This window comes from Notothenia rossii, assembly GCF_949606895.1.
Source record: "Notothenia rossii genome assembly, chromosome: 6".
Classification (NCBI taxonomy): domain Eukaryota; kingdom Metazoa; phylum Chordata; class Actinopteri; order Perciformes; family Nototheniidae; genus Notothenia; species Notothenia rossii.
In genome coordinates this window covers 29456814-29600992 of record NC_136909.1, presented here as the reverse complement: position 1 = coordinate 29600992, position 144179 = coordinate 29456814, and the positions used below count along the sequence as shown (strand labels likewise).

The 144179-nt window shown below is 43.7% G+C and overlaps 1 long non-coding RNA gene across 1 annotated transcript; it reads left to right on the top strand.

Annotated features, from left to right (window-relative positions):
* Positions 1-46279: 46279 nt before the first annotated feature.
* Positions 46280-84784, top strand: LOC307043948. The gene is made up of 3 exons (XR_013809471.1): positions 46280-46369; positions 83678-84047; positions 84582-84784. It is a non-coding gene; the product is annotated as an uncharacterized lncRNA (long non-coding RNA).
* Positions 84785-144179: the final 59395 nt, after the last annotated feature.

Sequence of the window (144179 nt, the reverse complement as noted above, 5' to 3'; positions counted from 1 at the left end):
TTATACCATTCTATTTCAATGTAAATATGTAAATACTGCTTTATTTAATTTGAAATTTTTACTATATATATATATATATATATATATATATATATATATATTTATGTTATTACAGTGTTCTTAAAATAGTTCTCTATCTGTAGTAGCCCCGCTACGAGGCTCCGGCGAGTACACCAGGGGCGCCAGAAGCAGGGGGGCCAAGGGGCCATTGGCCCCCCCACTTTACAGCCCTGCACCACATTTTCGCAGCGGCGGATGCCGCGGACCACTGTACATCGCGTTTCAAGAATTCCCCTCTACTCTAAAGTTACATCTAAAAAGAACGTGATCTGATCTAGCTGTGTATATTTTGTTATTTTTGCCAATTGAGGAGATGATAAGATCTCATTAGGCAGCGACAGAGGCTCATATATTGCATTAGGTAAAATAAAGCAGGCACACAACAGGAATAATTATATTTTAATCCAATCAAAGAGGACATTGTCACACCATTCAAATGTATCCATGTAGCCTACATTACAACCAATAAAAAAAGCTTAGATTTGTTTCTTTGTTACGTTGTTCTGTGTCAGCCTTGATATCGCAAACATGTCAGAGGAACCAGTGCATAATTAAATAAAATACAGTCAAACAAAACGCAACCTCAACAACTTCAATGTCATTAAATTGTGTGTGTGTTGCAACTTGCATATATATGTATTTATTGCACTTGATGCACACATACACATGGCGTAATTTCCACTGGGGACAGGGGGGACATGTCCCCCCTACTTTTCGAAATCCTGTTTCCCCCACTTTACAAAAATGTTTATTTTTATTTTTTAACGCAAGCCATCATCGCCACGGAGGAGCACACAGCCTCTGTGAGCGAGCGAGACAGACAGAGAGAGAGAGAGCTAGAGAGAGCACACCTTTATCTATTTAATATAGTTGTAAAAAAAAAAACTATAAAAAAATGTCATCCTGCATTTATTGTGCCCCCCTCAGAAAATAACTGGCCCCAGCCTGGCCCCCCGAGTCAAATTGGACGGCCACTGCCTGGTTGGTGGATGGCCTGTGACGTAGTTGTTACAGCTCCCAAACTTTATCCACAACAGAGCCTCTAATGCCCTGATCATGTGCAGACACACCTACTTTTGCTCTGACTTATACAAAATGCAACTGTTTGAGGTGGTTAATAGTGTTATTCGTCCTTTTAGACAACAGAATGTTTGTTAATGTAGTTTAATTTTTGCTTTACCACACTTTAAAAACGCCTCTACACCCTCAGGTACAGCGTATAGAGGCTAAAGGTAGGCTTTTTGGCCTCATGAAAAATATTAATCCCATTCAAAGCTTTAATTTATGGAAGCCTGTTTGCGCCACAGGAAAAAAGAAAAACAAATCCTGTAAGTCAATAAATTGACTTAGCTATCTCAATAGGACTTAGTAAGTCAATATATTGAGATAGTAAGTCAATATATTGAGATAGTATCTTAATATATTTACTTAGCTATCTCAATATATATTGAGTTATATATTTGTTTTTTTGAAACAATTATGTCAAATACAGAATAAGGTACATAGACATCAATGTTCACCATATAAGCGGTACAACTTCATATTAAAAGGTACACATATTCACCATCAACTATTTGTTAATTAATATGCATAATTTAGCAGTATATTGGCTCTTTATTAGCCATTATAAAACCCTTATTAAAGCCTTATTCTACATGACCATATTCTACAAGTAATCTGTGTATGTTACACTTGCATGTATGAGATCATTAAGTGCCTTGTAACTTATTTTTTTATAGTTTCACTCCGTTTGAAAGTCAGTGGACTGTAAATAAGTCAATAAAGGAGCATGGCTGCTCATTCCCTGGCCCTCAAAATAGTTTGGCTGGCTGTTTAATCTATGTTCACACTGAGTCAGTACAACAAATAGAGAGAACAGTACACCTATTGTGTAAGTACATACAAGCAGGTCGCACAGTATGATCACAAATATATAAACTCTGTTAAAAATCTGTTTTATTAAAAAGTCCAGCAGCATATGTGTTCTCAGCCTTGGAGAAACTAGACATGTTTTGGTACATGTGTCTGAACCTCTCTTTAGTGGTTCATTAATAAAACTAATATTTCCACTTGAGCCTACTTTGTTCATGTACTGTTGAGGTTAATTTCAGTAGTTGTGTGCTATAATGTATTTACAAAGTGTGGAGAGGAGGCAACTTTAGAACAGGGAACCTGTTCAGGTCAATTAGAGTGAAATTACTAGCTTATTGGTTATGAACAAGACTTTACTTTAAAATAGGCAACATGTTCTTAGATATAAATACCTAATTTTGAGTTATTTAGACATATTGAGGAGAGCATAAGACCAAAGCTCATGTACAACAACTTCCTTACTTGCAATAAATAAGCACTAATTAGAGGGTTATTGAAGAAAAACTCTCAACTAATGGCCTATTACTTGTAGAATATGGTCATGTAGAATAAGGCATTAATAAGTGTTTTATAATTACTAATAAAGAGCCAATATACTGATAATATGCATGTTAATTAACAACTAGTTGATGGTTAATTTGTGTACCTTAATATAAAGTTGTACCGCTTATATGATGAACATTGATGTCTATGTGCCTTACTCTGGATTTGACATAATTGTGTCAATAAAAAAATAATATTGAGATAGTAAGTCAATATATTGAGATAGCAAGTCAATATATTAAGATAGTAAGTCAATATATTGACTTACAGGATTTATTCTTTCCTGTGGCGCAAACAGGCTTCCATATTAACTAACTGCATGTGCAGGCGTACAACTCTCTTTTAGTCACATAACTGTGCAACATTATATGACATTATTATGCAGCTTCCAAACCACACAGTGATGCAGCTGCTGAGGATGATCTGGATGGCGCCTTGTTAGAGGGTGTACATCAGCGGCGCCGGATTCATTTCAGAAGTGGGGGGCCAAAAAGTCTGTGCGTATGTGATGGTTAAATAAATGCTAAATCTACAGGCACTAGCGGAGTGGTAACTCCTTCTCTGGCTACAGGCATGGCCGTATCCACCATTGACGTCACCGAGGTCCGGACCTCGATAATTTGTTCAAGGTGTATATAATAAAAGTCTGCAAATAACTGCACATAATTAACATGGTTCCTTGTAGTAGTTCCGTTTACTGGCAGTGGGGGCGCTGCATAACTACGTAGCCTGTATTAAAGCAAACAGAAGAAGACAACATTAATTTATGCACTTACGCACTTTTTTTTAACACACTTTAAAAATTTGACTTTTTGTGGCTGTCCAGGAGGCTTGGGCACTTTTTCCAGTTATTAACTCGGTATTTACAAAGCTGTCATCTCCACATTTGGAGAAATGTACAAGCCGTTTGACAGCAGGAAATCTGCATATTTCACCAGAAGGCTTGTTTAGTGGTTTTGCAAAGAATTAACCACTCTCTTTCTGTACGATTCTGCATTGAATAGACCCTTCAGAAAAACGCGATTCTGCGATCGCAGAATTTACCGCATAATCAGCAAAATGGCGCAGATTTTTAAAAGGCCGCATATTTATCAAAAGGCTGCATAATCCCCGCATTTTTCCACACAAAATTGAGAAAAAAAAAGTTAACTCGTCTTGACGTGACGTCATCAGCTCGCGCATCACAGAATGTAAACAACACTGTATAGAGTGAACCTGTGGAGCTCACACGATAGAGAAAACACCAAGATGAAAAAATCTAATCCATCTCATTTACCGACGAACATTTCTACTAAAGACCGTGCAAAAAGTGGGGGAAACTATTCTGCACCCCGTGCAACTGTGTGTTGGAGCATAAGAGAAAATCGACGGTGACGACCCACTTTGATTCATTCAAACATTCGAAAATGCTTTCTGCTGCTGCGGACAAGAAAGCCAAACAACTCAGGTTCACCGAGGCATCAACCTCCAAAACCCTTTCGAGGGCTACAAGAAACGAAGTGAGTAGCCTACAAGATCGAAGCTGGTCAGATAACGAACGAGTAAATGAAAACAGAATGAGGCGGAGAAGTGTGTGTGTGTGTGTATGTGTGTGTGTGTGTGTGTGTGTGTGGGTGTGTGTGTGTGTGTGTGTGTGTGTTTGTGTGTGTGAGATTAAAATAGCCCAATTGCTTTTACAATAAATAAACATTGAATGTGTTCAATTGAATTGTAAAGGGGTTTAACGTTAGTGGCAGGTTGTGTGTGAGAGAGAATAAATAAGACAGCCCAATATTTAAAAAAATTGTTATTCTTTTTTCCTGCATATTTAGCATATTTCGCAACTTTCCGCATATTTCGCAACTTACCGCAATTTCACCGCAATTTCACCGCAATTTCACCGCAATTTCACCGCATAAAATCACATAAAAACCCCGCATGTTTAATCGCATAATCAAGGATTTTAGCCCGCATAATCAAGGAATTTAGCCCGCATAATCAAGGATATTTGCCTGCGTTTTTCTGGAGGGTCTAATCGAAGTACCTTTCTCTTTGCCCAGAAGATCTAGCGGTCTCCTTTTTATCTACAATTAGCTGCGCAGCTTTAACCGTCTCAATGTCCCGACAACAAACCTCCACGCAGTCGGAACCAGCCTGTTTCGGTTCAACGATGCCGGCGGTTTTGACAGTCTCAGCGGTCGCAGAGCTGCTGCTTTGGGGTTCATCTGGCTGCGCTGGTTCTGTGGTTGAAGGGCCAGGCTCCGGAGTTATGGATGTCAGGGATGTGCCATCTGGTTGGATACAAAAGCTGATTCTACAGGTGCTTCTCAAAAAATTACTATATCATATAACTATATTTCTGTAATTTATTTCAAAAAATGAAACAGCCTATATATATATATATATATATATATATATATATATATATACATTCTAGATCAGGGGTGGGCAATTATTTTTTCCATGGGGCCACATGAGAAACAAAAAATATTGTGGAGGGCCGGGCCAAAAGGCTGAACTCAATTCTGCATAATATTAATTGTATTTCTTTATAAAAAGCAGTAAATAGCATTGTTTTGACAAGCTGGTAAGAGTATATGTTATAGTTGAGCAATGAAAAAGTGAGGTTGCCTTACAAAAAATGTAATTTATTCAATCAAATTTCCCAAAACAATGGTAAACAAAATGTGAACGTTTTTCACCATTTCTGACTCATATTAGTGAACATTTTCAGTCGCATTCACTACAAAACACATTTTGAGTTTCATATACTGTTGGAAAGTTGTGTAAAGGTTCTTAGCATTCTTAAGACATCACAACATTGTCTTTGTGCTCCAAACATTCAGCAAGATACATCATATTGAACTGTCACTGAACATCACTGAACTGTGATTTTGAGAAAAGGCTTCCAAAGAAAGTGTCCCAGTTCACTGCTAGTTGGTTCCTTTACATGCCTACATTTGTAGTCTAACCACCTCATTTGGTGTTTTTAAGTTCTTTTTTCTTGTTCAGTGAGAGAAATCTAGTCTCTGCTGGGCTTTAACGAGTGCATCAAAGTCAGGTTGAATGTCTGAGGTGGAGATGCGAAGCACAGCTGACAGATGATCATCAGTGAGAGAGGATCTATACCTGGATTTCATAAACTTCATCTTTGAAAATGTTTGTTCACATATGTAGGTAGAGCCAAAGAGAACCAACATCTTCTGAGCATGTCTCCTCATGTTTGGAAAGTTCTCCTCCTCGAGAGAAGAGTAGAAATCCAGCAGAGATCCTGACTTAAAGCGCTCTGCCAGTACTGCATCAGACTGCAGGTCAATGAGTTCCAGCTGAACATCACTGGGTGCATTATCCATACTGCAGGTAAAGGGAGAGGAAATCATGAGCATTTCATCCTCGATTGTTCGGAGATCTTCAAATCGCCTTGAAAACTCACCATGCAATGCTCCTAACATGGATGAGTACCTGCGGAGGTGATCAGCTGATGGTGTGACTTCTTTCAGGGTTTGCATGTGAGTGAGAGTGTTGCTCTCCAGTTGGCTTGAAAGAAACTGCATCTTTCTCATGAAAGCCTTCACCAGGCTGTGCATTTCATGAACAAAAAGGCCCTTGCCTTGCAGTTTGGTGTTCAGTTCATTCATCAGTGCAGTCACATCAACAGCAAATGCAAAATCTGCCATCCAGTCCTCGTCTGAGAGCTCTGGGATGTCTTTGCCTTTCTTCTCACAAAACTCTTGAATCTCTGCTTTCAGGTCCCAAACTCTTTTTAGCACTTTGCCCAGGCTGAGCCATCTGACAGCTGTGTGGTAGCCGATGTCACTATGCTCAGTCTCATGCTCCTCCAAAAGTGCAACAAACTGTCTGTGATTCAATGCCCGTGCCCTGATGAAGTTTACTATTTTAGTAACAACATCAATAACATGGTGAATTTTTAGCACTGACTTGCACAACACATGTTGGTGTATAATACAATGCAAAAATACCAATTTCTGATCTGCGTCGATTTCAGTCACTTTATCTTGAATACGTTTCAAAAGTCCAACATTTTTACCTGTAAGATTTGGACAACCGTCTGTTGTGACACCTGCCAGTCTGTCCCATTTCAGTCCCAGCGTGTCCATGCACGCATTTACCTCCGTGAACAGATCGCTCCCTGTCGTCGTCCCTTTCATCGGCCGCATTGCTGCCAGCTCCTCCGTAATCTTGAAGTCCGGCGTTATCCCACGGACAAATACGAGTAACTGCGCTGTGTCGCGGACATCACAGCTCTCGTCCAAAGCCAAGGAGATAAAGTCAAAACTTGCCACTTCATGTTGCAGCTGAAGCTCCAGATTCCCCGCAATGTCCTCGATCCTTCTCGTCACGGTTCGCCTGGACAGCGGGACTTGCTCAAAGGCTTCTTTTTTTTCAGGGCATATTAGTGCTGCAGAGTCCACTAAGCACTCTTTGACAAACTCCCCCTCTGAGAATGGCTTACTGTGTTTAGCTATTTTGTGGGATATCACGAAGCTGGTCTTGGTTGCTGCATCCTTGGATGTGTGAAGCTTGGTAAAAAAGCCTTGCTGCTTTTGCAGCTTAGCTAGCAAAGCGTTCGATGTGCGCGTCCTTTCAGCATCAGTCAAGTTTTTGTATTTCTCCGCGTGTTTCGTCTCGTAATGCCGACTCAAATTGTAGTCCTTGAACACGGCGATCTGCTCCCCGCAAACTAAACACACGGCTTTACCTCCGACTTCAGTAAATAAATACTTAGCAGTCCAATTTTTGTTGAAAACCCTACATTCGGCATCTACCTTTCTTTTTTTAGCATCAGCTGACATTTTTGAGCGCTAAAGTCGTCTTGTGACAATTATCCAATAACGCGCACGTCTTGATTTGACGTATTGCGTCATTATGTACGTGAATAAAAAACAACTTCAAAATAAAAGCATTGCAGCTTTAGTCCATGCATGAGGTACAATTAGAAAATATGTTTATTTTGTAATTTCCAATTAACCTTACACGGGCCGGTCAGAGTCAACCAAAGGGCCGTATGTGGCCCGGGGGCCGTACAGTGCCCAGGTCTGTTCTAGATTCATTATAAAGTGAAATATGTCAAGCCTTTTTTGTTTGAATTGTGATGATTACAGCTTACAGAACATGAACATCACCAATCCTGTATCTCAAAATAGTATAACATTAGATAAGTCAAAAACTATAGGTTACTTACGTAACCCCAGTTCTCAGAGTAACATGAAGTGAGATGTCTCACTATGGGATGCGCCTCAACGCGTATGCAAACAGAAGCATCAATCTCATTACGCCAATCCTGATTGGCAGGTGATCTTGACGTCAGCGTCAGGGAATCCAACCCCTATAAGTAGCTTGCGCTACGTCGCATGCGTCATTCAAAATAAGCACCTCTTCTCGCTTCACCATAGCAAGGAGGGCCGTCTGGTGAGACATCTCACTTCATGTTACTCTGAGAACTGGGGTTACGTAAGTAACCTATAGTTCTCATTCATAACACTCCGTTGGATGTCTCACTATGGGATATTGTAGCTCCCGTATTGCCAGACGAGCTTATCTAGAAAATCACCAAACCAACCAGAACTTAACAGGTAGAGCTCTGACTCAACACGGGGCCCAGCACTGCGCGGGCAACACTTGGAGCAGAGACGTCTAGCCTGTAAAAGCGGACAAAAGTGAGCGGCGAGGACCAGCTCGCTGCTGCACAAATGTCTTGGATGGAGACACCCTTGAACAAAGCCCAGGATGTAGCCAGACCACGAGTCGAATGAGCACGCAAACCCGAAGGTGCCTGCAGACCCTGACTCGTTTAAGCCAAAGCAATTGCCTCCACAATCCAGTGAGAGAGTGAGAGAGTGAGAGAGCCGTTGCTTCATAACAAGAGGGTTAGCCCAGGACACAAAGAGTTGGTCATTATGACGAAACTCTTTTGATCCGTCCATATAAGTGCGTAAAGCACGGACTGGACACAGCAAATTCGGCTGCTGTTCCCCGGAGGAACACAGCGGTGGAAGAAATGCCTCAATGTCAATTGGGGTACATGAACCAACCACCCTAGGTATAAAGGCAGGGTTGGGCTTCAGCAACACTCTCGTTTGCCCTGGGGCAAACTGAGTGCATGAAGGATGTACAGAGAGCGCATGAATGTCACTGACTCGCTTGGCGGATGCCAGGGCCAGTAACAGCACTGTCTTGAGTGACAGGTGCTTCATGTCAGCTTCTTCTAGGGGTTCAAATGGGGTTTGAGTGAGCCCATCTAAAACCACTCTCAAGTCCCATAAGGGCACCAGTGACCTGGAAACAGGAAGGAGCCTGCGAGCTCCCTTCATAAAACGGCAGACCAAAGGATGTTGGCTGGCCGTCTTACCCTCAAAGGCCACATGGCATGCAGCAATAGCAGCCAGGTAGACTTTGATCGTGGAGAAAGCTCTGTGTTTATCAATTAGGTCCTGTAGAAATGATAAAATCACTCCCACAGGGCATTGAAAAGAGGTGTGCCCTTTTTGAAGGCACCATTCGTCAAACACCCTCCACTTACAGTCATAAAGAGACCTGGTGGAGGAAGCTCTCCCACTCTGAATAGTGTTAATCACCTTCTGCGGGAGACCCACTGTATTCAGATTGTACCACTCACGGGCCAGGCCCATAGGGCCATGCGCTCCGGGTGTGGGTGAAAGATCGTCCCCCCCGCCTGAGACAGTATGTCTCTGCGTAGGGGGAGCTGCCACGGCTGCCCGCACAGCAGCTGATATATCTCCGCCAGCCAGTACATTGCAGGCTAGTGCGGAGCTATCAGGATTATTGTGTGGCGCTGTTCCCTCACTCTGGCCAGAGTTGGGGGTATCAGCGCCAGGGGTGAAAACGCGTACAGAAGGACCGGAGGCCAAATGTGCGCGAGCGCGTCCACGCCTAATGGTGCGTTTTGATCGCGCATTGAAAAGAAAAGCTGACAGTGAGCATTTTCTTTTGATGCGAACAGATCTACCACGGCTCGGCTGTAACGCACCCACAGCTGACTCACAACCATTGGATGTAGAGTCCAGTCTGCATATAGTGGTACACCTCTGAACAGCAGGTCTGCCCCGAGGTTCATTACACCCGGTACGTTCGTCGCTCTCAGAGAGAGGAGACGGCCGCAGCTCCACATGATCAGTTTGCGTGCCAACATGTGTAACTGGAGAGAACGCAAAGCCCCTTGTCGGTTTATATACGATATTGTGGTCGTATTGTCCGTCCTCACGAGGACATGATGTCCTCTGAGAAAAGGCAGACAGCGCTTTAGGGTGAGGAACACCGCTAAAAGCTCCAGGTAATTTATGTGCGCCCGCTGGAGGTCTCTGCTCCAGAGACCCCTCACCGGACGACCTTCGTAAATACCTCCCCAGCCTGTCAGACATGCGTCCGTGGTGACCACCTTCCGTGAAAGGACAGCACCCATAGGCACGCCCCGTACTAGAAAAGTCGGGTGCAGCCAGTGGCGCAGTGCCATTACGCATTTCACAGTAACCATCACTCTCCGCGCGCCATGACGCGCGGGGTTTAGTTTTAGAGCGGCTACCCAGCGCTGAAATTCCCTCATGTGTAAGCGTCCCAGTCGTACGACCAGGATGGCTGACGCCATGAGCCCCAGTAACTGCAGACATAATCTGAAAATAACATGTTTGCGCAGCTGGAAATGAGGGAGGCAAGCTCTGAAAGCTTTCACTCTTTCCACTGACAGGCGGGCTGTAAAGGGCACCGAGTTCAGGTGTAAACCCAGGAAGAGTACAGTCTGTGCCGGGCACAACATGCTCTTCTCTGTGTTTATTATGAAACCCAGGTCGAGCAGATGTTTTACGAGGACATTCGTCTGCGTAATAGCCTCCTGTTCCGACTGTGCGAGAAGCAGCCAGTCGTCTAGGTAGGTTGCCAGGCGAATACCCTGTTGTCTTAACGGGGCTATCGCGGCTTCCGTACATCGTACAAACACTCTTGGACCTAGAGACAGACCGAAGGGAAGTACTCTGTATTCGTAACAGATCCCCTGAAATGCGAACCTCAGATATTTCCTGTGTGGGTAATATACTGGGATGTGGAAATACGCATCTTTCAGGTCGACTGATGTAAACCAGTCGTTTTGTCGCACGAGACGCATCAGAGATGTGTGAGTGAGCATTCTGAATTTGTATCTTCTTAGATATTTATTCAGAGCCCTCAAATCTAGTATTGGCCGAATTCCGTTCTCCCCCCGTTTGGGAACGAGGAAATACTTGGAATAAAAGCCGCTCTGACTCTGTTCGGTGGGTGTTATAGATATAGTCTTCTTTTCTAGAAGTGAGAAAATCTCTCTCTCTAGAATATGGGCTGATTCTCCTTGGTCTTGTGAATACAGAATGCCCGAGAAGCGAGGGGGGGGACAGCGAATTGGAGTCTGTAGCCCCGTGTTACTGTCTTGAAAACCCAAGCAGACATTGTGAGCATCTCCCACTGTTTGCTCCTTAGAGCCAGCAGAGATGTCACGTCTCTTACCCTCTGAGTCTCTATTTGTTGTGTTATGGGGCCCTCTAGTGTCTGAACACGGTGGTACTCCATTTTGACAATCCCCACCAACACTGTGCATGCGCGTGACGGTGGTGCCTTCACAACCCCAGCCGGCACTGCGCATGACGGTGGTGGCTTTATAACCCCAGTCGTCACTGCGCATGCGCGTGGCGGTGGTGCCTTCACAGAGCCGTCTATTATCCACCTTTTGAGAGAGGCCGTAGCTGCTCTCAAAAGGGGAACAATTGGCGGACTATTTATTGGTTTTATTGTTTTTATTGTTTTTCTTTTCATTTTTTGGAGCTGCGCCCCCGGCCTGAAGCCTGGATGCGTCAGCGGAAAATGGTTTATACGAGAAAACAGAACAATATCGTGAAATGTGTTTTTGCAAACTTGAGGATGGTGTTGAGGCATCTCTCGAGGCAGCGGGAACACATCTGGAGCTGGGGAACCGTGGACTTCCAGCTCTGTCATGGAGGGGAGAAGAGGAGGCTGTCAGGCCGCCCGCTTCTTCTTCCTCGACTGCTGGCCGAAATTCTGGGTTGGCTGCGCCTGGGCTGCAGCCGGAACCGGAGATTTTCTGGGCCAACTTGCCCTCGTCTCCTGCCTGGGCTGGGGAATCGGGACGGGCTGTGACCTCTGCTGCTTCGGTACTTTGAACCGAGCAGTTGAGGTAGCTTGGGCGAAGGACTGCCGCTGCAGAGGCAGTGGCTTGACCCTTCGAGGGAGACAGAGGTGGAGGGCCTTGACCTCCTTCTTCTTGGACTCGCATCTCTTTTGCATGGAAACGAGAGCAGAGCCAAAAATCCCCTCGAGAACGATGGGCATGTCCAGCACATCCTCCTTTTCCCGGTCTGGGAGGTTGGTGAGGTTGAGCCATCTACAGATGTAGCACTCCAGATAGGACTCACATGGGTGGGTCCCAGTCAAAAGCCCAGCGGATCCCAGTGGCTGGGGGTGTTGCCAAATTGCTAGAGGGCGTTGCCAAATTTCCCCATTTGTTCAATTACAGGATTTAACCATGAGATGGCGCTTCATTCACAAATACACAAAGACAACTGGGTGTCTAGAACTTAGTCTGTTTGCAATGTTCGCAGCTCTGCAGTTGTGTTTGTTGAATACTGTAGTATTTAATCACTTATTTGTTATGGTTTTCACAGGCTACTAAGAAAAAACATCAATATTTTAGATCAAATAAAGTATATAGTTTGCTTTATGCAGTATATTTTTTGTAATATTGTTGGGGTGTTTTTACACAGTACAGTAGATTGAAGTAAATCAATGTATACATTAAGATAAGATAAGATGGACCTTTATTAATCCCCGCGGGGAAATTCAGTAGTTCAAACAGCAACAGGGTAAGAGTGAAAAACAGGATAGCACAGATTCACACAGATTAATAAAATCAAAAATAAGATGAGCGATAAAAATAATAATAATGAGAAACTATGAAATAAGAAATTAATAAAACTAAAATATAATTATCATATCATATATTATAATGTAGCCTATTGTATTATTATGTAATATAATACATTAACCCCATTATATAGAAATTGAATGGATCAACACATTTATGCATCAATAATTACAACAGAGTATTTCTAAATACAAGTTGTACAAATACTTATATGTATTTAATATGAATAACATAATGATTAATTTCAGATGATAATACTTTTCAGGGTTAGGTCTGACAGCGCTTAGCTCTCTGCTGCAGAGAAGATCACTGCTCTAAACAAAGACAAAAATCCAAAACGGAATAAATATAATTAATTATTATTAATAAGTTAAGTCTTGTTCATTGTTTTTCACTTATTAAATGTTTGGTATTTCCGCACAGACCCGGGACTAAGGTGTTAATGGTGGACTATCGGACATTCAAAATGCAGCATATTTTCCCCCAAGTGTCCATCTTGTCTGTCAAAATGCATCTTACTTTTCTAACTTGCAATATCATTATTTCCGCTCTCTTCACTCCAGAAGAGCGGTCTCTCTGTGTGCGGGGGATCACAGGAGGTGGGGGGGAGAGCTGTGGAATGTGACCAATCCCCCCTGGGAGACTTTCTCCACACGTTCCGATGACCAATTCGTTTTAAACAAAGAGTTTAACGAGTTGGCGCCACCTGCACTAGCGAACCTGACGATGCCCATGAGCTGCCTTTTAACTGGACACAGAAAAGATGGAGTGAGTGGAATGAAAGGTATCCATGGCTTTTCATAAGTAAATACAAAAATAGCAGTGTTTTTATAGCAATTGATCGCATCCGCCCTGCTGCGCCAATCAACAGAGCGTGCGTGTGACATATTTAGTAGCAGGATATGCACTGAAAAATAGGGCTCCCCCGAAAGTTCAAGTTCAGTTTTCACTGAAAAGTCTATATTAAAAAGCCTCAGTCACCTCAATTCATGTAATAAAAACAAAAGCATGTTGGCTTATTTTGGACCCTCTCACTAGCCCACTTTAATTAAATTTTTGATAAGTGCATGCAGATCACAGTATGCGTCAAGAATATGAATAGAACTCAGTTAGATCACTTTTCATTTCTGCGAATGAACTTTTAATCACACATGTCTCCCCACCATATTCAGGTACTGAGACAACGAAATGCAGTTTAGCTTCCAACCAGGAGTGCAACAAGCAGTAAAGTGAAAAGTAATGTACACAATTTACAGAATAAAATATAGAATGAATTCAATGATGAATAAACAGTGAGGAGGGGTACATTATGAATACACTAGATATACACAGCAGCCGAGGCTGTGAGCAGTATGAACAGTGGGTATGAATATGCTAAGATATATAAAGTATGAAAACGGTAAGCAGTGCAAGTATAGTATAAAATATATAGATATTAATTTCATGATAAACATTGTGGAACAATGATGAAAATGTGAATGGAAGTGGCGAGGTAAAACTGACACAAAACAACAACAAACTTTTGCCGAGCTAATGGAGAGTTTCATCAGCAGCACGGGATACAAACCACCAATGAGCGCTCAGCTCGAGATACCAGCGAGTCGAGAGAGAGAATGATATCTGCATTTTCTCTTTTGGTTTGATTAGAACACATCCTTAGGACCATACCATTTACAAGCCCCCACCCCCCATGTTGCCTATGCTGTTGGGAACTCTTTGTTTAAAACAAATTGCCCATCGGAACGTGTGGAGGAAGTCTCCCAGGGGGGATTGGTCACATTCCACAGCTCTCTCCCCTCCCCCCCTCCTGTGATCCCCCGCACACAGAGAGACCGCTCTTCTGGAGTGAAGATAGGGGAAATAATGATATTGCAAGTTAGAAACGTAATATGCATTTTGACAGACAAGATGGACACTTGGGGGAAAATATGCTGCATTTTGAATGTCCGATAGTCCACCATTAACACCTTAGTCCCGGGTCTGTGCCGGAAATATCAAACATTTAATAAAAGTGAAAAACAATGAACAAGACAACGTATTAATAATAATTAATTAAATGTATTCCGTTTGGATGTAAGATTTTTTACTTTGTTTAGAGCAGCAAATATGATTTTGTTTGAATGATTAAATGGGTGAATTGCCCTAATGTGGGACATTTTTGCATTCCAGACTTTGCGATATGAAGCCGATACAATACATCAAAATCCAGTACCATTGTAAATGTATTAACTTTATATCATCGTATCTCCGTGTTTACTGGGTCTTTTTGCATGAAACAAAGACTGGGATATAGTTTCAAGCCATTACTTCCGACAGAAACACACGGCAATGTTGTCCGGACTGTTGTTTTTATGCGGCACCGGCTTGAACAGGTCATGTGATCTGATCACGCCGGCGTGACGGTCGGTAGACTCCAAATGGTTAAATGCATCAATCTGGTGCACTTTTGAGGGCAAAATTAAGAGATTTGTGGATACAGCTCTCAACACTCATATGAAACAGAACTTTTCTTACAATGTGTGTTGGAAGGATTTATTAAATTACTATGCATATTTTATTGCGTAAACACACAGCTGATCACCTGAGAGCTGCCATTTTATTCAGACTGTTTAAAAAATAAAACAACGGTCTGATTTTAACAACTCAATGTGTTATTGTTATAGCAGTAATATTAGACACTAATAATACAGTAAACTATTAACACTGTACATAGTATTGTTTGTTTGCCCGTGGGTTTAGGATTATCGGTAGTGAGACCCGTGCTGCATTTTCCTCCGGTCAGATGTGATATAAAAACAAAGCGATTATTTTTGTTGTTGTAAACTCACGTGGATTAAACTACATATATTAGTGTATTCACTTCAATTCGCGAACGTTATGATACATTAAATGATCGTGAGGATGATGATTGAAAATCGTTTGTTTGAGCCGGGCTGCATTTCCTGATCTAAAAACATAGCGATGGTTTTGTACTTACGCCAACGTGAATTAAACAACATTATTTTGTTAAATAAAAACATGGTGATGTTTTGTAAATGATTACATGTCTCTTATTTAGCACAGAATATGATCCTATCCGTGACATATGGATTTTAACAAATATCCGCTATATCAGATACCTGTAGATCTATCAGCTGTTTATTTCACATGAGTTCCAGTGTGGCAGCTTTTCACGGCTCCCCCTGGTGGATCCATGATCCATTGCAGCTGGTTTCATTATAATTACATTTATTTATCAAGGGGGCGTATCAAGTCCTGCGGGGGGGTTTTCCTTTTCAGCAGGGGCCCATCCCGTGCAGATCACGGACTTGCACGGGTAGGCATCTGAAATGAAGCGCTACATCTGTAGCTCTTTCCTGCACCACCATGATTCCCATTGCCTTGCCCGTGGCCTGGACGGCGTAGCGTTGAACGCGGAGACAGGTGTCCGTGATCGCAGCTATCTCGTCCAGTACTGCCGGTCCAGGATTGCTTGACAGATCCTCGTAGAGCTCCGCTTGGTATGCGGTTAGCAGCGAGGAAACGTTCAAACGCTGCCGCTCTGTAGGACCGTTCAGTCATGGTCGACTGGAATCGGTCCGCCTTCGCCGGCAGCGTGGGGTTCCTGCTTGGTGTAGTAGCCATCCTCGGTAGGAGGTGGGCTGCCACCAGCGGTTCCATAGGCGGTATGCGGAGCAGGCCGAGCCTCTCCATACCGTCACAGTCTAGGGAGGAGGCACCCTGGATTGGGGGCTTGTTGCTGAAGGGCCGGTCTCTCCACGAGACCGACACCTCATCCAACATCTCCGGGAAGACCGGAAGGAGTTGCCTCTTTTAGGCCTGTCACGATAATTAATTTTGTTGGACGATAAATTTTTCTGGAAATTATTGCGATAAACGATAATATTGTCGGCACCGTTTTAAGACATAATGATAATATATAATAATAATTCAAGTACATCCTTTCAAACATAACTTTTTATTGAATATTCAACATTGCAAATGAAATGTGAAATAATATTAAAATATATAAATTATATATAATAAATAAGACAAATTAATTAAATTATAATAAATTAATTAAATCACACAACCAAAACAATAAATTAAATAGTCAGGCTGGAAAACAGAGCTCTCTCTCTCATATATATATATATATATATATATATATAAATAAATAAATAAATATGAGCACACATTATCTCACAAGCCAAAAAACCCTCCTTAAAACAACAGTCAAGTGTACAGTCCACTGTCAAAGACCCAGATGCCTCAACAGGCCATATCCAAATCTGTTTTTCTAAGTTTTCGAGCAAGGAACACCAAAATGTTTGCATTGTCGGGCGGGGGCTCTCCATCTCCAGATGCCGTGTTTGCTCCCAGCTGGAAAAACGGAATGGGGTGGTTGTGTTTTAGGTGGTTTAAAATGCGTGGTATTGCCTGCTTTTGTCGCTACCTTTTTTAACCAATGCGACACACCGCCCGGCTCATTCAAGTCCGTAGCTTCGCCTCGTTGATTTGGTTTGAATCCAAAATACTGCCACACCGGAGAATCGAGATGTGTAGTTAGGTTTTGTAACCAATTCCATTTCACTTTAAATTCCCCGCGAGTAAGTCACACGTTGTCTCCCGCTTGTCGCTATATTATTAATTTGGCTGCTACGCTGCTGCACGTGCACGCGGAGTGTCCTGACCTGGCTGTGTCAAATGCTGGTCACATCTTTATGTAAACGGCAATTTATCGAGCTCAGAAAAGTTATCGAGTCCATTTTTATTTATCGTACGATAAGTCAATTTATCGATTATCGCGACAGGCCTAGCCTCTTTGTCCTCATTGCTTGGGGCAAATATTTCCCCTCGTAACGGGACCTGGAGGTTTCCTTGGCCATTTCGGGCCATGGGATGTCTAGTCTGTAAGCGGCACGCTGACACACGGCCTGCAGGTCCAAACTTAGACAGGGCGAAGCTGGTGTGCTATCGCCCGGGAGAGCAGCCATCGCTCCCGGCTTTGCAGCCTGAGCCGATGACATAAAGACGTTGTCTTCCTGCTCATCCGAGTCGGACAGGAGGAATCCAGAGGCATCCTCTTCGTCCTCCATGTAGTCCAACTCCAGGACATCTTCCGCGGGCGAGACCATGGTGAGGTCCAGCCGGGAGCCCCAGCTTGGTGTAGCGTGGGGCTCCGCTCTCGCGTCTCTCGCTGCCACCGAGTCCCAGCCTGACACGGCGCGGGACTCCGGTTCTGCAGCTGCCACTGCTGATGAGCTCCAGACCAACACAGTGCGGGGCTCCATCTCTGTGGTGGACGCCCCCGTGTCTTGATTTCCGTCCGGCAAATCAGGGGACATGAGGGGGTCCTGACCCGACAAGTTAGCTTGGCGAGCTAGCCGTCGGCGGAGGCTCTTTATGGTGAAACGGGCACAATGCCCCCATGAGCCGGGGTTGTCAATAGCCTCCTGGGCATGTTGCAGCCCGAGGCCGGACGAGCAGACCTGGTGTGAGTCTGCGTCCGAAATCTTCAACCCGCAGCCGCAGAGCCGAGCCTCCGATTCCCTGACTCCTCTGGTGTGAGGAGAGACGTGTCCATCTTGTTCGCCATTATGGCGACGTGGGAAGGACGCGCTCGTAGCAGGTACTTCACCAAGAAAAAAAATCTTCTCCAACCTGTCGTTAGTCCGAAGAAAAGACGATGGCGTAGGAATTTTTCGCGAAAAATATTACCTTGTGTGGTAATATTCTTTTAGTCCTATTTTTCTTTGGTGTGAGAAGAAAATAAAAAACATCCTCGCTATCGTGGTGTCGGTAGCGAGGGAGGCAAGCTAGCAAAAGGTGTGCTGCTAGCTTGAAAGTCAAAACCTTACCTTTTTAATTTCCGGACAAAAGAAAAACAGCGAGGTCGATTGTAGTATTAATTGGAATGTTAATACTAACAGTCTTCTTGCAGAAGCATAAAAGTAGCCGGCGAGCACCCGTCGACCGAAGTTAGCTTGGGTTCAGTCTGTGGACTGTTAAGCTAGCCCGGCTACCGATATAGAGATGTGCTCTGAAGCGAGAAGAGGTGTTTGAATGACGAATGCGACGTAGCGCAAGCTACTTATAGGGGGTGGATTCCCTGACGCTGACGTCAAGATCACCTGCCAATCAGGATTGGCGTAATGAGATTGATGCTTCTGTTTGCTCCGCGGATGAGGCGCATCCCATAGTGAGACATCGAACAGAGTGTTATGAATGAGAACAGGATTTATAATACAGATATTTCGACCATCTGAAAAGTTTGTTCATTTATTTACTCAATACCTGGTCTGGGCTCCTTTTGCATAAATTATACATGGAATGGAGGCAATATATTCAACACGTTCTCACTCCCAACCCGTCCCAACCCCTTGGAAGTCAGTTTTCAACGGGCAGGGCGTCCCATTGACTTGCATAGAGCTCCCTGAACGTTGGTAATAGAGGAGTTGGGATCGCGGCGAAATGCTCTCCGCAGATCCATTCTCACAGCGTTTATCAACCTTTTTCTTACTCAATATCAAGCCACACTTATTGTTTTTACTTCTTTATTTTAATTGAATAATGTAGGACTTTTGTTGCCGTCAGTTATGGGGAGAGTAGGGGCTCAGAATACTGAAATCTGTATGTTTCATCGTTTTTTCCTTCTAATTTTGTATTCTTTTCTAAAGCACACACTGTTATTTACTCAACAATAACACAATTATCGTTGTGTTTATTTATTTGTTTGATTAATAAACACAAGTTGGAGTCCGTCAGGACCGAGGGTCAGAGCAGCTCATAGTTGCTTCTTAGATAATGTTTCACCCGGAAGTAAGTATTCTCTCCGCTTCGCTTGACAAACCCGGACAAACCCCCTGATAGTCCTCAAGCTCTGTGATTTGGATGTTTGAGTGTGCGCCGAGGGTTACGCCAAGCATCGAACAACACTTTGAAATGGGATGGAACCACGGCAGACCGTCCAAAACTGGATTTGAACGGGTCCCCCCCCGTCCCGCCCCCAGAACTACACACGCGGGCTATTGTGTGTTTTGCAACATGCTCTATGGCACATCTTTACTGGGAATTGAAGTTTTAAAAAGACGTTTTCGTATTTCCAGTAAGAAGTTGCCAGTATTAAACTGTGCACATCCCTGGAGGTTTAGGGTATAGGAAACACTCAAATGTAAAACATATAATTAATCAATAGGTGAAAATTGCTTGTGCCCATAATGGGCAGCATTAATATATACCCACATGACCGACAGTCCGCAGGGACCAGCGGTCGAGGCTGGCCCGTGGAGACGTCACACCACAGCTTTGCGCCAGAGTCACCGACCGTGACCTCCTCCAGGCGTAATTCCGTGACCGAGGCGTTGAGGGTCTGGACCCCGTGGTCAGAGGCCTGGTCAGCGCCCATGCGGAGGTAATCAAGGCCCAGCTGCACAGCTCCGATGACCGCTCTGGAGAGGCAGTCCGCGACCACGTTAGCCTTGCCAGCGAAGAAGGTGAGCGATTGCCAAGCGCCGTCGACCCATTGTTCAATCACCGCGCCCACTGCGTAGTCAGACGCGTCGGTGGTGATAGCGATGGGGGCCCTGTGTGACGGGTGAGCCAACATGGCGGCTTCGCTCAGAGCGGCTTTGGTGGCGTTGAAAGCGACCTCCCTTTCAGCCGTCCAGCCTGGCCAGGGGACTTGTCATTGAGGGCCTCGTACAGCGGGAGCAAGGTGTGGGCTGCCCGTCGGATGAACCGGTGATAAAACGGTGATAAAACGGTGATAAAACGTCACCATCCCGAGGAACTCTCGGAGCGCCCAAGCTGTAGGCGGTCGTGGAAAGGCAGACACTGCCTCCACTTTCGACAGGAGCGGCCCCATCCTTGCTGGTGAGGTGCCCGAAGAAATGGATGGAGGACAACCCGAACTTCGCCGGGTTGATAATCAGGCCGTGTTGGTTGAGCCTCGCGAAGATGTGGTGCTCTTCGGAGGAGGAGCTGGCCACCAGGATGTTGTCTAAATAGACGAAGATGAATGGCATGTCTCTGAGCGCTGAATCCATCAGCTGCTGAAAGGACTGAGCTGCGTTCTTAAGTCCAAACGGCATACACAGGAACTCGAAAAGCCCAAACGGCGTAATTATCGCAGTTTTGGGGACGTCCGAGGGGTGCACCGGAACCTAGTGGTAGCCCCGCACCAGATCCACCTTGGAGAAAACCAAATTGCCCGCCAGGTGTGCAGAGAAGTCCTGGATGTGAGGGACCGGGTAGCGGTCTGGCGTAGTGGCGTCGTTAAGGCGGCGGTAGTCACCACACGGTCACCAGCCACCGGCTGATTTAGGGACCAAGTGAAGCGGCGAAGCCCAAGGGCTGTCTGAGTGGCGGATGATGCCCAGACGCTCCATGTTGACAAACTCCGACTTGGCGACTGCCAGCATGTCAGGGTTGAGCCGCCGGGCCCTAGCGTAGAGAAGGGGGCCTTCAGTGTCAATGTGGTGCTCTACCCCGTGTTTGGTAGTGGCAGCGGAAAAGGTGGGCTGCGTCAAGTCGGGAAACTCACTGAGAAGGGGCTGGAAGAGCGCAGGCCTTGGTGTTTCCCGTTATCTTGTAGGTGCAGGGGGGATGGCACATCTTCGCTTTCGCCCCGTAGCGTGCATGGTAATAACACAGGCCAGGGCTGGAGTTGCTGACGTTGGCCCCGGAGCTTCTGCTAGGTGGCATGCCTGTACCAGGGAAGGTGCCGCTGCGTGTCGGGGCCAGCACCTCCGGGGGAAAACGCTGGGTTGCCAGGAAGAACCGGTCAGCTTCTTCGGCCAAAGCGTGGGGCTCAGTAATAGCCATGTTAGCGGGCGCTGTCTGTACATGCGGCGCCATGTGCAGAAGAAATAGTTCTATGAACAAAAAATTAGGTTCTTCTGTACCCAGCGGGCTGAGCATCATCTCCATGTGGTCAGAAGGCTTGTTGTCCCCCAGGCTATGAATAGCGAGTAGGCGTCGGAACCGTTCCGACCGTGACAGCTCGAAAGTCTTTAGCAGGAAAGCCTTGAACGCTGCATATTTATCCTGGGCAGGAGGAGATGTAATAAAACCCACCGTCCGGGTCGCAGTGGAGCTCCCCAGCGCTGAAACGACGTGAAAATAGCGTGCCGAGTCGTCAGTCACTTCGCTGAGGGCGAATTGAGCCTCCGCCTGAACGAACCATGCAGCCGCCGATGTCTCCCAAAACTCCGGCAGTTTGAAAAAAAACGGCGTTACTTGCCCTGCTCGGTTCAGTCTCGGATCCTTCAACAAGACTTGTGTCGGGGTCACCAATGTAGTGCAGATAGACGGGAGTCGGAGGCGGGGAATCGAAGGTACAAGCTAGACTTTTATTTAGCATCTGCAAAACACATGTACTCACAAGTCCCCGGTTGGGTGCTTCGTGGTTGAAGTTTACCCCAGTGGACGAGAGGGTCCCCTCCCTACGCCTGCGGGTTATGGGGGGGAAAACTCTGACTGTTGTGTGTGCTTATGCACCCAACAGCAGTTCAGAGTATATGGCCTTCTTGGAGACCCTGGAAAGAGTCCTGTATGGGGCTCCTGAAGGGGACTCTTTAATCTTGAAGGGAGACTTCAACGCACATGTGGGCAATGATGGAGACACTTGGAGGGGCATGATTGGGAGGAACGGCCCCCCTTATCTGAACCGGAGTGGTGGTTTGTTACTGGACTTCTGTGCTAGTCATGGATTGACCATAAAAAACACCATGTTCGAACATAAGGATGCTCATAAGTGTACGTGGTACCAGAGCACCCTAGGCAGAAGGTCCATGATCGATTTCGTTATCGTATCATCGGACCTGAGGCCATATGTTTTGGACACTCGGGCAAAGAGAGGGGCGGAGTTGTCAACTGATCACCATCTTGTGGTGAGTTGGGTCGAGTGGCGGGGGAAGCCTCTGGATAGACCTGGTAAGCCCAAACGTGTAGTTTGGGTGAACTGGGAACGTCTGGAGGAGGCCCAAGTTCAGGGAGCCTTCAACTCACACCTCCGGCGGAGCTTTTCGGGCACTCCTGTGGAGGTTGGGGACATTGAACCAGAGTGGTCGGTGTTCAAAGCCTCTCGACTGAAGAAGGAGGCCTTCAGGGATTTGTTATCCCGGGGGATTCCCGAGGTAGTTGCAAGGTACCGACAGGCCCGAGGGGCAGCAGCCTAAGCCGTGGCCGAGGCAAAGCAGCAGGTGTAGGAGAAGTTCGGAGAAGACATGGAAAAGGACTTTCGGGGGGCACCAAAGTTGTTCTGGAAAACTGTCCGACACCTCAGGAGGGGGAAGCAGGGAACCATCCAAGCTGTGTACAGTAAGGATGGGACGTTGTTGACCTCAACTGATGGCGTTGGAAGGAACACTTTGAGGAACTCCTGAACCCGACAAATCCGCCCTCTATGTTAGAGGCAGAGCTGGAGTATGCCGGGGGATCAACACCAATCTCCCGGGGGGAGGTCACTGAGGTCGTCAAACAACTCCGCAGTGGCAAAGCCCCGGGGGTGGATGAGATCCGCCCAGAAATGCTGAAGGCTCTGGGTGTTGAGGGACTGTCATGGTTGACACGTCTCATCAACATTGCGTGGAAGTCGGAAACGGTACCGAAGGAGTGGCAGACCGGGGTGGTGGTTCCCCTTTTTAAAAAGGGGGATCAGAGGGTGTGTGCCAATTACAGAGGCATCACACTACTCAGCCTCCCGGGAAAGTTTACTCTAAGGTACTCAAAACGAGGGTCAGGCCGATTGTCGAACCTCAGATTGAGGAGGAACAATGCGGATTCCGTCCTGGTCGTGGAACGACGGATCAGCTTTTTACTCTCGCAAGGATCTTGGAGCGGACCTGGGAGAACGCTGGGAGTCTACATGTGTTTTGTAGACTTGGAGAAGTCGTATGACCGGGTTCCCAGGGAGTTAGTGTGGGAGGTGCTGTGGGAGTATGGGGTGAGGGGGTCTCTACTCAGGGCCATCCAATCTCTGTGCTCCCAAAGCGAGAGCTGTGTCCGGGTCCTCGGCAGTATGTCGGACCCATTTCCGGTGAGGGTTGGCCTCCGCCAGGGCTGCGCTTTGTCACCGATCCTGTTTGTAATATACATGGACCGGATTGTGATCCCCCAGTCAGAGCTGGTTGATGTGGCCAGGGAAAGGAAAAGTTTGGGGCTCTCTGCTGGAACTGCTACCCCCGCGACCCGACCACGGATAAGCGGGAGAAGATGGATGGATGGACCCTGTATGTAACAGAGTGACGGGGAGGGGCCCTGACCGTCCGTCAATATGTGACGGGTTGGGAGTGAGAACGTGTTAATATGTTCCATGAGAGGTAATGTAATCTGATTTCTATAATATGTCTTAGGTCTAGCAAATATAATGCATCTCTTGATGGTCACATATACACTTCTCTTCTCTCTTCAGATGCACTTTTGAAATATTTTGGGTCACCTGCAGACACCTTCTCCACCTCAGCCCAGCACTGCAGCAGCATCAATTATACTGTATATTAGGTTATTGATACTATAGTTTACTATATTTAGAATATATAATAATATGTTGTGTCTGCTCTAATTTGTCACCTTATTTGTATTGTATTTATAATTTATTTTATGTTACTTGGTTTTTTATTTAGGTTTTCATTTTGTATTTTTGTTGATTCAAAGGGTACAATGGTTTGCAGCAATTTCGACTTTTTGGCATAGCACAGGTGGGAAAATTAGTCCCCCTTAAACAAAAACAGGTATGAGTAGAAAAGGTACGTAACGTTAAGCCAGACTGTACCTAAAAGAATGGTCAGTATAATTATTTTGTCAAAACTACACATACTTACAGTATTTGTTTTTATTTGAAGTTGTGTTCAATATGCTGAAAACATCAGTGACCAATAGATGATAACCTTGAACCCATACAACTGTCTGTCTGTCAGGCTTGCACACTCCCTTCTCAAACTACAACCTGTTTTTTTTTCCAAACATGCATCCTCTCTTCAGTCCATGTTACCCAACAGGCTTGATCTCTGATACTTGCATTGCTGAAATGTCCATCTGGTAATGTTAATACCAATTGTATTTATATGTATTTATCACAGGATACACTTTCCCTTACAAAAGTTTTCTGTAGCCTGTGAGCACCTGTAGCTTTTTTTTTAAACAGCCTTTCTTTTCTGTGAAAATATTATTCTCATGAACTACTTTGTCACATCGAGAATATATTGGGACTAGTAATCCTACATTTATCACTCACTGGTTATAATTTCCTCTCCTTTTGTGCTCAGATAATGGATGATGATGAAAGATGATCCTGGGCCAGAGAGCCTTTGACCAGTTCATGAAGATGACATTTTGGACAGTTTGTCGCCGGTGAGGACCACGTCAGGCCGCTCCTCCAGAATAATTTGTTTCCCCTATTGTCGCCAACGGAGCCCCGTGCCCCCCCTGAAATTCAAGGTGTTTTACTTTTTTTTGAATATATATACAGTGGGGCAAAAAACTATTTAGTCAGCCACCAATTGTGCAAGTTCTTCCACTTAAAAAGATGAGAGGCCTGTAATTTTCATCCTAGGTACACCTCAACTATGAGAGACAAAATGAGAAAATTTTTCCAGAGAATCACATTGATTTTTAATGAATTAATTGGTAAATTCATCGGTAAAATAAGTATTTGGTCACCTACAAACAAACAAGATTTCTGGCTCCCACAGACCTGTAACTTCTTCTTTAAGAGCCTCCGCTGTCCTCCACTTGTTAACTGTATTAATGGCAACTGTTTGAACTCGTTATCAGTATAAAAGACACCTGTCCACAACCTCAAACAGTCACACTCCAAACTCCACTATGGCCAAGACCAAAGAGCTGTCCAAGGACACCAGAAACAAAATTGTAGAGCTGCACCAGGCTGGGAAGACTGAATCTGCAATAGGTAAGCAGCTTGGTGTGAAGAAATCAACTGTGGGAGCAATTATTAGAAAATGGAAGACATACAAGACCACTGATAATCTCCCTTGATCTGGGGCTCCACGCAAGATCTCACCCCGTGGGGTCAAAATGATCACAAGAACGGTGAGTAAAAATGCCAGAACCACACGGTGGGGACCTAGTCAATGACCTGCAGAGAGCTGGGACCAAAGTAACAAAGGCTACCATCAGTAACACACTACGCCGCCAGGGACTCAAATCCTGCAGTGCCAGACGTGTCCCCCTGCTTAAGCCAGTACATGTCCAGGCCCGTCTGAAGTTTGCTAGAGGGCATTTAGATGATCCAGAAGAGGATTGGGAGAATGTCATATGGTCAGATTAAACCAAAATATAACTTTTTGGTAAAAACTCAACTAGACGTGTTTGGAGGAGAAAGAACACCATACTTTGAAACATGGGGGTGGAGGCATCATGCTTTGGGGCTGTTTTTCTGCAAAGGGACCAGGACGACTGATCCGTGTAAAGGAAAGAATGAATGGGGCCATGTATCGTGAGATTTTGAGTGACAACCTCCTACCATCAGCAAGGGCATTGAAGATGAAACGTGGCTGGGTCTTTCAGCATGACAATGATCCCAAACACACCGCCCGGGCAACGAAGGAGTGGCTTCGTAAGAAGCATTTCAAGGTCCTGGAGTTGCCTAGCCAGTCTCCAGATCTCAACCCCATAGAAAATCTTTGGAGGGAGTTGAAAGTCTGTGTTGCCCAGCGACAGCGTCAAAACATCACCGCTCTAGAGGAGATCTGCATGGAGGAATGGGCCAAAAATACCAGCAACAGTGTGTGAAAACCTTGTGAAGACTTAGAGAAAACATTTGACCTCTGTCATTGTCAACAAAGGGTATATAACAAAGTATTGAGATGAACTTTTGTTATTTACCAAATACTTATTTTACACAATAATTTGCAAATAAATTATTTAAAAACCAGACAGTGATTGTCTGGATTTTTTTTTCTCATTTTGTCCCTCATAGTTGAGATATACCTAGGATGAAAATGACAGGCCTCTCATCTTTTTAAGTGGGAGAACTTGCACAATTGGTGGCTGACTAAATACTTTTTTGCCCCACTGTATGTATGTATATATATATATATATATACATACATACATACATATATATATATATATATATATATATATATATATATATATACACATACATATATATATATATATATATATATATATAGCACCAAATTGCAACTGAAGTAATCTATCTACGGTCACTTTTCACATTGAACATGTGCTCTTTTATTAAATAAACTAAACACTTTTATTTTCAGTTGTGAGTTTAATATTTTTGGCCCTAAGAAACACTGATAGATTAATCCATAACAATAATCCACAGCTCCTCTCTCGGCTCCAGAGGATTTAAAAATATATGGTCAATATATTACTTCAACGTCAAAATCAGTGAATAACACAAGTGAAGTGAGTATCATTTTAAGCCTGTTTCATTGAAGTGTAAAAGACAAATGCACTTGACACATTTACTTAGCCTGAGAATGATACTCAGCCCAAAAGGACAGGCCTTTTTAAGGACTGACCTTTTTTATCTCACACAACAATTGTTGGTTCATAAAAGGTCAAACGTGTCAGGGTCGGGAAAATAGGACCCAAGTGCAGTTAAAAAAATACAAAAAGCGAGCTTTGTTATAAAAAAGCCGAAGACATGAAAAACAAGAAACTAATTAACAAAACCAAAACCGGGGACCACGACAGACAGGAACATACTTACAGACGGGAACAGGCAGGAGACATGGACAAGCATAGACGAGCATAGGAGAGGCAGGGAACATGGACACAAAGAGATGATAGGTAGCAGGGACATGAAACGACGACGAACAGACATGGAGCACAGGGGAAGACAAGACTAAATACAGAGAAGGGTAATCCAAGGACAAGACACAGCTGGGCAGGGGAGGCAGAAACAAAAGGGCAACAGGTGAACACAATCAGACAATCAGACACACCAGGGAAACTAACGACAGGAAGGCAAACACAGGAAGTAGGATCAGACAAGACACAAGGAGGAAAACATTTCAAAATAAAAGGTGGAAAATGAAAACATAAACCCAAAACCATGACAAAAAGTGGCGAATAAACAACTGCTGTTAGCCTGTATGTTTAAGCACTGTATGTCTAAATCCGAAAGTCGACTGCAATGTTATCGTGTGCCAGAAAGATTCTCCTCTATTTTTGTTTTACTCTGCTATCATATTCAGTATAGTGATAAAGCTCTCAGACAACGGCTTTGATATTACTTTTTTCACCCTCCCTGTATCTCGACTCAGTGTTTGTTTGTGTTTTAGCAACAAGATATGACTGTACAGCTTTGATATACTCTGTCTTGGGGATGTCTGCTTGGAAACATCAAAAGAAGTTTCAAACCTCAGTCTATAAAGCTTTTGTTTGGTGAACATACACCTTCAAACCATAAAGTAGGAGGACAAGATACTTTAAGCTGGCTTGATCTCAGACAGCAGAGTTTGACAGGCATTCCAACAATCCGATAAGATAGCAAAAAAAACATTAGCTCCTGGAAACAGAAAGAAGATATAAAGAACAGAGGCCTGGGTTGATGTTGAAGGCATTATATGTATTATGAAAAGGCCATTTAAGTTCAAATACACACCTGTACCTTTAATCTTACAGCTAGGATGTCATTAGTGCATGCAGGCCAGTACTGTACTTGTAATGTAGCTGCCAAAAGTAAATTGTGCCATTTCTTACATTATGTTGAAAGCACCCTTTTTACGCCATTACATTACCAACAAATAATTAAATCAATGACGCTGTAACACGGAAATCAAATTTAACAGAATGTAGATCTCAGTGACATTCACCACCTATTTAACACTACATACAATTCTGGAAATTATCTTAATCTGTTAAATCTGCATTGAATGATTGTTTTCATTATAGATTTAATTCATCTATTATATTTACAATCTATTGATCCATTGTTTAAAACCTATACTGTATATACCATTGGCAAAGGGCAATCACAAGATCCCATAGCCCAAGTTTACATTTTATAGTTTGATGTATCTGACTAACGGTCCAAACACTACTCATATTACATTTTACAATAATGCATAACGGAGGAAAAAACATTTTGATAGCAATTTGTCCTTTGATTAAAATGATCATTCAATTATCCAAATCACTGATGGTACATTTACTTTCTAGAAGTAACTTTCCAGCAGTGGCTCAGTCAGTAGGGGCTTGGACTGGGAGCTGTAGGGTCGCTGGTTCAAGTCCCTGACCAGACCTAAAATACCCCATTTCAGCGACCGGGGGGGGGGGGGATATATCCAGCCACTGATTGTCTTACGTTATTATGAGAGTGCTCTCATACTTTTTTGATTCTGAAGTCCTATATATTTATATAAATATATGTGTGTGTATATGTCCGCATCTGTAGCCTGGTATTGTCTCATTATACCACACTGTCAATGAATTAGAAGTAAATATAAGTCGTCATGAACACATCTGTCCATCACACAGAGGGCTGCTGTGCCTCCTGTCATCATTAATAGACGTCTCTTTAAAATGACTGCTCAGAGGAGAGGAGTTCTCATTTCTCTAACCGCCTGCTGCTTCCCATCCTCTCTCCTCGGTTCCCCTCCTCAGTACTCCGCTTGCATCTCCTGTGGGCGGCACCAAGTCTCGAGGATAGGAGTCGAGGATAGGAGTTGAGGAGGGGAAATTAGAGTATTGAGAAACCTCTTTGGAGAGGTCCCAGTTCCCTGCCGTGGTGCCCTTGAGCAAGGCACCGGACAACCCTCTTCCCCCCTCACTCCCATTGCTCCCCGGGCGCTGTACAATAGCTGCCCACTGCTCCTAGTACTAGACTCCTGGTACTAGGATGGGTTGAATGCGAGAACACATTTCACTCTTTGCTGTGTGCTCTGCATGTGTGACCATTAAAGAGGGTTTCATCCCTCCCAATTCTATTCTTCTAAAGAAAACAGGACCGAACAAAACAACAATGCAAAGTCAAAGTGAAAGTCGAATAGTTTCCATTGCAGTCAAAACTAGATTTGTGCCTGCCAAACGCGTGTCATGTTAAAAAAATATAACTCCCTTCTGTTTCGTGGCTTTGAGTCCTGTTGACGTCCCTGATGTTGAGCTTGCTTAGTGTTTAGTCATCCATTTCGTTACATGAGCTCCCAACTTCCCCTGTGATGAGGGGGGAATAGGTCAAGTGTGGCGTGATGCTACAACTGCCATCTCTGGAGAGTGTGAAGGCTGACAGCAGGACATTGTAGCATATACATGGTCACACTATGTCTGTCTGTGACAAGCTGCAAAGCCAAATTGTTCAAATAAGGGGTGTGAGGCTCCAAGCTTAAAACATATCAGATATTTTGCTGAAATTCTGATGAAACCTCCATAACTCATGTTGCCCAAATACTGCGCAGATTAACTAATTTTAACCTTTTGTATATCTTCTGATTTAGTTCACATGTGTCTGCTGCAGAGAAAGAGATAGGAAGATGCTTTGTTTTGTTCTCATGTGTAGACTTAATTTATGATTACATTTGACGTAATGGGCATATATGCTTGTTTTCCCCCCAGGTGAGGACCATAGAGAGAAAACACTGTTCGAGGACCGGCACGGGGCGTGACTGGGCCCACACGGATTTCTATGCAGATAAGGCCAAATGTGGAGACGTTCATCAAATGTATCAAAGTGGTTAGTCATTGAAAATTAGGCTATATCAGTAATACAACTCTAGCTAATATGCTTTGACAATTCTTACCAAAAAAAAGTCCTCCTTAAACCAATATACATGTGGTCCAAGTCTATAACTAACTCCATGTATTACACTTAGTGCAGTCTTTTAGCATGCATTTGCCATCAGGTTCATATTTTGCTCTTTACTTCATTTGATTTATGTTACAGCGAAGTGTATTTGACCTCCAGGTGGGAGTTCAATGGACGGTTTTACTGCTATTAAAATGACTGCTCTAGGACGACCTTAGTTTCTGGTAGTGAGGGGACATTAAAAAGCCAATGCACTCGTTTAGCTGATACGCTTGTGGTATTGGACTGACATCACGCTTTTTTTAAAGCTCCAGTTCTCAGAATTCCTGGCAAAATGACGACAATTCTTCGCCTTCTTGCCATCACAGCAGGGGGGCGAAGGCATCCCAGCTAGCGGGGAACGTTCTCACAACTTTAGCTAACGTTACCTATTGGTTCTAACAAGGTTTTAAAGAAACGTTTTAATCTGATGTTCAAAGAACCTTTTTAGGATGTTTATTTGTTCAAATAATGTTCCTATAAGGTTTAAGGTTAACTAAGACATAACGTTTTAACTGCAACATTCAGAGGATGTTTTGAGGATGTTATTGAGGCCTGAGATGACAGAAAGTTTTTTTATAAAACGTTCCTTTAATGTGATATGTTAACAAAGGTGGAACGTTTTGCCTGCAACATTCTAAGGATGTGTTTTGGACATTGTTGGGTAACACATTAAAGATGTTCTTTATAAAACGTTCCCTCAATGTTACATGATAACAAATGAAGAACATTTTCAAAGCAACATTCTGAAAATGTTTTCAGGATGTTATTGAGGCCTGAGATGAGAGAAAGGGTTGTATAAAATGTTCCCTCAATGTTACATGATAACAAATGAAGAACATTCTCCAAGAAACATTCTGAAAATGTTTTCAGGATGTTATTGAGGACTGAGGTGACAGAAAGTGTTTTATAAAATGTTCCTTTAATGTGATACGTTAACAAAGGTGGAACGTTTTGCCTGCAACATTCTAAGGATGTGTTTTGGGCGTTGTTGTGTAACACATTAAAGATGTTCTTTATAAAACGTTCCCTCAATGTTACATGATAACAATTGAAGAACATTCTCCAAGAAACATTCTGAAAATGTTTTCAGGATGTTATTCTTTTTTTATAAAACGTTGCTGTTATGGCAAATATTAACACGGTCATGGTCAACGTCAGATTTATTTATTTTAAGTTGTTGCATTTGTTTGAAAAGGATGTTTAAAAGAAATCTGATGTCACCACATTTTCCTTTTTAGAAAAGAACAACCACGTTATTCATGATATTGCATGTTTGAGTAGGCATGTCTGAGTTCCCAGCTAGACATTGTTGGTTCTAAAAACATTTTGAGAATGTTACCATTCATTGTTCTAGGAATGGTTTCAAGAAGTTCGAGAAGTTTTATTTTGGTTCCTCGAATGTACTTCTGAAAGGTAGGATAACGTTCTCTAAAAACATTCTTAAAATGTTTGGTGATAACATTGTTCGAACATTATACCCCAAGTGTTTTTGTTGTTTATGCACATAGTCTAGGGATGTCCCGATCACCTTTTTTTGTTCCCGATCCGATTCCGATCATTTGATTTTGACAATTTGCCGATACCGATTTTTCCCGATCCGATCTTTATGCAATGCATTAAGAGAAAAAAAAGAAAAAAAGCGTTCAAGTTGTCCCTTAAGGTTATTTTTTTATTTAAATTGGATATTCTATCCAACATGGATATAGCTTCTTTCTTTCACAGCAGCATTGGATCAGTTCAGTTGTGCAGCATTGGATCAAAACAAAATAAAGCTTTCAGTACTCGTTAGCTTACTGCTACAATTAGACACTGCGCCCTGCCCACTCTGTTGCCAGATTTGAAAGAAATAAGCAACCAGGTCTATGAAAACAAGCCCCAAAGAAGCAGTACATACAGGATGTTCTGTAATTTGAATCCAAAACTAAGGCATCAGGATGACTTTAAGACTTGAACATGGTCATTTTTGTTTTGTAACATTGAATACAAAATTTAAAAAAATTTAAAAATCCCGATCCCCGATTTTTTTTCCTCCCGATTCCGATCTTTTGAAAATCACGTTATCGGCTCCGATCCCCGATCACGTGATCGGATCGGGACATCTCTAGCACATACGTATCTCTATTGTCATATGGATCGAATAACACTTAGAAAACCAAAGATAGACATATAGAAGAACGGACCGACTATCACTGCCCGTCCCTGAAACCCCTGTTAGTGTTTGTATGTGTTTCTTTCTACTGTGTGTCTCTCTCTCTGCCTGCTGGTCTGCTCTTCACGGCTGGGAGCAATCTCCAATCAACCACACCTGCAACCTGCTCGTCAGCCACACTATGAAAGCCTGCACTCATTCCCTGCCGGATTGTTGCCGTGAACGGTTTGTTGCGTGCCGCTCTCGCTTTTTACCAGCATATTCTTTGACAACTTTGCCTGCTTTTGCCTCACACTGATTTTTGTGTCTCTCCCAGGAGGAATCCAAGGCCTTCCACACTCCCAAGACCAGCCAGGCCTCTCTACCCACCCTGGAACAACTGTTTCCCACTGCCGCCATAACCAACCTCCACTCCCAGCTTCCCTTTTCTAATAAACAAATGTTACTTTCACCAGCTGATTCCGTGTCATCCTTTTACATGTGTTAATAGTCAAATTCCAAGAGTTAAGTAAACTATCATTATCATAATCATCCTAATGACCACAGTGGTCAGTCCACTTACCCAGGAATTTTGAGTTGAACAATTACAGGAATATTATGTCTTTATGTTCAAATAATGTAAACATATTTTAGTAAATTGTTACCATAGAACATTTGCATAAGTTATTTAACATAAACCATGTTATCCTTCTCTAAAATAATAACATTCTGGCAACATAAAAAATCTAACTTGCAGCTGAAAATGTTTTAAGAACAGTAGGGCATAATGTTCTAACAATGTTATCAAAAACATTTTAAGAATGTTTTTAGAGAACGTTATCCTACCTTTCAGAAGAACATTCTGGGAACCAAAATAAAAGCTTCTGGCGAAAACGTTTTAAGAACAGTAGGGCATAATGTTCTAACAATGTTATCAAAAACATTTTAAGAATGTTTTTAGAGAACGTTATCCTACCTTTCAGAAGAACATTCTGGGAACCAAAATAAAAGCTTCTGCTGAAAACGTTTTAAGAATAGTAGGGCATAATGTTCTAACAATGTTTTCAAAAACATTTTAAGAAGGTTATCACCAAACATTTTAAGAATGTTTTTAGAGAGCGTTATCCTACCTTTCAGAAGAACATTCTGGGAACCAAACAAAAACTTCCCGCTGAAAACGCTTTAAGAATAGGAGGGCAAATGTTCTAACAATGTTATCACCAAACATTTTAAGAATGTTTTTAGAGAACGTTATCCTACCTTTCAGAAGACATTTCTGGGAACCAAACAAAAACTTCCTGCTGAAAACCTTCCTAGAACAATGACTGACATTCTCCGAATGTCTTTAGGACCAAACATTTCTAGCTGGGATGCAGGCTTTAGAGCAGAGGCTGGAGCTGAAATAACTGCAGGTGCCGTTTAATCTCCAGAGACCCACCCATTCATTTTTGTCCTCTGTGGTGCACATTGGTTTTTGGTCCATTACTTTGAGGTTATACATGCCACAGCATTAAATCCAATTGTCAAAACACCCTTTTATTCCTGGATAAAGTTTCATTTAATTCACAACATCATATTAGATATATTTCAGTGGTGTAGTGGGCGTTGGACGCGGGGGTACGCCGTACCCCCACTTATTTGGAGCATGATCCTTTTTTTTTTCAATAGTCTAATAAATATAAAATCATTGCCAGTATCAGTTGCAAGTGTGCATTTGTTGTAATAATGAGAAAAACATAATACATTTCACAGTAAGTAATTATAATAAAAAATAAAAAAGATTTCCTTAAAAAATGATGCTTCGTCATCACGCTCGTGACCCCCGCGGCGAGCCAATTTTGCAGCAGCTCTTTCCCTCAAGAATGCTAACGAAAAAGCTCTATAATGGCAGGCAAACATTTTTACTTGACTTCTTTTCTAAAAAGAATATAATTCACAAGAAGAAAGAGGCTAGCAGCACCGAAGCTAGAAGTGAAGCTGCTACTAGTACTACATCATCAGAAGAGCCGCCTAAAGACGTGGATAATGCTAGCACTAACGTTAACGCTAACGTTAACATTAGCTGCGTTAGCAACGTTCCCCTGGCTTGCTCAAGCTCACCTTTCCCAGAGGTATGGACGGAGGAGATGTGGCGGAGGAAACAAGAGGTGTGTGTGTGTGCGTTTGCGTGTGCGTGCGTGTGTGTAGCACTGTCTGCTTATTTGCAATGTAGGCTTTATCAGAATAATTTAAAGTCCAGATTCAATGTTGTTTGCATAAGTAGGCTATATTTTTTGTTTTGTTTATTTAATAAGTAATTTCAGGACAACTTTGGGAATTGTTTTATTTTTTTTTATGAGTTTTAAATAGATTTTGAAAGTGGAGACAGAGAGAGAGAAGCAGCGCTGTCTGCTTAGTTGCAATACTGTAGCTTATGCAACTTATGCCTATAAATTGTTTATGTAATTTATGTGCCAGTGTGTCCATGGTTCTGAGTCTGTGTGTGTTGAGCACAGCGCCGTCTGCTTTTTGCAGTACATTAACTAAAGTAGGATTAAGCATACATACCGGTAGTTTCAGTGGACCTGTGTTCCCGTTTTGTGAGTGCACTGCGCGCGTGCGCACTTGTGGCATTGTTTGGACCTTGTTAAGCTTGGGTGCACATGAATCGCGTATGAACAATAAGTAAATCAGACTCAGTATTCTCTTCAGCATGTCTCCGGTAAGTTTATTCACAGACTGACAACAGTCAACGTAGTGACGTCACATTAGGACGTACCTTCATACAAGAACAGAATAACAGTGCGACTGCTACCGTAGTACACAGACTAAGGGCGTCATCAAATAATAATACTTAACACCCCCACTCGCTCTTAGCTTACTGGGTTACCTGAGAACAAAACAAAATAAGGCTTCTTTTTCTTTTACCTTAACTATGTTAACTCTTTGCCCTTCTAGGTGCCAAACATATCCTGAGCAAACCTCTTTAGCTTTATTTTGGTGGCTGGTTTTGTCATCACATCAGCGATCATTTGCTCAGTAGGACAGTATTCCAAAATTACCTTTCCACTATTTACAGTCTCCCTTATGAAATGGTACTTAATATCAATGTGCTTGCACCTTTGCCTGTTTACTGGGTTTCTGGCTAGTGCTATAGTACCTTGGTTGTCTTCGTACACCTTTGTTTGTGCATATTTGTATTTGTCTATACCTCTGAGTAATTGTTCTAAGTAGATGTATTCCTGTATGGCTGATGCTAAGGCCATGTACTCTGCCTCGCAGGTAGATAGTGCAACCGTAGGTTGTTTCCTTGCCTTCCATGAGATCAAGAAGCTTCCTTCACTGAGACTGGCACAATATCCTGATGTACTACGTCTGTCTGTTACGTCTGATGCCCAGTCAGCATCACTGTACACTCTCAGACCTAGTCTATCTGTGTAATTTCTCTTAAAGCATAACCCCTGTTCTGCTGTACCTTTAAGGTATCTGAACACATGTTTTACTGTGTTCCAGTGCTCTTCAGTTGGTTCAGCAAAGTGCTGAGATAGTTTACTGACCACAAAACATATATCTGGTCGAGTGCATGTGGACAAGTAGATTAAACTTCCTACTGCCTCCCTGTACTTTCTTGGCTCTTTAATGTTTTCAGCGTCTGCTGTGTATTCTAGTTTTGGCTCACATGGTGTGTCTCTGGACTTGCAATCCTGCATTTCAAATCTCTCCAGTATTTTGCTCACATATCTCTTTTGAGACATTTTGACTTGACCTTCTGTTTGCTCAAAATCTATACCTAAGAAATATTTCAACTTTCCCAGGTTTTTCATTTTGAACCTTTCAGTGAGCATCCCCTTTACACTTTCCAATACACCCTCGTTGCTGGCTGATATAATGAGATCGTCAACCCATATTATTAGGATTACCTTTTCGCTGTGCTTTTCTCTTGTATACACACAGTGATCAGCGGGGTTTTGTACAAAACCATTTTCAGTCAAACATGTATGTAACATAGCATTCCAGTTTCTGCCTGACTGCTTTAAACCATAGAGAGATTTGTGCAACTTGCATACTAACTCTTCACCTGTTTTTGACTGTTTCTCATAACCTTCTGGTTGTGTCATATATATTTCACAATCAATGGGTGCATGTAAATAGGCTGTTTTAACATCCATTTGGTGTAAGATTAAGTTCTCCTGTGCTGCCTTTTGCATGAGTACTCTTACACTTGTCATATCAGCTGTGGGTGAGAATGTCTCATCATAGTCGATTCCTGGTTTCTGACTGTAGCCTTTAGCTACAAATCGCGCCTTGTACTTGTCTGACCCATCAATGTCACTCTTGAGTGCGTAGACCCATCTACCCCCCACTGCCCGTTTGCCTGGTGGCAATTGGGTGAGGTTGAAGGTCTCGTTCTCCTCCAGTGATCTCATCTCCTCGTTCATGGCATTTTTCCACTGCCTTGATTTGGGTGACGCTATGGCGTCCTGGAAGGTTTGAGGAATGTCGCATACTGCTCTGTAACAAAAATCCATGCATGTTTGCAGTTTGTCCTCCGTATCGTCAGTCTCAAACTCCTGTAGGTGAGCTGGTCTCCTCCTGGTTCTGGGTGGGTTTTTTCTGTTTGGAGTCTCGGTGACTTTACCCGGCTGTGTACGTTCAGTCTGTTCAGGTAAAGTCCCAGAAGCACCACTTTGAGTATCTTGACCTGGCACATTTCCCACATCACATTCATCAACAACATTTTCATCGCTGTCCTTGACCCTGGGATGTACATCACTATCACCATATTCATTGTATGACTCTGGTGTTTGTGTTTCCTTTTCTTTATCCCCCTTTGTTGTGAATTTTACCAATCTGTGCTTTTGGACCCTCTCTGTGTCTGGATAATACACCAGGTAAGCTGGGCTATTTTTATCATAGCCTATGAAAACACCTTGCTCACACCTAGGGTCGAGCTTTCCCTTCTCTTGTTTGTAAGCAAAACACACTGACCCAAATTTCTGAAGTTTGGATATATTTGGTTCTTTGCCTGTGAACAGCTCGTATGGCGTTTTCTTTGTGCGCCTACTGTAACACCTGTTCCTTACATAAGCTGCTGTCTGTATGGCGTAGTTCCATAGTTTATTTGGTAACTTGCTTTCTATCAGTAAGCAGCTGCCCATATCATAGAGAGTTCGCCAACCTCTCTCTGCTGTACCATTTTGGTGGGGTGAATAGGGTGCAGACGTCTCGTGTCTAATCCTATTTTTGGTTAACAGTGCCTGGAAGTCTCGGCTTGTAAACTCAGTGCCGTTATCTGAACGGATACACTTAACTTCTCCGTAAGGTGCTATGTCTGCTAAGAACCTTTCTGTGGCCTGCACTGTATCACTCTTGGACCTTAGAAAATACACAAAAATAGTACCAGAGTAGTCGTCTGTAAAAGACTGTGTATATCTGTGCCCTTCTATGCTTGGTGTTGACATGGGACCGGCTAAGTCTGTGTGGACTAGTTCTAAGGGCATCTTAGCCTTTTTGTCTGGCTCCCTATTTCTCGTTTGGGTGAACTTGCCCTGTGTACACACTTCACACAACTGAGCTGGTTTGACTGCACTTCCTCTTATCTCCATGCCTTTCACTACACCTTGTAAATTTTGTACATCTTCGTAATTGCAATGACCCAAAATTTCATGCCAAGTTTGCATGTCGTGACACCCTTTACATTGGTCAACATTCCCCTCAACAGTTGGTAAGTAATACAAATTTACACTTTCATGGATGTCAAACCTGCTGCCGTCTTTGGTAACCATGTGACTGTCCCCTTTCTTGAAGGTGATTGTCGCCCCTCCGTTGGTTGCTCTTGCCACCGAAAAGATGTCATGTGGGTATGAGGGCATGTACAGTGCATCCCGTAGCTGTGCTCTGTGTTGTCGTCCGGCGTCGTCTAATAGACATATCACCGCCGTTCCTCTTCTCTGTGCTGTTCCATTGCACTTGGTCCCGTCAGCTAACTCCACTGAATGAGACTCGGGCTGGAATGAATCGTCGAAGCTTTTAAACTTTCCGATGTCGTTCACGATGTGGGATGTCGCTCCTGCGTCCACCATGATGCCTTTCATCTTCACGTTGTCTGGTGGTTTCCCGCTCTTTGTGTGCTTGGCCTTGAAGAGATGGTCTTGGTCGCCATTCTGTTCCTCTGCGACTTTTCTGGCACCATCTTCTCCCCCCTTTTTCTTACAGAGTGATTCATCGTGTGTATTCCTTTTGCAGTAACCGCACCACACTTTTCGAAAACATTTTCTTGATATGTGTCCTTTTATTCCACACTTGTAGCACGTCACATTGGCATCTTCATCTCTTCTGTTGCTAGCGTGCGTCTTGGTGCCTCGGCCTTGCCTTGCACATGTTTTCATCACATTATCTGTGGATTCTGCTGTGTTCATTTTCTCCGACTCTTCATAGACCCTTAATCTTCTTCTAAAGTCTGTGAACGTAACGTTATCTTCGTTCTGTGTTACATGGACGGCGAATGGCTTGAAGGAGTCTGGTAACCCATTTAGTATCATGGCTATGGTCAGTCCATCACTCATGGTCTCGCCTGCATCTCTCAGGGCTGTAATCACGTTCTCTGCCCATATCATGTAGTCGGTAACACTCTCGTTGTCTGCCATGTGCAGCCTCGTTAACGACGTGTATAAGTTTATTATCCTCGGCTTGCTTTTCCCTGAATAATGTTCTTTCAGTATTTTCAGAGCCTTCCTGCCGTCATCTGCGGCCTCATGTCTTATTAGCGACAGGCTCTTATCATCTATCAGCCTTATTAGCTCAGCATAGCAATCAGCATTCTTCCTTCTATCTGCATCTAGCTGTTCTTGATCAGCACCGGTGGGCTCATGTAAGATAGTCTCTTTTAGCCTCAGAGTATGTAAGCAGCCTAGGAATCTTGTTTCCCAAAGGTCATACTTATCTTCACATCCTTTGAATAAGAGCTGCGGTGCCAGGAGACCTGTTGCTCTGCTTGCCATTTTTGCGCGCCAACTTTACCGCGAGGGCTACTAGCTTGCTAATATACTTCACTTGCTAAGCTAGCTTGTTAGCTTAATTGGCTAACGCGTAATACGTCGCGTAACACTTCTTCCGATAATCTAACTCACTTATCTCCAAGTCGGTTTGTGTCCAACTCTGCCTGGGCCCATAACCTGTTAAGCTTGGGTGCACATGAATCGCGTATGAACAATAAGTAAATCAGACTCGGTATTCTCTTCAGCATGTCTCCGGTAAGTTTATTCACAGACTGACAACAGTCAACGTAGTGACGTCACATTAGGACGTACCTTCATACAAGAACAGAATAACAGTGCGACTGCTACCGTAGTACACAGACTAAGGGCGTCATCAAATAATAATACTTAACAGACCTAATTAAAAAAGCGTCCCCCCAGTAAAAAAATCCCCACTACACCACTGGATATATTGGTATTGCACTGCTTTAGATATTTGTGTCAAACTAGGAATTCCTGACCAAAACTGGGAGCAAAAGGTGACATGTATGGCTGGTTTGCTGGAAATAATGAGGAAGCTTCAGGGTAAGCATGAACACAGATCACTCAACATATCTGCAAAATAAATTCAGTGGTGCACACAGGGGTTATATCGTTAGCCTAATAGCATAATTGCCCATGTCATATTTGAATGTTGTTGGAAAACAAGAAAAAACTAAATTTTTAGCAAGAACATTGGTATTTTTTATTGATTTTGTAACAGTAAGTTCAACCAGATGTGTGAACTAATTTGCACCAAAAAAAAAGACACAACATCAATTGCATAACAAATAAAAATGACTTAGGCAGAATGTGCCATGACTTAGGCCATTTTTCTTACACAACTTTTTGTACACGTTTATACAAACATAACATAGAAAAGTAGTTTTACTTTCCTAAATATAACCAAGTTGTGTTACCTGTCTAACCTTAACCAAGTTGTTCTTAATGTCTGACCTTAACCAAGTTGTTTTACTTGTTTAACCTTAACCAAATCCTACTCAGGTGCTGTGTGAACTCGTTTTCTATTGATGAGGGAGGTTGTCGTAGTACTGGTGGGCCACTCTTGGTAGTACTGGTTTCATTGCTTGCAAGTCATTGTATTTCCTGAGAGTAATTGGCAATTGGGCAGGAAAGAGTGGGACCCAGTGGACCGGTTCTTCGGGGATGCTGAGTCGCTGAGGTAGGTCCTCCCAGTCAGACTCAAAATCCAACTTGTGCCGGATTCGCCCATCTGGCAAGTACTGGAGAGCTGGGGTCGCCAACTTTTCTGCCTGGTCGAATTTTGGTGAAATAGGCCCCAGATAACTTCATGAAGTCACTGTGGTATAGCTGGGTCACCTTGTATGGGAATGGGTGCAAACGTGCAGTCTCAAAGATGACAATGTAATCACGTGGAGTGTGAATATCTTTGATGGTACGCCGTTCAATGAGGCTATGCATGGAGTCACACTCCATTTGTGTGTGCCCTGCAACCAGAAACTTTTGTTTTATGGTGACACCATGCTTCATGGCCAGATCTAGGTACGCATTTGTGATGGTACAACATCGATTTTGATAACCACAGCCATCACTCCAGATTATGACCTTTTCGATGTTTCGGTTGGCATCAAGGACACTGACTCAAAGTGCTTGTACTGCAGATGGGCAAAAACCTTGCTGCTGAGGGAGCCCTCATGCTCCTCCCAGGCGTAACAATATCCATCTTTGTTACCCAGGTTGAAGCAAGTAAAGTTGTGCATCTGTAATTTAGTTTTGTAATACATCTTGCTAGCTTTTGTCTTGGGACACAGAAGAACGCTCTGAAGGTCCATTGTCCACACTGAGACCTTGTCACTGGATTCCTGTTTATCCTTAGCTTTTTCAGCTTGAGCCTTTAATTTCATGTGAGTAGTAAGGGTATCCTGATCTATATTTTCCACCTTGGCGCCGATACATACATCACACTGGTCTTTTTTTGGTACGAACACAGAGTATTTCTGCTCACTGAACACTTTTCGGAAATATGTCTCACTCACAACACGTGCTCCACTTTTACCAGCAGCTTTCTGGTATTCCTTGTGAAGGTCACTTAGAACTGTTCCCGGCTCCACAAACTTCTTATCCTGATAAGAGGGAACCTGACGGCAGTAATGGGATGGAACAGTAGGCAGCCCAGAGAGCCATTCTTTCAGGAAGGTCTGGTCAGCATCTTATATGGGCATATGTGGACCAGTCTTATTGATCTTGGGTTTGGGCGGATCAGTTTTGGTTTTCATGTCCACAGTTAACCATGATCCGATGGTTCTGGGGGCAATGCCAAGGGTTGAACAGAAAATAATCTTACACACAGGTAGTTTACATCTATCTGCCAGTTGCAGGTGGTATGATAGGGACGTTTTTCTCCTTGATGCAACACCACCTTTCTTCTGCTTTATAGGCACATTTTCCACTAAAGTCTGCATATACAGCTTGCGTGTCTCCCAGGAGGGCATGGACCAGAAATTGTTGAAGATATCCGTTCTCTCTTCTTCACTCAGCAGTTCACAACTTCGTTTCTCCGACCTTAAGCAGTGCTGTGATGTGCAGGGTGGGCCCATGGTCTTTGGCGGCCTCTCCTGTCCCGTTGCGTTCTTGTAATTCTCCCCCTTAAGGCGCTTCTCTTTTATCACCTGTTGCTTCCACATATGTGACCTTGGACGCTTATGACGTTTAACAGCGGGAGCTTCAAGTGCAGCCTCTTCTTCACTCTGTTGAGCCGTGTCTGCATCACTATCATCATCTGGGCGGTCATCTTTCTTAGGTCTATAGTCCTCATCCAAGACAGAGTCATCGTGTTCACTTTCTGACCATGAATCAGGATCAGAATCAGCTCTGGAGGCTTCATCGGCTGTTTCTTCTTCAATCCGTTGCCCGATGTCTATGTAATTTCCTTCTTTCTCACATCTACTGTCATCTAAATCCTTCTCTGAGTCCTTCTCTAAATTCTTATCAAGTTCATTTCCTGACCCTGAAGCAGAAGAAAATAAAGTTGCTGAGTGTTGCTACTTCATCATACCTTGTCGCAGAAATGTGATTAAAAGTTTAAACACACAGTTCCTAATCCCTTTGATTGACTGAAAGTACAATTAGTGTCTAGAAAGTTGAAGAAATATGAACTAGCTCACCAGATAAATCAAAAAGAAGAGCTAATGCTTCACTTGTGGTCAGCAGAACCCTCTGTCTCATGCGTTCCGCCATTTTTGTATGTAGCGTCAAAAATGCCTAAGTCAAAGAGATGACTTAGGCAGATAGTGATTTTGTACCCTAAAATGCGTTCTGATAGGCTGAGGACATAGGCAATAAGGCAGGGTGATGCAGCAGTGGTAGGAGAGTAAAGTTAGGCAGATATCACAATTTGGCCAAAAAATGACTTGGGCAATTATGCTATTAGGCTAACGATATATTTGATTATATTAAAACGGCAATTTAGAGTAAAAGTAATGTTATGCTAAACAAGTGGAAAGATCAAAGTGCACCCAAATAGATTTTTACAGTGGCAATATGTTGTAATAGTATTGATTTGTGATTTAATGTTTGTGGTAAATCGTAATAATGTGTCTTAATGTATGCATGGTATTGTATTAACAGTGTTTTTTGTTTTTTTTACAAATTTTACTTTTTAACCTGTCCGATACCGGGGGGAAAAACGCGTCATCTGCAGGAAACAGCGTCTGAGGGCATCTTAATATTCAATAAGCTATGAATGTGTCAACAAAGCCAATGTGTCTGTGTCCCTTTTAAATTATTTCTGATAATCCATAAGCAATAAACCTGCTTTTCCGTTTCCAGATGACAGAGTGAGAGATAGGTTCGCTCTCATGCAAAACTACTTGCGCATAGCTCTCATTTCTCAATGGTAAGGCGTTTGTGTGTATGTGGAAATTCCCCTTCGATTCTATTGGCTCTAATGGTCAAAAAGAGATGTCAATCACCAAAATCGAAAAATGGGTTCCAGAGAAACGGTAAAAACGGCCATTTCCACCCAAATCACCACAGTGGTGAAGTTTCTTTTGCTAAACCTCTCTAAAAAGGTCAAATGTCACTTGTTTTGCATAAATCGTGATACAGGGTACTTATATGTTTTACTTTGGTTTCCTAAAGCTTTTAGTCTACCATACCACCATCCAAGGGTAGCTTTCACTATAAGTAAAAAATAATGTTTGGACGGACACTATCATTTACAGTTTTTTAACGTTCAATCTGAATTTTCTTTAAAATAAAAAACATCTATATTGATTTTGACTTTTCTACATCCAACTCACAGGTTTATCATTATTTTGAGAAAAAAGATTATGAATTTTCCCCTTTTAGAAGTGTAGTTATGGTCATTTGTTCTGGAAATGTCATTTTTGAGCCTGAGACTTGAAAAGAAGGCTCAGTACTTAAGGGTTAAAGAACTGAGCCAATATACAATGACAAGATGGATTAAATTCTCTTATCAAGTCACCAACTTAAAAAAAAAGAAGGAGAATGTTGTTTTATAGCTATTAAAATAAAACAATATACATATAGCCTAAGTGACATATCAATTAGCTCTATGCACATTCATTATCATTTTACATTATTACTGTTTTTGTTCTGTAATTCTGTATTAAATGTGTTAGTCCCCAGATTGGCTTTAAAGTGCTTTACTGGTGTCAGGGTTGAGCAGAGCTGGTACGAACCTGTTTGCTGGTTTAAACTGGTTACATTGCACCAGTACTTACAGGGACAAAAACAACAGCCAGCGCTATCTCCTTTGTGAAAGACTCAAGAATCCCACAACCACCAAGAGAAAACCAGAACTTAAAGAGCAACTTCCAGGTTAAAGACACCTGTGAATTAATGTGTAGGAAAATGATGAATAGGCCTACACTAGATTTTCAAAAGAATATACAGAAATATACACTACAGTGACATCTGGCGTCGTTTTTGTAAGAAATGTTCACTTCCGCATAAAAAAGCCTCGGCGCGTGAACTCCCGCGTGTGACGTAACACGGGGGACACAAGGGGGAGAGCGGCCGGTGTAACGTATTAATAAACATGGATCCCAATGCTAGTTTCGACACAGAAGAAGTTGAACATGAATATTCGAATGCATATGACGGACCAAAACCTTATAATTATGAGCCTGCTAGGCGTCCAAGAGACCATGAGCAGCCAAGGAGTAGAAGAAATAACGGCCATCGGAGAGAAATTGAGCTGTGGTGTGAGGAGAACCAGTGGAGAACTGGGCAGCTGTCTTGGTGAGTGACCGGCGTTAGCTACAGAATGTTAGCTAACGTCCCATCACATCATTGTAAAGTTAGCTATCATATATCAGGCTATAACAAAAGTACAGGGCTCTCAAGTTTTGAACAGAGGTCAGAGTGAGATTTTGGCAGCAGTGTTTGGTACTCCAACTTCTGGCTCCCCTCAAAGCCCTCTGTAACTTGGTGGGCGGTACCCTGGAAAGAAATCTCTGCGTGAGAAATACAAGGTGTGGCGTGTGAGCGTGTGAATGGAGTGAAATGCGTGTGTCTCACGCTAAATGCGTGAGACTTGAAGGCTCTGTAAGTAGCATTGATAATATAGTAACGTTACTGGCAGGACTGTTGATACTGATCCATAACAGAAACTAATGCGCAAGTATCAGCCGTATCTCGCGTTACCTAATGCAACTCCACACTACGGTGCTGTGTACCGGAGGAGAGACGCGAGATACGGCTGATACTTGACGATCTGGCGGAGAAAGGTTGTGGAGCCTCCGTTGATATGCCGTTGTAAATTGCTTGATGGAAAGCAGGTGTGTAGTCGGGGAGGATGCACAGCTGATTGCAGCAGGTGACTGGAGGTTGAGCCGGGAGCCAGGAGTGACAGCCACCACGCACACACAAACAACACAGACAGGGGGAAACAAACACAAAGGAGACGGCTGGAGCAGTACAGCCACCACAGCGTTACCTGATGCAACTCCACACTATGTCTTAGGTGCCGTGTACCGGAGGGGAGAGAGAGAGAGCAGCGAAGGGGTGGGGGGAGAGAGAAGTAATACGGTTTCCTGATAAAGCTGTGGAGAGTATGTGCTGCAGGGAGGTGGATGCACAACGCACCACGAACAAACGCTAGCTCCGGTCCTTTTTCCTGTGGACTCGATGTCCTGACAGGCTGGTATTTGTGCAACCTGCACAAACACAATACTGCACCATGATTACAAATGGTGAAATACAATGTAAAACTACCGAAAAATACCAGCTCCTTAAAACACAACCGCTCTACTCAACGCAACTCTACTATACCCGCGTCAGAGAGCGGAGATGTGTCCCCTGCGTGATGTAATATGACGCGTTTGACGTATGACCTTAAAAAAAGCCGTTTTTAAGAGCAGAGCTCAAATTGCTCCTTTCCCTCTAAATTCCTGCCCTTATGTCTCGTAAAACATATCACATCCTGCATTCACTTTTTTTTTAATTGTAATTTTTCAAGCTAGTTTAAGCATAAATGTAGAAAAAATAAAAACTGCAAGATGCTCTTTAAATGCATGCAGAACTAATCAGAGGAGGAGATACAGCTGGGAAGGGCAGGAAAAACACAAGGGCACCTGGTTGAAGAGAATCAGTAATCAGACAAGAGGGAAAACACAGAGAGACAGGAAGCAACACAGACAAAAGACAGACTTCACAATAAAACAGGAAAACAGACAGATCGAGACTCTCCAAAATAAAACACAGAAAAACACTGACAGATCGTGACAACAGGGGCATATAAATACACTAAGCATAAGCCTTTTTAAAGCATCAAAATGGCATTTAAAATATAATAAAAACACAAAACCTGTGAACACAACTTCCACGCAGTAAGCATATTAACGGCTTGGTTTTATAGCATCTTTATAAAATGTGTGCAAGTTTCCCTCAACATATCTTCTGACCCCGGACATAAGACAGCTGAAGGGTAATCAGTGTTATGCTGTGTGATATTTGACTCACAGTGCACACACACTCCTGTCTGTGCAGATAGGTGAGCTGGAGCCTCTGCTACAGAAGTTCAATACAGAGGAGGAGAAACAAATGGAGAGTTGCAGAACATGGACACCTTAGTCAAGGTAAACTCACACAAACTACAAAGAACAAGCAATAATCAAAAATACATCAACTGAGTAATAGCATTTTACCTAAATGCTGCGTGTTTATGCCAGGCCCGGTTCTACGGGGGTGCATAAGGGTGCGTTGTGTTAAGAACTCAGACACTTAGGAGGTAGGACCTAATTGCACGACCCGGGAGACAGAGGTAAAGTATTTGTAAGATACTTTATTTTTTCATGAACAGCAAAAATTAACAACAAAAAATGGTCTATCAATCTCTAGCTGAGATGACAAAAAATGGAGAACAAAATGAAAACGCTCACGTAGTGAGGATCAAACTTATCAAGAACTCAAAAGAGCATAGACCTGACTGTGGCAAGAGACAAGAGCAAAGCACTGACCATGGCAATAGACAAAAAGCATAGACCTGACTGTTCGGTTTTACTCCCACCAAAAGGGTTGGACAACACGGGGCGTGACCACTCAGCTTTAGTTTAGGATTTTATTCTTTAAGTTAGTTTCAAAGTTAACTTCCTCCATACAAAGTTAGCTTTTTCTTCTTACAAATCCATTTGAAGTTAGGTTATCAACCTAAGAGAAAACACATTATCAACAAATTACATAAAGCATACACAACAAAAGTCTATCACCATAAACACATATTTAAACCAAACACTCACCGGCTGCCCGTGTGCCCTGTGGCTGATCAAAACATGACTGACGAACATTTCAGTGGCCCTTTTTAAGATGGCTGACGGTCCCTCATCAAAAGAGTCCCAAGGGAAACAAAATATTGTAACCAAGGTTCCCTCCCAACTGAGACCTATTTTGCATGACAATCTGCACAACTAAACCAGTATATTAATGTTTCCTGATTGAAATAAATAGATAGAAAATAAATGAATAAACAACCAAAATTAACTCCACATGACCATCACCATAGACAAAAACGAACTGACACTGAACACTGGGAGACAGGGGAATTTAAACACATGACTATAAGACACAGGTGGGAACAATCAGGGGTGGGACTGACGCTGATGAACACAGGAGACACAGAAGGGATGACAGGTGAAAACAATCAGGAAATTAGACACACCAGGGAACGACAGACAGGAAAACACAGGGAGAAAAACATGACAAGGAGAACAGAAAAACACCCACTTCCAGACACAAAAACTTAAAACGTGACACAACACAAGAATCATGACAGAACCCTCCCCCTATTTAGGCGCAATGGATGTCCACTTGCGGGAGACGACAGACAGTGGTGCGGTTAGCCAAAGTGACAATGGATGTCCACTTGCGGGAGACGACAGACAGTGGTGCGGTTAGCCAAAGTGACAGACCTAATGTTAGACCAATTTACAGGCAATGGACGTCCACTCTCGGGAGAGAGACCTCCAGCATGTGTCCCTGACATGGAGACTCTGTTTATTTCACTCATCCAGGACAGAGACCGGGGAAATCTCCTCTCTGTGGCCCCTCCAAGACCCCCAAAGGACGGACCACAGACCTCCAGCATGTGTCCCTGACATGGGCACCTCCATAACCTTGCACACCGTGAGTCCCCGGACTCCCGGACTTAAGCACTCCCCCACGGACTAAACCCAGATGTTCACACCCTACAGAACTCCATGCCCCTGGTTAACCTAAAGGGGGTGGATTTTGCGGTGCTTTACCGTCGGCACATCGGTATCCATATTCGGCCTTATTCACGGCACCACCACCCCTTCTGTGGAGGATATTCTCATGCTCCTGGTAACCCTTTAAATAGTCTGATACTGTCAGGGCTCATCACCGCACTTTACAAGCCATAAATAATGTTTAAATGGTCGGGGAAAGTGTTTTTAAACGTCTGGAAGAGAGTTGTAGCCTGTCATTTTGCAGGATATCATTTAACATGTAACCTCTCCTGGAAATGCACAGAATATGTCCATTTCCAGGAGAGGTTCCATGTTAAATTATATCCTGCAAAATGACAGGCTATAAGCCAGGAAAAAGTGTTTGAAAGGCGGGGAAAAGTTGTTTAAAATAGTCGGAAAAGTGTTTTTAAACGTCTGGAAGAGAGTTGTTGCCTGTCATTTTGCAGGATATAATTTAACATGGAACCTCTCCTGGAAATGCGCAGAGTATGTCCATTTCCAGGAGAGGTTCCATGTTAAATTATATCCTGCAAAATGACAGGCTATAAGCCAGGAAAAAGTGTTTGAAAGGCGGGGAAAAGTTGTTTAAAATAGTCGGAAAAGTGTTTTTAAACGTCTGGAAGAGAGTTGTTGCCTGTCATTTTGCAGGATATCATTTAACATGGAACCTCTCCTGGAAATGCGCAGAGTATGTCCATTTCCAGGAGAGGTTCCATGTTAAATTATATCCTGCAAAATGACAGGCTATAAGCCAGGAAAAAGTGTTTGAAAGGCGGGGAAAAGTTGTTTAAAATAGTCGGAAAAGTGTTTTTAAACGTCTGGAAGAGAGTTGTTGCCTGTCATTTTGCAGGATATCATTTAACATGGAACCTCTCCTGGAAATGCGCAGAGTATGTCCATTTCCAGGAGAGGTTCCATGTTAAATTATATCCTGCAAAATGACAGGCTATAAGCCAGGAAAAAGTGTTTGAAAGGCGGGGAAAAGTTGTTTAAAATACTCTGATACCTCCAGGGCGCATCACCGCATTTTACAAGCCAGGGAAGGTGTCGGAATCCTGGGTAAACATTGTTTAAATAGTCTGACACCTGGCACTGTATTTGCCCCTGGGAGAGGTTCCATGTTAAATTATATCCTGCAAAATGACAGGCTATAAGCCAGGAAAAAGTGTTTGAAAGGCGGGGAAAAGTTGTTTAAAATACTCTGATACCTCCAGGGCGCATCACCGCATTTTACAAGCCAGGGAAGGTGTCGGAATCCTGGGTAAACATTGTTTAAATAGTCTGACACCTGGCACTGTATTTGCCCCTGGGAGAGGTTCCATGTTAAATTATATCCTGCAAAATGACAGGCTATAAGCCAGGAAAAAGTGTTTGAAAGGCGGGGAAAAGTTGTTTAAAATACTCTGATACCTCCAGGGCGCATCACCGCATTTTACAAGCCAGGGAAGGTGTCGGAATCCTGGGTAAACATTGTTTAAATAGTCTGACACCTGGCACTGTATTTGCCCCTGGGAGAGGTTCCATGTTAAATTATATCCTGCAAAATGACAGGCTATAAGCCAGGAAAAAGTGTTTGAAAGGCGGGGAAAAGTTGTTTAAAATACTCTGATACCTCCAGGGCGCATCACCGCATTTTACAAGCCAGGGAAGGTGTCGGAATCCTGGGTAAACATTGTTTAAATAGTCTGACACCTGGCACTGTATTTGCCCCTGGGAGAGGTTCCATGTTAAATTATATCCTGCAAAATGACAGGCTATAAGCCAGGAAAAAGTGTTTGAAAGGCGGGGAAAAGTTGTTTAAAATACTCTGATACCTCCAGGGCGCATCACCGCATTTTACAAGCCAGGGAAGGTGTCGGAATCCTGGGTAAACATTGTTTAAATAGTCTGACACCTGGCACTGTATTTGCCCCTGGGAGAGGTTCCATGTTAAATTATATCCTGCAAAATGACAGGCTATAAGCCAGGAAAAAGTGTTTGAAAGGCGGGGAAAAGTTGTTTAAAATACTCTGATACCTCCAGGGCGCATCACCGCATTTTACAAGCCAGGGAAGGTGTCGGAATCCTGGGTAAACATTGTTTAAATAGTCTGACACCTGGCACTGTATTTGCCCCTGGGAGAGGTTCCATGTTAAATTATATCCTGCAAAATGACAGGCTATAAGCCAGGAAAAAGTGTTTGAAAGGCGGGGAAAAGTTGTTTAAAATACTCTGATACCTCCAGGGCGCATCACCGCATTTTACAAGCCAGGGAAGGTGTCGGAATCCTGGGTAAACATTGTTTAAATAGTCTGACACCTGGCACTGTATTTGCCCCTGGGAAACTTCAAGGTTATATTCATGTTTTATTATTTATTTAATAATCACATGATTTTTACAAAAACAGTATACACAGTATACATATATACAATAATAATAATAATAATAATATAACAATATACATAATAAAAACATGAAAAGTGGTGAAAATGAGAAAATGTATCCGAAAATAGTGCCTCCTAATGCGGGCATGTGGACAGTAGCCACAGACTCACAGGCACACACACACATGCAGAGATCCAGGGGGCGGAGCACATGGCTTTTTTTACCCAGAAATAAGTCTATGAGAGGCGGGGAGACTCAGAGGACAGGCTGCGTCACCTCACTTTGTAACCCAGGAAAAGAGCAGGAATTCTGGCTGCGTGAGTGTTAAAAGTGCATTCATCTGTGTTAATCCGACAGCCGCAGAGGTGCTGACGCAAAGCAGGCGGAACAAATTGATTATTTGAACCAGGAATAAATGTTTGCAAGGCGGGGAAAGTGTTCCTGCAGCCCCTCCATAACGGTAATAATGATTAGAAATGATTTCCAGGGCAGAAAGCGTTTTTTAAATGTGGAAAAAAATATGTTAAACTGTTTAAAAAGCACAAAGTGATTTGAGTGCAGTTCTCATGTGTCCCCACAGGAGGGCGCGTCGTCCCAGGGAGCAAAGTGCATGGTGACAAGGTACGATTTATACCCTAAAATAGCATGCTAAGTGTGGGTGGATTAGTTTCAAAGCATGCACACTCTGCTCGTGTCAGACTTCCATCAAATAGACCGGGGAAAACACCTCTCATTAGCCCCTCAAAGACCACCAAAGGACGGACTAAGCAGCTCCAGCACGGCTCCCTCACATGGAGCTCAGGTTATTTCATACCTCCAGGAGAGGGACCGGGAAAACCACCTCTCTGTAGCCCCTGACAGAGCCCCAAAGGACGGACTAAGGACCTCCGGCAACAGTGGCACTTCCATAACCTCGTGCACCGTGAGACCCCGGGCCCCCGGACTTAAGCACTCCCCCACGGACTAAACCCAGATGTTCACACCCTGCAGAATCTCATGCCCCTGGTCACCTTTAAGGGGGGGTGGATTTTGCGGTGCTTTACCGTCCGAACACAAGCATCAATATTCGTCCTCCTTCACAGCAGCAGCAGCAGCAGCAGCAGCAGCAGCAGCAGCAGCAGCAGCAGCAGCAGCAGCAGCAGCAGCACCTGCCCTGCTGCACTTCCATAACCTCGTGCACCGTGAGACCCCGGGCCCCCGGACTTAAGCACTCCCCCACGGACTAAACCCAGATGTTCACACCCTGCAGAATCTCATGCCCCTGGTCACCTTTAAGGGGGGGTGGATTTTGCGGTGCTTTACCGTCCGAACACAAGCATCAATATTCGTCCTCCTTCACAGCAGCAGCAGCAGCAGCAGCAGCAGCAGCAGCAGCAGCAGCAGCAGCAGCAGCAGCAGCAGCACCTGCCCTGCTGGAGGTTCACACTTTAACTTATTTGTATTCGTTTTTTTTTGTTCCCCTCCTCTGCCTTACACATCCTCCCACGCTCGAGCACTCCTCACTCGGACTAAACCCCTCCATGCACACCGCCAGAACCAGAACCTCACGCCCCTGGTGACCTTAAAGGTGTTTGTCTTTGTTTGTTTTTGTACTCCACATAGACAGGCAGGTGTTCAGCACCACGGACAGAGCGGGCCCGCTGCTGCTGCTGCTGGAAGGTGGAACACTTTGAGTCTTTTTATTTTCTCTTTTCTCCCTGCTCCTGCACACACCTTTTGTTACCCTCCTCTGCCTTACACATCCTCCCACGCTCGAGCACTCCTCACTCGGACTAAACCCAGATGTTCACACCCTACAGAACTTCATGCCCCTGGTTACCCTAAAGGGGTGGATTTTGCGGTGCTTTACCGTCCGCACATCGGCATACATATTCGGCCTTATTCATGACACTACCACCCCTTCTTTGGAGGATATTGCAGGATATAATTTAACATGGAACCTCTCCTGGAAATGCACAGAGTATGTCCATTTCCAGGAGAGGTTACATGTTAAATTATATCCTGCAAAATGACAGGCACTGTATTTGCCCCTGGGAACCTTCAAGGTTATACTAATGTTTTTTTTTTATTTTTTATTTAATTATCACACCAATTTTACAAAAACAGTATACAAAATAAACATAATAACAACATGATTAACAGGGGCCTTGGGGCCATATTAGCCGTCTAACTTGTACAGTGCACCGGGGAAAAAAGGTTGAGTCCACGGCCCCTTTCCCCTCATCAGGAGTACCAATCGGTCCTGAAGAAGAGGTATCGCTGCTCTCCGCCCCTGAATCCTCTTCGGAGGTAGCTGACGGTGGTAGACCTCCTTCTGATGATGATGCTGCTGCAGCTGCTGCCGCCGCCCTGAACATGGAGCGGATCTTCAATGCCTCCTTTATTCCAGGCGTATTCGCGTAGAACCGGTCTGCAGTGCTTACGTCGTGGCACATAAACCTAGCCAGAATCGACCTGCTTTCTGGATCTTGGTGATGCTTGATATTGTCAGCCAGGGCAGTGCGCAAGATGGTGAAGGTGACGGCTGTTTCTAGCCCAGCATCAGCCCAAGCCCTCTTCAAGTGAGCGTTCAGGTTCTTGGAAGCCTGCTTCCCCGATGTGAAAAGGAAGAATTCATTCTGAGGACCCGACAAGCCCTCTTTTATCCCCATCCACCGCATGACCCAGCTAAACTCCTTTATTGTAAGCACCAGCTGTGCTTCACCAAATGTCTTGGCAGTCTTGTGATCCTGCACGTGGATGATGTAGCCCTCAGCAGTGCCCCTTCTGTCCGCCTCAAAGACCTCCGTGTTGGTCATGTTTGCATACACACCCGGACGGTGGCCATACAGGAGGCTCCAATGGAGGGTTAGATAGCCATATAGCAGGTACTGGGTGATTGTGGTCGGATTGCTAGCCATCAGGTCAAGGAGATCAGGGATGCGCTTCTCAGCGGCCGCCATGGCGGCGAGAAGCTCCGCCTGGCTCGGCAGACGATCCAGCTTGTCCCTCTTCACCTTAAACTGGTGGAGAGTGACAGACTTTTTCAAATCGTTAATGTTGGCTTTCACCTCTCTGATGATGTGGGTCATATCAGACTGGGTGAGCCTGCACCCCCGGAGCTTTGATGCAGACAAGTACCTCAGGAAATGGTTCACAGTCTTCAGGAACAACAGCGATGTTGTGACTGTCCGGCCCGACTCTGAAATATACTTGCTCCAGCCACGGACCCTCTTTGTGTCTTTTAGAAACAGCCAGTCTGACAGCCGGTCAAAACCATGGGCCATGAATACTATGAAGTTCTTTATCCGGCTGACATTGGACATACAATTCTCTTTCCGTTTTACTGTCGGTGCAAGACCCTCACAATGACCTCTGTATGTCTGAATGTACGTCTCCATGCTTTTAGGCAACGTGATTTCACGCATGGTATTCCGCAGTCCCTTCCCAGTGCACCATTGATTTTGGGAAGAGGGCCAGTCCTTAGCCAGATTAGCTTTCAGCTTATTGGAGACAGACGCACGGGTCTTCTGGCATACAGGGGTCTCACTACAGGAGGCTTCTACGGACCGCATGACAGTCTGCATCGGGGTCTTGCTTCCGGAGGCTTCTGGGGACCGCATCACAGACTTGAGAGGGATCTCACTCGCAGAGGCTTCTATGGACCGCATGACAGTCTTCACTGGGGTCTCACTACCGGAGGCTTCTGGGGACCACATGACAGTCTTCACTGGGGTCTTGCTTCCGGAGGCTTCTGGGGACCGCATCACAGACTTGAGAGGGGTCTCTCTACCGGAGGCTTTGTTGGACCGCATGACAGTCTTCACCGGGGTCTTGCTTCCGGAGGCTTCTGGGGACCGCATGACAGTGTTCACCGGGGTCTCACTACCGGAGGCTTTGTCGGACCGCATGACAGTCTTCACCGGGGTCTTGCTTCCGGAGGCTTCTGGGGACCGCATCACAGACTTGAGGGGGGTCTCACTCGCAGAGGCTTCTATGGACCGCATGACAGTCTTCACCGGGGTCTTGAGAGGGGTATTGCTGCCGGAGGCTACTGAGTTCATGTCGGGGGTACTTGGGATTGCTACGCCCTTAAATCGTATACATTCTTCGTCTTCCTCAAGCAGAGCAGCAGTGGCATTCTGCTTCCTGGGTTTTAGACCCTGTTTTAGCCTGGAGCGCAGGGTCTTCACCTCATCAATGAGGGCATCCTTCTGAGCCCTCAATGCCACATTGTCCAGCCTCACCTGCATGCAGTCCTCTTCGTCACACTCGGTATGTGGGGAGAAGGGTGGAGGGTGCACCGGGTATTCCTCCTCATTGTCTATATCCAATGATGTAGCCATTCCAATGATGGGATTAGTCTCTCGGAGGTCATGGAGCAACTGCAGGGCCACACTATGCTTCAGCCTTGCCATGACCTGATGTGCCTCATCTCGGGAGAACTCAGGGTGGTCACGAGTTACATGACGGTGTAGTTTCCTCCCAGCATACGAACACCCTGTGATGGGACAGGGTTTGGTCCGAACATTTATTCTACCACTGGCCATTTTAAGAATGATGCCTCTTTCATCCAGGTTCCGCACTGCATGTTTGTGCTTAAGGTGCTTATTCAAAGCCAGATAGCGGAGGCTGCACACCGGGCATTCGGTCAACATCCTTCCAAAAACACACACAATGAATTATATTTAAATGGTTTTCTGTTTCTCCGTTTATATGCGTTAGCCAACTGCTGATTGCAACCATGGGTCCGATGCTTCAATGCAGGGAACACGGACCAAGGGGAGGACTTGGGCTACCACCTGGTTAAAATGGTCCCACCTCCGCACCAACGCGACTGGCGATGGGTCCGATACATTGATTGTTTTTTGTTTCATGGTTCTGCCACGAACTCACAAGACAGTTTTGGGTACAAAACGTGGGGGTAACAGTACCTCCGGGCGCTCCGTCCCGCTCCGGCTTTCGCCGCAGCGGGGGGAGGAGGCATTGAACCCCTCGCACCTGCCCCCGGAGGAGGCAGGGGAGTCAGGTACCCGGAGGCGCACGGTGGACGGCCAGGGCGAGACCGCCACACCGCACTGGAGTCAGAGTTCCGAGTTTTTCGAGCCAGGTCCCGGTGAAACGCAGTACGGAGCACCCGGCAGGAACCTCCAGCAGACCCCCCCGCGCGGTTCCCTCGTCCCTCGGAAGAGGCGGAGAGGTGGGTGTTTTTCATCTGCTGGCGGACTGCCGGGGAGAACGTGCTGCTCGGGAGCCAGGCTCAGAGTTAGTGGAAGTGAGAGCCCGTGCACCTGCCTTTTACAGCAGGCACGCGCTGGTATCGGGGTGGGGAGAGAAGGTAGATGCAGAGGCTGCAGAAACAGCCAGAGCCTTTCCCCTCTAACACACCCCTCATTTGGTTCATGAGCACTGGGCAGAGTCCCCTGTCAACTCTCCTTATATTCCTCCGGAGACCAGTTGGGAAATGGCAGCATCCCACTTCACCTGGTAGACCAATATCGTTAAATGAGCTCAGTAATGTACTGTACAACATCACATGGGTAAAATGAGCTATATCATGCACTGCAAAATCACATTTGGTTTATTTCCAAAAAGCCTGGAAAAAACACATATCCATCATGTCCTGTAAAATATCATTCTTTGTTTATGTCCGCTCCAGGATTACCCGTAGTTTGGATGAACCGACCGCCAAGCACCGGAAGCTGGACCCGGGGAGGAGGCCCTCCGATGGCGGGTCAAAGTTGATGATACCGCAGCTGGCTGGACACTAGCCGTAGAAGAACACCTGGGCGGGACCAGGCATGTCCCTCTTTGCAGACAAGCATATGTGCTCCCAGGAGCAGAGTCAATCACACAGTTTGGAGGAACCGACCGCCTAGCACCGGAAGCTGGACCCGGGGAGGAGGCCCTCCGATGGCGGGTCAAAGTTGATGATACCGCAGCTGGCTGGACACTAGCCGTAGAAGAACACCTGGGCGGGACCAGGCATGTCCCTCTTTGCAGACAAGCATATGTGCTCCCAGGAGCAGAGTCAATCACACAGTTTGGAGGAACCGACCGCCTAGCACCGGAAGCTGGACCCGGGGAGGAGGCCCTCCGATGGCGGGTCAAAGTTGATGATACCGCAGCTGGCTGGACACTAGCCGTAGAAGAACACCTGGGCGGGACCAGGCATGTCCCTCTTTGCAGACAAGCATATGTGCTCCCAGGAGCAGAGTCAATCACACAGTTTGGAGGAACCGACCGCCTAGCACCGGAAGCTGGACCCGGGGAGGAGGCCCTCCGATGGCGGGTCAAAGTTGATGATACCGCAGCTGGCTGGACACTAGCCGTAGAAGAACACCTGGGCGGGACCAGGCATGTCCCTCTTTGCAGACAAGCATATGTGCTCCCAGGAGCAGAGTCAATCACACAGTTTGGAGGAACCGACCGCCTAGCACCGGAAGCTGGACCCGGGGAGGAGGCCCTCCGATGGCGGGTCAAAGTTGATGATACCGCAGCTGGCTGGACACTAGCCGTAGAAGAACACCTGGGCGGGACCAGGCATGTCCCTCTTTGCAGACAAGCATATGTGCTCCCAGGAGCAGAGTCAAACCCGCAGTTTGGAAGAACCGACCGCCAGAGCACCGGCACGAAGCCGGGCCGGCGGAGGCCTTCCGATGGCGGGTCACGTTTGCCATTCGATCAATGTCTTTGCAGACAAGCATATATGTGGTTGTTACGCAGGATCAAATAGGTAGTTTGATGAAGTAGGGTCCTGTGCCCGGAGCAAGGCCAATTGCTGAATGCCGCAGCCGACTAAGGCCGCTATGCCACAGTGGAGGATGAGAGAAACAGGTGTTTGTTTTGCATTCCGCGGCAAAGAGGGGAGGTGGAACTTCCACCCCGCTACGGAACCTGTGGTGGGACCCCTGAGTCAGACGGTTCGTCTTGGAAACGCTTCATATCGGTCGGCCTGGGAGGTAAGAGACACGCAGGGTAACGGACACGCAGGGTTACCCCCACGCAGCCCACGCAACACGGAGGAGGCAGGGGAGTCTGGTACCCGGAGGCGCATGGCCGCAACACCGCACTGGAGTCAGGGTTTCGAGTTTTTCGAGCCAGGTCCCAGTGAACGCAAGACTCCAGCAGGAGCCTCCAGCAGACCCCCCCGACGTTTCCCCCGTCCCTCCCGGCCATCAGAGTCGAACCCGCAGTTCGGAGGAACCGACCGCCAGAGCACCGGCACGAGGCCGGGCCGGCGGAGGCCCTCCGATGGCGGGTCACGTTTGCCATTCGATCAATGTCTTTGCAGACAAGCATATATGTGGTTGTTACGCAGGATCAAATAGGTAGTTTGATGAAGTAGGGTCCTGTGCCCGGAGCCTCCAGCAGACCCCCCCGACGTTTCCCTCGTCCCTCCCGGCCATCAGAGTCGAACCCGCAGTTCGGAGGAACCGACCGCCAGAGCACCGGCACGAGGCCGGGCCGGCGGAGGCCCTCCGATGGCGGGTCACGTTTGCCATTCGATCAATGTCTTTGCAGACAAGCATATATGTGGTTGTTACGCAGGATCAAATAGGTAGTTTGATGAAGTAGGGTCCTGTGCCCGGAGCAAGGCCAATTGCTGAATGCCGCAGCCGACTAAGGCCGCTATGCCACAGTGGAGGATGAGAGAAACAGGTGTTTGTTTTGCATTCCGCGGCAAAGAGGGGAGGTGGAACTTCCACCCCGCTACGGAACCTGTGGTGGGACCCCTGAGTCAGACGGTTCGTCTTGGAAACGCTTCATATCGGTCGGCCTGGGAGGTAAGAGACACGCAGGGTAACGGACACGCAGGGTTACCCCCACGCAGCCCACGCAACACGGAGGAGGCAGGGGAGTCTGGTACCCGGAGGCGCATGGCCGCAACACCGCACTGGAGTCAGGGTTTCGAGTTTTTCGAGCCAGGTCCCAGTGAACGCAAGACTCCAGCAGGAGCCTCCAGCAGACCCCCCCCGACGTTTCCCCCGTCCCTCCCGGCCATCAGAGTCGAACCCGCAGTTCGGAGGAACCGACCGCCAGAGCACCGGCACGAGGCCGGGCCGGCAGAGGCCCTCCGATGGCGGGTCACGTTTGCCATTCGATCAATGTCTTTGCAGACAAGCATATATGTGGTTGTTACGCAGGATCAAATAGGTAGTTTGATGAAGTAGGGTCCTGTGCCCGGAGCCTCCAGCAGACCCCCCCGACGTTTCCCTCGTCCCTCCCGGCCATCAGAGTCGAACCCGCAGTTCGGAGGAACCGACCGCCAGAGCACCGGCACGAGGCCGGGCCGGCGGAGGCCCTCCGATGGCGGGTCGCGTTTGCCATTCGATCAGTGAGAAATCAGAAGAGGAAGGGGGAAGAAAAAAGACTAACTTGTCTTTTTGGAGAACCATCAAAAATGGGTGAAAATGAAAAAATGTATCCGAGAATAGTGCCCCATAAGGCGGGTAAAGTCCCCTGTCAACTCCCCTCACCTTCCTCCACACTCTGAAAAAGTCAGAGTTATTTTTTGGAGAACCATCAAAAAGGGCTAAAAGTGTTGAAATGTATCCGGGAATAGTGCCCCATAAGGCGGGTAAAGTCCCCTGTCAACTCCCCTCACCTTCCTCCACACTCTGAAAAAGTCAGAGTTATTTTTTGGAGAACCATCAAAAAGGGCTAAAAGTGTTGAAATGTATCCGGGAATAGTGCCCCATAAGGCGGGTAAAGTCCCCTGTCAACTCCCCTCACCTTCCTCCACACTCTGAAAAAGTCAGAGTTATTTTTTGGAGAACCATCAAAAAGGGCTAAAAGTGTTGAAATGTATCCGGGAATAGTGCCCCATAAGGCGGATAAAGTCCCCTGTCAACTCCCCTCACCTTCCTCCACACTCTGAAAAAGTCAGAGTTATTTTTTGGAGAACCATCAAAAAGGGCTAAAAGTGTTGAAATGTATCCGGGAATAGTGCCCCATAAGGCGGGTAAAGTCCCCTGTCAACTCCCCTCACCTTCCTCCACACTCTGAAAAAGTCAGAGTTATTTTTTGGAGAACCATCAAAAAGGGCTAAAAGTGTTGAAATGTATCCGGGAATAGTGCCCCATAAGGCGGATAAAGTCCCCTGTCAACTCCCCTCACCTTCCTCCACACTCTGAAAAAGTCAGAGTTATTTTTTGGAGAACCATCAAAAAGGGCTAAAAGTGTTGAAATGTATCCGGGAATAGTGCCCCATAAGGCGGATAAAGTCCCCTGTCAACTCCCCTCACCTTCCTCCACACTCTGAAAAAGTCAGAGTTATTTTTTGGAGAACCATCAAAAAGGGCTAAAAGTGTTGAAATGTATCCGAAAATAGTGCCTCATGAGGCGGATTGAGTCCCCTGTCAACTCCCCTTACCTTCCTCCAGAGCCCAGTTCAAAAACTTTAAGTTTGGTAAGAACCATGCTGGGGGGTCTCCAGGCAACAAAATGTATCCGAGCCAAAGTGCACATACAGCGGATGAATTCCTCCATGAAGTTACACAGCCGTTTTTTTTCTGAGTCCTCTCAAAAACCGGGTTTCCGATTTCGTGCAGAAGGTAGCTTGTAAAACATGAACGGTTTTTTACAACGGAGGAGGGGAAGTCTGGATTCCCCTCTCCGTTGTACCTTGCAACGGGGTAGGGGAAAAGTGTTCGGCGCTTCGTCCCGAAGCGCCGAACACTTTTCCCCTTCTCCAATTTTTCAGATCCCCTCTCCCATGTAATTTTAAAAGTTCATTTTTTGATTATTTTAACATATAATTGACCGTTTTCTTTCATTTTTTTTTCATTCCACGGGTGGGGGCCTATGGCAGGCTGCCTATGAGCTCCCAAATTTGGCCCGGATCATCCGGGATTTGTGGGATAAGCTCCATAAACTGACAAAGTCATCCAAATATGTCGCTTTTATCGCCCAAAGATATATCATGCAAATACATTAAAATAGTAAAAGGTACAATTGTGCTCGGCATTAACCGGAATTTGATTTATATAGCCCCCAAAAAATAATTAAAAATCATTTTCGTGGGGAAAAGTGTTAAAACGCCTGATTAAAGCATTTGCGGGACCCCAGCGAGCTCCAGACTATGTGCATTGTGTCGGGGACCCTGGAGAATGATAAAACACATCATTTAAATACAAAAAACACCATTAAAAGTCACTTTTAGGGGCAAAAAACAGCCTCTGTCCACTTCGTTAACAAAGTGATGGGGAAAAGGACAAAATCGTGATTAAAGCATTTTGCGGGACCCCAGCGAGCTCCAGACTATGTGCATTGCGTCGGGGACCCTGGAGAAAGATAAAACACATCATTTAAATACAAAAAACACCATTAAAAGTCACTTTTAGGGGCAAAAAACAGCCTCTGTCCACTTCGTTAACAAAGTGATGGGGAAAAGGACAAAATCGTGATTAAAGCATTTTGCGGGACCCCAGCGAGCTCCAGACTATGTGCATTGCGTCGGGGACCCTGGAGAAAGATAAAACACATCATTTAAATACAAAAAACACCATTAAAAGTCACTTTTAGGGGCAAAAAACAGCCTCTGTCCACTTCGTTAACAAACTGATGGGGAAATGGACCAAATCGTGATTAAAGCATTTTGCGGGACCCCAGCGAGCTCCAGACTAGTTTCATTGTGTCGGGGACCCTGGAGAATGATAAAACCCATCATTTAAATGCCAAAAACACCATTAAAAGTCACTTTTAGGGCAAAAAACAGCCTCTGTCCACTTCGTTAACAAAGTGATGGGGAAAAGGACAAAATCGTGATTAAAGCATTTTGCGGGACCCCAGCGAGCTCCAGACTAGTTTCATTGTGTCGGGGACCCTGGATAATGATAAAACACATCATTTAAATACAAAAAACACCATTAAAAGTCACTTTTAGGGGCAAAAAACAGCCTCTGTCCACTTCGTTAACAAAGTGATGGGGAAAAGGACAAAATCGTGATTAAAGCATTTTGCGGGACCCCAGCGAGCTCCAGACTAGTTTCATTGTGTCGGGGACCCTGGATAATGATAAGACCCATCATTCAAATGACAAAAACACCATTAAAAGTCACTTTTAGGGGCAAAAAACAGCCTCTGTCCACTTCGTTAACAAAGTGATGGGGAAAAGGACCAAATCGTGATTAAAGCATTTTGCGGGACCCCAGCGAGCTCCAGACTATGTGCATTGCGTCGGGGACCCTGGAGAAATATAAAACCCATCATTTAAATGCCAAAAACACCATTAAAAGTCACTTTTAGGGGCAAAAAACAGCCTCTGTCCACTTCGTTAACAAAGTGATGGGGAAAAGGACAAAATCGTGATTAAAGCATTTTGCGGGACCCCAGCGAGCTCCAGACTATGTGCATTGCGTCGGGGACCCTGGAGAAAGATAAAACACATCATTTAAATACAAAAAACACCATTAAAAGTCACTTTTAGGGGCAAAAAACAGCCTCTGTCCACTTCGTTAACAAAGTGATGGGGAAAAGGACAAAATCGTGATTAAAGCATTTTGCGGGACCCCAGCGAGCTCCAGACTAGTTTCATTGTGTCGGGGACCCTGGATAATGATAAGACCCATCATTTAAATGCCAAAAACACCATTAAAAGTCACTTTTAGGGGCAAAAAACAGCCTCTGTCCACTTCGTTAACAAAGTGATGGGGAAAAGGACCAAATCGTGATTAAAGCATTTTGCGGGACCCCAGCGAGCTCCAGACTATGTGCATTGCGTCGGGGACCCTGGAGAAATATAAAACCCATCATTTAAATGCCAAAAACACCATTAAAAGTCACTTTTAGGGGCAAAAAACAGCCTCTGTCCACTTCGTTAACAAAGTGATGGGGAAAAGGACCAAATCGTGATTAAAGCATTTTGCGGGACCCCAGCGAGCTCCAGACTAGTTTCATTGTGTCGGGGACCCTGGATAATGATAAGACCCATCATTTAAATGCCAAAAACACCATTAAAAGTCACTTTTAGGGGCAAAAAACAGCCTCTGTCCACTTCGTTAACAAACTGATGGGGAAATGGACCAAATCGTGATTAAAGCATTTTGCGGGACCCCAGCGAGCTCCAGACTAGTTTCATTGTGTCGGGGACCCTGGAGAATGATAAAACCCATCATTTAAATGCCAAAAACACCATTAAAAGTCACTTTTAGGGCAAAAAACAGCCTCTGTCCACTTCGTTAACAAAGTGATGGGGAAAAGGACAAAATCGTGATTAAAGCATTTTGCGGGACCCCAGCGAGCTCCAGACTAGTTTCATTGTGTCGGGGACCCTGGATAATGATAAAACACATCATTTAAATACAAAAAACACCATTAAAAGTCACTTTTAGGGGCAAAAAACAGCCTCTGTCCACTTCGTTAACAAAGTGATGGGGAAAAGGACAAAATCGTGATTAAAGCATTTTGCGGGACCCCAGCGAGCTCCAGACTAGTTTCATTGTGTCGGGGACCCTGGATAATGATAAGACCCATCATTCAAATGACAAAAACACCATTAAAAGTCACTTTTAGGGGCAAAAAACAGCCTCTGTCCACTTCGTTAACAAAGTGATGGGGAAAAGGACCAAATCGTGATTAAAGCATTTTGCGGGACCCCAGCGAGCTCCAGACTATGTGCATTGCGTCGGGGACCCTGGAGAAATATAAAACCCATCATTTAAATGCCAAAAACACCATTAAAAGTCACTTTTAGGGGCAAAAAACAGCCTCTGTCCACTTCGTTAACAAAGTGATGGGGAAAAGGACAAAATCGTGATTAAAGCATTTTGCGGGACCCCAGCGAGCTCCAGACTATGTGCATTGCGTCGGGGACCCTGGAGAAAGATAAAACACATCATTTAAATACAAAAAACACCATTAAAAGTCACTTTTAGGGGCAAAAAACAGCCTCTGTCCACTTCGTTAACAAAGTGATGGGGAAAAGGACAAAATCGTGATTAAAGCATTTTGCGGGACCCCAGCGAGCTCCAGACTAGTTTCATTGTGTCGGGGACCCTGGATAATGATAAGACCCATCATTTAAATGCCAAAAACACCATTAAAAGTCACTTTTAGGGGCAAAAAACAGCCTCTGTCCACTTCGTTAACAAAGTGATGGGGAAAAGGACCAAATCGTGATTAAAGCATTTTGCGGGACCCCAGCGAGCTCCAGACTATGTGCATTGCGTCGGGGACCCTGGAGAAATATAAAACCCATCATTTAAATGCCAAAAACACCATTAAAAGTCACTTTTAGGGGCAAAAAACAGCCTCTGTCCACTTCGTTAACAAAGTGATGGGGAAAAGGACCAAATCGTGATTAAAGCATTTTGCGGGACCCCAGCGAGCTCCAGACTAGTTTCATTGTGTCGGGGACCCTGGATAATGATAAGACCCATCATTTAAATGCCAAAAACACCATTAAAAGTCACTTTTAGGGGCAAAAAACAGCCTCTGTCCACTTCGTTAACAAACTGATGGGGAAAAGTACAAAATCGTGATTAAAGCATTTTGCGGGACCCCAGCGAGCTCCAGACTAGTTTCATTGTGTCGGGGACCCTGGATAATGATAAGACCCATCATTCAAATGACAAAAACACCATTAAAAGTCACTTTTAGGGGCAAAAAACAGCCTCTGTCCACTTCGTTAACAAAGTGATGGGGAAATGGACCAAATCGTGATTAAAGCATTTTGCGGGACCCCAGCGAGCTCCAGACTAGTTTCATTGTGTCGGGGACCCTGGATAATGATAAAACACATCATTTAAATGCCAAAAACACCATTAAAAGTCACTTTTAGGGGCAAAAAACAGCCTCTGTCCACTTCGTTAACAAAGTGATGGGGAAAAGGACAAAATCGTGATTAAAGCATTTTGCGGGACCCCAGCGAGCTCCAGACTATGTGCATTGCGTCGGGGACCCTGGAGAAAGATAAAACACATCATTTAAATACAAAAAACACCATTAAAAGTCACTTTTAGGGGCAAAAAACAGCCTCTGTCCACTTCGTTAACAAAGTGATGGGGAAAAGGACCAAATCGTGATTAAAGCATTTTGCGGGACCCCAGCGAGCTCCAGACTAGTTTCATTGTGTCGGGGACCCTGGAGAAATATAAAACACATCATTTAAATGCCAAAAACACCATTAAAAGTCACTTTTAGGGGCAAAAAACAGCCTCTGTCCACTTCGTTAACAAAGTGATGGGGAAAAGGACCAAATCGTGATTAAAGCATTTTGCGGGACCCCAGCGAGCTCCAGACTATGTGCATTGCGTCGGGGACCCTGGAGAAAGATAAAACACATCATTTAAATACAAAAAACACCATTAAAAGTCACTTTTAGGGGCAAAAAACAGCCTCTGTCCACTTCGTTAACAAAGTGATGGGGAAAAGGACAAAATCGTGATTAAAGCATTTTGCGGGACCCCAGCGAGCTCCAGACTATGTGCATTGCGTCGGGGACCCTGGAGAAAGATAAAACACATCATTTAAATACAAAAAACACCATTAAAAGTCACTTTTAGGGGCAAAAAACAGCCTCTGTCCACTTCGTTAACAAACTGATAGGCAAATGGACAGAAGGGGGAACACGGCCCAGCCGCTGCTCCGCTGCTCCAGACTATGTGCATTGTGTCGGGGAGCCAGGTCAAACCCCTCCATGCACACCGCCAGAACCAGAACCTCACGACCCTGGTGACCTTAAAGGTGTTTGTCTTTGTTTGTTTTTGTACTCCACATAGACAGGCAGGTGTTCAGCACCGCGGGCCCGCTGCTGCTGCTGCTGCTGCTGGAAGGTGGAACACTTTGAGTCTTTTTATTTTCTCTTTTCTCCCTGCTCCTGCACACACCTTTTGTTCCCCTCCTCTGCCTTACACATCCTCCCACGCTCGAGCACTCCTCACTCGGACTAAACCCCTCCATGCACACCGCCAGAACCAGAACCTCACGACCCTGGTGACCTTAAAGGTGTTTGTCTTTGTTTGTTTTTGTACTCCACATAGACAGGCAGGTGTTCAGCACCACGGACAGAGCGGGCCCGCTGCTGCTGCTGCTGGAAGGTGGAACACTTTGAGTCTTTTTATTTTCTCTTTTCTCCCTGCTCCTGCACACACCTTTTGTTACCCTCCTCTGCCTTACACATCCTCCCACGCTCGAGCACTCCTCACTCGGACTAAACCCAGATGTTCACACCCTACAGAACTTCATGCCCCTGGTTACCCTAAAGGGGTGGATTTTGCGGTGCTTTACCGTCCGCACATCGGCATACATATTCGGCCTTATTCATGACACTACCACCCCTTCTTTGGAGGATATTGCAGGATATAATTTAACATGGAACCTCTCCTGGAAATGCACAGAGTATGTCCATTTCCAGGAGAGGTTACATGTTAAATTATATCCTGCAAAATGACAGGCACTGTATTTGCCCCTGGGAACCTTCAAGGTTATACTAATGTTTTTTTTTTATTTTTTATTTAATTATCACACCAATTTTACAAAAACAGTATACAAAATAAACATAATAACAACATGATTAACAGGGGCCTTGGGGCCATATTAGCCGTCTAACTTGTACAGTGCACCGGGGAAAAAAGGTTGAGTCCACGGCCCCTTTCCCCTCATCAGGAGTACCAATCGGTCCTGAAGAAGAGGTATCGCTGCTCTCCGCCCCTGAATCCTCTTCGGAGGTAGCTGACGGTGGTAGACCTCCTTCTGATGATGATGCTGCTGCAGCTGCTGCCGCCGCCCTGAACATGGAGCGGATCTTCAATGCCTCCTTTATTCCAGGCGTATTCGCGTAGAACCGGTCTGCAGTGCTTACGTCGTGGCACATAAACCTAGCCAGAATCGACCTGCTTTCTGGATCTTGGTGATGCTTGATATTGTCAGCCAGGGCAGTGCGCAAGATGGTGAAGGTGACGGCTGTTTCTAGCCCAGCATCAGCCCAAGCCCTCTTCAAGTGAGCGTTCAGGTTCTTGGAAGCCTGCTTCCCCGATGTGAAAAGGAAGAATTCATTCTGAGGACCCGACAAGCCCTCTTTTATCCCCATCCACCGCATGACCCAGCTAAACTCCTTTATTGTAAGCACCAGCTGTGCTTCACCAAATGTCTTGGCAGTCTTGTGATCCTGCACGTGGATGATGTAGCCCTCAGCAGTGCCCCTTCTGTCCGCCTCAAAGACCTCCGTGTTGGTCATGTTTGCATACACACCCGGACGGTGGCCATACAGGAGGCTCCAATGGAGGGTTAGATAGCCATATAGCAGGTACTGGGTGATTGTGGTCGGATTGCTAGCCATCAGGTCAAGGAGATCAGGGATGCGCTTCTCAGCGGCCGCCATGGCGGCGAGAAGCTCCGCCTGGCTCGGCAGACGATCCAGCTTGTCCCTCTTCACCTTAAACTGGTGGAGAGTGACAGACTTTTTCAAATCGTTAATGTTGGCTTTCACCTCTCTGATGATGTGGGTCATATCAGACTGGGTGAGCCTGCACCCCCGGAGCTTTGATGCAGACAAGTACCTCAGGAAATGGTTCACAGTCTTCAGGAACAACAGCGATGTTGTGACTGTCCGGCCCGACTCTGAAATATACTTGCTCCAGCCACGGACCCTCTTTGTGTCTTTTAGAAACAGCCAGTCTGACAGCCGGTCAAAACCATGGGCCATGAATACTATGAAGTTCTTTATCCGGCTGACATTGGACATACAATTCTCTTTCCGTTTTACTGTCGGTGCAAGACCCTCACAATGACCTCTGTATGTCTGAATGTACGTCTCCATGCTTTTAGGCAACGTGATTTCACGCATGGTATTCCGCAGTCCCTTCCCAGTGCACCATTGATTTTGGGAAGAGGGCCAGTCCTTAGCCAGATTAGCTTTCAGCTTATTGGAGACAGACGCACGGGTCTTCTGGCATACAGGGGTCTCACTACAGGAGGCTTCTACGGACCGCATGACAGTCTGCATCGGGGTCTTGCTTCCGGAGGCTTCTGGGGACCGCATCACAGACTTGAGAGGGATCTCACTCGCAGAGGCTTCTATGGACCGCATGACAGTCTTCACTGGGGTCTCACTACCGGAGGCTTCTGGGGACCACATGACAGTCTTCACTGGGGTCTTGCTTCCGGAGGCTTCTGGGGACCGCATCACAGACTTGAGAGGGGTCTCTCTACCGGAGGCTTTGTTGGACCGCATGACAGTCTTCACCGGGGTCTTGCTTCCGGAGGCTTCTGGGGACCGCATGACAGTGTTCACCGGGGTCTCACTACCGGAGGCTTTGTCGGACCGCATGACAGTCTTCACCGGGGTCTTGCTTCCGGAGGCTTCTGGGGACCGCATCACAGACTTGAGGGGGGTCTCACTCGCAGAGGCTTCTATGGACCGCATGACAGTCTTCACCGGGGTCTTGAGAGGGGTATTGCTGCCGGAGGCTACTGAGTTCATGTCGGGGGTACTTGGGATTGCTACGCCCTTAAATCGTATACATTCTTCGTCTTCCTCAAGCAGAGCAGCAGTGGCATTCTGCTTCCTGGGTTTTAGACCCTGTTTTAGCCTGGAGCGCAGGGTCTTCACCTCATCAATGAGGGCATCCTTCTGAGCCCTCAATGCCACATTGTCCAGCCTCACCTGCATGCAGTCCTCTTCGTCACACTCGGTATGTGGGGAGAAGGGTGGAGGGTGCACCGGGTATTCCTCCTCATTGTCTATATCCAATGATGTAGCCATTCCAATGATGGGATTAGTCTCTCGGAGGTCATGGAGCAACTGCAGGGCCACACTATGCTTCAGCCTTGCCATGACCTGATGTGCCTCATCTCGGGAGAACTCAGGGTGGTCACGAGTTACATGACGGTGTAGTTTCCTCCCAGCATACGAACACCCTGTGATGGGACAGGGTTTGGTCCGAACATTTATTCTACCACTGGCCATTTTAAGAATGATGCCTCTTTCATCCAGGTTCCGCACTGCATGTTTGTGCTTAAGGTGCTTATTCAAAGCCAGATAGCGGAGGCTGCACACCGGGCATTCGGTCAACATCCTTCCAAAAACACACACAATGAATTATATTTAAATGGTTTTCTGTTTCTCCGTTTATATGCGTTAGCCAACTGCTGATTGCAACCATGGGTCCGATGCTTCAATGCAGGGAACACGGACCAAGGGGAGGACTTGGGCTACCACCTGGTTAAAATGGTCCCACCTCCGCACCAACGCGACTGGCGATGGGTCCGATACATTGATTGTTTTTTGTTTCATGGTTCTGCCACGAACTCACAAGACAGTTTTGGGTACAAAACGTGGGGGTAACAGTACCTCCGGGCGCTCCGTCCCGCTCCGGCTTTCGCCGCAGCGGGGGGAGGAGGCATTGAACCCCTCGCACCTGCCCCCGGAGGAGGCAGGGGAGTCAGGTACCCGGAGGCGCACGGTGGACGGCCAGGGCGAGACCGCCACACCGCACTGGAGTCAGAGTTCCGAGTTTTTCGAGCCAGGTCCCGGTGAAACGCAGTACGGAGCACCCGGCAGGAACCTCCAGCAGACCCCCCCGCGCGGTTCCCTCGTCCCTCGGAAGAGGCGGAGAGGTGGGTGTTTTTCATCTGCTGGCGGACTGCCGGGGAGAACGTGCTGCTCGGGAGCCAGGCTCAGAGTTAGTGGAAGTGAGAGCCCGTGCACCTGCCTTTTACAGCAGGCACGCGCTGGTATCGGGGTGGGGAGAGAAGGTAGATGCAGAGGCTGCAGAAACAGCCAGAGCCTTTCCCCTCTAACACACCCCTCATTTGGTTCATGAGCACTGGGCAGAGTCCCCTGTCAACTCTCCTTATATTCCTCCGGAGACCAGTTGGGAAATGGCAGCATCCCACTTCACCTGGTAGACCAATATCGTTAAATGAGCTCAGTAATGTACTGCACAACATCACATGGGTAAAATGAGCTATATCATGCACTGCAAAATCACATTTGGTTTATTTCCAAAAAGCCTGGAAAAAACACATATCCATCATGTCCTGTAAAATATCATTCTTTGTTTATGTCCGCTCCAGGATTACCCGTAGTTTGGATGAACCGACCGCCAAGCACCGGAAGCTGGACCCGGGGAGGAGGCCCTCCGATGGCGGGTCAAAGTTGATGATACCGCAGCTGGCTGGACACTAGCCGTAGAAGAACACCTGGGCGGGACCAGGCATGTCCCTCTTTGCAGACAAGCATATGTGCTCCCAGGAGCAGAGTCAATCACACAGTTTGGAGGAACCGACCGCCTAGCACCGGAAGCTGGACCCGGGGAGGAGGCCCTCCGATGGCGGGTCAAAGTTGATGATACCGCAGCTGGCTGGACACTAGCCGTAGAAGAACACCTGGGCGGGACCAGGCATGTCCCTCTTTGCAGACAAGCATATGTGCTCCCAGGAGCAGAGTCAATCACACAGTTTGGAGGAACCGACCGCCTAGCACCGGAAGCTGGACCCGGGGAGGAGGCCCTCCGATGGCGGGTCAAAGTTGATGATACCGCAGCTGGCTGGACACTAGCCGTAGAAGAACACCTGGGCGGGACCAGGCATGTCCCTCTTTGCAGACAAGCATATGTGCTCCCAGGAGCAGAGTCAATCACACAGTTTGGAGGAACCGACCGCCTAGCACCGGAAGCTGGACCCGGGGAGGAGGCCCTCCGATGGCGGGTCAAAGTTGATGATACCGCAGCTGGCTGGACACTAGCCGTAGAAGAACACCTGGGCGGGACCAGGCATGTCCCTCTTTGCAGACAAGCATATGTGCTCCCAGGAGCAGAGTCAATCACACAGTTTGGAGGAACCGACCGCCTAGCACCGGAAGCTGGACCCGGGGAGGAGGCCCTCCGATGGCGGGTCAAAGTTGATGATACCGCAGCTGGCTGGACACTAGCCGTAGAAGAACACCTGGGCGGGACCAGGCATGTCCCTCTTTGCAGACAAGCATATGTGCTCCCAGGAGCAGAGTCAAACCCGCAGTTTGGAAGAACCGACCGCCAGAGCACCGGCACGAAGCCGGGCCGGCGGAGGCCTTCCGATGGCGGGTCACGTTTGCCATTCGATCAATGTCTTTGCAGACAAGCATATATGTGGTTGTTACGCAGGATCAAATAGGTAGTTTGATGAAGTAGGGTCCTGTGCCCGGAGCAAGGCCAATTGCTGAATGCCGCAGCCGACTAAGGCCGCTATGCCACAGTGGAGGATGAGAGAAACAGGTGTTTGTTTTGCATTCCGCGGCAAAGAGGGGAGGTGGAACTTCCACCCCGCTACGGAACCTGTGGTGGGACCCCTGAGTCAGACGGTTCGTCTTGGAAACGCTTCATATCGGTCGGCCTGGGAGGTAAGAGACACGCAGGGTAACGGACACGCAGGGTTACCCCCACGCAGCCCACGCAACACGGAGGAGGCAGGGGAGTCTGGTACCCGGAGGCGCATGGCCGCAACACCGCACTGGAGTCAGGGTTTCGAGTTTTTCGAGCCAGGTCCCAGTGAACGCAAGACTCCAGCAGGAGCCTCCAGCAGACCCCCCCGACGTTTCCCCCGTCCCTCCCGGCCATCAGAGTCGAACCCGCAGTTCGGAGGAACCGACCGCCAGAGCACCGGCACGAGGCCGGGCCGGCGGAGGCCCTCCGATGGCGGGTCACGTTTGCCATTCGATCAATGTCTTTGCAGACAAGCATATATGTGGTTGTTACGCAGGATCAAATAGGTAGTTTGATGAAGTAGGGTCCTGTGCCCGGAGCCTCCAGCAGACCCCCCCGACGTTTCCCTCGTCCCTCCCGGCCATCAGAGTCGAACCCGCAGTTCGGAGGAACCGACCGCCAGAGCACCGGCACGAGGCCGGGCCGGCGGAGGCCCTCCGATGGCGGGTCACGTTTGCCATTCGATCAATGTCTTTGCAGACAAGCATATATGTGGTTGTTACGCAGGATCAAATAGGTAGTTTGATGAAGTAGGGTCCTGTGCCCGGAGCAAGGCCAATTGCTGAATGCCGCAGCCGACTAAGGCCGCTATGCCACAGTGGAGGATGAGAGAAACAGGTGTTTGTTTTGCATTCCGCGGCAAAGAGGGGAGGTGGAACTTCCACCCCGCTACGGAACCTGTGGTGGGACCCCTGAGTCAGACGGTTCGTCTTGGAAACGCTTCATATCGGTCGGCCTGGGAGGTAAGAGACACGCAGGGTAACGGACACGCAGGGTTACCCCCACGCAGCCCACGCAACACGGAGGAGGCAGGGGAGTCTGGTACCCGGAGGCGCATGGCCGCAACACCGCACTGGAGTCAGGGTTTCGAGTTTTTCGAGCCAGGTCCCAGTGAACGCAAGACTCCAGCAGGAGCCTCCAGCAGACCCCCCCCGACGTTTCCCCCGTCCCTCCCGGCCATCAGAGTCGAACCCGCAGTTCGGAGGAACCGACCGCCAGAGCACCGGCACGAGGCCGGGCCGGCAGAGGCCCTCCGATGGCGGGTCACGTTTGCCATTCGATCAATGTCTTTGCAGACAAGCATATATGTGGTTGTTACGCAGGATCAAATAGGTAGTTTGATGAAGTAGGGTCCTGTGCCCGGAGCCTCCAGCAGACCCCCCCGACGTTTCCCTCGTCCCTCCCGGCCATCAGAGTCGAACCCGCAGTTCGGAGGAACCGACCGCCAGAGCACCGGCACGAGGCCGGGCCGGCGGAGGCCCTCCGATGGCGGGTCGCGTTTGCCATTCGATCAGTGAGAAATCAGAAGAGGAAGGGGGAAGAAAAAAGACTAACTTGTCTTTTTGGAGAACCATCAAAAATGGGTGAAAATGAAAAAATGTATCCGAGAATAGTGCCCCATAAGGCGGGTAAAGTCCCCTGTCAACTCCCCTCACCTTCTCCACACTCTGAAAAAGTCAGAGTTATTTTTTGGAGAACCATCAAAAAGGGCTAAAAAAGTGTTGAAATGTATCCGGGAATAGTGCCCCATAAGGCGGGTAAAGTCCCCTGTCAACTCCCCTCACCTTCCTCCACACTCTGAAAAAGTCAGAGTTATTTTTTGGAGAACCATCAAAAAGGGCTAAAAGTGTTGAAATGTATCCGGGAATAGTGCCCCATAAGGCGGTAAAGTCCCCTGTCAACTCCCCTCACCTTCCTCCACACTCTGAAAAAGTCAGAGTTATTTTTTGGAGAACCATCAAAAAGGGCTAAAAGTGTTGAAATGTATCCGGGGAATAGTGCCCCATAAGGCGGGATAAAGTCCCCTGTCAACTCCCCTCACCTTCCTCCACACTCTGAAAAAGTCAGAGTTATTTTTTGGAGAACCATCAAAAAGGGCTAAAAGTGTTGAAATGTATCCGGGAATAGTGCCCCATAAGGCGGGTAAAGTCCCCTGTCAACTCCCCTCACCTTCCTCCACACTCTGAAAAAGTCAGAGTTATTTTTTGGAGAACCATCAAAAAGGGCTAAAAGTGTTGAAATGTATCCGGGAATAGTGCCCCATAAGGCGGGTAAAGTCCCCTGTCAACTCCCCTCACCTTCCTCCACACTCTGAAAAAGTCAGAGTTATTTTTTGGAGAACCATCAAAAAGGGCTAAAAGTGTTGAAATGTATCCGGGAATAGTGCCCCATAAGGCGGATAAAGTCCCCTGTCAACTCCCCTCACCTTCCTCCACACTCTGAAAAAGTCAGAGTTATTTTTTGGAGAACCATCAAAAAGGGCTAAAAGTGTTGAAATGTATCCGGGAATAGTGCCCCATAAGGCGGGTAAAGTCCCCTGTCAACTCCCCTCACCTTCCTCCACACTCTGAAAAAGTCAGAGTTATTTTTTGGAGAACCATCAAAAAGGGCTAAAAGTGTTGAAATGTATCCGGGAATAGTGCCCCATAAGGCGGTAAAGTCCCCTGTCAACTCCCCTCACCTTCCTCCACACTCTGAAAAAGTCAGAGTTATTTTTTGGAGAACCATCAAAAAGGGCTAAAAGTGTTGAAATGTATCCGGGAATAGTGCCCCATAAGGCGGGTAAAGTCCCCTGTCAACTCCCCTCACCTTCCTCCACACTCTGAAAAAGTCAGAGTTATTTTTTGGAGAACCATCAAAAAGGGCTAAAAGTGTTGAAATGTATCCGGGAATAGTGCCCCATAAGGCGGATAAAGTCCCCTGTCAACTCCCCTCACCTTCCTCCACACTCTGAAAAAGTCAGAGTTATTTTTGGAGAACCATCAAAAAGGGCTAAAAGTGTTGAAATGTATCCGGGAATAGTGCCCCATAAGGCGGATAAAGTCCCCTGTCAACTCCCCTCACCTTCCTCCACACTCTGAAAAAGTCAGAGTTATTTTTTGGAGAACCATCAAAAAGGGCTAAAAGTGTTGAAATGTATCCGGGAATAGTGCCCCATAAGGCGGATAAAGTCCCCTGTCAACTCCCCTCACCTTCCTCCACACTCTGAAAAAGTCAGAGTTATTTTTTGGAGAACCATCAAAAAGGGCTAAAAGTGTTGAAATGTATCCGGGAATAGTGCCCCATAAGGCGGATAAAGTCCCCTGTCAACTCCCCTCACCTTCCTCCACACTCTGAAAAAGTCAGAGTTATTTTTTGGAGAACCAATCAAAAAGGGCTAAAAGTGTTGAAATGTATCCGAAAATAGTGCCTCATGAGGCGGATTGAGTCCCCTGTCAACTCCCCTTACCTTCCTCCAGAGCCCAGTTCAAAAACTTTAAGTTTGGTAAGAACCATGCTGGGGGGTCTCCAGGCAACAAAATGTATCCGAGCCAAAGTGCACATACAGCGGATGAATTCCTCCATGAAGTTACACAGCCGTTTTTTTTCTGAGTCCTCTCAAAAACCGGGTTTCCGATTTCGTGCAGAAGGTAGCTTGTAAAACATGAACGGTTTTTTACAACGGAGGAGGGGAAGTCTGGATTCCCCTCTCCGTTGTACCTTGCAACGGGGTAGGGGAAAAGTGTTCGGCGCTTCGTCCCGAAGCGCCGAACACTTTTCCCCTTCTCCAATTTTTCAGATCCCCTCTCCCATGTAATTTTAAAAGTTCATTTTTTGATTATTTTAACATATAATTGACCGTTTTCTTTCATTTTTTTTTCATTCCACGGGTGGGGGCCTATGGCAGGCTGCCTATGAGCTCCCAAATTTGGCCCGGATCATCCGGGATTTGTGGGATAAGCTCCATAAACTGACAAAGTCATCCAAATATGTCGCTTTTATCGCCCAAAGATATATCATGCAAATACATTAAAATAGTAAAAGGTACAATTGTGCTCGGCATTAACCGGAATTTGATTTATATAGCCCCCAAAAAATAATTAAAAATCATTTTCGTGGGGAAAAGTGTTAAAACGCCTGATTAAAGCATTTGCGGGACCCCAGCGAGCTCCAGACTATGTGCATTGTGTCGGGGACCCTGGAGAATGATAAAACACATCATTTAAATACAAAAAACACCATTAAAAGTCACTTTTAGGGGCAAAAAACAGCCTCTGTCCACTTCGTTAACAAAGTGATGGGGAAAAGGACAAAATCGTGATTAAAGCATTTTGCGGGACCCCAGCGAGCTCCAGACTATGTGCATTGCGTCGGGGACCCTGGAGAAAGATAAAACACATCATTTAAATACAAAAAACACCATTAAAAGTCACTTTTAGGGGCAAAAAACAGCCTCTGTCCACTTCGTTAACAAAGTGATGGGAAAAGGACAAAATCGTGATTAAAGCATTTTGCGGGACCCCAGCGAGCTCCAGACTATGTGCATTGCGTCGGGGACCCTGGAGAAAGATAAAACACATCATTTAAATACAAAAAACACCATTAAAAGTCACTTTTAGGGGCAAAAAACAGCCTCTGTCCACTTCGTTAACAAACTGATGGGGAAATGGACCAAATCGTGATTAAAGCATTTTGCGGGACCCCAGCGAGCTCCAGACTAGTTTCATTGTGTCGGGGACCCTGGAGAATGATAAAACCCATCATTTAAATGCCAAAAACACCATTAAAAGTCACTTTTAGGGCAAAAAACAGCCTCTGTCCACTTCGTTAACAAAGTGATGGGGAAAAGGACAAAATCGTGATTAAAGCATTTTGCGGGACCCCAGCGAGCTCCAGACTAGTTTCATTGTGTCGGGGACCCTGGATAATGATAAAACACATCATTTAAATACAAAAAACACCATTAAAAGTCACTTTTAGGGGCAAAAAACAGCCTCTGTCCACTTCGTTAACAAAGTGATGGGGAAAAGGACAAAATCGTGATTAAAGCATTTTGCGGGACCCCAGCGAGCTCCAGACTAGTTTCATTGTGTCGGGGACCCTGGATAATGATAAGACCCATCATTCAAATGACAAAAACACCATTAAAAGTCACTTTTAGGGGCAAAAAACAGCCTCTGTCCACTTCGTTAACAAAGTGATGGGGAAAAGGACCAAATCATGATTAAAGCATTTTGCGGGACCCCAGCGAGCTCCAGACTATGTGCATTGCGTCGGGGACCCTGGAGAAATATAAAACCCATCATTTAAATGCCAAAAACACCATTAAAAGTCACTTTTAGGGGCAAAAAACAGCCTCTGTCCACTTCGTTAACAAAGTGATGGGGAAAAGGACAAAATCGTGATTAAAGCATTTTGCGGGACCCCAGCGAGCTCCAGACTATGTGCATTGCGTCGGGGACCCTGGAGAAATATAAAACACATCATTTAAATGCCAAAAACACCATTAAAAGTCACTTTTAGGGGCAAAAAACAGCCTCTGTCCACTTCGTTAACAAAGTGATGGGGAAAAGGACCAAATCGTGATTAAAGCATTTTGCGGGACCCCAGCGAGCTCCAGACTAGTTTCATTGTGTCGGGGACCCTGGATAATGATAAGACCCATCATTTAAATGCCAAAAACACCATTAAAAGTCACTTTTAGGGGCAAAAAACAGCCTCTGTCCACTTCGTTAACAAACTGATGGGGAAATGGACCAAATCGTGATTAAAGCATTTTGCGGGACCCCAGCGAGCTCCAGACTAGTTTCATTGTGTCGGGGACCCTGGAGAATGATAAAACCCATCATTTAAATGCCAAAAACACCATTAAAAGTCACTTTTAGGGCAAAAAACAGCCTCTGTCCACTTCGTTAACAAAGTGATGGGGAAAAGGACAAAATCGTGATTAAAGCATTTTGCGGGACCCCAGCGAGCTCCAGACTAGTTTCATTGTGTCGGGGACCCTGGATAATGATAAAACACATCATTTAAATACAAAAAACACCATTAAAAGTCACTTTTAGGGGCAAAAAACAGCCTCTGTCCACTTCGTTAACAAAGTGATGGGGAAAAGGACAAAATCGTGATTAAAGCATTTTGCGGGACCCCAGCGAGCTCCAGACTAGTTTCATTGTGTCGGGGACCCTGGATAATGATAAGACCCATCATTCAAATGACAAAAACACCATTAAAAGTCACTTTTAGGGGCAAAAAACAGCCTCTGTCCACTTCGTTAACAAAGTGATGGGGAAAAGGACCAAATCGTGATTAAAGCATTTTGCGGGACCCCAGCGAGCTCCAGACTATGTGCATTGCGTCGGGGACCCTGGAGAAATATAAAACCCATCATTTAAATGCCAAAAACACCATTAAAAGTCACTTTTAGGGGCAAAAAACAGCCTCTGTCCACTTCGTTAACAAAGTGATGGGGAAAAGGACAAAATCGTGATTAAAGCATTTTGCGGGACCCCAGCGAGCTCCAGACTATGTGCATTGCGTCGGGGACCCTGGAGAAAGATAAAACACATCATTTAAATACAAAAAACACCATTAAAAGTCACTTTTAGGGGCAAAAAACAGCCTCTGTCCACTTCGTTAACAAAGTGATGGGGAAAAGGACAAAATCGTGATTAAAGCATTTTGCGGGACCCCAGCGAGCTCCAGACTAGTTTCATTGTGTCGGGGACCCTGGATAATGATAAGACCCATCATTTAAATGCCAAAAACACCATTAAAAGTCACTTTTAGGGGCAAAAAACAGCCTCTGTCCACTTCGTTAACAAAGTGATGGGGAAAAGGACAAAATCGTGATTAAAGCATTTTGCGGGACCCCAGCGAGCTCCAGACTAGTTTCATTGTGTCGGGGACCCTGGATAATGATAAGACCCATCATTCAAATGACAAAAACACCATTAAAAGTCACTTTTAGGGGCAAAAAACAGCCTCTGTCCACTTCGTTAACAAAGTGATGGGGAAAAGGACCAAATCGTGATTAAAGCATTTTGCGGGACCCCAGCGAGCTCCAGACTATGTGCATTGCGTCGGGGACCCTGGAGAAATATAAAACCCATCATTTAAATGCCAAAAACACCATTAAAAGTCACTTTTAGGGGCAAAAAACAGCCTCTGTCCACTTCGTTAACAAAGTGATGGGGAAAAGGACAAAATCGTGATTAAAGCATTTTGCGGGACCCCAGCGAGCTCCAGACTATGTGCATTGCGTCGGGGACCCTGGAGAAAGATAAAACACATCATTTAAATACAAAAAACACCATTAAAAGTCACTTTTAGGGGCAAAAAACAGCCTCTGTCCACTTCGTTAACAAAGTGATGGGGAAAAGGACAAAATCGTGATTAAAGCATTTTGCGGGACCCCAGCGAGCTCCAGACTAGTTTCATTGTGTCGGGGACCCTGGATAATGATAAGACCCATCATTTAAATGCCAAAAACACCATTAAAAGTCACTTTTAGGGGCAAAAAACAGCCTCTGTCCACTTCGTTAACAAAGTGATGGGGAAAAGGACCAAATCGTGATTAAAGCATTTTGCGGGACCCCAGCGAGCTCCAGACTATGTGCATTGCGTCGGGGACCCTGGAGAAATATAAAACCCATCATTTAAATGCCAAAAACACCATTAAAAGTCACTTTTAGGGGCAAAAAACAGCCTCTGTCCACTTCGTTAACAAAGTGATGGGGAAAAGGACCAAATCGTGATTAAAGCATTTTGCGGGACCCCAGCGAGCTCCAGACTAGTTTCATTGTGTCGGGGACCCTGGATAATGATAAGACCCATCATTTAAATGCCAAAAACACCATTAAAAGTCACTTTTAGGGGCAAAAAACAGCCTCTGTCCACTTCGTTAACAAACTGATGGGGAAAAGTACAAAATCGTGATTAAAGCATTTTGCGGGACCCCAGCGAGCTCCAGACTAGTTTCATTGTGTCGGGGACCCTGGATAATGATAAGACCCATCATTCAAATGACAAAAACACCATTAAAAGTCACTTTTAGGGGCAAAAAACAGCCTCTGTCCACTTCGTTAACAAAGTGATGGGGAAATGGACCAAATCGTGATTAAAGCATTTTGCGGGACCCCAGCGAGCTCCAGACTAGTTTCATTGTGTCGGGGACCCTGGATAATGATAAAACACATCATTTAAATGCCAAAAACACCATTAAAAGTCACTTTTAGGGGCAAAAAACAGCCTCTGTCCACTTCGTTAACAAAGTGATGGGGAAAAGGACAAAATCGTGATTAAAGCATTTTGCGGGACCCCAGCGAGCTCCAGACTATGTGCATTGCGTCGGGGACCCTGGAGAAAGATAAAACACATCATTTAAATACAAAAAACACCATTAAAAGTCACTTTTAGGGGCAAAAAACAGCCTCTGTCCACTTCGTTAACAAAGTGATGGGGAAAAGGACCAAATCGTGATTAAAGCATTTTGCGGGACCCCAGCGAGCTCCAGACTAGTTTCATTGTGTCGGGGACCCTGGAGAAATATAAAACACATCATTTAAATGCCAAAAACACCATTAAAAGTCACTTTTAGGGGCAAAAAACAGCCTCTGTCCACTTCGTTAACAAAGTGATGGGGAAAAGGACCAAATCGTGATTAAAGCATTTTGCGGGACCCCAGCGAGCTCCAGACTATGTGCATTGCGTCGGGGACCCTGGAGAAAGATAAAACACATCATTTAAATACAAAAAACACCATTAAAAGTCACTTTTAGGGGCAAAAAACAGCCTCTGTCCACTTCGTTAACAAAGTGATGGGGAAAAGGACAAAATCGTGATTAAAGCATTTTGCGGGACCCCAGCGAGCTCCAGACTATGTGCATTGCGTCGGGGACCCTGGAGAAAGATAAAACACATCATTTAAATACAAAAAACACCATTAAAAGTCACTTTTAGGGGCAAAAAACAGCCTCTGTCCACTTCGTTAACAAACTGATAGGCAAATGGACAGAAGGGGGAACACGGCCCAGCCGCTGCTCCGCTGCTCCAGACTATGTGCATTGTGTCGGGGAGCCAGGTCAAACCCCTCCATGCACACCGCCAGAACCAGAACCTCACGACCCTGGTGACCTTAAAGGTGTTTGTCTTTGTTTGTTTTTGTACTCCACATAGACAGGCAGGTGTTCAGCACCGCGGGCCCGCTGCTGCTGCTGCTGCTGCTGGAAGGTGGAACACTTTGAGTCTTTTTATTTTCTCTTTTCTCCCTGCTCCTGCACACACCTTTTGTTCCCCTCCTCTGCCTTACACATCCTCCCACGCTCGAGCACTCCTCACTCGGACTAAACCCCTCCATGCACACCGCCAGAACCAGAACCTCACGACCCTGGTGACCTTAAAGGTGTTTGTCTTTGTTTGTTTTTGTATTCCACATAGACAGGCTGGGGTTCAGCACCACGCACAGAGCCTACCCGCTACCTCCAGGGCGCATCACCACATTTTACAAGCCAGGAAAGGTGCATGGATCCTGGGTAAACATTGATTAAGTGTTTTTAAATGTGTGGAACAGTGTTTTGTCACTTTCAAAACTCTCCTGTCATTGACCGGAGAATTTGGGTCGATTTTGTATTCAATCTGGCCATTAATATTCCAGTGAGACGAAGTACGTACATTGACCGGAGTGATCCCATGTTAATGTTGTCCAAATACCGGAACATTCCCTAACCTCAAGGGACGGATTCTAGAAGTCCAAAAAAATCCAAAATCCAAAAGCGTGGGTGGAGGGGGTCCGGAGGACGGGTCCGGAACGACAACCCAGAAGCAAAGCACAGTCCATGATGGGTGTCTCGGGCGGACGACCCAGGGGCAAGGCAGAGTCCATGATGGAGTTTTCGGGCGGCCGGTCCAGGGGCAAGGCAGAGTTCATGTTGGAGCCCTCGGGCGGACGGCCCGGGGGCAAGGCAGAGTTCATGGTGGAACCCTCGGGCGGGCGGCCCGGGGGCAAGGCAGAGTCCATGATGGAGTCCTCGGGCGGACGGCCCGGGGGCAAGGCAGAGTCCATGATGGAGTCCTCGGGCGGACGGCCCGGGGGCAAGGCAGAGTTCATGGCGGAGTCCTCGGTTGGGGAACTCAGGAGACCGGGCTCTAGAGCAAAATCCGCTGGGAACTCAGGAGGCCTGGCACAACGACGGGCAGGAGCCGGCGGAACCCCCGGCGGGCCAGGCGCAGACGAGACCCTGGACGGAACAGGACATAGGGTTGGCAGGACCCCCGGCAGAAGAGCAGTCGGCGGGATCCCCAACGGGACAGGACATGGAGTTGGCAGAACCCCCGACAAAACAGGTGTCGGCTGGACCTCCAACGGCACAGGACGTAGGGCTGGCAGGAACCCCGGCAGAAGAACGGTCGGTGGGATCTCCAATGGCACAGAACATAGGATTGGCAGGACCCCCGGCAGAAGAGTAGTCGAAGGGGCCTCCAACGGCACAGGGCATAGGGTTGGCAGGACCTCCGGCAAAACAGTAGTCGTCGGGGCCTCCAACGACACAGGACATAGGGTTGGCAGGACCCCCGGCAGAAGAGTAGTCGGCGGGGCCTCCAATGGCACAGGGCATAGGGTTGGCAGGACCCCCGGCAGAAGAGTAGTCGGCGGGGCCTCCAACGGCACAGGACATAGGGTTGGCAGGACCCCCAGCAGAACAGTAGTCGTCGGGGCCTCCAACGGCAAAGAAACATAGGGTTTGCAGGACCCCCAGCGGAACCTCCAACGGACCAGGACATTGGGTAGGGACTTGAGAGGGAACTCAAGAGGAGCCTCGAGAGGGGACCTGAGAGGGAACTTGAGTGGTGACTTGAGAGGAGACTTGAGAGGTGACTTGAGAGGGGACTTGAGAGGGGACTTGAGAGGTGACTTGAGAGGAGACTCGAGAGGTGACTTGAGAGGGCTCTCGAGAGGTGACTTGAGAGGGCTCTTGAGAGGTGACTTGAGAGGGAACTCGAGAGGAGACTTGAGAGGTGACTTGAGAGGTGACTTGAGAGGGGACTTGAGAGGGAACTTGAGAGGTGACTTGAGAGGGCTCTCGAGAGGTGACTTGAGAGGGAACTCGAGAGGAGACTTGAGAGGTGACTCGAGAGGTGACTTGAGAGGAAACTCGAGAGGAGACTTGAGAGATGATTTGAGAGGGGACTTGAGAGGGAACTCGAGAGGTGACTTGAGAGGGAACTCGAGAGGGAACTCGAGAGGGAACTCGAGAGGTGACTTGAAAGGAACTCGAGAGGGGACTTTAGAAGTGTCTTGAAAGGGGACTCGAGAGGGGACTTGAGAGGAGACTTGAGAGGGAACTGGAGAGGTGACTTGAGACGGTCGGTACGCCGACAGGACACGGGGAGCTGGCGTCGGCCGGTACGCCGACAGGACTCGGGGGGCTGGCGTCGGCTGGAGAGCCAACAGGAGACAGGGAGCTGGGCGTTGGCCGAAGAGTCAACAGGTGACGAGGAGCTGGAGTCGGGACCATGGCTGCTGGGCCCAGTACTTGAGCCGTAACCATGGCTGGAACTGGGGCCGGAACCATGGCTGTATGGGCCGGTTCTGGAGCAGGGACCAAGACTGTGCGAACTGGAACTGAAGCCTGGATCATGGCTGTGTGGGCCGGTTCTTGAGCCGGAAACATGGCTGTGTGGGCCTGTTCTGGAGCAGGGACCATGGCTGCTGGGGCCGGAAATGGAGCCGGAACCATGGCTGCTGGGCAAGGAACCGGAACACGGAACCATGGCTGTGTGGGATGGTACTGGAGCACGATACCATGGCTGTGTGGGCCGGCACTGGAGCACGGAACCGGATTACGAGCTGGCTTCCTGACCTTGTGTTTCTTTGAGGTCTTTCGGAGGCTCCGGATTATCCCGGATAAATAGATGCAGTGCTTCCCTGAGCGTCAAATACCGCCGCGGATGGGAATACATTGCAATCAGTTGAAGTTCTTTGCGTCCGTTTATGAAGCTGAAGGAGCCTCGGCGCGTCCCAACTGCACGACCACAGGACTCTGACCAAGCGTCGCTCCTGGGCGTTTAGGGAGTGAGAGTGTGTTGGTTTTGAAGCATCTAGCCTTTCTTCACATAAAGTAAATAAGAGAACTGTTAGCGCTGGTGTCATGCCGTGTTATGCATGCCCACCGAGAGATGCGTGCACCTCGCGGGAGCGCGTTAAAACTCCCAGACATTTCAATGATTTGTATGGCAAAGTAAGGTTTGGAAACTATATAATTTCCTTTTTGACGGGCATGCATAACACGGCACAACACCGGAGCCTCGCTACGGGGAAACTTTGGCACTGTTCCGAGTTTGTTCTAATCTGTCAAAATGACGGGCTGCTTTCAGATTTGTCTTTCGTTGTTAAACAAAATCCGTCATAGACGGAAAACATTCAGTTAACGCGACCTCTGATAGACACACCAGCAAGTTCACCTGACAGTTCAAATTGTCTTAAACAGCTGCCCAGGATCGCATACATAAAACAAATTGTATAAGTGTATACATACATGTTGGATAGATCCATAATCATAACACATTGACACATTATTGCACACAGTGTAATTCCTGTCCAAGCATCCTGAATGAATGTTGTAACTGTGTCACAGCGTATATTAACATGTAATGCATGGTAAAAATGCACCAGATACAAAAAAAGATATATGCAAAGCTCCACGGGGCACTTCAAAGACATACACGTGTCTCTCAAGTCAAAAGACCTTGAAGTGCCTAGAGCTTAATAAAAACATCTTGAATTTGACATAACTAGAGCATCAGGCATCTCCAACAACACAAAAAGGGATATAAGGGATGAATAAAAACATATAAATATTATATTAAATAAGTGAAGACAATGTAATGATGGTATATCCAGCAGATTAGTAAGAAAGGAAGATACATGTTACCCAGTGGTGCATAAATGTGTTAATGGGAGCCTTTTTTAGACTATATTATTTCCTATTTTACATAATTCTCATCTCCTAGTATTCATCATCTGGATGTGCATGCATTTGTAAACCTCTTTCTTGAAAGGAACAGTGATCACCTTGATTTGATAAAGGGATGTTTTGTATTTCAATATTTTAACTATGTTATAGAATAAATAGGTGAAATTATTCAAAATGAATTATATCCTTTTTTATCCCAGCATGCTGTATAGAGAATGGGGTTCACTTGATGATGGATGCAGAGCAGACGTACCTGCAGCCGGCTATCAGCAGACTGACATTAGAGATGCAGAGGATCTACAACAAAGAGAAGCCTGTCATCTTCAACACCTACCAATGTTAATGATGTCGCTGCACACACAAAAGGCTGACTCAACAGTTATAATTATTGTAGAAGGAGAGCACGCTGTGACAAATCGTGTTACTCCTGATGTCAACATGTAAAGAGATTAGGATGAGTCAGCTGAGGATAGAACAGAGACATTGCCAAGAAGGGGATAATGTTGAAGGGAAATGTGGTGATTCATTTTTTATTTCTTGAATACACCATTTCAAATGAAAAAAAAATGCGTAAGTAATAGTTTACATTCATATGATTATCATCCTTTTTTTACGTGATTATTATAAGCTTACCACATCATCACATACGACTTTAAAATAAATATAACACATTTTGCCTGTTGGATAAAATAAAGACCATAGATTATTGAGGGTCCCATTTTGTCACAATGGGTTGCTGTGCGTATACTACACCACTGCTTTGTTGCTGAACTTGCTAAAACTAGGATAAGGCATTCTGGTTCTCACAATTAGTTGGTTCATTTTACGAGTTATTGACATGGAGCCATACAAATAAGTGAGTATAACCCTGTTTGAGTAGCAGTCGTGTTGTGTGATTGGTAATGCTATGGGGGCCTGGGCTAGGTCAGGTAGAACAGGTAGACCCATAAATCATGTATTTGGCTGCAAAACATCATAAAGCTCTGTAAAAGTTACATTGACAGCAACGATTGCACTGCTTTCACAATTTTGTATCTAAACTTGGAACTTGATTTATATCCGTCATTGCTATGAAGTGAATCATTGTCCTCTTTTGCTCTGCAGGAGGCCTATGACAACATAACCATGGACGTAGAATAGTCTCGATGTGAGGGCTGGCATTTTGCAGCCAAGCTGGTGCGCGGGGCTTATATGTATCAGGAACGAGAGCGGGCTAGAGACCACGATTATGAAGACCCCATTAACCCTGATTATGAGTCTACCAAATAATGTACCACAGGCAAAAATTCAGTTTCTTTGTTTTTGAATTGTTGGTAGCTGCCCACATCTGCATCCGCAAAGTATGATTGTTTTTTGTCTAACTACAGCAGGCACATCAGAATTTAGATGTTTTGTATAATGAAGAATTATTTTTGATATCTTGTAATTCTACAATTTCTAGTTGTTTGCTTTTTTGTTATTGTGCTGCTGCTGTCTGTGCCAGCACATAGTAAAACATTTGATTTTGAATCCCCAAATGTTTTTGAATCTTTGTTAATTAAATGTTAAATAACATAAGTACATGATCTGCTTTAGCCAGGCTAATCTCTAATTCCTGAATTTTAAAGCCGCTGCCTGCTGCTACATCCCTTACCATTGGAAAGCACACAGTTCCTAGGTGAGGTGTCCTAGAAAAACTTTTTTATTTTATTTTGCCAAACCAATTTTCCCATGTGGTTCACAGATTTAAGCCGTCCACTTTCTAGGCACAAATCCATTTCCATGGACAGCTCAGGGAAGTGGTCCTTTACTTTAAATTCAAGGGGAGTTTCTGAGTTGAACATCTTGTGTCAGCACGCATCCACCCTGTTGAGTTGTCCAAGTACAAGTTACTGAATATCACCCAGCTCCAGGGTGCAGGGTTGTAACCATTTTCTGACAGTCCTAAATGAGAGCAAGTTCAAAGAAATCGTCTTGTGCAGATCAATATGTTTTTCACAAAAGCAGCAAAGGCCACCCTCAAGCATTCAATTTAATGTGGAGGTAAACATCAACATGTGAGAGGTACACGTTTAGATGATTTGCTACAGCACAGTATGAGGTGGGATTACAATTATGCAGATGATGGTAAAGCACATGCATATTCAAACAGCTACACACTTAGTAAAGCACAAGTGCTCTCTGAACGGATTGGTTCAGATTTTTGGTAATTATATTCAGATATAAGAGGTGAGTTATGAAACAATGTCAGCCACAGAATGCAAACAATATTCAAAATATAATAAAAATTGAATAATAGTTTGTAGTTCTTTCAATTGTTTACACAAGCAGGGAATCTTTTGAGTTTCAGTAGTAATCTTGAAATTGTAACTATCATTCTTGTTTTATTCATGCATTTTTTGTTCAGTTCAATTTGTTCACAAAACAAATCATTATTATTATTTTTTTATTCAACTCGCAATTTGTTTCATTGTAGCACTCTAACAAAAGCAGCAGAAGGGCAACCATAAGAACACTAATAACTGTTTATTTATCGCATTTTTATTATTATTATTGTTGTGTGTGAAGCTGACCGTTGAGCTGCCCGACCAAGCAAAGAGGCAGAGGCAGAACGTCCAAATACAACCCGGTGTGGGCATTTATTATTTATGGAAACATGATTTACAGCCTCAATATTGCTGTCCACATGAACACAGTCAGCAGCCACAAGGATCTCACACACACTACCTGTCCACTGACAGGGAAAACAGAGCCTAAATACACACACACTAATCAGGCCAACAAGACACAGGTGGGGCGGGGGGGAGGAGACAACACAGGGCACCAGGTGAACACAATCACCATGCCACAGACAAAACGGGAAGGGGAACACTTTCAAACTAAACCACATGTGCAATATTACAAGGCCCGAAGCCGTCAGTCCACAGTGACAAAGTTACCTTCGTCACATTGTGATATTCAAAAAAGCAATTGCATATCATTAACTTTTCTCATATTGTGCAGCATTTTAGTTTTTGTAGAAAACATGTTCTTACAAACAAAAGTAGTAATATAAATATAAATATATAAAGAAGATAAATGATCTTTCATGTGTTCATTTTTATTTGTCCAGGTGCCTGGACTACGTGCTGGTGGTAGATTGCACTCAACAAAAAATCCAACGTTATGGTGGCTTCCCATAATGAGGACACGGTAAAACACACCTTGAGGAGGTACGGCTGAACAATCCACTTCAAAATATTTTTTTATACACAGCGTTGCATGTGAACGAAGAAGTTATTTTTAAGTCTCTGTGTCTCTGCCTCATTCAGAATGAATGAGCTGGGTCTCACACCGACAGAGAACAAGGTGTACTTCGGTCAACTCCTGGGCATGCGATCAGATCAGAGAAATACATGCACGAATACTCTCTCTCACAAAGCCAACAGGCCCTGTATTCCCTGCTCTACTTAAATTTCTTTCACACCTAGGGTTGCAAAGGGGCGGAAAGTTTCCGGTAAATTTCCGGAAAGATTCCATGGTAAGTTAAGCTGTGGAATTTTGGAAATATTCAGTGCAAAATTAAACAAAAAACATGACATTTCAACAGATTTCTTTTTATTTTAATAGAACAGAAAAAGTTTTAATTATTTTATTGAACAATTATTTGTTTAATTGAAGAACGAAAACAAGGAATGTTGAGTTAAACATTACTCATCTGTGCATGTGATGGAGGAATGCACAGTGCCTGTAGGGGGTGTGGTCTCAATAGCCATGCAGTAAGCAGTGTGCTATGGCATGGATATTGAAGTGTACTTGAATGGCATCTGTTTGTTTTAGTCAAGATTATGCTAAAATATACTTTGCCCAACTATATTTAAGTTCCCTATGAAGAGCCAACCTTCAATTTAGAAAATTCCCAGTTTATTCCCATAAATTCCCGTTTACTCCCGTTAATTCCCGTTAATTAAAGTTTCCATCTTTGAAAATTCCCGGAATTTTGCAACCCTGTTCACACCAAACATTCATCAAAGAACTAGTTGCGATTGAGCCGACTGTTGTGCCACCTCACGTTACATCCATCTTGGCCAAAAAGTCACATTTGAACCAAATTTGAACACAACAAAAACCACAGTAAACAGCCAACCTCATTCTGCCACTGCATGAGAGAAATTAACTCTCCATGACAACAGGGGGCTGTAGTCTATATTTGTCATTCGAAAATAGAATCCGAAGAAACTGAGACAGTTGAATTGCCCCTTAAGCCCCGCCCCCAAGCTCCCACTCTCAGATGCGCATTCATAATGCAGAGGAAAATAACTCTCAGAATAACGTTATTAGCACATTTTACAGCTTGAGGACCGAATGTTTTTAATAAGGGCTATACAAATGTTCATACTGGGTAGTTTAAAAAAAATTATCCAACGATTTACAGACGTTTCTTTCCCAATGTACGTCAATGGGAAAAAGTGTTTCTGGGCCCAGCAACCTAACGGAAGTGTAGTACCGCCATTTGGCCACAACGAATATTTTCCTCAGAGTCCGGCGCACTTCCTGGGGGCTTGGTGTCAAGGCCTTTTAGGATGATGTTAGTGTTTTAAATTCAGCCTCTGCAGGATGTGTCTCCACTGCCCTCCTCTGTAACTCTGTGTCTTTACGAGAGCTCGGACTGCATGCAGTGCATGGAGTCAGTCTCCAGCCCATAGCGTGACATATTAACTGAGACACCTCGGTATTGACAAGCTGTCCTAATGAAACGCTGCTGCGGGCTCTCTCCACTTTGTTTGTCTGTCAAAGACAGACTCGGCGGCGGCAGGCTGCTGTCTGTCAACGTGAGGCTCAAGTTGAAACAGCCCTGACCGGTATTGATGTAAACAGACACCATGTGTTTCTTTGCTGTTTTCTCCAGGGATAGAGCAGCCAGCGCCTTTGAATTTCGAAACAGTGAAGACCTTTCTAAATTGAATAAAACATAGTGGAGTTGAGATCTTTTGCTTTTCAAAAAAAGGTGCCAATTGTGAGTTTTCAAAACATTGTTTTCAGATATTCTGTTGCGCAAAAAGACTTTGTACTATTTTATCCTGTTTTGATGTTATGCAAGTAATTGTGGATTTGTTTTAAGGACATTTAAGCCCTTGCAAAAAGTCACAGTATATGTGAGCCTGACAGCAGCGCTTTTAATTCAAAAGCAAACTGAGGTTGCCTGTTCAAAAGCTGCAAACCTGCCTTATTATAAACACTGTCGCGAGTATTCTGTGAGGGAAGCCAATTGAGATGACGTCCAACCCTCCCTACAGGCTGATCACTCAGACTACGTGGGGCCTCACCCATGGATGTATAATAAGACCTGGGTTGTTTCTCAATCTTGAGTATGCTTGCTTGGTACATTTTCCGCCACAGATTTGGGGAAATTGGTCCGTGCACAAAGCATTGTGGGGATTTTAAGACCGCAGAGTCTACACATGTGCAGCCTCTAAATTTCACCAAACGAAGTACTCCGGGCTCGGTAAAAATTCCAAGTATGCTGGACATTGGAACAGTACTTCGGCGGCACTCGATGACGTAGTATGCTTGAAATAGTGGCTCTGGAGCAGCTTTACTCGAGATTGAGAAACACCCATGGACACAGCGTGGGAGGCGGGGCCTCATTCATTCCTATGAGAGCTGCTCATTGGCGCATGAAGACAAAATGGCCAAACTTTTGAGAGAGTGAAACGTCACAGATTACCCGTCATGCCTGAGAAGTACCCGTATGTGCGCTCATAGAGCATGCGCAACTTTAACCACGCCCCCCAAAAGGCTTGTTCACATCAAGCACGTCACTTTGCGTACACGTAACAGCACCGCGCGTCCATGACAGCATGGTACTTGATTGTTATGATGGAATTGATATTAACGAGGCGGCAGTTAGCAGCTAGCGGCTAGCTAGTAGTTATGCTAAGTTATCGTTATGTACTTTTATATTATGCTGATGTAACAGGATCTAGTGATATCCAAGCAACAGAGCTTAATTTAGAATTATACTTTTTTGGGTTGTATATTTTGAAGCCTGTTATGATAAATTGTGAGTTAAATCTTTATCTAAAAAGTAAACCTGATGATGGATTACTGTGGTGGAGTTAACATAACAATAGCCTATTTCTCTTTGACATGTGATGGAGTAAAAGAATAGTAACTGTGATTATTCATGTTAAGTACCCCACAAGTATCTAAAACGTATAATACTTGAAGGAAAAGTGTAAAATGTTTTCATAACTACCAATATCACACACTACAACACAGACTATAACACCCCTTGTTGTTAAATTGTTAAATACCAACCATGTGTATATATATATATATATATATATATATATATATATATATATATATATATATATATATATATTAGGGCTGGGACTCGATTAAAAAAATTAATCAAATTAATTAGAGGCTTTGTAATTAATTAATCGAAATTAATCGCATTTTTAATCACATATAAATATTTGGCCTGAGAACAGTGAGAAGCAATTTTTTTCACATGGATTTTAGTATACCATTGAATAATGACTGAATACATAAGCTTAAGCAACAAAACATTGTTTATTTTTTTCAAGGTGGTACTTAACCAAGACCAACAGAAAAGTGCCATTTTTGCCATAAAGTGTAGCAATAGCATATTTAGGTATATATTACATTTCAGAGATTCAGGTAGCCTATAGGTAGGTAGACCTTCTGTAAACTATAACACTTTGTTTTTTAAGTAAAACACAATACTTTCAAGTACATTCAGAACATTGGAAACCCTGACTATTAGAAAACATCTCTCTGTTGCTTCAGAGGCCATAACAGACTTTGTTGATTTACCAACAGTTGATTTAAAAAATCTAATCAATTTCAGTCCAACTCTCTCAATAACCTTGGCCAAAACAATAAACAGTTCAACATAAAGTGCCAGTTGCACCAACAACGTAATAAATAGTTCAACATAAAGTGTACCATTTAAAATAAAATAAAAAAGTGCCAGTGATTGACCTCAATCCCTCCTATTCTTCCAATATCCTGATGAAATAAAATCTCTCTGTTGCATAGGCCACTGTTTGATCAACGCGAATTGGATGTGGGTCCTTGTACTCCGAGTCGGGCTAACGTCCACGCTAGCTTCCACGCTAGCTGCTATATGTTTTGCATTGAGGTGATACTTGAGGCTTGATGTGCTGCGGTGATATGCGAATTCCTTTTTGCATAATTTGCAAACAACCCTCCCCTTATCGATGCTTCCATCCTTCCGTTTTTTAAAACAAAATATCCCATCCACGGGGCCAACCAAAGCGGTCTCATCAGCTTCTTCGTTCATGTTTGACTATTGTTCACTGTGGTTTGTTGTTGTCTGAAGTCATGAACCTTAGTTGGTGCTCCAGTATAATCGGTACCCCTGAAACTCATCCAGTGAGAAACGTTCCGCGGTGCAAAAATAAGTGCGATTAAAATGCGTTAATTTTTTTAACGCGTTAATTTTTGTGTAATTAATTAATTTTAATTAACGCGTTAAAGTCCCGGCCCTAATATATATATATATATATATATATATATATATATATATATATATATATATATATATATATATACTGTATATATGCCGCTAAAACTGTGTAATATATACCTGGCTGCTAAATCCTCCAAACTGTTACAGGATGTGTATTTTGTAAAATGTGTAACTTTTTTTTACAATAATTTCTTTTTTTAAATCTTTTATACCTTTTGCATACTTTAAAGGTGGGGTAGGTAAGTTTGAGAAACCGGCTCGAGATAAACTTTTTGTTATATTCCATGGAATGCTCTTAACATCCCGATAGCAATGAATATCTTAAGTGCTTTGACAAAAAATCCATAAAGAAATGTCATCTGTGGAAGCCGTAGTACTGTAAAAAGCACGACCAATCATTTTAGCCGGCCCGGCAAAAATAACTGGAAGGCCTACCTGCCTGTCAGCCTTCCATCTGTGCGCAAACTTATCTCGTGCCCTCATTGGTCATGTGCGCGTTCATGTGTATTGGAGGAGGGGGCTCTGTGAGGAAGTGGCAGATTTTCTCCGCAAGTATATTTTCAAATTCTAGCGATCTCGAGCCGTTTCTCAAACTTACATACCCTACCTTTAAGTAACATTAGGCTGTCTTTGGCTCTTTTCTGCTCTAACAATATACATTTATTCAGATTCTGATCTAATTGATTTTTTTTTTGTCAGAGTTTGTTTCCCTATATTGCGACACTTGTTTTGAGTTGTTTTAGGTTAGGATTCTCTCTATGGTGCACCTGTAGAAGGTCAGGATCCTCTCTATGGTGCACCTGTAGAAGGTCAGGATCCTCTCTATGGTGCACCTGTAGAAGGTCAGGATCCTCTCTATGGTGCACCTGTAGAAGGTCAGGATCCTCTCCATGGGGCACCTGTAGAAGGTCAGGATCCTCTCCATGGTGCACCTGTAGAAGGTCAGGATCCTCTCTATGGTGCACCTGTAGAAGGTCAGGATGCTCTCTATGGTGCACCTGTAGAAGGTCAGGATCCTCTCTATGGTGCACCTGTAGAAGGTCAGGGTCCTCTCTATGGAGCATCTGTAGAAGGTCAGGATCCTCTCTATGGTGCACCTGTAGAAGGTCAGGATCCTCTCTATGGGGCACCTGTAGAAGGTCAGGATCCTCTCTATGGTGCACCTGTAGAAGGTCAGGATGCTCTATATGGTGCACCTGAAGAAGGTCAAGATGGTCTCTATGGGGCACCTGTAGAAGGTTAGGATGCTCTCTATGGTGCACCTGTAGAAGGTCAGGATGCTCTCTATGGGGCACCTGTAGAAGGTCAGGATACTCTCTATGGTGCACCTGTAGAAGGTCAGGATGCTCTCTATGGGGCACCTGTAGAAGGTCAGGATACTCTCTGTGGTGCACCTGTAGAAGGTCAGGATGCTCTCTATGGGCACCTGTAGAAGGTCAGAATGCTCTCTATGGTGCACCTGTAGAAGTTGCAGTGTATCCTGGAGTCCATGTTGAACCTCCTCAGCCTGCGGAGGAAGAAGAGCCGCTGTCGAGCTTTTTTGGTGATGGTGTTAGTGTGATGAGTCCATGTCAGGTCCTCAGTGATGTGGACATGTGGCTGCATTTCCCCCTTTAGATATACGATTTCAGGATCGGGGTCTAATTGCCAAAGACTTAACATAGATCATATGACATGTGTCAATGAATGTTCTTTAAACAAAATGAAGTCTCTCCTGATTGAACTGTCTGGAACCCATCCTCAACTTTTTTTCAAACCATAACATGCCTTCATAGGGCTTTCCTGTTGATCATGTTTGGAGGATTTTTTAATAGAATAATTTTAATCAATTTTACATTACCTTTTAATCTATATAAGCATAAAACAACACTAAAATATACACTACAATACAACTTGTTATTTATTTTTTGAAAAAACAAGGTTGTTCTTTTGTGTGTATCAATATACAACACAGGCTATATAAATATATATATATATATATATATATATATATATATATATATATATATATATATATATATATATACATATACAATTATAATTATTACAACTGTTAATTTGATTAGAGCTTTGACACATATATCTTTATTTATATATGTATAAGCATGTGACAAAACGTGTTGTGCCCACATGCAAAGGTTGTATGCTCTGGCTTATCCCTGCGTATAATAGCAAACAGCTACGTTCAACTCCTTTAATGCTATATTGCAGCTGCAATAAGAAGCTACAGGGACGTTAATCTATGTCGGTAATATTAACTTTATTTAATACAAGATTTACATCATACAGCCCATGTAGTATAATATTTTACAAACGATGAATTACAGCAAACATGTGCAATATATCCATTATTACAGCTCCGTGGGCTGGCAGTAAGGCGATATGGGTCCGTTCTTATTGTGCAACCAATGTGTAAAGGTCACACTCATGTAGTACTGAAAACGTCACATGAACGTACCTGGCGGCGCGGTCCCGTGGGTTGGATCCGCCTTCATAATGCCGAGGAAAATAACTCTCAGAATAACGTTATTAGCACATTTTACAACTTGAGGACCTAATGTTTTTAATAAGGGCTATACAAAGTTCATACTGGGTAGTTTATTTAGTTTAAAAAAAATTATCCAACGATTTACAGACGTCTCGTTCCCAATGTTAGTCAATGGGAAAAAGTGTTTCCGGGCCCAGCAACCTATACGGAAGTGTAGTACCGCCGTTTGGCCACAACGAATATTTTCCTAAGAGTCCGGCGCACTTCATGGGGGCTTGGCCTCACCTCGCCGAGGGGGCCTCATCTTGCGGATGGGGCTTCATTTTGCGGAGGGAGCCTCATCTGAAGCGCAAATGCGGCGCACCTACAGTGTAAGCGCGCCACAGTTTCGCCATTGCGAGGCTCCACTAGCACCCCCCCGACCCCAGTTGACGCTCGCGACACAGAGGGCCTCATCATATAACTTTGCGTGGGGCAACAAGTTGGCCAGGGGCAGCCCTGAGTACAGTCATGATGTGTTCTCTGGAGCCTGTCAAAAAGAACCTGTGAAAACGGTGTTACCAAATACTCACTTGTCAATCACATTCTAACAATCTCTCTGAAAATATATTTACTTTACCTTTGCCATCTTTATACATATGTCACAAAGCCTATTTGTGTCTTCTGTTTCCCTCCCATCACATCCACTTTGATCCCAGGCCAGGCAGGCTTCCCCGTCTTTAAGCAGTGTTGGGCAAGTTACTTCCAAAATGTAATATATTACATATTACTTATTACTCTCTTTTGAAAGTAATAAGTTACATTACAATATTACTGTCTCTGAAATGTAATGAGTTACACTACTTTAGTTACTTTTTAGTTACTTTCACCAAAATAACCGCAAAAGAATAGCTAGGTATTTTAAATGCTAAAATGTAGTTTAGTGCAGCTCATTATACATCCAGTGAATGGCAATGTGGTATAGCATAACAACTGTGTAGGCCCTTAAGGCTACTAACAACTTGTATTACAGGGCTTAGGTGAATACTCAATTCTGATTGTAAATTCTTAACATGTGACACGTTGTTAATACAGCAGTACAGACCGCTGTCAAGGACTATAATGAAGGTTAACATATTGTAAATCAAGGCAAATATGATTTAAACCATGCTCATGGTTTGAAATGGCAAACATTGAAAGGCAAAAGTATTATTAAAACCATGTAGCCTACTACATCATCACCTTGGTCCCATCATATACGCTGGGAAGAGAATATTTACTGTGCTTGAAAACTGGTATCACATCATCATGTGAGGTTGACTTTGTGACCTGGATAACATTTCAGCTGCAACATCAGCTCGTTGATAATAAGCTTGGGATATGAGATATCTTTGTAGCCATTCGTGGTGAAGGCATCTGTGCTATTGTATGCATTATTTTTGACCCAACATTTCTACAGGCATGTCAGAATATGGCACTATTTTCACATGAATATTCTAGCCATTGTCTATTTTTATACCACAAGCTGCAAAATGACCGCCTTACCCCACTGTACAGGCGGGTAGTTGTTTAGATATACCTGGCACCTGCGGGCCGCAGAGGGGCGGCGTAGTTTCGGGCGACGAAGACTGCTGCTCCGGGGCCGGCGAGTCAGGCGGGAGTAAGCTAGTGTCCACAACGGAGGGTAACGTGATGTCCGCATCTGACCTGTTGCTACTGTCTGCAGTAGATGCAGTGTTGCTGGCGTTTAGTGATGGTTGCTTTAACCATTTTCGTATAAATGATTATCCACAGATCAGATGTGTGTCACTGCTGTGGAAGCACTTTGGAAATGATGCACGCGCAGCGGAGCAGGTCACGCGCACCTGACACAATTTGTTGTTTGTATTTTTCGCTACGTCCTCTTTTTTGAATGGTTGCATCACGTTCAACTTCCCCGAAGATCTCGACGCGAAGCCTAAAGGGTAAACATCAGGTTTACTAATCTACCCGCACAATTTGTCCCGTGTCGGAATGTCTCGCTATGTTAGTACATTCTTAAAAAACAAAACACCATTTAATTTCGGGTTAAAATGTGTTGTAACTGCGTTACTGAGCATTATAGGCAAAGTTTGGGGGGGTTCCCGGGGTGCCCGGCACCCCCTGGTGGCCGGAGTCTTTTTTTTATTTTTTTTAGTTATGATGTACAGATAGTAGGTGGCCTAGATAAATATAACTCTGGAATGCTATATCAATAAATGCAAACTCAATAAACATAATACATTTAAATCCACAAACATATTGTCTCAGTGTGTACTGCTGTCAGAGACAGAACATTACTCAAAAATGAGTCTACACAGACGATCTGTGCAGATGCTGCGCCCTCACACGCTGCACGCACATGCGCACTTTGAGCACTCAAATTCAGACAAGTCGAGTCTGCCAGCCGCCAAAACCTGACAGGAGAAGACTAAAAAAATGGATATACGCAGGTTCTTCGCAACCAAAACAACTCCAGTTTCGGATTCAAGTTCCAGCGCCACCGTTGCTGCCACCCAAGCTGCACCTGCTCCGGACCCGCCAGTCCCGCCTCGCCCGTCGACCAGCCACCACATCTTGGCGCCGGTCGGCACCGCAGCTCCCGCCGCTTGCAATCCCTGTGAGACAGCCTCTGATGGCGGTCAACTTCCCAGTGACCTAGGAGATAAAAGTGTGGGCCCCAAACAGCCAGTGCTTCCCGTTTTCCCAAGACACAAAATTGGAGATAGAAATCGTTGCTTTTCTGCATTCTTTTATAACAAGCATCCGTGGCTGGAGTACTCGGTTTCAAGGGACGCAGTGTTTTGTTTTTGTTGCCGCCACTTTTCCAAGGAGATTGGAGAGGAGGAAGACACACTAGCTAAACAAGGCGGGCGATATTGGAGTAAGCTAACTGAGAGGCTGATAAAGCATAGCTCTTGTGAAAAACACAAGGCCTGCATGAGACTGTGGGAGGGCTACAAGGAAACTGAAAAGCATGGATCTGTCAGAGTCCACTTGTCAACCAGTCACCAGAACACAGTGGATAAAAACAGGGAGTATTTGACAAAGGTCGTGGATGTCGTTAAGCTGCTGTCTCAACTGGGCCTCCCTTTCCGTGGACATCGGGAAATACAATGGAGAAAAAAGGAAATACAAGAAAATAAAAATGAAAAAAAGCACACAAATACAGTCGATACAGAAACAGATAAAAGCAAGCAGGATGATGATGATGAAACAAAGGGAAACTTTTTGAGTCTGTGCGACTTCCTCGGCAAGTATGACCCAAGTTTCCGCAAAATGCAGGATGAGAAGTACTTTAATTGTACAAGTCCAGATTTTCAAAACGAGGTCATCTCTTTGTGTGGAGAGCTAGTCAGAGAGGAAATAGCAAATGCAGTGCGTGAGACTGTTTTTTTCACGGTTATCGCGGATGAGGCCAAATCATCAAAGTCTGAACAACTGTCTGTGTGTATCAGATATGCAGAAAAGCTACAGGTTAAGGAGCGATTAATCTGCTTCATTGACTGCTCTGCCTCCCGAGATGCTGCTGGGATTGTTGAGGGTATCAAGAAGGGGTTGGAGTCATGCGGACTGCAGGACGTCCCAATAGTCGCACAGTCGTATGATGGGGCCTCAGTTATGTCTGGGCATTTAACTGGAGTACAGCAGCGTATCAAGGAAGATTACCCCTTTGCCATCTACGTACACTGCATGGCCCATAAACTTAATCTGGTCCTGGTGGAATCATGCACAGTCAACAGAGACATCAAAATGACGTTAAATGTTATTGATAAGCTGTACTCCGTGTTTTCAGAACCAAGCAACCACCACAGGTTTCTGGCGATGCAGAAAACACTCGAGATGAAGGCAAAGGAAATTGGGCAACCCAGTGACACGCGTTGGGCGAGCAAATGGCGATGCGTCTTTGCGGTTAAATCACATTATGTGCCTATCACACGCTGTCTGAAGGAGATGGTGGATGAAGGAGAGAAATGGTCAGTGGAAGCAAGTGGGTTGTATACTCACATGACCACACCTGGCTTCATCGCCTGCCTCATTATCCTTGAGGACCTACTGCGGGTTGTGCACGTTGTTCACAAGAAACTTCAGTCCAAATCCACAACACTTGCAGATGCTGCCTCCACGATCAACAGTCTGAGAGCACACTTGAGGGAACGCAGAGGAGAGGAGGAAGGTTGGCAAGACATATGGAGCCAGATCAAGCAGTTTGGCGAGGACGTCGGCATGCCAGTTGCCACTGCAGAAAGTGACCCCCCCTCCATGGCAAAGCGAAAAAGAAGTTCAAGACCCCCTTTGTCGCTTTACCAGTATGTAGTGGGGGCCACACGATGGCAGCGCCAACGAGATGAAAGGAATGAGGAAATAGACGGACAATTTGAGGCTCACGCCATCTACTGTCATTTATATCTCCCTGTGCTGGACAATATGATGGCCGAGTTGGACAGACGGTTTTCAGGTGAAGCCATGGAGCTTGCAGCGGCATGTGATGCTGTGATAAAGTGTGAGAAGAAAGGCATTGAACCACTTCTGAGAAAATATGCAAGCCTCAAGATCGTCCATCCACAGCTGGTGACAGCAGAAATGGACCTGATAAAATGTGCTGTCCAATCTCCCATTAACCTGAAGGACCTGCAAAACGAAGTGAGCAAGGAGAGCTATCCAAACTTCTTCCCATTACTCCAGCTTGCACTGACACTGCCCATTGGATCAGCGACATCAGAGAGAAGTTTCTCAGCAATGAGGAGGATCAGAAACTGGCTGAGAACTACAATGATCCAGGAGAGATTTTCTGATCTGGCCCTGCTGCACATTGAGGGAGATTTGACTGCAAAACTGTCAGTTGAGAAGATAGTGGACATCTATGCCAGCCGGAAAAAGAGGCGCCTGATGCTGCACTAGGTAAGCCATTCATTCAAATTATTTCGTTTTGTTGAGCTTAAATGCGTAATTGCGCAGCATCTGCATCCGGGGATAGCCAGCTGCAGTAAGCAGCAGACACCACTCCACGCTCAAACCAAAATCCTCCAAATCCTCCCGTTTGCGTTGTGCTCACATGCTTCGGTCCTGCTAGCGGCCGCTGCTGACAGTTGTGGGGCAGAGACGCTGAATGCATGGAGATCATAATCACTAGATGACGGTGAACAAAAGTCATTACTTTGTTGGTTGGCTTTGTTTTCATCGCTGAAATTAGGTCAAAATGTGATAAAACTGCTGTGCTTATATCCTACAGTTATTAGTTAGTATGCCTATACAGTTCATTAAAAAGTGTGTGAGCATTGGGGAACATTGATCCTACAGACCTCTGTGTTATAGCCTAATTATAGCAGCAGTATGTGCCGCAGCAGCCGTTTTATTTTGCGGCGAGTTCCGCTGCCATAGTAATTTCATCTATTGGGCATATTAGTTATGAAAACACACCTGCAGTAGCCTGTAGGCTATCCTGATCAATTTTCATGTATGAATCCTTGTGTTGCAGCCTATAGCTATACATTACATTTGTAGTTATTTTTTGGCACCCCCAACCTTAAAGTTCAAACTTCGCCCATTATTGTAACGGGTAATATATTACCCACATTTCATTAGTAATGCGTTACATTACTTCGTTACAGCAAAAAATAATATATTACTGTAACTCCGTTACTTTTGTAACGCGTTACACCCAACACTGTCTTTAAGTATGTCCCCTATGGGCCGGTGAGCGAGGTGATGCCCTACCTGTCTTGGAGAGCCCAGGAGAACCGGGGCTTCATGGAGGGAGCCCGCACTCTAAAAACGAATTCAGGCGACCTTTCACCTCCATTTAATTAAATGCATGGTTGCAAGATCAAAATGTGAGTTAATTGATTTAGTTAAACATTTTAAGTTGCAAACATTAATTTATAAGTTGTGTTGACGTAATAATGTTGGTAATTACATCAACTTAATATTGTGTGTAATTTGAACTCTTATTTCTGCGTTAATTGACTTAAAACAAAATTCAAGTTGTAGTAAGTAATGCAATTGGCTTGATAACTTAATTGTTCTACACCTTGGGTTAAGGATTTGCAGTCCACTCCTACTTAACATGCCTGGACAAGTTCTGACAGTTAAGACAAATAGAAATATACAAAGGACATTTTAAGGTGAGTGTCATCTTTTGTCATTCAAATACAGTAGATAGCCTTGTAGTATAGGCAAATTGCTGTTTGACCAAAATTAGCAGCCTTTGAACTGTGAATAGTTCTGTGAGAGGATACAAAGTAGTAGAGGCTAATTTGAGTGTAAAAATACTTTTGTTACTATTGTGATATCGCTTTTTATTAAAAATGAATCTCGGTGAAGCAGATCAAGGACATGCTTCTTGAGGTAGGATCGTTATTTAGAGTTGTCATTGAAATGCAAGTTGTTGGCAGTCACCAGGCAGTCACCAGTTCAGAATATATTAATTTAGGTAATATCTATTTTTTTGCTTTTTCAAAAATAGCACAATACAATTGAAGTAAGCAGAGAACTAGCTATCCGCTGCCTTGTCGTGTGCCTTGGAAAAAAGGAAGAGGACCTTTTCAAGGAGTTTAGCGACGTAATTAAAAATCTTGAAATAAAATAAAATCCATGGGCAGAGTGTAAAAACACAGGACAAAAGCACTGCTCTCTGTCAGTTACTTTTTTAAGCATATTGCACTTTTGACCACACCCCAATCAATAATGCTTAATAAGTGCTTCAAAAGGACTTGAATATCGCCATCATCAGTGACCGGTCCACCCCAGGATCTGACCATACGATGGCAACCAGGGAAACAAATGAATGAGCAAGCATTCTGCGTTAAATGTGTTCATACTGTTTGAAATAATGACTGTCGGCAGTGTAAACATCTTTATCACATATTTTGTAAAATTGATGTGTGTGATCTGCAGATTGGCGGCCATTGAGAGTTTGTTTCTGTAGTTTTACAAAAACTTTACAGATTTTACATATTTGGCTCTGGTTTTAAATATGCAAAGGCCTCAAACTTCGATGTGATGGCAGCGTTTATTTTCTGTGTCCCCATAATATGGCTAATGTGTTTATTTATTATTTGTGGGGCAATTTAAATTTGTGTTATTTATCTTTTTTTTCAAGATTTAAATTAAGCTCAGTGCAAGTTCTTTCAGGAAGAATGGGTGTATATACATTCACTCCGCAGCTGCATATAATCAGCTCATCACAGGCGTTCTCTTTAACCTATTACATTTCACCTCATTCTCCAGCAGCCAATCAACGTGCTGCAGCCAAACTATAAAATGGTTCTCCTCTCTCCTGCAGTCAGCTGTGATTTCAGGTGTTCATGCACCTTATCATATGGCATGTGTCAATAGAGGTTCAAACAAAATGAATTCTCTCCTGATTGAGACATCATGTGTTGAAATAAACAACTGTAGTTCAAAATAAAAAGTGAATAGCCTAATATTTTTGTTGTGGAATCAATTAATTTCTTTAAAGGCAAAAACATTAAAAAAAACTAAGAAACTATTGAATACAATATATTTGGAGCAACTTAATTTATAAATGGTTGTCAACTTAAAAACGTGTGTTCACAATGATGGTAATTAAGTACATACAACTTAAAATTCCTCTTAAATCATACGGTAAAACAATTTGGATCAACTTAATTTTTGGAGTAATCAACTTAAAAACTTGTATCCCGAATTAGGGTAATTAAGTACATACAACTTAAAATTCCTTTTAAATCATGTAGTAAAACTAGTCGGAACAACTTAATCTTTTGAGTAATCAACTTCAAAACTTGTGTTTATGCTACCAATTATTAAGTAAGTGGTAATTAAAAACACCTCTGATTGTAGAGGAAAAGCCTTCTCCCCTAACTCAAATAAGTTTGTTGCTTTAAGACAATTTCATTAGAAGTTGTCTAAACTCAATAAACATCGATGCAAACTGTTGCGTTGATTTTCTTTGTTGAGCCCAGGCATTTGTTTTTAGAGTGCAGAAAGAGCGGGATCTGCTGTGGGAGGAGCTGAAACGCAGACTAGCCTCCGGGGAGCTTCTCTACAGACCAGCATACAAACACAGAAGAACAGACAATGAGTGTGTCAATGTGTCCAGCACTCTTTTTTTCATCTTCTCTAGTTGACGGCTGCTGCTGGGGCTGTCTGTTCTGTCTCTCCCTCCCGGCTCTCCCTGGATCTCCTGTTCTACCCTGTCCTAAAGTCTCATGCTGATGGACTGTTTCAGCATATCACTCTCTTATTCTGTCCTCGTTGTTTTTCTCCATTCTTCACTGATGTTACCCACCTTCCCCCCCTGTGTGCCGCCCATGTTCTCTCTATTTATTATCCTTATCCGCCCTGCACCCATAAGCATTCCTCATTTTGTCTTTTCCCGTTTTCGGTCGAGCTCTGGTATCCATCAAGTGGGCATCTTTACTGCTCCAAAAGGAGTCCCTAAAATGTCAGCGAGACAGGGGCGGGCATCTGTTTTTATCACCCTATTCAAAGGGGGACAACAATAATAAAAATAACAAGCTTGATTTAAATGGTAGTAAAGGAAACATAAATTTTACTATTTTTTTTATACTCCTGGACAGCCGCACAGTCCCCCCAGGGAGACTTCTCTGCACTGCTTATTTGCGTGCTGCGTTAAAGCTCGTATTGCTCATTTGAAAATGATGCCTGTTAATGAATCAATGACAAAGTGTAAACGGCTCCTCTGAGCACAGTGCGCTTCTCAGTGCTTTTGTTATTGTATTTACAGGTGGAAGCCATATTCTTGGTTACTGAGGTGTTACATGCACTGTTCGGAATTCAGTGAGGGAGAATTATTTTATTACAAAGGCCTGCAAGTCTGGCAGGTTATTTTTTCATGACACAAAATACTATGTAAGGGAACAATACGTTTGGGAGCAACTTTTTATTCTTCTCCAATGGATTAACACTGCAGTTTTTTATCTTTGAACATGTGAATATGTTTAAAGCATATTTCTTCTTCGTTTTACATGTCTCACTTTATTTAACCTGTGAAATGGCCCAATTAATACATATGAACTGTAATGAATAACCCAAATCTAATTTCATTTTTTGTCAAAAGGGGGACTGGGTGTTATTGACTGCAGTAGCTGTGAGCTATTTGCACAGCTTGGTTGTTTTGGGTTTTAATTCTGTTACATTTTCCACTTGGTTATTGACACACAATTAGTATTTGAGTCAGGGGGTAACCAAGCTTCATGATAATTATGGCCTTGTCATTTTATGAGAACAGTCAGTGCTCTATAGACCATCATTTAATTACCCATGATGCCACGCTCAATACAGATCACAGAAATTGGATGCATTAATCATTACACAGAAGAAATGTTAGTGGCTGTTAAGTCTTACTGAGGCCAAGTGCCACAGAGCTGTCACTGCCGCTGTATTCTATCGGTTTAATTAAGAATCAAATCGACTTTTGATGTAAGATATGCCTTTGGGTATACACTTGCCAACAAACTCCATCTAACAGAGCACTGGCACTCTCCTGGTTAGCTACATTTGCAAAAAACACTAAGAAGGACACATTGTACTGGATTCGACATCAGTTCCAAGTCGAACTTGAAAGCTCAGCACATTCTTTGGGTCTTATCAACACAATGCCCTGCTTTAAAGCAAACAGGGATGTAATAGAGTCAGTTGGAGCTCATTTACTTTACTTATTAAATGTTGACAATTTATTATGCGAGATGTAAAGGATGGCATGGGCTTTCTTGAAAGGGTTTGGCTGCCTTTTGGCTTCCGATGCTTTCAATGTTTTAATGTTATTATCTTTTTTTTGTATCTTTCCACTCAACATATTTTACACATTCTAGCAGAGGGATCCCTTCTTTGTTTCTTCCATACTTTTTAGAATAATTTTGGGGTTGCTTTGGGGAGTTTTGCCTTGCGAGGAGACAAGGAAAAAAAATAGGGTTATAAGACAAAAGTGATATTTCTAATACTGGGCAAGAATAACATTTGATTGATTGATTTAAAAGCACCTCTTAACATGCTGTGATATGCCCTGATTTGAAAGCATACATTTTTTTCCCAGTCAAGAACTGTGAGAATATATTGCTTTTCTGTGGCACATTGGATGCATTTGCTTGCTGCTGAATTCAAACAGGTAGTTAATCAGCATTTTATTTCCAAAAGATGAATTGACGGAAAGGAGTGCTATAGTTTTGAGACTCCCAGGAGTATTGTGTATTATATCGACTGACAGCAAACTGAGAGATTACTGGCTCACAGTTTACAAAACACTGGGCCTATACTCATTTAATACAAGAGCTTTAATCATACCCTTAGACATTAGATTATGGTAAAATGTTCACTCCTGGAGTGCTGAGAGAGACTTTAGAAATCATTTTTGCAATATTTAGTGCAAAGCTAATGTAAAAACCATCAATCTCTTGTAAAAATGGAAAGGGAGTTTTATCTGTAAGCACAATGCTTACCCTGCGTTAACCCCATCCAAACATTACCACCAATGATTTAATCCTCTCACTCAACAATACTTTAGTTGGAGCATGGACAAACCATCAGGGAGGGTCCATCAGTGTAAACTGTAGCAATGGTAGTTATACTCACACACTTACTGTTGGTTGCCTTTTCAGACACAGCTTCAACCACAATCAGCATCAAGAGGAGCAAATGCACCCACTTAAACAATCAGGGAGAGCAAACTTACTGTATTGTGCAGCTACACCACTTTTTCTAATTCAATTATCATCCTACAGTTTACACAAATAAGTGATTATACTTAAGCAGCCTATAGCATATCAATGATGATTTTACTATTTTCAGATCCTGGCAAAAACATGGGCTGATTACATAATGTTCACATTTTTGACCAACATGTTGATTCAGGCAAAATAGAAGCTAAATGGTAGCCACAGCGTGAAAACAGAGCCTATCGTGTGTTAATTAACTAGCCCAGTCAAACCTTAACTTAGCTCAAAGCACAATTGATTTGCGAGTCAACGTTAGCTAATATTTCCAGAAACCCCACATTCACTAGCTAGCTGAGGGAGCTAACTTAAAATGTGGCTCTGAAGCGACCCGGTATCACAGCAAGACGTGAACATGTGACGATTTACCATGCTAGGAGACGTGAAGACGTCACAACTTCGTCCCTTCAAACGTGACAGTTACACGGTATTGTTAACCCATGTTAACCAGTGGAGAAATACAGAGAACTGCCAAACAAAGGCTACCCCGACGGTAGGTTGTTATTGTCAATATTAATATGATAATGATTTATTTTGTAATAGTCACACTCGATTACGCCGATTTTCTTGTTGCCCCAGCTGGTCGACACCTCTTTTAGCAGAAACAAAGGCTACATTAATGTATTGAATCGATGTTAATCCATGCGTGTGGATGTGGAATTAACGGACGTGACGTTGTGCGATTGCGTTGCCAGGCAACAGCTTCGGTTCATGTTAATTTACAAACTCAACAACAACCGTAGTTATATATTTAAAAACATGTTAGAAGGCCTCAAGAAATACTTTAATGTAAATTAAAATGTAAATGTGAAGGAATGTGTGTATAACAAAATACATCCGTCATAAACGAAACCGGAAACAGACATAGGCAAGATGATTGGATGGTTTAGCCGCAATGCACGCTGGGATTTGGTGTTTGAGAGATGTGAAATCCAAAAACATAAAAAAAAATAAAAAAATACTTTATTCCGAGTGTGCTTGCTTTTGTCTTCGAAAGTCATCACATAACGGCATTGTAATACACGGTTCGGCTTCATTAAATATGATCTGCCGTAGTTCTCTATTTATAGAGCCCTGCTGAGAAGACTTCTAGACAAGCAGGAAGAACTGCAGCCAAAACTGAAAACGTGACGTGAATCATAAATATATAGGCAATTAAACAACATCTTACATTTCTTTTCACACAATACGTCTCTTTGCAGTATCAACACTAATTCGGCCGAATTTTATATTTGATCCAATTGGTAGATAGGCTGTATTTACACCATAACGGTGCACAGCCGATAGAAAGGGACACCTGGCGGTTAAAGCACGTTATTGCATTTTATTATTTGTATTATTAGATATTAATAAGAGGATGTGCAAAACGGACAAACTAATAAGGCTTAATTTAAACATTAAAGAATACTTTAGGTTAAGGTCTTCTTTTGAATAAGAAAAAAGCTTTGGGGGTATAGAAGAAGAATATGGAGGGATGAAACCCTCTTTAATGGCCACACATGCAGAGCACACAGCATACACAGTGCCCCCCTAACACTGACTTTGGACCCCCCTGTGTTTATGATTAAACGATTTCTTGGCTGACGGAATAGGCGGAAGTAACGATATTTGTCATTCTAGTCGGACCCATTAGAGCAGGGGTCTCCAACACGTCGATCACGAGCTACCGGTAACTCGCAAGCCCTCAATAGCCCCCACTTTGCAAATATATTTGCAAATATATTTTCTTTTCTTTTTTTAACGCAAGCCGTCATCGCCACGGAGGAGCACACAGCCTCTGTGAGCGAGCGAGACAGAGAGAGAGAGAGAGCTAGAGAGAGCACACCTTTATCTATTTAATGTGTTGTAAAAAATCAAGAAGTCATTCCAATGTGTACTACAGGACAGTAAAAAAAAAAACAGTTTGAAAGGGGAGTGATTTGTAAAATATGCATAAATAAAAAGAAAGAATACTAACTATAGGTAACATAAGATAAGAATAAACTAGTTTAAATGATTTGTTATTGGTTGTGATCATATTCTAAAGATTTTTTGATTATTGAAAAGTCATACAGCTCTCTTTCATCTGAGTGTTGAGAGCTGTATCCATGAATTCATTTTGTGCTCAAAGTGCACCAGATTGATGCATTTAACTTCAACATTTCAAAAGAAATCTTCCCGGGGCTGCATGCCCCCGGACCCCCCTAGAGAAGGTTAGGTCCACCTCCAAATAAAGCAGGTTCAAATAATTAAATTGCATACATTTTCTTTTTGTAAACACTGAAAACGGGTCCCACAGAACCAAACAGCACACTGTATATAGCATAGCATATAATAATGTGTAATGAAACAAATACCAATAACTGTATTGCATTGTTTTCTTAGGTGTACAAGCAATTACTTCATACTGTCTTTGTCTTTTTCGTCCTGCATTTATTGTGCCCCCCTCAGAAAATAACTGGCCCCAGCCTGGCCCCCCCCAGTCAAATTGGTCTAGAACCGCCACTGCTGTTGAGGAACCTGCGACCCAAGTTTTTCATTAATTGCATAAATACACGGTAGTTGTGTATAATATGATATGTCAATAAACCTTAGAAAATCTTGAAATCTTGAAAGGGATGTGCAAAATAGTCATTATATACAGTATTCTGGCCCCTGGGCACATAGCAATGATGTACACATTGCCAGATAGTTAAACAGTTTATTGTTGTAATCTTGTGAAACTGAAAGTAAAAAGCACAAAGCATTGCAATCAACACAATGACACGTTACAAAATATAAACATAAATGAAATCTATAAACATAGATGAATCGTTAAACTCACAAACAAAGCCTCTCCAAGGTCCACATGAGCAGATGGAGCCAGATGTTTGAGGAGGTACAATAACATGTGGCACTCTATGGTTGAGTTCCAATAGTCCATTTAGCTTAGGAACCTTCCTAACCAAGTGAAATGACCCGGAAGTCCCTCAGTGGCAGCCATGATAAGTGCCGTTCCAATTCTCTAATGAAAGGAAAGGAGGTTTCAAACTTCCTTTATCACCTCCTTTAGCTTAGGAACCACTGGACCTCCCTTGACGAAAGGAGAGGAGGAAATGCTGCCCCACAATGCATTGCTGCCGCAGCATTTGCCGTCACTCAACAGTCGGCCGTTCACGGAAACAACCGATTATGACCGAGAAATTATATCATGAACGTTACGGTGCTTAAGCATTTTAAAACGTATGTGGTAAGTTGCCAAAGTGCTTTGTTTTGAACGTTCATTAGTATTATAATCAAAAAGAGAAATATGAACGTTAGTTTTTACTCAAATGATCAAATAAAGTCAAAATGTCACAGTCTTTACTGAGCTGTGTGGAGTTTGTTCAACTTTGAAAAGATGTTTGAATGGTGATATACACAGTGATATATGTTAAGGGCTAACGTTTATAATAAATACATTTGTATTGATTTTAAGATATTTTCATAGTTCATACAATCATACGTATTGGGATCATTTGTATTAATGTGGACAACTTTGGCCATGAAGAATATGTTTCTCTGTTGTCCACGTTCATAAAGCATAAAACAACAGCATCAGAGCACGGTGCAGAGTCTCTAGATGAGTTTACAGTAGTCCCTCGTTCTTATTATACATCCATGTTGTAGTCCCCTATAGAAAACTGTAGTTTCCATAGTTTCCCCACAGCAGCAGACGCACATTTATGACGTCCGCTGGCGCATCATAAACATGTTGGATAGTGAAAGTGCATTCGGATTGTCTAAAGTACCGCAGTCTCTTCACCTAAGTCCTTTTGAATTCTCCTATCCACTATCCCTTAACCTTGTGACGTTTCACTCAGAGGTCAAGGAATAGGAGATAGGGTTAGACGTTAGGAGCTGATTTTTGGATTATCGGAACGCAACCTAGCTGTTCTGCTGGAAAAACATGGCTGCTGACCTTTCAACTCAGACATGTGACTATGATAATGTGACCTCTACTGACGAATGAAAACACTTACATCCAAAAATAGCACCAAAAGGCTGCAATCAAGCCAGTTGCCTTTAGGAGGTGCTATAACAACAAAAAACGAAACTTACATGTAACATAACACTCCCCGCCTGGTATTGAACAAAATAGCATTATTGAAGAATAAACTGCAGGGAGGTAAGTAAAGTCTGTGTGACCCCTAGGGGGACATAAGCACCACAACCTCAGTGATGGGACGGATGAAGGTCTTTGAGACCCCTCCTCTGGCAACTTTAAGTTCCAACTTTCTGACTTTACCATCGCTTGCAGGAAAAAATGTTATAACCAGTGCCACGGGCCACTGGTTTCTTTTCACCTGGGTATCACGAAGAAGCACCAGGTCTCCTTGCTGAATGTTGGGATGGCACTTTTGCCACTTAGAGTAACTCTGGAGTGTAGAAAGATACTCGCGCCTCCACCTTTCCCAAAAGCAGTTGGCCAAGTGCTGTACTCTTCTCCATTGCTGGCGATGTAGATCTGTATCACCAAAGCAACACGGAGGAGGATGTGAACAACACACTTTCTGAGTAAGGATCATGGCTGGAGTAAGAAGCGATGGAGCCTGCGCATCTGTAGAGATGGTTGTCAGGGGTCTGGCATTGATTATTGCGGACACCTCTGCCATGAGGCTGGACAAGACCTCGTGAGTAAGGTGAGGTGGTCGAATCTGGGACAGCATGGAGTCCAAGATCCTCCTGGACACCCCAATCATCCTTTCCCACACGCCACCCATGTGAGAGGAATGTGGCGGATTAAAGATCAATGCACAACCTTCTTGATAGAGGAAACTGGAGACATTGGGCTTGTTTTGGTCTTGTAGGGGCACTTTTTGTTCTCTGCAAGCTCCCTTGAAATTAGTGCCACAGTCAGAGCGAATCAGCTTCACGGGACCCCGGATGGCGATGAATCGCCGAAGAGCATTTATGAAGCTCGATTTACTCATGGCCTCAATGATCTCTATATGAACAGCACGCACACTGAGGCAGGTGAATATCACTGCCCACCTCTTGCTGTTGGCAGCGCCTCCACGAGTAAGTTGAGTAGAGATACTCCAAGGACCAAATACGTCGATGCCTACATTGGTAAAGGGGGGCTGTGTGCTTAGTCGATCTGAGGGGAGATCAGACATCTTTTGATCGGCTGTCTTAGCTCTAAGCTTGTTGCACGTTACACACTTGTGCACACATGTGTTGCGATGCACCTTTTGGCTCCAACAATCCAGATTCCATTTGAGGGTATCGTCCCTTCCGTGAAAACACGGCCTTGGTGTTTGACTTTCTCGTGATAGTAGTTGCTGAGTAGAGCACCAATGTGGCTACGACCAGGGATGATGAGAGGGTTTTTTTCTTCCTCCGTAAGAGTTGAGTGATGAAATCGGCCTCCGATCCTCAGCAGTCCATTACCATCAAGGACAGGATCCAACTTCCTCATTGAACTGTTGTTTGGAATGTCGATCCCGTGCTTCAGGCAAGACATCTCAGCTTGATATGCCCTGGACGCATTCGATGATGACATGTTTTGCTTTTGACCGATTGTCAATTGTGTGGGCTTTGGGACATTGATGCCAGCTACTACAATCTGTGACCTCCTTTGTAGCCTTGGCTCCAGCGGTCTCAGCAATGTGGATTAAAGTGGCTACAGCTCTGATGAGAGACTGCCAAGTTGAAAACCTCTCAAATTGCTGAGAGCCTAGGTTTCTGGTTCTGCATTCTGTGAGGTGAGTTTGAACGTCTGCATCAGTGTCTGGGTCTATGAGGTCATAAGATGTTTCCACGGGAACGTTGTCCTCTGTAGGTAGCCGCAGGAGCTTAGGCCCGGTGAACCAGCTGGTTGCCGGGAGCAACGCTGCAGGTACTGGCCTGGTTGCTACATATGCAGGGTTCTGGCTTGTCGGCACGTAGCACCATTGTTCAGGGCTAGAGAACCTCCTGATGCATTCTACCCTGTTACTGACATACACGTAGAACCTGCGGGTAACATTATGAATGTAACCCAGCACGACTTTGCTGTCGGTGTAAAACCTCATGCCATCAATCCTGATGTCCAACTCCCTGGACACAAGTTCTGCAATCTCACATGCTAGGACTGCAGCTCCTAGTTCAAGCCATGGGACTGTGTGGACTGACAAAGGAGCTAACTTAGCCTTTCCCATGATGAATCCAATGTGATTCAAGCCACTGTCGTCCAGTACCTTTAGGTAGGCCACAGCAGCAATGGCTTTTACAGAAGCATCAGAAAAGATGTGCAGTTCTACACACTGGGCATTAGAAACAGATGTACTTGTATAGCAACGAGGTCTTTCAACGTCCTCAAGGGCTTGAAGTGAATCTCTCCAAGAGATCCACTCTGCTTTCTTTGCTGCTGGGAGGGGTTCGTCCCAGTCAACAGTATCATGGGTGAGCTTATGTTTATGTTTATTAAGGATCCCCATTAGCTTTTGCTCTTGACAAAAGCTACTCTTCCTGGGGTCCGACACTTAAAACAATACAACAATAATACAGCAACATTTAGGACATAAGTCCTGACATCATTAACAACATTAAAAACATCACCAATATCATCAACAACATGCGATCAAATTAAATTAAATTAGGGTTCACAGCTCACAAGGGTACATGGTCATTAGTAGATGGCCCTTCAATCTCTTCTTGAAAGAGGCTCTGGACTTTATTTCAGTAAGGTAGTTTGGCAATGAGTTCCATTCCTTTATAGCTCTATAAGTCACAGAAGATTTCAGAAGATTTGTCCTGGGTTTAGGTGCTAGTAGATTGCCTGATGTGGCTTGTCTAGTCTTATGGTCATGCTCGACTCTTGTGTAAACTATTTGATAATAAAAATACAGTGTTTTTTTGCTAAATTTGACATTTTTTTGAAAAGTGATAACACGAGATTGCAGACGTTTCTCAACCGGAAGCCATGATAGGTTTCTATGCATAACTCCAATATGAGTGCGCTTCGAACAGTGGAGAGCTAGTCTGGCAGCCTTGTTTTTAGCTATTTGTAATTTCTGTAAATGTGTTTTTGCTGCTGATGACCATATGAACGGACAGTACTCAAGATGTGAAAAAACCAGAGACTGAATGACTTGTTTCAAAGTGGTTGGTGTTACATACTTTGTACATTTTCTCGCCACAGCTATGCTCCTTCCCATTTTAGTTACGATACTGTCAATTTGCTTTGTCCACCGTAAACCAGAATCAAGAACAATGCCAGCAATTTAGTCTCGTTTACCTGTTCCACTGGCTGAACAGCCAGTGTCAGGCTTAATTGAGGATTGCTGCTTAACATATGTCTGGATCTGAACACCATTGCTTTTGTTTTTGCAATGTTGAGTACCATTTTGTTATTGTTGACCCAGTCTACTATGGCTTTAATCACTATTTTAAGTAGATAGTTTAACTCACTGCATGTTGATGCTGTACTGTACATTGTGGAATCATCAGCATACATTATTACACTGGACTTATTTAATACGTAAGGAAGGTCATTTGTGAATATAGAATACAACAAAGGCCCAAGTGAACTCCCCTGTGGGACCCCACACTGCAACACATTACTTTCAGAAAAGCTCCCATTGAAAAAGACTCGCTGCCTTCTCCTAGTAAGGTAGCTCTCCATCCAACTAATAGCAACAGAATCAAATCCATAGCATTTGAGTTTTTTCAGCAGCAGACTATGATCGATTACATCGAAAGCTGTGCTAAAGTCTAACATCACAGCTCCTACAAGCCTCCTATCATCCATGCTCTTTAACCAGTCGTCGGTCATTTGTGCAAGTGCTGTACTTGTACTTGTACTTGACCATCTCTATAGGCATGTTGGTAGTTCTTTGTCAGATTGTTACTTGAAAAGTAGTATTGAATTTGGGTGTATACTATTTTTTCTATTAATTTACTTGGAGGAGACTTATAGGTCGACTATTGGAACCAGCAAAGGATTTTCTTTTATCCTTGGGTAATGGGATAACCTTGGCTTCCTTCAAGATCTCGGGGCACACGCCTTGCTCTAAACTTTTATTAAAAATGTGACTCAATGGCTTGGATATGTATTTGGCCGTCATTTTGAGCAGTTTACCATCCAAGTTGTCAATCCCAGGAGATTTATCATAGGACAGATGTAAAAGCATATTTTCAACATATTTTTCTGTAACGTTGTGGAATTCAAACATGCACTGCTTTTCCCTCATGATACGATCTTTAATGATTTGATGTGACACTGTGTCCTCGACTGCACCCATGGCATTCCTCAGCTTATCTTCTTTATTTGTAAAATAATCATTACAATGATTTGCAATATCTGCTGGCTTGGTAATGAATTTACCCTCGGTTTCTATAAAGGAAGGATGCATGTTTGAGTTCCTCCCCATTATGTTATTCAATATTTTCCATAATTTCTTTCCATCATTGTGAAGTATTATTTGAATTATTTGAAGGATTAAAGTAACGTGTTATGGCAGGAAAGTTCAGACGGCTAAGAGGTAGCTCCTCTTAGCCGTCCCCCGGCAACTCCCGAGCAGCAGGGAGAATGGGTGACTGTTCAGAAGGGGCATAACGCGAAACCCGCAGGTCCCCACCAACCCGTTCACGTATCTAACAGATATTCCCCACTCAGCGAGACACCCGCTGAGAAGCCAACTCTGGTTATTGGTAGCTCTATTATGAGACACGTGAATTTAGAGACCGAAGCGTCCACAGTCACATGCATTCCGGGGGCCAGAGCGGGCGACGTTGAGGCGCATCTAAGACTGCTGGCTAAAAATAAACGTAAATACAGTAGGATTGTTATTCACGTCGGTGGTAATGATGTTCGTTTACGCCAATCAGAATGCACCAAACTTAATGTGGCGTCGGTGTGTAGTTATGCTAAAACAATGTCGGACACCGTAATCTTCTCTGGTCCCCTCCCCAATCTGATCAATGATGACATGTATAGCCGCATGTCATCATTTCAGCGCTGGTTGTCTTGGTTGTGCCCAGCAAACAATGTGGGCTTCGTGAATAATTGGACAGCCTTCTGGGGAAAACCTGGTCTGATTAAGAGAGACGGCATTCATCCTACTTTGGAAGGTGCAAATCTCATTTCGGCAAACATTTCAGGGCTCTGTGGACTTAATCCATGACAAACTGGAGTTGAGACCAGGAGGCAGAGTCGCAGTCTTACACGCTTCTCTGCGCTCTCTCCTAGGCAGTCATCCATAGGAATCCCGACCCCAATAAAATACCCAATATTAACGGTGTGTGTGTCTGCCCAAGGACAATTTAAGGTAAAACCTAATAGAGGTGTCATACATAATAACCTAATAAAAGTAAATGTAACAACTACTACAGTGCAACAAAACAGGAAGATTAAATGTGGTCTCTTAAACATAAGATCTCTAGCATCTAAAGCAATACTGGTAAATGATTTAATATCAGATTATAATATTGATATATGCTGTCTCACTGAAACTTGGTTGAGACATGAAGAATATGTCAGCATAAATGAGGCCACTCCACCCAGCCATATCAATACTCATATTGCCCGAGGCACGGGCCGAGGAGGTGGAGTTGCAGCAATCTTTGACTCAAGTTTACTTATCAATACTAAACAAAAATTAAATTATACCTCCTTTGAAAGCCTCATTTTCAGTCTTACGCATCCGACCTGGAAAACTTTGCAGCCAATCTTATTTGTTACAGTGTACCGTGCACCAGGTCCTTATTCAGAATTCTTATCAGAATTCTCTGAGTTTTTATCAGCTTTGGTACTTAAAACAGATAAAGTAATTATCGTAGGTGACTTTAATATTCATGTTGACGATGATAAAAATAGCCTTACTGTTGCATTTAACTCTATATTAGATTCTGTTGGTTTCTGTCAGAGTGTAAATAAACCAACCCACTGCTATAATCACACTCTTGACCTTGTTCTGACTTATGGTATTGAAATTGAGCAACTATTAGTCGAACCGCATAATCCTGCTTTATCCGACCATTTCTTAGTAACTTTTGAAGTACTGTTACTAGACTACAAAGCATTAGCCAAAAGCTCCTGCAGCAGAAACCTATCTGTTAGTGCTATAGCCAAATTTAAGGAAGAGATTCCACCAATACTTAACTCGATAGCATGTCTGCATGTAGGGGAGGAAACTTATACAAAATGTACACCACCCCAAATTGATCATGTTGTTGATAGTGCTACAGATGCGCTGCGAATAAAATTAGACTCTGTTGCTCCTTTGAAAAAGAAGAAAATAAAACAACATAGATTAGCTCCATGGCATAATGCCGAAACCCGCAAAATAAAGCAAAAGTCGAGACAACTTGAAAGGATATGGCGTTCCACTAAACTTGAAGAATCTCGTTTAATTTGGCATATTACTCTCAATGAATATAAGAAAGCACTGCGTAAAGCGAGAGCAGCATACTACTCTTCATTAATAGATGAGAATAAGAATAATGCAAGATTTCTTTTCAGCACTGTAGCCAGGCTGACAGAGAGCCACAGCTCGACTGAGCCTTCTATTCCCATAGCACTCAGTAGTAATGATTTTATGTGCTTTTTTAACGATAAAATTGTTACTCTTAGAAACAAAATCAATGACCTCTTGCCTTTGACCAGTATAGTGTTATCAACAGCTCCCGGAAACGTAAGTTCTAATAATATTACACTAGATAGTAAACTAGAATGCTTTTCAGCCATAAACCTTGAACAATTAAATTCAATGATTCTCTCTTCTAAACCATCAACGTGTATCTTAGACCCGATTCCAACTAAGCTGTTAAAAGAAGTTTTTCCATTAATTAGCACTTCTTTATTAAATATTATGAATATGTCTTTATTATCAGGCTATGTTCCAAAATCATTCAAAGTAGCAGTGATAAAACCGCTTCTTAAAAAGCACAACCTCGATCCAGAGGTTTTAGCCAACTATAGACCTATTTCTAATCTTCCGTTCCTCTCAAAAATTCTTGAGAAAGCAGTCGCAAAACAGCTGTGTGATTACTTAAGAAACTATGATTTATTTGAAGATTTTCAGTCTGGCTTTAGAACACAACATAGCACAGAGACAGCTCTGGTTAAAGTCACAAATGACATTCTAATAGCCTCTGACAAGGGACTTGTCTCTATTCTTGTCTTACTCGATCTTAGTGCTGCATTTGATACTATCGACCATGATATCCTATTGCAAAGACTAGAGCACTTAGTTGGCATACAGGGAACTGCTTTAGGCTGGTTTAGGTCTTATCTATCTGAACGCTCTCAGTTTGTACGTGTCAACGATGAATCTTCCATGCAAACCAAAGTTAGCCATGGAGTGCCACAGGGCTCAGTGCTTGGACCTATTTTGTTCACCCTATATATGCTTCCGTTAGGCAATATTATAAGGAATCATTCTGTAAACTTTCATTGTTATGCGGATGATACTCAACTATATTTATCAATCAAGCCTGATGAAATTAATCATCTAAATAAAATTCAAGACTGCCTCAAGGACTTAAAAACGTGGATGACCTTAAATTTTTTGATGTTAAACACGACCAAAACTGAAGTTATTGTACTTGGCCCGAAGAATCTACGAAACAAATTATCTAAAGATATATTAACTATGGATGGCATTAATTTGGCCTCCAGTGAGACTGTAAGGAATCTTGGTGTTATATTTGATCAGGATTTATCCTTTAACGCCCACATAAAATCAATTTCAAGGACCGCCTACTTCCATCTACGTAACATTGCAAAAATCAGGCATATCTTGCCTCAAAATGATGCAGAGAAACTAGTCCATGCATTTGTTACTTCAAGGCTGGATTATTGTAACTCCTTATTATCAGGGTGTACCAAGAAGTCAGTCAAGTCGCTTCAGCTGATTCAAAATGCTGCAGCTCGTGTACTAACCAGAGTTAGGAAAAGGGACCACATTACTCCTGTTCTGGCTGCCTTACACTGGCTCCCTATAGAACACAGGATAGAATTTAAAATTCTTCTTCTCGCCTACAAAGCCCTTAATGGGCAGGCGCCATCTTACCTTAAAGAACTCATTATACCCTATTGTCCTACTAGGGCATTGCGTTCCAAGAATGCAGGGTTGTTGGTTGTTCCTAGAGTCTCTAAAAGTACAATGGGAGCCAGAGCCTTTTCTTATCAAGCTCCACTTTTGTGGAATCAGCTTCCAGTTTGTGTTCGGACGGCAGACACCCTATCCGTTTTTAAGAGTGCGCTTAAGACCTTCCTTTTTGATAAAGCTTATAGTTAGGGCTGATTAGATTCAGCCCCTAGTTTTGCTGATATAGGCTTAGTTTGTCGGGGGACATCTTACTTCTTCCTTCTCTCTGTCTATACCTGTGTACTCTCATGTTCCGATTAACCCAGCTTCCCCAAATTTCTTTCTTTTTGGTGTCTATATACGCCGGGATCCGGAGTCATGGATGATCCTGCGGTCCTGTGTCATGGATTGCGAGTCCTGGATCTTGAGTCGTGGCTGCGGTCCTGGATCATAAGTCCTGGATGGATATCCTCGTGGATTCATCTTCTTATTATACACACATGCATTTCAAAACATTTGGACTACTTATGTTGCAAATGTATTATCTTTTCAATTTACACACGGCATCTATTGCACGTCTGTCCGTCCTGGGAGAGGGATCCCTCCTCTGTTGCTCTCCCTGAGGTTTCTCCCATTTTTCCCTTTAAACTGTGGGTTTTCTCTGGAAGTTTTTCCTTGTACGATGTGAGGGTCTAAGGACAGAGGGTGTCGTATTGTCATACTGATATTCTGTACAAACTGTGAAGTCCACTGAGACAAATGTAACATTTGTGATATTGGGCTATATAAATAAACATTGATTGATTGATTGATTGATTCAATCTGGTATATTCATTTTAATGTCACCTTATATAGAATGTGTGTTAAACTTGTGATTTCTGCATTGAGTGACTTCTGCCTAGCAGATACCAAGAAGAGGCCCCTAGGGTCTCTCTGTCAATTATCAATAGTCCTTGCAATCAACAGGGGAATTCCCGGATACATTTTCAGATATAAGGCAGTTAAAGTCTTGTAGAATTAATGATTTATCTCCTACAGATCCTGCAGGCCTTGAGACTTGGGTCACCCAGCAGTAAATGAGATAAACGTCCTTTTGAGCTTATCAATAAAATGTATTAATTCCTAGTAAGCTGACTTTGGGGTGAAGGGAAGTTCAGGGAAGCCATTAAGCCACAAGAACAATTAACTTCTGTTAAAGATACATGATAGGATGTTTGTGTGTGTTGAAGATGTTTAGGGGGAATGAGTATGTGTTCTGTCAAAGAGTTCTCTGTCATGACTCCAAATCATTGATTGGGGGATCTGCCTGAGGGCAGAGGGACAGAAACACACACACACACATACACTGTGAAGCAACAGATGGAATCAACAAACTGCTGACTTACTACCTGGGATCCCGCCCAGAAGGGAAACCGACCAATGGAACACTACCAACTCACTGTCTAGCTCGCTCAGAAGTGAACTCTGTGTATAAATGTTGTGATCATTTTGAAGATCAGCGCTCTTGTTTTTGACTTGCCGTTCCTGAGACGTGTCTCACACGGTGGTAGAACCTGAGCCCGGAGTACTCTGCAGAGTGCTTCGTGATTAGGTGATTGGGTGATGTATTGTATGTTTTTGCCATTAAAGCAGATTATTGTTTAACCCTTATCCTGGCTGCTTTGAATTTTTCCTTCTTTTGAGAACCCGCTCATATAGGAACGGCGCGGAGCAGAGATTCTGCCCCAACAATTGGTAGAATCACTGATTTCCAGCATGTAGTATTCCCTCTTTCTACATTTATTCAATTTGGTTACCGCATTTCTTAGCTTACAGTAATGTTGTTTGTGACATAGAGAACCTGTTCTGTCTGCAGTTTTTTTTAGCATCATCTCGTTGGACCATTAAACTTCTCATCTCGTCATTCAACCAAGGTGCACACTTTGACCGGGCAGACCATTTTCTCATAGGAACATGCTGATCGGCAATCCCCATGAAAGACTTCATAAATACTCCCAGTGCTTTTTCTGGGTTTTCCTCATGGTAAACATCAAACCATTGCACATTCTTTACCTCCTCTACAAATTGTTCCTGATCAAACCCCTTATAAGACCTTCTATAATTTATCTTGGAGCCAGCCTTAGGTATTTTGGTTTTGCGTACTATAGCAACTAGATTATGATCACTAAAGCCAACTGTGAGTGACAACACTTTAGTGCAGTGCTCTGGCATGTTAGTATACAGTAGATGTGGTCAATGCAGGTCGTTGTAATAGCCCCATGTTTATTTGTAGCCCTTCTGGTTGGTGATGTTATTACATATTACACATTTTGTCAGCTAATGCAATCTTGTTCCACATGGGGCATTTCTCATTGAAGGCATTGATATTCAGGTCTCCCATGAAGTTTGAATTGGCACTCGGTGGCCTATAACAGCATCCAATTAATATGGGTTTTAAATTTGGCAATTGTATTTGTAACCATAAAGCTTCTATTTCATTTTTCATTAGGTCGTATCGTACTTTAGCTGGAATATGAAAACTCCGCCACCATTATTTTCTCTATCCTTTCTGAACAGATTGTAACCATGCATTGCAACCTCTGAATCATCAACAGATGAGTCCAGGTGTGATTCTGAGATAGCCAGTATGTGTATATTATTTGATTCTACCAAATGGCAGAGTTCATGCACCTTATTCCTCAAACTGCACACATTAAAGTGAGCAAGTAACATTCCCTTCTTTGGCAGATTAACAGAATGTGACATTATTGTCATGTGTTCATAAGTAGTTCATATCAGATATACCTTAAAAGTCCAGTGATACAATTAGGTTCTGGAGTGCTGTGGTGGGCGGATTATCAGCTTGTCATGCCTCAGGAAGGCAATCTCTCCCCTCTCCCGTGCTTCCCACAATTTAAGGAGTAGCTCTTTCCTTTTCATTCTGACTGCTTCAGTATAATCTTCATTAATGTAGATGTTCGTCCCTCTTAGATTTTTGTCTCTCTCCAAAACCGCTGATCTGTCCTTGAACCTCAGGAACTCCACTACTATGGGTCTGGGTCTGGTATTGTTAGCGGCTGGCTTCCCAGTGCGGTGAGCTCGCTCAATCTCAATGCCTCGTTGAAGCTTCAGTTTGTCCACAAGAATGTCTTTCACCTTTTCCTCAGTTTGCGCCCAGGTCTCCCCAGGCTCCTCACCGATGCCGTCAAGAACCACGTTGCTCCTTCTCGATTGTCCTTCTGCATATTCAATTTCGTCAGTGACAGCTGACAGGCCGTCACTATTTCTCAAGATGTCAGCTTGCATAGACTTACAGTGTACAGACTGTTTCACATTTTGAGTTTTCATGTCATCTGTATCCTTTTGAGTAAATTGAATGCTAGACCTGATTTCCTGAAGCTCCCTTGTAATGGCATCCAGCCTCGTGTTAGTGGAATCCGTAATCATTTTAACAAAGCCTCTGAAGTTCTCCTGTTGCAGTAAACATGTCTTTCTGCTGATTAAGTAACTCTGTTACTTAAGCAAGAGAGACCAGATCCTCCTCTGGTTTTCCTTCTTTGCTGTCCATCTGCACCTTCTTTGGTGGCATACTGGAAGCTGTGGTTGGTGAGATAGCTCAGGGTAGATGTTAGCTGCTGCAGATAGCTCCAGGCAGACATTAGCTGCTGCAGATAGCTCCGGGTAGTTGTTAGCTGCTGCAGATAGCTCCAGGCAGACGTTAGCTGCTGCAGATAGCTCCGGGCAGATATTAGCTGCTGCCGATAGCTCCAGGTAGATGACAGCTGCTGTAGATAGCTCTTTAAATCTTTTTACTGAGAGAGCTCCAGCTCTTTCAGTAAGAGCTTTCCTTGGATGGAGATTGGTGCCACCAGACCAAGAGGATCGAATAAACTGTTCACAGTAGCAAGAACACCTCTGCGTGTGAAGGGTTTTACGGTGCTGGCAACCTGGAAAGTAAATATATCATTGCTTAGGTTCCAGTTCAATCCTAGACTGTGCTGCACTGGAGGGCAATCATTATCTAGGTCAAGATTGTTCAAGTCCTTGGCATACTCAGAGGATGGAAAAGCATGCATGACTGCTGGACAGTTAGATGCAATCTTGTGGAGGTGTAAATTGGACATGCTCAACATACCTCGTGCTGCTGCGAGTAATCCGACGGTCTCAGTTGCCGATGGCAGAGATGTAAGGCCATCATCCACATAGAACTCCCTGTTTATGAATTTGTTTGCTGCGTTGCCAAACTTGTTTACTCCGTGTAAAGCTGCTTGTCTGAGGCCGTAGGTTGCTACTGCTGGAGAAGGGCTGTTTCCGAACACATGCACCCGCATCCGGTATTCCACAACCTTGTCTGTCGGGTCGTTGTCCTTGAACAATAAGAATCGGAGGAAGTTCCTGTGATCTTCCCTCACAATGAAACTATGGAACATCTGTTCGATGTCTGCGGTTACAGCAACCTGCTCTCGCCTAAAGCGGATCAAGACTCCTATCAAGCCATTGTTAAGGTCTGGTCCAGTTAGCAACATATCGTTAAGAGACACTCCTAGATGTTTGGCGCTTGAGTCAAACACTGTGCTGGCTTGCAGGGGTAATACACTCCAAATGTTGGGAGGTACCAGCACTCTTCTCCTTCTGCCAGTGATGGAGCCAGCTCTGCGTGATCTTGATCGAATATCCTTTGCATGAAGGTGACAAAGTGTTGCTTTATTTCGGCCTTTCTTTCGAGAGTACGGCAAAGAGAATTAAAGCGTTTGACAGTCAACCCCCTGTTGTTAGGCAGACGTGCTCTCGATGAGGGAGTGGAGCTACCCAGCTGTTTCCTTCATCGATAAACATCTCTTTATCCATAAGGTTGATGAACTGCTTGTCTTCGATAGACAGTGCGCCATTGTTGTCGTCCTCTGTGCGTTGGAAGATATCACTACCCAAGGAGTCATCTTTGGTGCGTGAAGCTGGACCACTAGATAGCTGTGAACTGTACGGTTCAAAGGAACTACAGAACCCATGTTTGTTCTCGGTGAGTTTCTCTTTCAGAGTAAGGTGGTTTGGACAGGGCGTGAAGTGAGAGTGACGCCCATTCTCGAGGATGTGAGTGCGGAACACACATCTTTGGGTTTGTGAGCTGAGCCTAGACAGGCTTCACCAATGATGACCCAGCTAAGATCTAAGCATTGAGCATATGGTACGTTATTAGGTCCATTGCGCTGGTCTCTCACCTTATGAACTTGTAAAACATCCCGCCCAAGGAGAAGAAGGATCTGAGCCTCTGGATCAAGTGGTGGAATGTGCTGAGCAATGGAGTGGAGGTGAGTGTGACATTTAGCCACCTCTGGTGTAGGTATCTCTGACCTGTCTTCCGGAATGTAGTTGCATTCTATGAGAGTCGGGAGATTAATGCTGAGATTTCCGTCCAAAGGTTGTGCAATGAAGCTTGTGGCTCTCCTTCCAGACATCTCAGTAAGACCAGCACAGGTCCGTAGTGTGTAGAGACCGTCTGTGCCTTCAACGCCAAAGAGGTCAAAGAACTCTGATCTGGCGAGTGATCGATTGCTCTGGTCATCAAGGATAGCGTAGAGTCTCACTGACCTGTCAGGTTGTCCCTTAGGATGCACTGTGATGAGACAGATCTTTGAGCAAGAGCGTGGCCCGTTGTTTTCTCCACAGACCTCCGTACACTTAGAGTTCACTGTCGGAGATGACTCGGTGTCATCCTCCCCGCCGTTCTCTGACTCAGGGTTCTGGTTATGCCATGGAGCTGGTCCAGGATGAAGAGCTGCTATATGCTTGTTGCTGTTGCACTCTTTACTTTGTACTGCAATCTTACAGTCTTTTGCAAGATGTTTGCTAGAAGAACAACATCTAAAACATATGCCACCCTCCCTAAGAAATGCCTTGCGCTCTTCTAGTGTCTTGATCCTAAAGCCTCTGCAATATTTAAGAGGGTGAGGCTTTTTGTGGATAGGACATTGCTTTTCGACATCGGGCTTGGCACTGGGAGTCTCTGTATTGTCAGAGTCAGACATATAAGAGACCTCCGTCATGTGTGAGGAGAGGTTCTTAGAGCTGTCCATCTTCTTAACTGTGTTATCCTGCTTCACTATTGCAACAGTTGAAGAAGACAGAAAGAAACTTGGGTCGTTACGGATGTAGGCCTCTCTGCGTACGAAGTCAGGAAAGTAGGTGAATGGGGGGAAATGCACATTGTTCTTCTCTTTGTAGGTACTCCCATGAGACATCCATTTATCCTGAAGGTTGAATGGCAACTTCTCCACAATAGGGTTCAGGCTTCTTGAGGTGTTTAAGCAGGCTAGCCCAGGTAGGTTGCCTTGTTGCTGTGCTGAAACTAGCTCCTGTAGCAGATCGCCAAGCTCTCTGAGCTTCACAGGATCTCTGTTGTTGATCTTAGGGAACTGCTCCACTCTGTCGAAGAGAGCCTTCTCGATCATTTCTGGTGACCCGTACCAGTCCTGAAGACGAGATCATGCCATAATTAAGCCTCAAGCTGAGTCGCTCGTTCAGCTAAAACTTTAGCTCATGCTTTAGCTGCAGCTAAGCTAGCAGAAGATGTTTTGGAACTTGAGCTGGAGCTATTGGCTACAGACCTGATAAGAAGGCCCCTGTCGGATGATGGACCCGCCTGTTGCTCTTCTGCGTGAGGTGTAGCATCCATCATGTAGCTTTATGGGAATGTCAGGCTGGCGCAGCTGAAGTTGCTTTGAAGAAAACCTCTCTTGTTTACGAAGGCGTCTGCTGTGTAGAACCCGCTGTGATGTTGTTTTTTCACTATTCTGGCCCCTGGGCACGTAGCAATGATGTACACATCGCTAGATAGTTAAACAGTTTATTGTTGTAATCTTGTGAAACTGAAAGTAAAAAGCACAAAGCATTGCAATCAACACAATGACACGTTACAAAATATAAACATAAATGAAATCTATAAACATAGATGAATCGTTAAACTCACAAACAATGCCTCTCCAAGGTCCACATGAGCAGATGGAGCCAGATGTTTGAGGAGGTACAATAACATGTGGCACTCTAGCTGTTCTGCTGGAAAAACATGGCCACTGACCTTTCAACTCATTCATGTGACTATGATAATGTGACCTCTACTGACCAATGAAAACACTTACATCCAAAAATAGCACGAAAAGGCTGCAATCAAGCCAGTTGCCTTTAGGAGGTGCTATAACAACAAAAAAACGAAACTTGCATGTAAAATAACATACAGTCTTTAATTAATTATTAGTAGAGAATAACGAGTAATGAATATACTTTATAGGGATCCTATTAATATCTAATAACAAATTAATAAAACTCAATAACGTGCTTTAACCACCAGGTGTCCCTTTCTATCAGCTGTGCACCGTTATGGTGTAAATACAGCCTATCTACCAATTGGATCAAATATAAAAGTCAGCCGAATTAGTGTTGATGCTACATGGAGACGTATTGTGTGAAAATAAATGTTAGATGTTGTTTAATTGCTTATATATTTATGATCCACGTCACGTTCTCAGTTTTGGCCGCAGTTCTTCCTGTTTGTCTAGAAGTCTTCGAACTACGGCAGATATGTAATATTTAATGCAGCCGAACCGTTTATTACAATGCGGTTATGTGATGACTTTCAAAGACAAAAGCAAGCACACTCGGAATAAAGTAGTATTTAAAAAAAATGTTTTCGGATTTCACATCGCATAAACACCAAATCCCAGCGTGCACTGTGGCTAAACCATCCATTCATCGAGCTGAGGATCTTGCCTACGTCTGTTTCCGGTTTTGTTTATGACGGATGTAATTTGTTATACACACATTCCTTCACATTTAAATTTACATTAAAGTACTTTGTGAGGCCTTCTAACATGTTTTTAAATATAACTACGGTTGTAGTTGGAGAGTTTGTAAATTAACATGAACCAAAGCTGTTGCCTGGCAACGCAATCGCACAACGTCACGTCCGTTAATTCCACATCCACACGCATGGATTAAAATCGATTCAATACATTAATGTAGCCTTTGTTTCTGCTAAAAGAGGTGTCGACCAGCTGGGGCAACAAGAAAATCGGCGTAATCGAGTGTGACTATTAAAAAATAAATCATTATTATATTAATATTGACAATAACAACCGACCGTCGGGGTAGCCTTTGCTTGGCATTTCCGGGTATTTCTCCACTGGTTAACATGGGTTAACAATACCATGTAACTGTCACGTTTGAAGGGACGAAATCGTGACATCTTCACGTCTCCCAGCATGGTAAATTGTCACATGTTCACGTCTTGCTGTGATACCGGGTTGCACTGAAGTATACCATTTAATATTTTGTAACTCTGTTGAATTTATTATTTGGGATGTGGTAGAGGACAAATCTAAAATGTAAGGTGGTGTAGAAATGAAATGTTCAAGTTTTGTTTTTGATTTAAAAAAAGTAACCAGCCCATTTAATCCACAACAGGCTTTTTAAGTTATCAGTTGTATCGAGGAGTATCCTGCTCCTTTAGTTCTTCATTCTTCTTTGCATATAGAATTTCAATAAGGAATAGGTGATGGTGAAATGCAGAAAGACCTTCAACAATAGACAGAAAACTATTTCCTGACATTGCAACATAATCGCAACATCATTTTTACATGGCCAGTAAAAAATGACACGCTCAGTACTCAGTATATTGGCAGCAGTGAAAATGCTGCAAGACATGTTGTCAATATTTTATAGCAACATCTGAGGCTAACTTGGCACAAAGGTCTATCAAGGAGAAATCAGGAGAAAGGAGGATGTTCATTTTTTTCAAGAACAAAAATCCAATAGCTACCAAGAAGAAACCAAGCACCAAAACTGAAACTTGGTGCCATGTAATATCCTGCAAATAATCCCTGAATAAATGAAAAAATATAAAAATATATACTTTATCCATTCCTATATTTTTCAACTTTAATTTAGACCCCACTTTTAGAATCACTGCCATAGTCTTGTATACTATAGGAGAGGAGTTATATGTTTACTATAAATCTACAGCCTCTAATCAAAGCCTATACAATACAAATAAAGCTTTAACTTGCAATAAATTTGCCTATAACTTAAACTAAGTCTGTAGGAGCTCACCACGCCTGATCAATAAATAATCTGCACAGTACATTACACCTAAGAAAAGGCCACAACCAGCATGTTGAATAGTGTATCTAATAGATGCTGGTAGGGATGTTAAAGCCAAGAGTTAAGTTAGCTGTTTCCCTATTTCAAGTTTTAGCTAAGCAAACCAAAAACTGGAAGCTTCCTCGTTAGCCTTTTTGAGCTATTCCTTCATTATGGGAAACATAAATACAGACAGCTAGATACCATCCAAATCATTTCAATACACAAGTGGGCAATGACAAATGGATTCAGAGATGGATGGACAAATGATGATTCCATTATAAACAGCTTGGACAAAGAGCCAATCAACCGTATTGTCACAAACCTAATGTCATGTCACGTTTTTAGTTTAGTCTGTCTTGTTTTGGGTGTTATTTTGCTGTTCTGTTCCCACCTGTGCCTTGTTATTCTGTTGTTATCTTCCCTGGTGTGTCTGATTGTCTAATTATGTTCACCTGTTGCCCTTGTGTTTCTGCCTTCCCTGCCCGGCTGTTTCTTGTCTCGTGATTTCCCCTCCCTGTATTTAGTCTTGTCTCTTCCTGTGTGCCCCTGTCGGTTCATTGTTTGTTTGTCCTCCCTTCACGTCATGTTTCTTGGTTGTCTTTCCGGCCTTCCTCCATGTTTCTCACGGTCAGTTTTTGTGTAGTTGTTTTCTGTTACCGTTTCAAGTTATGCCATGTTTTGTTAATCAGCTTTTAAGTAAAGCTCGCTTTTGTTTCAAGACCTTTTTCCGTTTTTTGTAGTCTGCTTTTGGGTCCTACCTTTTTCCAAGATTCCTAACACGTATGGCATTCATGAAAGCATCAAGAGTCTTGATCAACTTTGGGTCTTGGCAGGGTTTATTTTACTGCAAATTACTCCAGCTGTGTTTGTATTACTCATCAACATAATGTGAAACTATTGCAAGCTTGCTTCACATCACCACCTGTCCTGGCAAGTCCATGTTTGCAGCTACATTTCCCTGTAGACAGCGACCACCAGCAGACTTGTCTACCAGGTCTGGTAAATTAGTGGTTAGCCAGGGTTTACAATGAAGAACAAGACGGGAAGTAGTTAATTGATATGTCCAAAAAAGCACCATCAAAAGTTGGTTTTTGCCTGAAATGCTCCTTTGCGTACTGTCAGGTTACATTTTTGGATTACTTTGCCTCTAATTATGATCGGAAATGAAAATAATCTGTGTTGTACATCCCAGTTACTTGTGAGAAATGTGATGGATCATTGAGCTGAGTTGACCTCAGAGCCCGTACCCAATCCTCCTCTTAAGGAATCCCCCTGGCTTCGGCATGCTCCGATGTGAACTAGCGAGTAAACAAATGAGTCGTAAAAACAACAGATGGGACAGGCGGTGACTAATCTCATCGGGCTGAATAAAGTGGCAGAACGAAGCACAAATTATCAAAAGCTAAGGGAGAGCAGGAGAGATGGGAGGTTTGACAGTGTGCAGGACTGAAAACATTTTTATTTCACACACCAAAGCGCTACATCGTGCCGCCTCCAATGGTGTCATCACTATGCTATCAGACACAAATCACTGAAATCATGTGCCAAATCTCCTGAGTGGATGTGTGTGGCAGGGCGTCATTACTCATCACAGGTTTTGTGACAGGGAGGGAAGAAAAAATGCAAATAACATCACACGCCTCACACATCCCTGAATGTTTTTAAATGTTGTATTCCAGTTAGTTTGTCCTAACTGAATAGCTTGTGTTTTAAAAAATCTAAATGTAGCCTAAAACAGTCTACATTTTCTCCTCCAACAACTAAACCTTTGGTACAGCACCAATGAATTCCCTCCATGCATAAAAGATAATTAACCTGCTTTCATCTCTTCTTTTTGAGATGCACGCTGGTTTCCCTTTGAAAGCGATAAGCATTGTGCAGCAAGAATGAGCCACAACTGGATTAAAAAAAGAAAACATTAGGTTTCTCTCTTTGTTTGAATGTGAGTGTTTGAGAGGAAGGTCCTTGCAGAATGGCACCAGTGTGAAAAAGAAGCGAGCTATCTGTCACAGCCGCTGTCCCAGCAACCTTGTTGAAATACTCGAATGAAGGTCTAGATTTTTACCACATTTGCCCCCATACAAACACATGAAGGCACCCATGCATAACGGCATGTGCAATTGCACGCAAAGAAACCATCAACTAAACAAACAAATAACCAAACCGAACTGTGTTTTCTACTGGACCTTACAACGTTTTAATTGTCTGAAATGTAGGTCTGCATAAGGTTAAATCCTATTTTATAAGTCTTTGAAGGTTTTACAAGGGCTCTGCTTTACGTTAACTGCAAATAATCAAAAGGGTCATTGGAATTGAATCAGCTTTGCTCAGCAGGGTCAAGAGAACTATGATATATTCATTGCTCTTATTTATTCTTCTATGAACTGTTTAACATGTCAATAAATGTATGTACTAGTAATTATCTGGTATGTTGTTTATTCTTAGTCCTGGCAGTATGACCCAAAATACAAATGGCTTTTAATTAAAATTACTTTTGATGACTTGAAACGTCTTTAACGTGGAAACACTGGAAATCAGGGAATGGAGGTGGAACCATACATTCAAACACACTAAGACATTCAGGCACTGACAGTACAGTCACACAAAAACGCATTTGCACCCACACACTCCCATCAGTTCCCATATATATCAGTCTGGGGTTGAGAGATTATTTGGAGGAGCTCAATGTTTTGATCATTAGTTTGGACTCATGGAGTGCAGCAACAGTGAAAAATGAGACTGCTATCTCATGGCCACCTGTTCTTTTAATAAGAAAAAGAACAATTACCCATCAAAGGATGGATTGCCTACCTGATGCCTGGGGAAGAAAACCTTGTTTGTGTGTGTGTGTGTGTGTGTGTGTGTGTGTGTGTGTGTGTGTGTGTGTGTGTGTGTGTGTGTGTGTGTGTGTGTGTGTGTGTGTGTGTGTGTGTGTGTGTGTGTGTGTGTGTGTGTGTGTGTGTGTGTGTGTGTACAGTATGCATGTGTGTTTGTGTGTATGTATGTGTGTGTGTGTTTGTGTGTGCTGGACTGACTGCATGTGTACACATTTGAATTAAATGTTGCCTATATACTGTATGTCTGTGGGCATATTGTATACACAATAGAGCCGGAGTAAAGGCAACACATAAATCTTCCTGGAGTACAAAGATCATACAGAAGATATGTGTGAATATATATCAGCTAGTAGAGTGTGCAGGCTTCTTTTTCTCTGCAACATATCCTCGAGGTTCACTTTTTTTCACAGCTGAAAATACATTTTTTACCATTTACTTAGAAATGTCTAAAAAGTAAGTCAGATACAGTATGTAGCAGTTAAGCAGCCTTGCCTCAGTGTGGATGGTAGTCTGTTGGTTTATGATAATAGAAAGTCACATACAGAATTGAATGAATTATTGCTTTTCTGATGTTTAAATATAAATTACAACACATGTCGTGTGTGAAAAAAACCCTGCTAACTCCTGACCATGATCAGATCAGTTTATTACTTAAAAAATGAAATACACTTAAGGTAAAAACAGTTAAAGTATTAATGCTTTGCAATGACCCATTTCAGGATAATATAACGTACAGAAGTATTATCAGAGACATGTTCTTCAAGTATCAATAGTAAAAGTACTTATTATGACGAATGGATTTCTTTTTCAAGGTATTACATTATTGTGGTTATTATATTATCCTGTCTTTATACGAACATTTTAGTATTGTAGTTTGTCAATGTGGAATACGTTTAGATTCTTGAAATACTGTGTACATTAGTAATATAATACTGAATTAAACCAGTGCCATGGTGACGTTATCTAGCTACCAGCAATATGGCCAATGTGGTTACGACCCACCCCCTACTCCGTGGTAGTGGCTCGTGGGGAGACCCGCAACATAAAAGAAAAACACCAAAAAACAGTACTTGATAGCGATCATTTATTTGATATACAGCAGTTTACTCACACAAGCCATCCGGCAAACGAACGAGGTCTGGAGGACTGGCCAAAATAAACAAAAAGAAGGATGGGGCCCGAGCCAGCCACACCACGGGCCGTAGGACCCAGAGCTTGCCTCCTCTAACCAGAAATCAAACAAAACCCCATGGGAAACAAAATAAAGCCACGAAAACTAGACTACCAGGTCCTCCAGGGCCAGGCTACACATCAAACATCAGCAGCAATGGGTTCTATAGCTCAAAAGCAGCAGAGAGATCCTCAAAAGAAGAGTGTCTTCCGGCATTAGGATAGGCGACGGATGCTTCTCCTCCAGTCTCTCCTTACGCTTTGTCCACACAGCAGCTTTGAAAAAATCTTGAAAATCTTGGAGGTGGGTGTTTCTGAAAGCTTTGATATTTTTTGCGAGCAACGCGACCAACAACCAATCACATGAATCTCCCGCCCCGACATACAAGGCAATAGCAATGTTAAAACGAAGTAAACTGGATATAAACTCCCCAAACAGGCGAAAACCTACCAGTTTAACCCACTGTCTCTGCCACCTCCCTCCATGCCTGGTTCCTCCGGTTTGTTTCCCGGTAAATAGTTCTGGTCGTAAAGAACCGGGTGATTTGCTACCGTAATTTCTCGTTTGGAATATGAGGAAATGAACTGCGGTATGTCTCTCCCAGCTTACACGCGGTTTGATTGGCTGGCGTGGTGCTGTCAGATTTGCATAAACGGGATTTGATTGGCTGGCGCTTCCAGCTCAGCTTCAAAAGTTGAACATTGCTCAACTTTTGAATCCGGAAAATCCTGAAAATCCTGGAAATCTTCGCTTTGCTTCCCCACAATGCAGTTCGGCGAAAAGCGAGGCAAAGTGACGTCACTCCCATTCAAAGTCAATGGGCAGTCTTTTTTTTTTTTTTAAAACCCCACAAGACTAACGCTGATCCTCTGAATTAGCAACGAGCGAAAAATGCTAACAGATTACTGCACCGAAACTCACTTACTCAACCTTATTATTTATCCTTTCTGCACATCCAACACATCCGTTCGCATCGTGAGATAACACAGAATCGATGGGTACAGACATTATCACTATATGATACAAATTCAAAACATGTGGTGCTAGGCAGCTAAAAACGCTGACATGGCTTACCTGTGTCGTTGTCTGGTCAACAGTGGTCTTCAATGGCATTAACCTGTTAAGCCCGAGAGACCCCGGTACCAGGACCCTCCTGCAACATCTTGCAGGAAACAGTGTATGAGGGCATGTTCATTTAATAAACTATGAATGTTTTATATCCATGTAAGGGGAAGAAACTCATCTAACTGATAATTTTTTTTTTCTTTTTTAAAAACCGCACAATGCTAACGCTGAGCCTCTGAACTAGCAACGAGCGAAAAATGCTAACAGATGACTGCACCGAAATTCACTCACAGAACCTTATTATTTATATTTGCACACCCAACAACACATCGTTTCACATCGTGAGGAGACACAGAATCGAAGGGTACCCTTCATTATCACTCAATTATACGAACTCTCGGAGATAATAACAAAAACAGACATCAAAACATATGGTGCTAGGTAGCTAAAAATACTAACATGGCTCACCTGTGTGGTAGTCTGGTCAAAAGTGGTCTTCAATGGCATTAAAACGATAAAAACGCTGCTGAAGTTAATCCATAGGTTAATCCAATGTGTCTGTGTCCCCTTGAAATGATTTCTGATAATCCATGAGCAACATGGGCATCGCAGCCATTATATGAGGGTGGGACAAGTCCCCCCCACTTTTTGAAATGATTAGTTTAGACCCCCCCACTTTTACCATGTGGAAAGTCTTTGAATCGGTCTATCCACTCGCCGCACTTTGTAGAGCACTGTGTCAGTGCTTCACTATCAAATCCATTCCACTTGCTTATTGAGAGAATGCCCAAATTAATTAAACTCTGTACCATGTTTTCACTGCTACTTTGTACCAAGGCAGATTCTCACATAGCGCGTGCATGTTCAAGGAGTGTTGTCATAGTTGGACAGCTCAGATCTGTTGTATGAAGCGATGCCGGTAGCAGAGGTAAGGCACACACACCAAATGTTCAGGACATTGTTAATACAGCGAAAATCAAAGCTGACAATCTCTTGGTTTGATATGTTTTCTCCCCCAGACAACATGGACATAAGAAAACATTTTTCATAGAAGAGGAAAGTAAGTCTTCAGCTAGTGGCAGTTAATCAGTTAACAGTGATGGCGGCGGCGGCGGCAAAAGCGTCTCACTTCTTGAGAGAAGTTTCATCTTTATTTCATGAGAGAGAGATACAAATACTGAATAGTTTAGATGAGAAAAGGCATCGAAATGCCAGGTTACTAGTATTTATCATGTAAACAAGGAACATGAATAACCCGATCTCTCTGTGCTCATGTAAACACCATGATGTCCATGTAGAGACGCAGTCAGTGTGTTTTACTGGAGACTCAGTTCGATAAGAGATTATTTTCTGAGTTCTTTAACTTAGGTACTCTCTCTCAAAATGGTAATGTGCATTATGTTTTAATTATACTTCTTATCATTCAGAAGCTTTTTGTGTGTGTTTATATTTTACTGAGTGCTTATAGGCAATTTCCATCCGAGTATTCAGTTAACTATTTTTTTTCTGTGCACATTACACAGACTAGCTAATATTCTACCTACTGCTTGGGACTTTGAGTCTTCAAAATGTCCAATGTCACAGACTGGTGTTACGCCCAGGTCTGGGGGAACCTAGGCGCAGCACAAAATGCACTCTCCCCCACTCTTCTCACTCCCAAGAACAAGGACACTGAGTCAGAGAAAGCGTTTGGTAAATTGATTTACCAAAAAAATGATACAAAAAAATAGGAGTAATAAAACCAACAAAAAAGAAACAAACCTTTGAACTCAAAATCTTACCTAACCGAGAAAATAAACATACAGGCTTCTTACCTACACTAACCTAAACAGGAGAAAACGATCAACCCAAAAAGGGAAGAGAAAAACAAAAAAAGGTTTTGTACTCCTTAGAACATACGTCTGTCTTTCAAAGACAGGTAAGGTATAAATGGCCCGCAGCCAGAGGAGAAGGACAATGACATAAAGGTGTGAACACAGCACCATAGAACATCTCAGGAAAAGCGCCGCGTTGGGAGTAGGAGAAGTTGAGTCAGTGAGAGCGGCCGAGGAACTGCACGGCTGCCGCTAAATATCCTCCCGTCTCCCCAGGTGGACCAATCAGTCTGTCGAGGGCAGCCAATCAGCTACCGGGCACCACCTGTTCACTCATACGCAGCCACACAGACACAGGAGGAGGAATAAAATACCTGCACACAAACAACATAACGACCCCGGGTCGTAACACTGGGACTTACTTTAGAGTCAGTTGTATTTACATTCAGTATGACTTGTTATGATTCAATGTGAAAGAGTATACTGCTCAATAAATAATTATCACTTCACCACCTCTCTTGACATCTAGGCTCTTGAGAGTGAGTCAGAGGCAGAATACAGGGACAGTGGAGAGAGGTCCATTGCTGAGGTGAGTCATGAAAGAGAAATGACAGTTTAAAGTAAATTGTGATGCGAACTCTCATCCCAGAATGTTAAGGAAATCAGTGGGGATATTGAACAGGAAACATTTGAGTCAAGGGGCATCATAGGACCAATATAGACAGAAGAGCAACATTTATTTGAACATTTAAGTCAATGATACCATTCCTAGGTGAACTTAACATCTGTATGGAGTCAGATCGGTCTCAATATTAATAAATGCTCACAGAAGGATTCACAAATGTATTTTGCGATTTATATATAAATGACTCTCCACAACAACATCTCTCAATGCATTCACAAATATTTATTGTTGTAGATAAATGTACAAAAAAATTTGCATGTAAACTGCTTTTTATTCATTCAAAGAGGGCTCTGAATTAATAATCAAATATGTTTCCTTTCTTTACTACTGGATGAAATTACAAAATGTGCCCATCATTTTCCTCATGCTAGTATAGCCACATGAAAAGTATCAAACCACCTGTTCAAATTTACCAGAATACAGGAAATCTATTATTTTTTTTCGTGGGGGGGGGGGATCCCCAAACCCCCCGTTAAAAATGTCCCCCCCACATTCAGGATGTTTCCTACGCCCATGATGAGCAATAAACCTGCTTTTCCGTTTCCAGATGTCAGAGCGAGAGATAGGTTCATTCTGATGCAAACCTGTATGCGCAAAGCCCCCACCTTTTTTTACCATGTTTGTGTGTGGGGAAATTCCCCTTTGATTCTATTGGCTCTAACGGTCAGATAGAGATGTCAATCACCAAAATCGACCAATGGGTTCCAGAGAAAGGGTAAAACCCCCATTTCCACCCAAATCACCTCAGAGGTGGAGTTATTTTTGCTTAACCTCTCTAAAAAGGTCAAATGTCACTTGTTTTGCATCAATCTTGATACAGGGTACTTATTGGATTCCTAAAGCTTTTACTCTACCTTACCATCATCCAAAGGTAGTTTTCACTATAAGTCAAAAAGAATATTTGGACGGACACTATAATTTACAGTTTTTTACTATGTTCAATCTGAATTTTCTTTAAAATAAAAAACATCTATATTGATTCTGACTTTTCTACATCCAAATCACAGGTTTATCATTACTTTGAGAAAAAAGATTATTAATTTAACCCTTTTAGAAGGGAAGATATGGTCATTGGTTCTGGGAATGTCATTTTCGAGCCTGAGACCTGAAAAACAGGCTCAGGGCTTAACAGTTTAAAATAAGTGCTTCAACATAGTTAACATTGCAGGAAAGCAATATATTAGACATTATTTACTTTGTCATGCTTAATATTTATCTGTAGATACCCCCAAATCCCTTTTCTTATTCAAAAGAAGACCTTAACCTAAAGTATTCTTTAATGTTTATACAAAGGTTAATTCGTTTTTCTGTTTTCTGCACATCCTCCTATTAATATCTTTGTACATCCGGCACTAAACTTTTTTATTGTAGAGATCACTTACAGTATCTTCTTGATATTTGATATTCTATATTTCTATCATTGACCTTCTACTTTTCCCCTATTTTGTATGTACATTTAATGAAATATAATATATTCAACAAAAAAATGTGATAACGTGCTTTAACCTCTAGGCGGTGTGGGTTAAAAAACTGTCAAGTTTAAAGTTTTAAACAGCAAATTATACTTTGTATTATTAGTGTAGGACACTTATGTATGTATAACATCTGAAGATGTGTAGTTTTATTCATGTTTTCACATAATTGTATAGGATATTGCTATGTTATTTCACATATTGTAGTTCTACACATTAATATCTCATTTGTAAACCATCACAGACAGAAAGGTATATCCGTCATTTAATGGTAAGCTATTGCAAATCTGAATCCATAGATGTCACTCCCATCCCCCAAACCGACTGACTATTCTCTCAACTCAATATTTACATTCTTTAATTCAAAGAAAATCAATAATATCTTTACAAGTCCCTGTCTATCACTACTACCTATCTACCAATTGGATCAAATAAGAAAGTCAGCCGAATTAGTATTGATACTGCAAGGACACGTATTGTGTGAAGAGAAATTGAAGATGTTGCTTAATTAATTGCTGATATATTTATGATCCACATCACATATTCAGTTTCGGTAGCAGTTCTTCCAGTTTGTCTGGAAGTCTTCTAATCCGGGCTCTATAAATGAAGAACTACGGCAGATGTGTACTATTTAATGCAGCCAAACCGTGTATTACAATGCCGTTATGTGATGACTTTCAAAGAAAAAAGACACTCGGAATAAAGTCATATATTCTTTTTTCTTTTAAATGTTTTCGGATTTCATATCGCATAAACACCATATCCCAACGTGCATTGCGGCTAAAACATCCAACCACCGAGCTTCAACCATAGCTGAGGATCTTGGGTAATCAGTTCAGTGGGTGTGTATCGCCTATGTCTGTTTCCAGTGACTTTATTTTGAAATTCAGTTTCTGACGGACGTCAAAAAAGCCCGATATTATAGAATTAAACAAATAAATAAAAACAAGGATAATTTCGTGTTATTGTTGAGTAAATAACAGTGTGTTACTTACAAAAGAATAACAAATTAGAAGGAAAACAATATTTAAAAAATACGGATTTCAGTATTTTGAGCCCCAATTATTTTCCTCATGGACGGCAAAAAAAGTCAGACATTTTAAATTGTATACGATTTAAAATAAAAACAATAATCGTTGCTTGATAGATTGAGTAAGAAAATGTTTTTATGAACAGCACAGCTTCCGGTCTTCCAAGACCCGACCGGACAAAAAGACACGAAACATACTAATAGAAATACATTGCTTTGAAAATCGTTCTGTGTGACACGAAAAAAAGGGGAAAACCGTGTTGGTGAACACGAATCAATAGATTAAATGTCGTGACTATAACACGAAATGCCGTGAGACTGACTCAGTATGATATAATATCAGATAGAAAAAAATAAGACTGAGATTTTCCTAACGGAACCCTCTCCATAAAAACGACAACATGCTTCAAATGACAGTGGACGTGTTGTATTGTAGCATTTAAATCAAACACATATAGTGTGATGTTGTGTTAATGAATTAGCAATGTAAATCAATCCTTAATTGAGATGGCAAGTTAGAAAACGTTTATTTCTACCCATGGAAACACTGCTATGGGTACACGCATTAGCATGTGGCCTTCTGTGTGTTTCTTCGCATGTCTGTAATTGGATATTTGTGTGTGTGCCTATAGAAAGCAGCAAGCTACCATGCTCACGCAGCATGGAGCTCCTTGGTTTTGGGATCCAATTGTCATGCCAGAACAGTAGGTGGAACATTTACCAGACCAGTGATGCTGAGATGAAAGCACAGAGTCGAGCAGCCAGGCTGGTTTTCTCGCTGCACTGCAGTGAGCAGACAAACGGCGATCGACCAGATTGCTGTTTGGATTTGTTGGAATTATTACTGAGGCAAGCAGCAGAGCTCAACCAAAGTAAACAGAAACTGACCCGATTTAAAATGTATAATTATTATATTTTTCTCTTTGTCTTCCCCACTGACATTTGTATAAGCTTCCACATTTGTTTTAGACTGCTGTTTATGGCCCATATCACATACAATATATAGTTTCTCACCAGCTTCAATACTAACCTGACAGTTTGGGGTTCATTGAGGTTTCCAGATATCTTTGATTATTTGTTATCCTCCATTCTTCAAAAATGTATAACAAATTCTGCTTTTTCAAAATGTCAGCAGAAACTTCAGTCTAGTTTCTTATGGGCTAGAGAAGGCATGGGCAAACTAAGGCCCGCGGGCCATATACGGCCCGTTGGGCTTTTTAATCCGGCCCGCAGAATATTGGTACAAAATTGTCCAAAATAGAGTAAAGACTGCATTAATTTTGTCTTTTTCCTGCAATACCCGGCATTTCAGTTGATCCCACTAGATGGCACACTCTAGACACAATTGACCTTTGCTGGAGTCTGGCCCCACTCGGCTCGAATACAAGTTGTAACAAGCAGTAGCGCTGAGCAAAGTGACTAGAACGCGACCACACACTTGTATAAAACACTTATAAAGTCAGGCAACACTAACCAGGCTTTGTGTGATTCTGTTTATTTGACCATACTTTAATGACCTTCTGTTCACTGTTATTGACCATTGTGAAGAGGCAGACGTTTTCCTGTTGTTTTGTATTATTGCAGCTATCGGATGGAGTCAATACATGGGCTACATGTGGCCATCACAAGTAAAATCATGACGAAAACTACACCGGTAAAATATGCGAGTAGAAAACGGCTTATGCCACAATATGATAGCAACAAGTAGTCAAGATAGTCTGATTAGCTTTGGTTGCTATGCTGACAGAAGCACATTCACTAATGGAGATGGGGGATATTTATCAGCTGCTTGTGTGACAGTGGGACAGAGAATACTTTACAGCGGCCGCTGCCGTGAGTTAACAGTAGACTAAACTCTGGTGGATGATCAGCGCTGCAGCGGGCAGTAATGCCGCTTAACCACATTAATAAACAATGCACCTTGGCACTCTGGAGAAAGGTATTAGGTTGGAGAAGTAGTTTTTTAATTTAATCTGGCTTCGTATGATTAAAAACTACCCGACGCAGTCCTCTATTTATGTTGTTGTGAGTGGTGTTGCGGAGAAAATCAGTGACGTAAAACGCTGTGTTGTCATAAGAAGGCACGTAAACGGTTACGTCATGACGCAAACGATGACGCAATGACGCAATAATTCACCTTTGGACCTGCATCTGTAACAATGAGTGGACCAAAGAAAATAAAAGTCGACAATGTTCATGAGGAGTGGACAGCTAAATATATTTTCACCGATAGATGCGATATAAGGCTGTATGAAACCGTTGCAGTTTTCAAAGAATACAATATCAGCCGCCACTTTTCCACCATCTCCTACTGGCCCGGCCTGTCTGTCAAATTTTAAAACTCATAGTGGCCCCCGAGCCAAAAGGTTTGCAGACCCCTGGGCTAGAGAAACGTCATACATCATAGCCATTTGAATGTTACTTAAAGTAATGAATTTGTGCAGCACATTATTAACGATTACGTATGACCCCTTTCATCTACTGCATAACATAATTGTAATGTCATTTAAAATGTATTTCTGCACCATTTTCTATATTTTTCTCTTCCTTGATGAAATATGAACGCTTTAACCGGTCAGGCTATTTCAATATAATAGCTTTAGAAATCCAAATGCATTGAGCCATTCTTTTCAGAGCACAATGAATAAATGATTTACTTAAATGGGTGTCTTGAATGAATGGAACTGATTTGACACTTTAATCACAGTTCCCCATTGTGATGAGATTTGAGAATAAAGATACATGCTATATACAGCAGTTGAATAGAGTTGAGAAGAAGAGCAATTGGCGGTATAGCGGAGAGCCTTGTCAGCACTATTAGCACTTCTTCTCCAAACAGGATATGAATAATTGCTTGTTTTATTTCAGGATGATGAGTCAGAGATCGCCTCACTATTCTTACACAACCACAGGCTGAACGTGATGCGGCAGCCTATGAGAGAACTCGGTTTTTTCTGGATAGGAGAGCCAAGTCTGGCACATCCTCATTGATTCCTCCCTCTCCCTTGTGTTTGTGTAGGCTCTGTTTCTGGGAGCTGCAGAAAGAGGGTGTGTGAAGCGGAAACAAACGGACATCTCATCCGTTCTGGTTCGGCATTTTGGACACCCACATCTTCATTGAAGCCGTGATCATGATGTGAGGAAGCTGAACACACACGTTCTTACCTTGCCAGATGCTCAGTAGAGCTGAGACCATGGATGAAAGAAAAAAAAACATGTTATCCAAGCGGCCAACACCAGGGGGCAGTAGTAGTCTTCACGGCCCTTTCACGAACCTCGACCCAACTCTGTGTGTGTGTGTGTGTGTGTGTGTGTGTGTGTGTGTGTGTGTGTGTGTGTGTGTGTGTGTGTGTGTGTGTGTGTGTGTGTGTGTGTGTGTGTGTGTGTGTGTGTGTGTGTGTGTGTGTGTGTGTGTGTGTGTGTGTGTGTGTGAGAGTGAGAAAGAGATCCTCAGCAGCATCTTCTCCTACACAATCCTCAGTCCTAAAAAGCCATTTTAAAAGGCTGTATGAAAATTCATCGTGCTTTCAAACTGACCTATTTTGGGAGATTGGTTGCTTGGCTTCTCCTATACTCTCTCTTATCGTTATGTGGATTTTGAGAAGACACACAAAATATTGGCAGGTTGCGGGGGGAAATTGAAACACATGGAAGAACAAACAGTAATTGGAAACAGTCGGTGCTAAAAATAGAGCCATAATACCCAATATGTTTCTTATTTTCCATGAATTGCCTCAAGAACATATAGCAGCTCGGCACCCACACACAACCAGCATGCAAGCACTTTATTCTTTTCTCTCCTTTTTATTCTCTTTCCTGGCATTTCACAGAGCTTCTTGGAATTTCAAACATGCCACCATCGCTGAGAGCACTCAATTTCCGCCGACATACATAAACACTGTAATCCCCTCTTCCATGTTTTAAGGATTAATATCATCTTTATTCATAAGCATAGCGGGGAGACTGCTGTCGCGCTTGTGAAGACAACACTCAGAAACACAAACAAGCACGCGCAAATGACCTTTATGTGTCATGCGGGCCGGCTCCAACACATGCGTTCATGTCTTCTTTTTTGCTATGGAACGACCTGTGGGTGGCAGATTGATTTGGACCAGAGAGAAAGAAACAACCAGATCAAATAGGAAGAGGAAGTGAGAGAGAGAGAGAGAGCGAGAGCAATTAGAGAGAGAGAGAGAGAGAGAGAGAGAGAGAGAGAGAGAGAGAGAGAGCTCTTTCACTTGATGGATTTAACTCTCATTCAAAGGGATAGACTTATGACACATGGGAGAGGGATTCACTTTTCCTCCCTTTTATCTGCGGAAGTACTACAGTGTCTTTTATACACGCCCGGGCTTCGGGGGGTTGGGTTAGGGTTGGGTTGAGCGAGAGGAAGGGTTTCAGGGTTACGCTATCTGTCTGATTGCCTGTGTGATAAAAGAATGAAACTGTTAGGAGAGGAAGAGGAGGAAGAGTATCAACATAACAGCCTTTGGGTTGGGTTGGGGGACGCAAGTTTGGCTCCTCGTGGCAAGATTGCATGACTCTGATTTCCCTACATGCTCTTTCGCTGATAAGACACAGGCAAAGTACGGGAGGGCCAGTCGTGTGTCTGTGAGACATCTTGTGAGGTTGGCATTCTGTGTGCTGTGAGTTAGTGTGTTTGTGCATGGTCCCAGGCGAGGATTACCTTAGCACTCATTATCACTCATGGTGAAGATCATCATTATAGCCTTGCCTGCCCCGCGTGGCTCCCCTACCTCCCTCCAGTAACTCACTGCTAATACCCACACTGCTCTGAGACACACTGCAGGCTGCATTGAGCAATGAAGGGCACATACTGTACTTAAAACAAGGATTGCTGTGCTTCCATTAGGAAAAAAATGCAAGCTAAATTGAATTAGTTGTTCATCCGTAGTGAGCACACATTTCGAAAGAAGACAGATGTTTGCCGCCGTTGGTATTGTTTTCTTTATGGATAAAAAGCTGCTTACAAGCTGCTCCAACGGTTTACAAATCTCTGGAAAACAATTTCACTTTCACAGACCTCCTCCCCGCCCATTGTTCTCAGTCTTCTATGTCCCATGTGGACATTTCAGCCAGCTCACCCCCTTGATCTCACTTTCTGCATAGAATGCATTCTTCCCCCGATGGAAGCTGCCTCGCAGATCTATCGCTTTGTGATGTAAATGCTGCATGTGTTAGATGTACTGCATGTATATGTTAATAAATGGGAAGTGAATTGAATTCAGCTGCGTTGTTGTTGTTTAATCCCGTTTCTTGAGAAGTGAAGATGAAGACATTCCAATTGTGAGTCAAAGGTTTAAAGGCAAAATGTCAGAGGAATACATAAGTGTGGACTTCTACTTTGCAACAGCAAAAACGCATTAAAGCACGAATCCATGAGTGTACGGTCTACATATCTATTTGACTATCACTGATGTGATTGTCGTGATTTGGTTCCTGATTATTTTTGTTACCATTCGAGGAGTACTAAGGTTTGGTTTTTCGACAAAGAATACCCTAACTATTTAATCTTAGATTGACAAGTTACACATCAGAACCATGAGAGGGGAAAACACTGTGAAATCATGAAATGTATGCCTTGCAGTAGCAAAGCCAAGATTTTGTCACGGCAACAAAGTGAACCTTTTTCCTCATTTTTTCACTATTTGTCAAAGAGTAATCTTGTACCGCTGAAAGCTGTCATCTAGATCTTATTGCAAGTTGAAATATAGTCCTTAAAAGTACAACCGTATTATTATTCATGAGTGACATCAAATCGCATTTCACCTACATTTTAATGTAGACTGAGGGAAATTGGTGGGTTGTGAATAATGTAATCTCAAACTGTTAGGTTCTGATTATCTTTCCGCACGCCCAGAGAATAATAAGACACACCAGCACACATAAAGAAATCCTGCTAATGCGTCTCTTGTGCTTTCAACATGGTTTAATGAGAACTCAAGTTGTTAAACATACTGTTTTCCCAGCCTGGACGGTAGCCAATCAAAACTTTAGTACTGAATCTGATGGATGAACTTCAATCACAATAACATCAGCACACATACACATGCTTCAGGGGATACTTTCTTGGAGATGATCCTACTCTCCTTTTAAATGCAGAAAAGAGAAAGAAAAAAACTCCTTCTTGCTTCTTTAAGTACTATTTTTATGCGTTATGTGGCATATAATAACAGAGAAACACCCAAGGGCAGAAAGATGGCAATAACGATAGTTACTATCGCAGAACATTTTACAGTGACATATAGACAGTGTTTGACTGTATATAGGAATATTTACTCAAGTACTCTACATTAGTTTAATTTTGATGTACTTCAACATTACAGTGTATCGCCCCTTCGTACTTTCTTGATCCACTACATACATACATACATTATACACTAATCTACTTGGTTGGACATCGAGTATTACAACATGTTCTCCACATAACCCCAACCCCAAACCTAACCCTAAACCTAACCCCAATAATATTGGTTAGAGATACAAAAATAATATTATATCAACACTTTTGAAAGAGCTTTTCTGCACAATGAGTTATTTTACTTTGAATGCATAGTGCATTTTAATGATAATACTTATGTCATTTCACTTAAGTAATGTTTAAAATCAGGACTTTTACTAACAATGTTGTCATTTCAGATAGTGGTATCATCCACTTACTTAAAGTGGACCTATCATGCTATATTTGAATAATATAGTGTAGGACCATACCTATATAAGGCATATTTTTACTTTTTATTTTTCAAAGTACCAAACAGATCATGCATTTTAGCCATTCCTCATTTCGCTCAATTTAACACTGTCTTTGCAAGGGCTGATTCTGTGAGAACAGCACCATCTACAGGCCTGGCATGTGTACTACAGCGTCTCCAGCGCTTTCGAACGGCAATGTCCTCGGCTGTCTCCTCCTGATTGGTGGAGTTGGCCCAATAGCCGTAGCGCCACTTCTGTGACGTCATAGAAGTGTTCAAATCTGGATCAGTCTGTATCAGATCCGTTGAAGCCCCTTTTTAAGAGATTTGGGTATGGAGGAAAATAGAGAGGGTTGTGTTTTCTGACATTTGGTGAGTTCCCTGACACACCGGGGACACATATTCATGTATAAAAAACGTACAAAAGTGCATTTTGCATGATAGGTCACCTTTAAGGAAACACTGTGAGTACTTTTTCCATCACTGCATATAGAGACAATCCTCGACAAAATGCGAGCAATTTTTCTTATAGTTCACCTGTGCTGGAAATGTCTCCTGATGCTGTGCTGCAGCTCCTGTGGGAAGGAGCAATGAGGTGTTTCTCAGTTGAACGAGACTCTTTCTAAATGTAAACAGAGGTACTCACGACCATTGAGTCGCAATTTCTGTCTTTTTCTGCGGACCTGTCCCTGTGTCTTTTTCCCACTCATAGCTTCAAAATATTCACCAACACGCACGCACACACATAAATTCATCTCGCTCTCTATCCCATCATCCCAATTCATGCTCCCTTTCAGTTGTTTAATCACTGCGGAGGATTGTGGGATACAGAGCTGATAGAGGGGGGATAAAAGCAGATTTTGAGAGAGCAGATATTAGCTGGGCCGTAGTCTACGCAGGTTCCAGACTCACAGTGACAACCTCAGCTGACCTTGAGGTGGTATTAAAGAGAGGTATAGAAAGCTGTCTGGTTCAGGAAGGGTCCCTCTTCTCTCTCTCCTTCACACACACACATGTACACACACATTTCCTCTCTCTTGGTTTTCAATTTCACTCTTTTAACTCGGCTTTACATAGATGTATACAATGTTTCTGTAATCTGACTACCTCCCTCCCTCTGTCCCACACACTCATACCCACACACCAGACTAATCTCATCAATTATAACACCTAGCGGAAAATAGTCCCTATCTGCCATTACCAGCTGCCATACTGTATGTACACCAATATATTCAACATGTATGTTTATTTTCTATGAATTGAAATGTATTTTCTTCTGACCCCCTGTCAAATCTGAGAAAATGGGCTAGTGGTTTTAGCCAGGTACTTTATTCAGATAGACCAATTGCATTACATTGCATTGCATTTAGCTGACGCTTTGATCCAAAGCGTCTTACAATAAGTGCATTCGACCAAGAAGATACAAACTTGAAGAAAACAGAATCATATAAGTACATCAGTTTTCATTGGGCCAGTCCATTATTAGTATATAAGTGCTTTATTAGTAATTATTTGTTAGTAATTCTATCGCTCGAAGTGGAGTCGAAAGAGATGAATCCAATGAATCTGCTTAATGGCAGATTCATTGGATTCTGATAGGTCTGGATGTATCATGACACTCACTAAAGTTGTTGAAAACCGACAGTTGCCTCCACCTAAAACATGTTGGTGCGGCCCCCCCATACTAATCTGTATGTGCAAGTAATGTTTTCTGTCTCTTATCCCTCTGGTGAGTCCTGCTTGTTGGTTATGTCACATTCAATAACTTTGTTTACTGACCAATAAGCACATTTAGAGGTGAGAATGGAGTTTGAGTTAAGAGAACAAATACTAGGACAATTTTTTCCTGATTTGCCAGATTGAAAAAATAAATGTAAGATAACAAAAAATTAAATTGTCTTCAGTTAATGTCCAAACTCAACAACACCAACCTGTCAGTCGCAAGATAGCCCCGCCCTATAGAATACTGTATTTATCATCTATTTCAACAATATTTAGAATATCATTTACAAAATCAACATACTTTTATGTTGAAGAAGACATGAACTTGTCAGGAAAATGCTAACTGCATAATAATATATATACAGTAGTAATACATCAAATTGGA